Source organism: Humulus lupulus, chromosome 3, assembly GCF_963169125.1.
Source record: "Humulus lupulus chromosome 3, drHumLupu1.1, whole genome shotgun sequence".
NCBI classification, from domain to species: Eukaryota; Viridiplantae; Streptophyta; class Magnoliopsida; order Rosales; family Cannabaceae; genus Humulus; species Humulus lupulus.
The window spans coordinates 94,862,832-95,007,010 of record NC_084795.1 but is presented as its reverse complement, the minus strand read 5'-3'; the positions used below and the strand labels follow the sequence as shown (position 1 = coordinate 95,007,010).

General features: G+C 37.2%; 1 protein-coding gene, 1 long non-coding RNA gene and 1 pseudogene across 3 annotated transcripts; 2 read left to right on the top strand and 1 right to left on the bottom strand.

The window, feature by feature from the left end:
- The first annotated feature begins 81,311 nt into the window (after positions 1-81,311).
- Positions 81,312-83,023, top strand: LOC133822991 (protein BIG GRAIN 1-like E). The gene has a single exon (XM_062255515.1). It carries the CDS (start codon positions 81,526-81,528, stop codon positions 82,720-82,722), a length of 1,197 nt encoding a protein of 398 aa, XP_062111499.1. The 5' UTR covers positions 81,312-81,525; the 3' UTR covers positions 82,723-83,023.
- Positions 83,024-84,317: 1,294 nt separating this feature from the next.
- LOC133824718 (regulatory-associated protein of TOR 1-like) lies at positions 84,318-119,462 on the top strand (annotated as a pseudogene).
- Positions 99,108-101,856, bottom strand: LOC133822990 (uncharacterized). Of its 2 annotated transcripts, XR_009888092.1 has the most exons (3): positions 101,754-101,856; positions 99,841-99,903; positions 99,108-99,177 (listed from the first exon to the last, which is right to left on the bottom strand). It is a non-coding gene; the product is annotated as an uncharacterized LOC133822990 (long non-coding RNA). The 2 variants fall into 2 exon arrangements; XR_009888091.1 differs by lacking the exon at positions 99,108-99,177 and having other exon boundaries at positions 99,621-99,903.
- Positions 119,463-144,179: the final 24,717 nt, after the last annotated feature.

The following is a 144,179-nucleotide window of genomic DNA, read 5'->3' as shown; positions in this document are numbered from 1 at the left end:
CATTCATAGCATGCGGTTTACAACCAACCTTGTAAATAAAAGGGTTACATCTAACTAGGAGGTTACCTAGGTAGCCTCTTTGATTCTTACTTACTTAAGCTAAAACAATAAGGAACAAACTAAACATAGGTTCTTTTTGCACTAAGTGCTAAAGTCTCGCCGGTAGCACTTCTCGAGATGTTCTAACTTGTGCGGGTCTAACTTGTGTGGGTTGCTCCTTCATACACGACCATTTCCATCAGTACAGATGGTTTGGTGGCTATGCGGAGGGACATGTTATAGTATTCCCTCGCTTCCTTCTGCTCCCCTTTCAAGCATGCTACTCCCTCGGGGGTTGGGAATTTCATAGCCAGGTGATACACAGAAGTGATCGCCTTCAATTCTCTCAGAGAGGGTCTCCCTAATACCGCATTGAAGGCTGAGGCGCAATCCACCACGACAAAGTTAGCCATTACGATGGTTTGCCTGGGTTGCTCCCCCATGGTGAGGGCTAATTCGATTGCCCCCAGGGGCTGTATCGAATCTCCCGTGAACCCATACAAAGGTATAGTGCAAGGCTTTACGTGATGGAGGCTCAATCCCATCTTTTCCAGCGTTGGTCGATACAAGATGTCCATAGAGCTCCCGTTATCCACCAAGACCCGATGTACCCTCATGTTAGCAAGCTGGGCAGTTAGCACCAGGGGGTCATTATGAGGGAAATGCACCCCCTGCGCATCTTCTTCAATGAAAGTTATCGAGTCATTCTCGCCCTTGAAGCTCTTCGGGGGGCATTGCTCCAAACTTAAAACGCAAGGTGGCAGACTTCATCTGGCCTCCTTGGCGTACTTGTCTCGCCCCTTCCTTGAATCGCCACCGAATCCTGGTCCTCCAAAGATGGTCCTGACCTCTCCCTACACCTCTGGGGCCGCCCCAGTGCCCGCGACGGGGACACTCCTTCTTCTGGCCTCTGGTTCTCCTTGCGCACCTATCTGCCCAAATGTCCTCTGCGGATGAACTCTTCGATTTCCACCTTCAAATGGTTGCACTCCGTGGTGGTGTGGCCGATATCCTTGTGATATTGGCAATACTTGCTGGGGTCTCTTTTAGACCGATCTTTTTTTATTGGCGGGGGCCTTTTGAAAGGGACCTGGTTTTCGTTCGTAACGAAAATATCCTCTCTCGCGTGGGTGAGGTCTGTGTAAAAGGTGTATGGGCTCTGTATGCGCTCATCAGAGCGTTGGTGCTTTCGGGGTCGATCATCCTTCGTTCCCTCATAAACCCCCTTCTTCTTGGCACCGCTTTGGTTTTCCTGGGCCGAAGGTTTCGGGGGTGATGAGCCTTTTCCAGCTTTGAGGTTCTCGTGACCATCCTCCACACGAATGTACTTTTGCGCCCACTCGTAGAAATCATCCAAGTCTGTGACCTCTCTCTTGAGCATGTTATCCCATAACTTGCTCCCTGGGTGTACTCCAGCAGTGATGGCCATTTTCAGCTATTGGCGGGTCAGGCTCCCTACCTTAGCTGCCTCCATATTGAGCCGGTGGATGTAGCTCTTCAGACTCTCGTTTCCTCCTTGCTTCACATTGGCGAGGCTAGTGCCTAGCATCGTGTGGTCCCGCACGGCGTGGTGCTGCTGGAGGAATTCATCATAAATTTGTTGCCAAGATCGGATGGACCCTGGTCTAAGCCTCTTGAACCATTTGTATGCAGGTCCTCTTAGTGTGACAGCGAAGCAATGACATCTCGCCCCGCTGCCAATTCCCCTCAGCTTCATCAGGTCATTAAATGTATCTAGATGATATTTTGAATTCGTGCTTCCTTTGTAGGGGGTTATGTGGGGTTCTTTAAAGTTGGCAGGGAGCCTGATGGCCTGGATCTCCCTGACGAAAGGTGACTCATGGTCGAACTCCTCCTCAAAAATTTGACCTCCGAAGGCGGTGACGATCTTGCTCCACAGGCTCCTCATTTCCGTGTCCAAGTCCTACCTCCTCTGGTTAAGAGAGTCCCTCAAAGCTGACGGGTTGAGATCCGCCTTTCCCTTGCCCTCTCGAGGTACCATAGGGGGCGTGGTCCCTTTTCCCGCCCTCTTTTTATTGAGCTCCTCCCATAAATCCGAGGGTGCTCTTTTAAATGTGACCTCATCCTCGTTGCGAGGGGCAGCATTGGTCCTTGGCTCTAGTTTCTGGGACTGCTTTGGTGGTTCAGGATGCTCGCGTTGCTTCACTCGGGGGGTGTTACTGGTGGAGTGTCGGGTCCTCCCATTATCTACTGGTACGGTGGTCTCTACCCCCTCCTGACCTTTCTCCTTCCTCTTCGGCAAGGTCACGCTTGACTTACCCTGCAATAGGCCATTTAGCACCTCTTGCATATTCTCGAGAGTGGTCTCCAACCTTTGGTTCTTACGGTGGAGCTCACGTATTTCTTCTTCATAGAATCAAGATTTTGAACTCGAGCTCACGGAATGGACCCGGGGATGCTTATCGTGCCTACGCGTAGAGGGGCCCGGGTCCTGCCGGCCGGAGTTTGGTACTTGTGGTGGTTTAGGGAGCGAGAACTCGTTAGCATTTCCCAGTGGTGCTCGTGGAGGACTCTCTACAGGCGGTACGCCCGGTGACGAGGCCTCTTTATCACCCTCGTGAACCTCAGGGTCCCTTGGGGGCTCCACCTCTCTAGGTGGAGGGGGATCCTTCATGGAGGCCTTCAGCTGGACTCCGTTAAGGTGGACCTCCACCTCTCGTGGCTCCCTGAGTCACTTTGAACGTCTTGGCATTTCTCCTTGCTGGTCGTAATAGTAGAACAGTAGCTTGGAACTTAAGTTCCCACAGACGGTGCCAAAGTGTTGACGGTGAGAACTCGTCAACTAAGTTAAGTTGGAAAGGATTGCAAGATAAAGATTATCAATATCAAAGCCTTAGAAATTCAAGTATCAACTCTAAGAACAATTGCAGATGAACAATGGTGAAATTAGTTTTTCATTCACTATGGTGCAATTGCTATAGTAAATTTTCCAACAGCCTCTTTCCATGGGGAATAGGGGTTCATTATATAGTGGGCTCTAATGGCCTTAGATACACTGTGGTCCAGGAGACCAGGTAGTACATAAGTACACTGTCAGGAGAGTGGTTTCAGAGGTAGTGGTGTTGCAACCAGTACATGGACAGGTTCCAGGAGGATGTCTCCACTACTTGTCCGTACCACTGTCAGAGGAGTATGCAGGCCATGTCCTTTTTCTTAGTGCTCCCACTACCTGACTAGCATGAGTGCCACGGTCGGACGTACGGGGCCTTACAAGCCGTACCCCATACGAGGTTGTACCATCATGACCCTTCGGAATCATACTTGGGCTTTCACTCCTGGACGATGGGGTTTACATAGGTCTCCATGGGAGATGTCATCTCGAGATGGAGGCCGCGAGATGTTACCACGCGAGGCCCCTCGCGGCTTAACCATGGCGGGGCTATACGAGGCCGCCCCTCGTGGAGATGTCATGAGGTGCTCCCACGCGAGGCCATCGGGGCTAGGAGAGGCCCCCCACGCGAGGCCATGAGGCTATGGGATGCTCCGTTCGGTGACTATGGCCCACTGCGCACCGAGGCCTCGCGAGGCACAAGTAGGTGTCTCGTGCCAGCGCCTCACGAGGCACACCCTATCGCCATCAGCTTCCGTCTCGCGCCACATGCAGGCGTCTCGTGCCAGCGCCTTGTGCCACCAGCCTTCGTCTCGCGCCACCTGCAGGCGTCTTGTACCAGCGCCTCTCAAGGCATGGCCTCGTGCCACCAGCCTTCGTCTCGCATTGTAAGTAGGCGTCTTGCGCAAGGGCGCGCATGGTGGCCTCACGTGGCGCGCCCCTTGGGCACACATGGGGGCCTCACGTGGCACGCCCCTTGGGCACGCATGGTGGCCTCACGAGAGGGCGATGACCCGAGGACCTACCGAAAGTGTAGGTGTATGGGGGCCTAAGTACGTTCTTTGGGCCTTTTACAAGCATGGGATATCGAGCATCCACAATTTCTAATGAATATTTTGCTCTTGGTGAAAAACTTGAAGAGAATGTTTTGGTTCGAAAAATTGTTAGAGTTCTCCCTGACAGGTTTCAGACAAAGCTAACTACAATTGAAGGAGCAAAAGATCTGGACAAAATAAAAGTAGAGGAACTGATGGGTTCACTTCGAACTTTTGAACTAAACCAACAAATTAGAGAAAAAAGGTAAGACAGAGGAAATCAAGGAAAAATCTATTGCCTTGAAATCTTCTAAAGAAAAGAAGGAAAGTTCGGATGATGAGGATGATGAGATGGCTCTGTTGACAAAAAATTTCCAAAAGTACATAAAGAAATTGGGAAACAAAAAAGCCATATCCAAAACCCCAAAAGGTAATTTTTCTAAACCCTTTGAGACTAATAAAAAGGGTATTCAATGTAGGGAATATGAAGGATTTGGACACATTCAATCTGAGTGTGCAAATACCTTAAAGAAAAAGAAAGTCATGACTGCCACATGGAGTGATCAAGACTCTGAACAGAGTGATGAGGAGGAAAATAGTGTTGCCTTAACCTCTGTTCACAAAGGTATGGTTTTCTCTTCAGTCGATTACAAGGATGTGTTATGCCTTAATAATTCTGTTCAGAATAATGAGAATTCTGACAGTGATTCTGATGATTCTGACTTAAATGAGGAATCATTGAAAGAGTCTTATAAAATAATGTATGATCAATGGCTGAAAGTGTGTTCTGAGAATCATCTAATGGCTAGCAATAATAAAAATTTTGTTGAAAAAAATTGAAAAACTTGAGATGATTATTGCTTCCAAAAATGATGAAATTAATTCTTTAAATAAAGAAATTGAGTTTTTGCAAAAAGGTGTCAAAATGCTTAATCCTAGATCTGGAATATTGGATGATATTCTCTCTGTAGGAAAAAAGGTTGGTGATTACAGTGGATTAGGATCTAATGGATCTGAGTCCTCAAGAAAAACGGTTTTTGTAAAATCTATGAATTATCCGTCTGTTGTGCCAACTAACCGTTTTGCAGGAACAAGTCACTCTGCTGAGAGCACAAACTTGTCATCTGTTGCCACAGATCTACAACTAAAGAAAATTTCTCCAAAAAGAAACATTGAACATTTTGTACCAGTTTGTCATTTTTGTGGGATGAAAGGACACATAAGACCTAAGTGTTTTTCTCTATTAAACTTGTTCAAAAAGAATTATGTTAAACACTTTGGTAGTATGAATCAATTCACTTTGGTGATTACATGGAGTTCCCATATCTATAGTGTCCAATCGTGATTGGCAATTTACATCAACATTCTGGAAGAGAATGCAAATGGGAATGGGAACTAAACTCAAGTTTAGTACTGCTTTCCACCCACAGACAGATGGCTAGAGCGAACAAATAATTCAAACCTTGGAAGATATGTTGAGAGCTTGCTTGCTAGATTTTCAATTGAAATCGCCCCCATATGGGGCACTATATTGAAGGAAGTGTTAATCCCCAATCCACTGGCATGAGACTGGTAAGAGGAAATTCTTGCGATCAGAAAAGGTGGACCAAGCTATGGAGGACATTAGGTCGATTCATCAGAGGCTATAGACTTCTATAGATTTCCAATGCAAGTATTTCGATCATTGACGGAGACCTTTAGAATTTGAAGTTGGGGACAAGGTACTGTAAACATAGCTCCACTTAGAGAAGCTATGAGGTTCAGGAAAAAAGACAGGTTGAGCCCTAGGTACATAGGACCGTTCGAGGTTCTGGAACGCATTGGAAAGGCGGCTTATCGACTAGCTCTTTCGCCCGCATTCTCTAGAGTTCATGATGTATTCCATGTGTCAACCTTAAGGAAGTACGTGAACGACACCACATGTGATAATTTATGATGAACTTAGCTTAGATCCTCAGCTGAGTTATGAGGAAAAATCGGTTACAGTTCTGGATCAGAAAGACAAGGTGTTAAAAAACAAAACAACACCTTTAGTAAAGGTGTAGTGGTGTAACCATGTCATTAAAGAGGCGACCTTTGAGACAGAAGTCATGATGTAGGAGCGATATCCCCATCTGTTTTGAGTTTCAGGAACGAAACTTTTATAAATTGTAGGTAATGTAACATCCCATGTTTTGAACACCCGTTAGTAGCCAGTTGGAGCCAGTGAAGAATTATGTGGAATATTATTTTGATAAACGATATTATATAAATTGGTGATGATTAGTGAATTTCATAGCCATTGTAGTGATGTGATAAAGGATCTAGCTTTATGCAAAGAAAGATTGGTCTGGTGACCAAGGAATAAACCCTAATGGGAGAAAAATCTTGAATTAAATAAAATAGGAAATACTATGGCATAAAATATTAATTTTTTCTCGCAACTGGGACTTTATAGTCAAACCAATAAGTTTAAAAAAAATTATTGAGTTTTTAATTCCAATCAACTGGGCTTAAGAATGAGAATATCTTGCTCGGGCCTCTAAGGGGATTTTGGTCAATTTGATAAAATTAGCAAAATTATGTGATATGTGAAAATTTTTATTTTTGGTCACATTTAATTTAATCAATTAAGCTTGAAGATTATAAAAACCATAGGTTAAAAGTTAAGGGAAATTTAGAGCACAAAATTCTCAAAGAGCCTTTGGATTCCATATAAGTGAGGTAAAATAAGCAAGGGCATAAAAGTAATTTGCAAGGGAAGAGAGGAAGAAAAGTGGGCAGCAAGGCTAGGGGTAGACCCTAGGGCTCTCATAAGCTAGGTAATTTACCCCATAAGCTAAAGAATGGGAAAAAGCCTCTTACCGTCTTCCATAAGCCAAAACCTAATCATTTCCCTCACAAAATTTATTTTTTCTCAAGAAACACTCTCTCTCTCTAGCTCTCCCTCTCTCTCCAAAACTTAAATACTCTCCCTCTCTATCCTCCATTGCTACAATTTTTCTCTCCATCAGCAAAGAGCACTTATTTCGCCATTGAAGGAGGGAGAAGCTCAAGAGAACACTTATGTAAAGTAAGTTTCGAAACCTACTTCTTTTTTCTCCTCTTCTCCTCTTCTCCTCTTCAAACCTGAAACCCTAAGGGTTAATGATGCATGCATGTGATATTTTATATCCTTTCATGGCATTGATCATGTGTTCTAGGGTTCAACAGAAGCATGTACGGATAGAATCTCAAGGATTTAGCAATTTGGTGATCAAGTGAAAGCAAGGTAAGAGATCTTGGTAGTTTCCATGTATCCCTCATCTAAGTCTTTCTACCCTAACTCTCTCTTAAAAATCTACATGCTTGACTTTGGGGCTCAGTTTGAGAGTGTAGAGCACAAGGGGGAGTTTGAGGAAGCTAAGAAAAACACATCTCCAAGCTAGAACAATCAAAGGTAGAAATTTATGGTTGTTCTTGAGTTTTGTGATTTGTGTTGGTAGATCTGGTTGTATAGGTTATTTTAGTGATTTTTGGAGTTAATTTTATGCTTAAGGTTAATATTGTGTGATGCTGCATGCATGTGGCTAGGGTTATGCTAGAAATTCTTATTGTTGTTAGGTTGTGAAATATAAGTATATATTTTTTTTTTATGGGTGGTTGAACCGTCCCAAATTTCTTTTTATCTTTTTTTTTTTTTTAGTTTTTTTATAGATATATATATTTTTTTAGTTTTTTTTTTTAAGTGCAAAAATTAAAATAACTAGTAGAAGAATTTACTAACCTTGAGATAATTTTCGTTTCTTTTCTCTTGCAACTCCCCAGCAACGGCGCCAAAAACTTGATGGACCCAAAACGGGTATGTTTTAAATATTTATACTCACAAGCGCACGAAATGTATTTATAGAATAGTTTTCGTGTAAGCACGAGATCGAACCCAAAGGAGTTGTCTAAAATCAAAAAGAAAACTATTTTAACTCAAAAGTAATAAATTCTAACCTAGTTCCAAAGATTGATGAGTTTTAATATTATGAACATAAAATAAAAGATTGAAAAATAAAGTTATTTAAGAGAATAAAAATAAAGCAATAATGAGTTGAAAATAAGTGTTAAAAGAAAAGATTATTAAGATACTAGAATCCACAAAATGTAAGTTTAATAATATTTATTAGTATATTGATTCCCAAGTTTTAGTGATAGTTAAAATAATTTAAACTATCATTTTCCAAAAATATTTATAAATTTAAGCACAAATTTCTTATAAAAAGATAGGATTTTTCTTCACTTTTCAAAATTATAATTTCAAAGCATTTAGTGTAAATCAATCTAATGAAATAACAAATAAATCAATGAACATTACTTATAAGGCAAAACATAATATTTTTGTTCTAAGCAGGGATGTGTACAATTTAATGACACATCTTACACAAAGAATATTATGTTTATGCACTAATGAAGAACAAAGTGTAAATATGTTCTAACAATCTAAAATACAAGATATTTAAGATGAAAGAAATATATGTAGAAGAAAAATCCATAAACTTTGTTGTATTACAAGGGAAATCAACATACAACATAAATATTACCTAGTTACAAGTTGCTTCATCATGATCTTAATAATCTTATGAAAAAGATTAGAAGCACATAACTAGAGTAGAAATTACAAAATAAATGACATACATACTTGCAAAATGCTCTTGAAAAACCCAAATGGAAGAGATAATGGTAGAGAGAAAATGGGAGAAAAAGATGGTAACCAAAAATTAAGCACCCTAAAATGGTCTTGAAACTCCATATTTATAGCCAAAGTGAGATTATTAAAATAATCAATTTAAATGAATTAAATTTATTAGATTAATTAAATAAAATAAATATGGTATGTAGAGGTAAATTATAGGGTGTAATGATGATGTTGTGGTGAAAATGTGTAGAAAAAATGGTAAAAAGTTGGCATTTTTGTCATAGGGGACAAATGAGCACTTTGATGGGCTCAAGGGGGTTTTGGTGAAGGCAGCCGGCTGGGCAAGGCTGGGTGTGGAGGCTGATGGCTGCTTGGACAGGTGGCGGCAGCTGGTGACTTGTTGGTGTCTCGGCAGGTTGGTGCAGGCGTTGGGAGAAGCTTGAGCTGGCTGGGAAGTCTTCAGCAGGCTGGGCTGAATGGAGCTGACTTGGGCCTGGGTTGGTGGCTGACTTGGGCCTTGCTGAAAGAAAGTGGCCTTGTGCCAAAATTTGTTATTTCCTCTTCACAAATGCCACTTTTATTTCCATTTCTCTTCTTTTTCAAGAAAAAAATTACAAAGTACATCCTACACAATAAGTAAATATTAAATTAGAATCAAATATTTTCAATTATAAAAGAACTCATATTAATTCCATGAAAATACTAATTGAAATTTAATTTTCTTTGGCAATTAAGTTCAATAAAATCACAATTTTTTTTACTTATAATCTAACAACACAAATTTCAAATAATTAAACTACAACATATTATAATAAAATGTCTATAAAAACATATAAAAATCTAGAAAACTACAATAAGACTAATAAATTAAAAATTACATAAAAACTTAATAAGTTAATTAAAAACTCAAGAACTAAGCAACAATTAGCATATAAAATATGGTAAAATAACTCTAATTTCTAGAGTTATCACTAGTGAATCAAAAGATCCAATAAACATACACAAGAGTTCATTAATACTCAGAATTTAGACTGGTCTATAAATTATCATCTATTATGATAAGAATTAAGTCCTTATGTCAAACGGTAAGTTTATAAAGATAATTAAGTATCATCACTCCTGTCATATATAATCTCTATTATATACAACACCATTACTAAGAAGTCTATCCACATCTGCAATCCAAATCTATATCATCTGCATCCTGTATGCTTGGTAAACTGTACTAGTAACCATTCACTAATGATTCCTTACTTTAATATGTTACTGACTATTTTATTCATTATATATGACCTTAATTCTCTCTTACTAATACAAGATCATATTCTCATGAATGAATAAGGAATTTTCTTGATATTTTTATATAATTAATTCAAACAATAATTATAACATTCAAATATAATAAAACTGTACATTTATTTTAATCAATAAAATGTCTTTACAAGCTTTTAGGGCATTAATCCTAACATCCATAACTCTAGGGGCGTCTTGATAATGGTCTGAGACGGGACTACATTCAAAATGCAAGTCATTGTTTGAAGTGCATATCCCCAAAATGAGAGAAGGGAAGAGATGAGTAGCTTAACATAGACCTGACCATGTCCAACAAGGTCTTATTTCTTCTCTCTGGAACACCATTTTGTTTTGGCATTCAACTTGCTATGATTTGGGATAGAATACCATGCTCCAACATGAAATCTTGGAATTCCAAATCCAAATACTCACCACCTCGATCTAAGCGAAGTGTTTTAAGAGTCTTAGATTACTGCTTCTCAACCTCAGCTTTGAAGTACTAAAACTTGCCAAATTTTTTTGACTTCCTAAGCATTAGTTAATTATGACCATATCTTGACTAAGCGTGTAACGTCCCAAAATTGCTAGTAAGGTTTAATGCATTTATTAGTGTGCAGGGAGGGCATAATTGGATTCTTATGTGTAATTATGATCTTTTGTGATTATAAGTATGATTATGTGAATTATATAAGTTATATTGTGATATGACTATTGATGCATGTTTATGTGTATTAAAGATGTTTGTGGGCCCATTTCTATTAGAAAGGGTATTTTCGTAATTTGACATGCTGAGGGTATATCTATAATTTTATGAGCTATGTGATTAACACCACATTATTATGTGGATATTTTTGTGATATTCGAAATGAGATGATCCTAGTGAGAAATTTAGCAGAAAAATCACAACGGGGATAAATACCCGACTCGGGTAAAGCTTAGGGGTATTTTGGTAAATTATCAGGGTTTATTAGTAAATGGAATTTATTTGGTGAGTATTAGTGGATTTAATTGGGAATACGTGGTGAAATTTGAGGTTAGCTAGAATTTTGGCAAAAGGCTAAAGTGCCCTTGTGTTTGGTTTTAGGATTGAGTTTGTTTAGGGGAAAAATGTCTTTTTGGCTTTGGGACTAAGTCAAGATGGGGCTTTGGGCTGAACACTCTAGCAAATTCACGTTCATCCCCTCTCACTCTCACTTTTGGTCACTATAAAGGACACACTTAAGGAAATTATTGAAGGTCTTCTGAAGGTAGTGGAATTTCTTGAGAGAAGGTGGGATTTGTTAATGTTAAGAGCTGCTAAGTGGGCATCCAAAAGGCTAAGATCACAAAATTCTTCATCTGAGGTATGGTTTATCTAAGTATTCTTTAGTGTTCTTCATGTTTTTGAGGAAGGTTGGGTTGTGGTTTGTTTTTTTGTGATTTTTGAGTTCTAAGTTGTTTATCAGGGAGTTTTGATGCTAGAACTTGATAGCAATTGTCTAGGAAGTCTTGTTGCAACTAGAATCCTTGTGTTGGTGGTGTAATTTTTGGATTGACCAAGAGTGGGTTTAGAACCCTTAAATTACAATTCGAGTTCAAGTAAGAGTTTGTTTAAGTCTTTGGTGTTTTTATGTTGCTTGAGGTGTGTTGTAGTGATTTTGGGGCTTAGTTTTAGAAATGGATGAAGTCTGGGTTGAGCTTTCGGGGTTTTGAGCTTGGTTTGTTGCGGAGAAGGAACCTAGAATCTAGGTTCGTGCTGCGGCGCCAGATGAATAGCGTCGCGGCGCGGAACCAGGTTTGGGCCTCTGGTCCCTTTTAGCTTGCTGCAGCACCAGAAGAGCAGAATCACGATGCCAGGAGGGAATCACCGTGGTGCCAGGCCATTTTCAGAACACTTATATTTTAGTTTTTAGGGCATTGGCCCGGGGGTTCAGGGGACGATTCCACCACCCCGTTCAGTGGAATTGGAGGTCTCGAGAGCATGTGATTTGTCCTGGAGTCTATTTTTTGAATTGGATCTGAACTAGAGTATCGTTTAAGGTTGTGACTAGGTTTACCGCATGGCTAAGGGAAGGATCGTGTTCAGGGTCGTACTACTTCTTCTGCACATGACATGGTTATAACCATGCTATAAAATAATTGTTTAAACATGAGTGATTATGTTGTGTCTGAATTGCATATTTGTTTGTATCTGATTGAAAAGCTCGGCTTATAAGTCATGGTTGGCATTAGCATGCGAAACATAGGCAGTTATGGTTGGGCCACTTTGGAAGTGCGATATGCACTTGTCCAGTTCTAAAGTCGCTTGAAAGAGCGGAGTGCAATATGCTCTCGGGTGACTCTATGGTCACTTAAATGAATGGAATGCATACTTGGGTATGGTTATTACTTCTAAGCATGCTATTTATGATCTATTAATTATCTGTTTCTGTTTATTTAAGTTTTCTTGTTTAGCCTTTGCTCAAGATTTCTACGTGGCGCATATAAGGGCAAGGAGAAGCTGGACCAGCCATTAGTTAGACAGCTTCAGGGGCGGTGTGTACATATGCACCCTGCTTGACCGCCACGGTTGAGATCGCTTTTGAGGAACTAGGCCCGAAACCTGTTTTGCCGCCTAGGCCAGCCACTTTTGTATTTATTTTGTATCTATAATTAACTTTCAAACTCTTTGTGGCATCCCATGTACAGACTTAAAATTTTAATGAAAATTATTACTTCTTTGACCAAAATATTTAATACCTAAACCATTAGTTAATATTCATTACACGTCTTAGTCTATGACTCGCTTAACGAGTTGAGCACTATTCTAAACACACAGTGTAACAGTCCTGGATTAGTAGTGTGTTACAACTTGTCATCAAAGCATTGCCAAGGTTTATTAGTTCCTAACGATTGGTTGGGCATGTACACTCGCCACTAAAGATAAGCCGACTCAGGGTTTGGTAAACAATAATGTAATTATTTGCTTAATTGTTGAATTGAAGTATATATGCCTTATATGCATGCTTGTATAGGGAGCATGAGCTATACTAATGGGGTCTGGCCCCTAACTGCTATGTGAATATTAAAGATATGCTTATTAGCATTATCACTACTTGTGAATGTTAAAGAAATGCTTATTAGCACTATTATTTCTTGTAAATGCTAAGAACATGCCTGTTAGCACCATGATTGAGCATGAATATGAAAAGACATGCTTATTAGTAGGATTGTTGTATGTGAAAGCTATCGAAATGCTTATTAGAATTATTGATGCATGTGTATGCTTATTTGTTTGGTTTTGGACTGTGGGGTGGTTCTTGGTACCATTATGATTGCCTGATGAGTCGAGTCATTGATTACAAACATACTTGGAGAGTTATGCCTGCAAGGTGATCAGATTGAGTAGTCGGTGCTGAAATCTAGGCTAGAGATGATGATCAGCATCAAAACCCTCTGTCATCCCCTGAGAACTAGCAACAGATGCTTACTGAAATGCAAGCAAGATTACAAAGACAAGAGGATGTGATCTGCTTGTTGAGACAGCAGCAGGTTTCATCAGAGAATGTCGCGCCAGTTGTACCACCTACCTTAGTACTAGTAGTAGTACATCCGCTAGAGGATGAGAACAGAAGGGAACCTTTGTATGAATGATTCAGGAAGCAACACCCTCCAACTTTTGAGGGAAGTTCAGATCCACTCAAGGCAGAGTAGTGGATGAGTATGATTACCTATATCCTAGACTTTATGAGGGTAGTAGGTAATGAGGGAGTGTCTTGTGCTACATATATGTTTCAGGAGGATGCCCAAATCTGGTGGGAAGTGGTATCCCGGACTAGGAATTTGAATACCCTGAGCTGGGAAGAGTTCAGAGACCTGTTTAATGAGAAATACTATAACGATGCAGTTAGAGCTGCAAAGGCAGATGAATTTAATAATTTGATTCAGGGAAATATGTCAGTAATGGAATATGCCTTGAAGTTTGACCGATTAGCCATGTTTGATTTAGACTTTGTACCCACAGATGTAACGAGGAAGGAAAGATTCCTTCGAGGGCTGAATGCTATGATAGCCCGAGATTTCAGAATCACCTCCATAACTGGAGTGACGACTTATGCTCCGATTGTGGAGAAGGCCCTTTCAGCGAGAGTATCACCAGGCCAGATACAAGGAGGGTGGCACCTCCCTTTATAGGATTTGGTAGAGGCAGAGGCCCTAGTGACCAGAAGAGGAAGACCCGAATACTTCTACAATTACAGGCCCAGACAGGAGGCTACGGGGTGTCCAGGGTAGTCGCCAGGGCGGCAATGAGAGCTGGAGGACTTATCCAGAGTATGCCAGATGCAAGAGACACCATCTGGGAGAGTGCCAAGCGAAGGCATGTTTCTTAGGGCATCTCAGGAAGGACTGCCCGAGAGCGAAGAAAGAAGAACCAAAGAAGGCAGACATCTTGACTCCAGCTCGAGTGTTCACACTGATGCAGCTAGAGGCTGAGGCTAGTCCCTCATTAGTGACAGGTTAGCTTTCTAGTGTTGGTACTTCTTACACTATGCTGATTTATTTTGTTGCTACACATTCTTTTGTATCTACTGGAATAATTGATAGATTGTGTATACCATGTGATTATTACGTGTGCAGTTTGGGACCTTATGGCCTACTAGAGATCTGGTAGTCTCTAGGAGATGGGTCAAATCATTACCGGTAGAGGTTGATAGTAGAGAGTTATCAGTGAATTTTATTGAGCTGGTTATGGATGACTTTGATCTGATTCTAGTTATGGATTGGCTAGCCAAGTATGGGGCAACCATGGATTGTAAGAAGCAGATGGTAACTTTTTATCCTAAGGGTGAGGACCCATTTGTATTCATGGGAACTGTGAATGGACCCTGCATTCTAATGATGTCAGCATTGAGGGCTAAAGACCTGTTGCAAGGTGGTTCTCAAAGATTCTGGGCAGTTACATGGTAGGATAATGTTTTTGAAGATTGATCTTCAATCTGGTTATCACCAGGTGAGGATCAAGGAGGAAGATATTCCAAAGACGGCTTTTCGCACGAGGTATGGGCATTGTGAGTTTTTAGTCATTACATTTGGATTGACTAATGCCCCAACAGCTTTTATGGACCTGTTGAACAGAGTATTCAAGGACTACTTAGACATATTATAGTCTTCATCGACGACATCCTGGTTTATTCTCTGTTAGACGCAGAGCATGAACAACATCTCTTATTTGTATTACAAAGATTGAAGGAGCACAGGTTGTATGCTAAGTTCAAGAATTGTGAGTTCTGGTTACCTCATATGACATTCCTTGGTATTGTTAGCAAAGACAGGATTAAGGTGGATCTGGCCAAGAATGAGGCAGTTAGGGATTGGCCAAGGCCAAGGAGTGCTTCAGAGATCAGAAGTTTCCTTAATTGTCAAGTTATTATCGATGTTTTGTAGAAGGGTTCTCAAAGATTGCTACACCACTGACAGAGTTGACACGCAAGAATCTAAAATTTGTATGGTCAGAAAAATGTGAGAACAACTTCCAGGTGTTGAAGCGGCGATTGATCACTGCTCTAGTATTGAGTCTCCCAGCATATTAGGAGAAGTTTGTGGTATATTGTGATGCATTGAGGCAGAGGTTAGGTTGTGTTCTTATGCAGGCTGGAAAGGCGATTGCTTATGCATTTCGACAGTTATAGGAATATGAACAACGATACCCTACACATGATCTAGAAATAGCAGTGGTGGTATTTGCATTGAAGGTGTGGCAACACTATCTATATGGAGTGAAGTGAGATATCTACACCGACCACAAGATTTTGAAGTAATTCTTTACTCAAAATGATCTAAATATGAGACAGAGACATTGGCTAGAGTTGGTAAATGATTATGACTGTGAAATCCTCTATCATCCAGGGAAAGCAAATGTGGTGGTAGATGCCTTGAGTCAGAAAGGTCTTGGACAGTTATTCAGTTTGAGGTAGATATCAAAGGGGTTGGCAAAGGATATGACTAGAGTAGGGATAGAGGTTGTGGTGGGCTAGTTAGCCAATATCACCTTACAATCTACTCTTCTGGAGAGAATTAGGGAAGGTCAAATTCAATGAGCCTCATTTGTTGAGGCACAGAGGGGACGTCCTGGCTGGAGTGGCTAAGGACTATACTTTTTAGAGATAGGTTTGTTGAGGTATAAAGAGTGAATTTGTGTACCAATGGACTCTACAATCAGACGGGAGATTCTGGATGAATAACATAATACACCTTATTCATTGCATCCATGTACCACAAATATGTATCATGATTTGAAATCTTTATATTGGTGATTAGTGATGAAGAAAGATGTGACTGAATATGTGGCTAAGTGCCTAAACTGTTAGCAAGTGAAGGCTGGACACCAGAGGTTTGCTGGGTTGTTACAACCTTTAGGTATTTCGGTGTGGAATCGGGAAAACATCACTATGGATTTTGGGGTGGGCTTGCCTAGAATGGTGGGGCAACACGACTCGGTATGGTTGATTGTAAACAAATATACCAAGTCGGCCCATTTTCTTCCTGTGAGGACAAATTTTACAATAGATCAATACGATGAGTTGTATGTCAGGGAGATTCTACATCTCCATGGGGCTCCGAAGTCTATTGTGTCAGATCATAACCCCACCTTTACTTCCATGTTTTGGGGAAGCCTACAGAAGGCTATGGATACTCAGTTAAGTTTAGTACAGCCCATCATCCTCACACAGATGGACAATCTTAGAGAACGATTCATATATTAAAAGACATGTTGCGAGCATGCGTTTTGGACTTTGAAGGGTCCTGGAGTACGTATTAGGCTTTTTTTTTATTTTTCCTACAACAACAACTATCATTCGACTATTGGAGTGGCTCCATATGAGATGTTGTATGGTAGGAAATATAGGTCGCCCATCAATTGGGATGAAATGGGTGAGAGGAAATATGTGGGCCCTGAAGCAGCTCAGAGGACCAATGAGGCTATTGAGAAGATTAGATCTTGGATGCTCACTTCATAAAGTAGAAAGAAGAGCTACGCTGATCCCAAGCATAGAGATATAGAGTTCCAGGTTGGGGACTATGTCTTCCTCCGTGTTTCACCTTTGAGAGGAGTGAAGCAATTTGGGAAAAAGGACAAGCTTAGCCCTAGGCTTGTGGGACCTTTTGAGATCCTAGAGAGGATTGGACAGATAGCCTATAGGTTGGCTTTACCCCCGTCTCTATCAGGGGTTCATAATGTGTCTCATATTTCGATGCTTTAGAAATATGTGTTAGATGCAACTCTTGTATTGAGTTATGAGGATCTGGAGCTACAGACAAATTTGTCCTATGAGGAGCGACCAGTTCAGATCCTTGATAGAAAGGATAAGGTCTTAAGGAACACGATTATATCTTTGGTTAAGGTATTATGGAGGAACAACAAGGTCGAGGAAGCGACCTATGAGTTAGAGTCACACATGCTAGATTAGTATCCCGAGCTAATCAGGTAAAATTTTGAGAGCGAAATTTCTATAAGGAGGGGATAGTTGTAACGTCCCAAAATTGCTAATAAGGCATAGTGCCTTGATTAGTGTGCTGGGAGGGCATAATTGGATTCTTATGTGTAATTATGATCTTTTTTATTATATGAGTGATTATATGAATTATATGAGTAATATTGTGATATGACTGATGATGCATGTTAATATGTATTAAATATGCTTGTGGACAAATTTCTGTTAGAAAATGCATTTTCGTAATTTGACCCATTGAGAGTTTATTTATAAATTTTATGTGCTATGTGATTGAGACCACATTATTATGTTGATATATTTGTGATAATCGGCACGAGACGATCCTAGTGAGAAATTTAGCATAAAAGTCACAACGGGGATAAATACCCGACTCGAGTTGAGCTTAGGGGTATTGGTTTATTAGCAAATGGAAATTTATTTGGTGAGTATTCGGGTTTAGTGGATTTAATTGGGAATTTGTGGTGAAATTTGAGGTTACATATAATTTTAACAAAAGACTAAAATGCCCTTGTGTTTGGTTTTGGGAATGAGTTTGCTTAGGGGCAAAAAGGTCTTTTGGCTTTAGGACTAAGTCAAGATGAGGCTTTGGGCTGAACACTCTAGCAAATTCACATTCATCCCCTCTCACTCTCACTTTTTATCACTCTAAAGAACAAACTTAAGGAAATTCTTGAGAGAAGGTGGGATTTGTTGATGTTAGAAGCTGCTAAGTGAGCATCCAAAAGGCTAAGATCACGAAATTCTTCAACTGAGGTATGGATTATCTAAGTTTTCTTTAGTGTTCTTCATGTTCTGATGAAGGTTGGGTTTTGGTTTGATTTTTTTATGATTTTTGAGTTCTAAGTTGTTTATCTAGGAATTTTGATCCTAGAAACTTGCTAGCAATTGTCAGGGAAGTCTTGTTGCAGCTGGAATGCTTGTGATGGTGGTGTAATTTTTGGTTTGAGCAAGAGTGGGTTTAGAACCCTTAAACTCCTATTTGAGTTCTAGTTAGATTTCTGTGAAGTCTTTGGTGTTTTTATGTTTCTTGAGGTGTGTTGTAGTGATTTTGGGGCTTATTTTTAGCCTTGGGTCGAGTCTGGATTTAGCTTTTGGGGATTTGAGCTTGGTTTGTCACAGGGAAGAAACCCAGAATCTGGGTTCGCGCTGCTTTTCCATGGTTCCAGATGAACAACATTGCGGCGCTAAACCAGGTTCGGGCCTCGAGTCCCCTTTAGCTCGCCGCAGTGCCAAGCCATTTTCAGGACACTTATATTCTAGTCTTTAGGGCATTGGCCTAGGGGCTCGAGGGACGATTCCACCGCCCCGTTTGGTGGAATTGGAGGTTCCGAGAGCACGAGATTGGTCCCAGAGTCTGTTTTTGGAATTAGATCTTAACTAGAGTACCGTTTAAGGTTGTGACTAGGTTTACCGCAAGGCTAAGGGAAGGATCATGCTCATGGTCGTACTAGTTCTTCTGCATAGGACCCGAGGTAAGAAAACTGCACATGGGTTAAGTGTAGGACTGGAGCCCTGGGATTTTAACATGGTTAACCATGCTATAAAATAATTGTTTAAACGTGAATGAATATGTTGTGTTTGAATTGCATATTTGTCTATATCTGATTGAAAAGTTTGGCTTATAAGTCGTGGTCAGCATTAGCGTGCAGAACGCTGGCTGTTAGGGCTAGGCCACTTTGGAAGTGCGATATGCACTTGTCCAGCTCTGAAGCTGCTTGAAAGAACGGAGTGCGATATCCACTCGGGTGACTCTATGGTAACTTAAATGAATAGAATGCCTGCTTGGGTATCGTAATTACTGCTAAGCATGTTATTTATGATCTGTTGATTACCTATATCTGTTTATTTAAGTTTTCTTACTGAGACTTGGCTCACGAGTGCTATGTGGTGCAGGTAAGGGCAAGGAGAAGTTGGACCGACCATGAGTTAGATAGCTTCGGGGGTGCCTTATCTTAAAATCTATCAGTTTGAATAATTATCTTATAATAAGATAATAATTATCTCTCTCAAATATTAATTCAAACACTGATTAATATTTATTTTAACTAATATAAATTTTTCAAATAAAAATCAATTAGTTAATTAATTAATTGCACATAATTGTCACATAACTATCTTTTTGCCCTCGAAAACTAATTCACTTACAATTTAGTAATTTTCTTTATTAATCTTGCTTGTGACATCCTTACCCTTGACAATGTAGGACAGAGGCGATACATGGACCATGAACGAATAATACATAGCCCCAATAAACTAGATTATTAATTAAATTCTTTAATTCAACAATCTTATTTATTAATTCCATTATTACTCCACTATATATATGAAATTGCACTCCAAGTAATTATAGAATTATATATACAGAGTTTTCTCTTTTAGTCCATTGATGTAATCAGTAAATGTAGCTATGTCCTTCATTTATTGGGTCACTAATTAGAGCTAGTCAAGAATTACCATTTTACCATTCTAATCACCTCTTGTTCATTAAGTACCATTAATTCACAAGTAAATAATAAATCTATAATCACATTATAGATTTGAGCTCAATAACTATTTAGTCCCAAAATTAACACTTACGAGAACCAATATTTGATCCATTAGGAAAGCATGATTCCATTATTGTAAAATCATGTTCCCAGCCATTCATGATATTGAATCTCCAAAACAAAAGTCACTGACCTCATTTTATTAAAAGACATTAACGAATGAATCAAAAGATCCAATAAACATAAATAAGAGTTCATGATTACTCAGGATTTAGACTGATCTACAAATGATCATCATTTAAGATATGACTTAAATCTTTATGGAAAATGAAAAGTTTATAAAGATAATTAATCGATCCTATCATATATAATCACTATTATATACATCACATTGACCAAGATGTCTATCCACATCAGTAATCCAAATCTAAATTACTTGCATCCCATATGCTTAGTAAACTGTACTAGCATCCATTTATTAAAGATTTCATACTTTAATATGTTGTTGACTATTTTATTCATTATATATGATCTTAATTCTCTCGTTCGCATACAAGATCATATTCTCATAAATAAATATGGAATTTTCTGATATTTATACAAATTATTCAAAAAATAATTACAACACTCAAATATAATAAAATTTTACTTTTATATAAATCAATAATGTCTTTTCACATGCTTTTAGGGCACAAACCCTAACACCTTACTCCCAAGACATATGGAAGCATCTAGATTGTCCTTTTCTTTATGTCAGAAAGAGAACATATCCTTTAAAGGTATGTTACTATATGCATTTGAAATCTTAGAAAAACAATGTTTTGAGAATACGCTAATTGTGGCTTGAAACCTCTAGTTTAAAAGGAATAAGAAAACGCATGGTCAACTAGCTCGGACACCACAACAAGTGCTAGTTTGGCTTGTTGGTATGAAAAGAGCACATCTAATGCCCAATGAAGGTTTTAAAAAAGTATTTCTCATCAATACTAAGCCATGATCACATACACATGTATATACATTAAATCAAAACATACAAGTAAAATCTAATACCTCTTGTAGCCTATCTATTGTCATCGCTATCTTTTAGTAATCAATAACAAACATCCAATCCATGTGATTGATAGTTAGATCTACATCATAATTTTCCAAGTCCATCCTCAATATACTAGGGCGTGTGTGGGCACGTAGAATGATAAATGACAAATTTTTATTTCTAGATGTACTCAACACATGACATCTAGAGACTTTGAGAAGGAAAAGGTTTTAAGAAACTGAGAAAAAATATCAATGTATTTTTCAAGCTTACGAAAACTTATGTTAGACAACCTAGAATATATATATATATAGTCTAGGTCTAATCTGATTAGGGTAAGGTTTTATTTATTTAATACACGGGTCAATCAAATCAAAATCCAAATTAAATAAGAAATAATCAAATTGTAACTGATACAAATTGAACCATTCAAACTAGGTCCCACCTGTAGCGCACCAACCTTTTTTTATTATTATTTATTAAATTTTGTGCTTTGTTTTATTTAATTGTTAAGTGTTGGAAATTATTTTATTTATTTGTTTAAACAGATTGTTAGAAATTGTTTGAATTTAATTGTTAATTTTTTTTTATTTATTAATTTAATTTATGAATATTTGAGTTTTGGTTGAATGCACCAAGGTGCATGGTAGGTAGTGATGCACCTTGGGGATTAAGTGTGTGCATGGTTGCATGGTGCACTTGCATAGAATTTTCTACACACTTTTATTTCATTATTTTAGAATTATTTTAGTTAATTAAAATGAAGAAAAAAATAAAGAAGAGGAAAGAGGGTGGACGTGTGAAGCATAGTGGGAAAGGAAGGATTACATTTACATTTTTATTTGGGTGATTGTACGCCCTGATTTTCCCACGGGCTGATTAGCAGGCCGAGCTTCGGACTAATCATGGTTAGTCCATAAACATCCCACAGGTCAGAGATCCTGTCTTGAGGTCGTACCCCCTTAGCTCGAGGAATCCTCAAGGACTCGCCAAGACTCCCAAGACGAGCAAGGAATCAAAAGGCCGAAGGTCGGGTCAGATGCACAGCTCGTGGTACGAGCTGGATATGGAGGCCATGACCCTTTGTAAAGTCAACACACGCAAGCTAAACGTGCATATATCTGACATCACGTGTCCGATATCTCCCTGACTTCTCGGACACGCTGCAGGAACGTGCGTGTTCAGATACCCACAGCTGGGTTGGGCCGTGCGGCCCATTACCTCCTTATCTATCAATTTGACCATACTTATGTGTCAGGTTTAGGAATTAATCATGAATGTCACAGAGTTGATATGACAAATAAGAAGGTCACGGGATGACCTGCTTACCAACTTCCAGGTGCCTTCTCCTATAAAAATGGAGACCCTGGGAGTTGATAAGGGTTGGAACAATAGTCTCTGGAGAGATATACTTTGTAACCAAATACCCAGAATATATCAATAATATTGACTAGTGGAGTAGAAGGATTTTAACCTTTGAACCACTTAAAAACGTGTCTCGAGTCACCTATTTTATTTACTAAGATCTTATATCTGTTACGGTTCTACATTTGGCACTAATCCTCTTCTCTCTTTCTCTTAATTACCTGTTGGCGAAGAACCGCGTCAAAAGTTTGGTGCCTTCATTGAGAGAAAGTTCGATTAGTGCTGCTACAAACATCTAACTATGGTGACTACTCGATCCAGGCATGGAAACGAGACAGAACAACATGTGGGCAGGAGGCTCATCATACTGCCATCCCTGAGGAACAAATTCCTGAAGTCCAGCAGCGGCCAGGAAAGCAGCCAGCGGGCCAAGACAATACTGGTAGTTCGGTGCCCCGGCCACCTAATCCGAACCCGTGTTATTATACTGCGGTGGAGATGGAGAACGCTCAGCTAAGGAGCCAGTTAGCAACTGCTAGTCGGCAAATCCAGGATATCCTGACCCAATTACCCCCTCTCACAACCAACGTTAACGTTGGAGAGAGGCAAGGTGAGGCTCCTAAGTCTCGCCGGGGTAATCGATCCAGGCGTAGCCGTTCAGATAGGCTTCCAACAGCCAACTCCACCCCTTCATCGCACCATCGAGACGCAAACCTCAGGGAAATGCCTGGGACCGGACAACAGCAATACAGCTGTTCGGTTAGGACGTCGACTCCTAGCTCTCAACCATCCTCGAGGACGCCCAAGAGAGCTCGAGGAAATTCCCGGAGGAGATCCAGGGAGGGCCCACGACGTCAGCCCGTCCCCGAAGACCGTCCTGCACCTCGTCCAGATCGCCCGGTGCGAGACCAGCAAGTTGGCAGGGCCGAAAGGCCCCCACCATATTTGATACGTCCAGACGGAACCAGGATCGCTTCTCCAGTCAGGCATCCTCCATCTCCGATCAGATATCTGTCTCCTCCTCGGCCCGTCCGAGACATTCCAGCTTACGGGCGTAGTAGGAGAAACCCACCATCAGCGGGACCTTCCTGGCGTGGCAGGGCGCCGGAAGAAAGCTCAGGTCCTCACCACCAAAGACGAACTCCAAGCCTATCTAGCAGGAGTCATTGGACCGGCAGTCGCCGGAGTGATCTCTCTGGAGGAGACCTACGTCAGCGACTAAGTTCGGCACAAAGCCACCGGACCGCCCAGGGAGACGACCTTCGAGATCACCTCAACTCTCACAGAGAGGATCGAGCTAGAGATGGTAGTCAGGCTCGCTCGAGGGGGGCCCGATCCGAGGTACGTAATGGAGGGAATACCCCAAACAACCTATCTCAAGATAGAAGGGGCAATAACCCACCTAATATGTACAATGGATCCGGAGCTGTTGAAGAGCCCCGGAATAACCAAGGATCTCAGGACCAAACCCTCGAGCGCCTAACTCAGATGTAGGAACTGATGAGGAAACTCCTGTCAGAAAAGGAGAAAGACGAATATGATTCGGGAGATGAGATGGAACTCTTCGCCCCCAACATAGCAGCGACGGCATACCCATCTGGTTTCCGTATGCCTCACTTATCAAAGTTCAACGGGGACGGAGATCCGTCGGACCATTTAGGGATGTTCAACACCCTAATGATGGCCCATAACATTGGCCCGGAGCTGAGATGCTTGATCTTCCCTTCCACACTGACCGGACCTGCCAGACAGTGGTTCAAGCAAAGTAAAAGACAGTCGATCAGCTCCTGGAAGACCTTCTCAGCTGACTTCAAAAGGGCATTCCGCGCCTCCCAGGCCGCCCGTGTTCAGGCTGACTCCCTGGCCAATGTGACACAGCAGCTCGGTGAGACGCTGAAGGCCTACCTGAGCAAATTCGTGAACTTCACTGCCTGAGCTAGGGACGCGGATGAAAGCTCCAAGCTCATGGCTATGAGAACCGGAATCCTTGTTGGAGGAGATCTCTGGAAGGATATACAAAAGAAGGGAGTCAGTTTGGTCAACGAATTCCTTAATAGGGCCCAAGAATGGAGTGGGGAACCAGCCGTGGGAACCAGCCAGGTTCCCGAGCAACCCGCTGGAGTGGGGACGGAGGTCGTGGTAGCGACCCCAGACGTCACACAGAACAACCAGCCCAGTGGAGGCAAAAGAAAGGGGAATGGCGAAAACAATCAGCACGGCCAAAAGAAGAATAAGTCTATAGACAAGTTCAAGCCCGTGTTCACGACATATACCAAACTCACTCAGTCAAGGGAAAGTATTTTCCTGGCCAACTCTACTCGGGTCCCCTGGAAGAGGTCGGAACCATTGAAACACCACAAGGGAAAGAGAGATACTTCCAAATTCTGCCGTTTTCATAACAACGTCGGACACAATACCGACGATTGCAGGCATCTCAAAGATGAAATAGAGACTCTCATCTGAGCCGGCCCCTTGGCTCAATACTCACGGAACAAGGTTCCGGCAAGTCGACCTGCTCCGAAAGCCCCGACCAGTCAACCCGGGACTCGGATAGATTAGGACGTCCCTCCTCCCGTGGTCGGAGGAGAGATATCCACCATCTCTGGAGGTCCGCATATGGCTGGCACGAGCAGAGGCGCCCAGAAGAGATACGTGAATGAACTAAAAGCCCACAACGGAGTGGAGTTTGTCCCGGAGCAGCGTCAGTCAAAACAGCAACGATTAGAGAAACAACCGATCACTTTTACGAAGGAAGACGCAGGCCATGTCCAGTTCCCTCACAATGATCCCTTGGTTGTAGCAGTCCAGCTCGCTAACCAGAAAGTAAGGAGGGTGCTGATAGACAACGGGAGTTCGGTGAACCTTTTATTCCGATCCACCTTAGAGAAGATGGGTCTGGCTGTCGCCGATCTAAAGGCAACCTCCATGATGCTGTATGGTTTTTCGGGAGAAGGATCGACAGCGATAGGGACGATCGAGCTAGTGATCACCCTAGGAGAAGAGTCTCGAACAGTCTCTAAACTACTTGAGTTTGTGGTCATTGACTGCTCCGCTGCCTACAACGCCATTTTGGGCCGACCTATGCTCATAGCTTTCGAGGCTGTCACTTCCATTAGACACCTCACCATGAAATTCCCTACTTCAACAGGAATCTGCACCATCAAGGGCGATCAGCTCGCTGCCAGGGAATGCTACAGCATTTCCATGAAGGGAAAATCTAAAACTGGGCAGCTGGCTATGGCCATTCTGAGTAAGGAGGAATCCCAGTAACCCTTGGCGACTCCTGAGATTGAAAAACCTCAAAACGCCAAAGGGGAAAGTTTCGCCTTTAGTGAGGACATTGACCCCCGGATAGGCGAAGACAGGTCCGAGCTCCAAGCTATTGAGGAGCTCGAGGAGGTGAACCTTGATCCACAAAATCCATCACGGATGGTCAAGCTCGGGAAAAACCTCTGTAGCAAGAGGAAGACAGAGCTGATTACGTTTCTGCGGGTTAATTTAGATGTATTCGCATGGTCGCACGAGGACATGGTAGGCATTAGCCCGAGTGTCATCATGCACACGCTTCACCTGGATAAAAGCGTTCCTGCCAAGTCTCAGAAGCAAAGACGTTTAGGAACAACCCGAGCTGAAGCCCTAGAAGAAGAAGTGACCCGACTCAAAAAATGTGGCTTTATCCGTGAAGCCAAATTTCCAATTTGGGTCGCCAATCCCGTGCTAGTTCCAAAGCCCAACGGGAAATGGCGGACCTGCATTGACTTCTCCGACCTGAATAAGGCCTGCCCCAAGGATTGTTTTCCATTGCCAAGGATCGATCAGCTGGTGGATGCCATGGCGGGGCACGAGCTCATGTCCTTTATGGACGCGTACTCAGGCTACAATCAGATCACGATGAATCCATCGGACCAGGAACACACCAGCTTCATGACCCCGACTAATGTCTATTGCTACAAGGTCATGCCGTTCGGTCTGAAGAACGCCGGAGCTACCTACCAAAGGCTAGTACACAGAATGTTCGCGGGCCAGATTGGAAAGAACATGGAAGTGTATGTTGATGACATGCTCGTCAAGTCAAAGACTGCCGACAACCATGTTTACGACCTGGGAGAATGTTTTAAAATACTACGAGAATATGGCATGAGGCTCAATCCCCATAAATGCACTTTTGGTGTCGCATCCGGAAAATTCCTGGGGTTCATAGTTAATACCCGAGGAATCGAAGCAAACCCCGACAAGATCAGGTCATTGCTCGAGCTTCCTTCGCCTAGGTCGCGGAAAGATGTCCAAGGCTTGACAGGGAGAGTGGCCGCACTGAACCGGTTTATTTCTAAGTCAACTGATAAGTGTTTGCCCTTCTACAACCTGCTTCGGGGAAACAAGAAGTTCGACTGGACAGTAGAATGCGAAAGCGCATTCCTCGACCTGAAGGTGCATCTGGCTGAACCGCCTGTGCTATCCAAGCCCAAGGCCGGCGAGCCTTTTTTTCTCTACCTAGCTGTCACTCAGGATGCAGCTAGCGCCGTACTGGTACGAGAAGAGGACCAAGCTCAGAAGTCGTTCTATTACATCAGCAAGAGACTCCTCGGGGCAGAATCACGATACCCGCTGATGGAAAAACTGGCGTTCTGCCTAATTACGGCCTCGCGAAAGCTTAGGCCATACTTCCAATCTCACTCGGTACACGTCATGACCAATCAACCTCTAAGGCAGGTTTTGCAAAAGCCTGAAGCATCGGGACGTTTATTAAAGTGGGCGATCGAACTCAGTCAGTTCGTGATTTTATATACTCCACGAACTGCAATAAAGAGCCAGGCCTTGGCCGACTTTGTGGCAGAATGCACGGGATTCCAGGAGAATCCAGCAGAGGACTCATCTCAACTCACCTCGCCCCAATCATTATGGAAGATCTTTGTAGATGGTTCATCCAACGAAAACGGCTCCGGGGCCGGAATCATTCTGATATCCCCCGAGGGACATAGGTTCCACTCGGCGCTAAAGTTCGGGTTCAAGGCCTCCAACAACGAGGCAGAATACGAAGCTTTGCTGGCCGACCTAAGGATAGCCAGGGAATTAAAGGTGAGCTCCGTCCAGTGCTTCAGTGACTCCCAGCTCGTGGTTAATCAGGTTCTGGGCAAATATCAAGCACGGGGACCCAAGATGGCCGCCTATCTGGCAAAGGTAAAAGCTGAGCTGTCCGCGTTTGGGCGAGGATCGATCGAACAGATACCTTGAGAACAGAACACCAATGCAGATGCTCTTGCCAAGCTCGCCACCTCGGGAGAGACAGAGACACTGGGGCTGGTGCCAATAGAATTCTTAGAAAAACCAAGTATAGAAGGATATCGGGTAGAGGTCGAGATGATCGACGCCAGGCCGACCTGGATAACCCCCATTCTTGAATATCTCGTCGAGGGTAAGTTGCCCGAGGGACGTAACGACGCGCGGCGAGTCCTATATCAAGCTCCGAGATATACGACACTCGATGGAGTGTTGTACCGACGTGGGCACTCTTTACCGCTCCTCCGGTGCGTTCTTCCAAGTGAAGCGAAGACCATCCTGCAGGAAATTCACGAAGGATTCTGCGGAGACCACACTGGGGGGCAAAGCTTGGCCTTAAAGGTTCTCAAGCAAGGTTATTATTGGCCGACTCTGTCCAAAGACTCGATCTCATATGTGAAAAAGTGCGACAAGTGCCAGCGATTCGCTGCAGTTGCCCGAGCTCCTCCGGTCGAGCTAAAAATGATCTCGGCCCCTTGGCCATTTTCCGTTTGGGGAATAGACTTAGTGGGCGCCCTGCCCACTGGAAAGGGCGGGGTCCGTTACGCCGTGGTCACCATCGACTACTTCACTAAGTGGGCCGAGGCAGAGCCATTCGCAACAATCACGTCTAAAAAGGTGCTTGACTTCGTGATTAAAAGCATCATCTACCGCTTCGGCCTGCCCAAGAAGATCGTCTCCGATAACGGCACTCAGTTCGACAGCGACCTGTTCACTGAGTTCTGTGACAGACATGGAATTGTGAAAAGCTTCTCTTCCGTGGCCTATCCTCAGGCGAACGGCCAGGTCGAGGCTGTCAACAAGACTCTAAAGGCGAGCCTCAAGAAAAGATTAGATGAAGAAAAGGGAGTCTGGCCGGAACAGCTCCCCCAGATCCTATGGGCATACCGGACCTCGCATCGGACTCCTACGGGTCATACTCCTTTCTCCCTAACCTTCGGGAATGAAGTAGTCCTCCCCGTGGAAGTTAAAGTTCTGTCTCATAGAGTCCAGTCCTACGACCAAGGTCGGAACCATGAGCTCCTATGCCATTCCCTAGACCTAGTTGATGAAAGGCGAGAGGATTCGCAACTCCAGCTCGCCCATTATCAGCAGAAGATCACTCGCTACTTTAACACCAAGGTCAGAAAACGCGCCTTTAGCGTTGGCGACTTGGTCCTAAGAAGAGTTTTCTTGGCCGGAAAAGATCCCAAAGATGGAGTCTTGGGACCGAACTGGGAAGGACCCTACCAGGTCATCGAAGTCATCAAGGAGGGAACTTATAAGTTATCTTGACTTGATGGAGGGACCGTCCCACGGACTTGGAACGCCGTCCACTTAAAGAGATATTATCAATGATCTACTTGTAAGGCCTGGAGAGCCACTTTCCATGTATTAATAAAAATAAGCTTTTTACGCATATTTGCAATTGTAATCTTAAAGTAACCACGAAAGACCCTTTCCCAGTTACTTGGGGGGCATATGGTACCTGGATATAACCAGGTCTCCTTAACGACTTGGATGTTGATCCTTGTCTACGGATCGTTGCTCTTCTTAAAGAGCTCGAGATATGGATAAGGGTTAACGCTAACTAAGTCCTATCCTGGTTTTAACCGGGTCATAAAACTTAGAAGTTAATATAAATGCATTTTTCGTTGGTCGAGATTTGGGTAAAAGTTAACACGAACTAAGTTTTCTAAATAAGCTCCTGGTTTTAACTGGGTCATAAAACTTAGAAGTTAATATAAATCCATTTTTCGTTGGTCGAGATTTGGGTAAAAGTTAACACGAACTAAGTTTTCAAAATAAGCTCCTGGTTTTAACTGGGTCATAAAACTTAGAAGTTGATTTAAATCTATTTCTCCTTGTTCTCCTTAAAGAGCATGAGACAAGGATAAAAGTTAACACAAACTAAGTTTTCTAAATAAGTTTCTGGTTTTAACTGGGTCACAAAACTTAGAAGTTAATATAAATCCATTTTTCGTTGGTCGAGATTTGGGTAAAAGTTAACACGAACTATGTTTTCCAAATAAGCTCCTGGTTTTAATTAGGTCATAAAACTTAGAAGTTGATGTAAATCAATTTATCGCTGCTCTTTTCAAAAGAGCTCGAGATAAAAATAGCGGTTGACATGAACTAAGTTTATCAAAAAGATTTATATATTGTAGCCAAAAGCATGAAAAAATATAAGTTAAAGGTGTAAAGAAAATTGTCTCGAGGTGAAAACACCTCGTGCAAAGGTTACATACAAAAAAAAGGGGAACTTAAAAATGCTCAAAAGCAGAAAGAAAAAGCGCCCTAGGCCCCGTCAATCGGCCCTTTGGAGGTCGCCGTTTCACCCTGCTCCGCCGCGCCAGAGGCCTCCCCAGTTTCCAAAGGCGGTGCCTCCTTATCAAGGTGAGCTTGAAACTTCACCACCAAGGTCGCCCAATGGCTCGGTGACATGAAGGAGAAGTCGGCCTCCGGGTTGAAAGCCCAGCAGTGATAGAACAGGTCCTGCAGGGACTGCTCCGATGTGGCCCGTTCGGCTTCCAGGGCGGCCTGGGTGGCCTGGACCTCAGTCTTCGCTGCCTCTAGGTCTGTCTACGAGGTGGCAAGGGAGGTCTCGAGCTCCTAGACCTTCAGGTGGGTCTTCTCCAGATCGACCTTCGAGGTCGTTAGGGCATCCTTAGTCGCCTTAACGTCCTGAAGGGTGGCCTGGTGCTCGGTCCTCATGTCATCAAGCTGAGTTCTGGCCCTGATGATGCTCCGGTGAAGGGCGACGACACCCTGTGAGGAATGGAAGATAAATTGGCTCAGAGGAAAAATAAGACGGAGTATAATGGTAAAAGCTTTAAAAGAATAGGGCTGCTTACCGTTAGGGTCATGCTCATTGAAGAGTCCATAACGTCAACCGGGCTCATTGTCTCAATAGCCCGGAGTTCCTTCTCGGTGAACTTGTAGATATGGTTAACGGCGTAGTTCGCCGATTCGTACACAGTTCCCCGGAAGACCTCTGGGATCTTCTCCAGGTCCTGGGGGTTGACCGGGATGCGTACCTCGGGGGCCACCGTAGACGGAGTCCCGAGCTCTGTCCCTGCGTCCTGGGTGACAGTTGGAGTTCGCTGAGGGGGCGGAGGCATTTGGCCTGCCCCGGCAGCAAGAAGAATCGCTCCCACGTCCTGGGCTGGCGGGGTTCTCTCATTCTCCTTTGCCGGGGACTTGGTGGAGGTCCCAGCAGTGCTCCTGGACCCCCGGAGCCTCTTCAATCTTGGCCCGGCTGCAGGGTTTCCCCCGAAGACTGCGCCTCGCAAGCTCCCCTCGAGCTGAGACATCTCTTCTGTCAAACAAATAACATGGTTATTACAAGTTAAAAACCATACAAAGGTTAAAGCTAAAAAAGTATACGATAACTAAAGGAAATCCTACCCCCCGAACTGGAAGAGCCTAAGACGATTATTTCCCGAACTGGCGCAAGTTATGGGTCCGGTTCTGACTCGGGGCTAGATTCTTCTACATACTGCCTAAGCCCCGGAGCATAAATACCTCTCTGGAGTGAAGGCCAAGTGCGTAGGTTGGTCCCATACTCCTCGAATAGGATCGACCTAAAAGCTAGGGTATTATCTACTACTACGGTGCCCCTAGGCCGGCTCTCTTGGTGATCCAGCACGAGCCGGTCGACACAATGGAGCAGAAGTGTGTTCAAGTCCAGATCGCTCCTGTGACGATGGACGATCTGCCTAGGATTGAACCTAGCCAGCCGAGGGTCTGCAGCGGCCCTGTCTAGACTCTTAAGCAAGTTAGAGTTACCTTGGCCAAAAGGACCCGCGGTTGCTCCGGATTGGATCCTCTCCTCGCCCATGCTCTGGACGACGTCCAAGGTCCTCTTCCTGCTCCTCACCAGTGAAACTTCGGCCTCCTCGGCCTCCTCGTCCTCCTCGTCTTCTGCGCCCACGACCTCCTCCACGATGACAGGTCTGGTGTCCCGAGCTGGAGGCGGCCCCCAGGGCCTCTTCAGGTTCAAGGTCTGATTTGGAAAAATCATCTTGCAAAACACCATCATCTCGTCCGTCATGAGCGCGCGATAATCCTTCTCGTTGGGGGGCAAGCCCGCCAGCGTGTCATATTGACCCCCGAGGGTCACAGACTTTTCAGTCCTCGCCAAGATGGCTGCAAGATTAGTTCGAGCCAGAGTAGAGTATGGGAGGAGCTAAAATAACGCTTAAAGGCGAGCTAAGGACGGGAGCACTTACGAGGATGATTGAAGTAGTGGTGCTCGCAGTTCCGGAACCCAGTTGACATGAAGAACTGGTCCTTGAAATCATTAGGATGGCTAGGCAGCTCGATGACCGCCGCCGTGTTGGGAAAACGGGTTAAATAGTAAAACCCATCGCCTCGCCCCCACTGGTCCGGGCTGGCTTTGAGGCAAAAGAAATATAAAATATCTGCAGGAGTGGGGACCTCCCACTCATGCTTCTGGAATAAGTACCTCAACCTTGCCAGCAAACGGTAGGAGTTGGGGGGGGGGGGGGGGGGGGGGGGGGGGGGGGGAGCTGAAATGGGGCCAACCCCATAAAGTTCAAGAAATCAGCAAAGTACTGATCCAAGGGAAGGAAGGCCCCTGCCTTAAAGTGTTCCCCGCTCCAAACCGCGAACGACTCTTCGAGCGGCGAGCAGCTCCGCTCGCCCTCCGCAGTAGGTCGGGCAATGACGGAGGCTTTCCCCAGCGCGATGTTGTGAGTGAGGAAGAGCTTGTTAATCTTCGCCTGGTCGGTTATCTTTGAGACGATTCTCTCCGCCTCAAAGAATGCGTCAGGGGCCACCTCGACCTCCTTCTCCACTGCCGACCCGAAACGGGGGATCGGGGAGCTAGGCATCACCGCCTTTCCTTTTTCCTGCTGGGAGGCCGAGCTTCCAACGTTCTTCTGGGGGAGATTCTTTTTTGGAGCCATCTGGTCGCCTAGCGAACAAAAGAAAACACTTTAGAAAAGGCGACCCAAGCAGGAGGAAGAAGAAATTATTATTAGCACGAGCTGAGGTAAGCCCAGCTCGTGGAGAGTGGAACCACGCGCTTCAGTGAACACGCGCGTATGCTCCCAACAGATCCCAGATTACTCAGAATTCGTGTGCCAGGGGGGTTCAGAATAGAATTTTCCTTGGGGGGAAAGTTTCAATAGGCAGAAAATTGTGAAACCGCTTATGAGGCGTGTTCCCTAAGCTACCCGGTTTTGCACCCAAAATTCCCAAAACTCTTACCCATAAATTTTCCCCAGAAAAAGTTTCCTGAAACCCATATTCTAAAGCGATTTCCTACAATAAATATACACTAACCTAAAAAGGGCTGTCACCCTCCATATCCACAAAACCCAGAAAAAACCCTTGCATGCGGCTACAGTAAAAAAATTTACCTAAGCTACAGTAGCATGTTTTCAAAGTACGCCGGGTCAGGAAACTTACTGTGTATGACTGGGAAGTAAACGGGAGTGTTGCGTTGACAGGAGCTCCGTCGGTGTAGTAGCTTCCAAAGCTTCGGAGAAATCTGTGCGCCTGAGCTTCTTGAACGATGAAAATGGCAACAACCGAGTCAAGGGTTTCGTTCTTCTGGAATATGGAAAGGAAAGAGGAAAAGAGGTTTGAAAATTTTCGAATGAAAGGGTGGCCACCCCCTTTTTATATGCGTGGAGGATCACGTGTAGAAGGCTCTTGGATGGCCCTGATGAGGGATCCGAGGCCTTCCACTCAAAATACGGAGCGACGGCTGGGCATAGGCTAGGCCATTAAATGCGGTTCTCGTAAGACATACCGTCACCACCCACGGTGTGCCACGTATCAAGCGCCTGCATAAAGATTGGAATGCGAAGAGTTGTGGGGAAGTCTAAAAGCCCATGCTATGGTCTTGTATATGACATCACATACCACGAGCAGGAGCTTGGGGGGCAGATGTACGCCCTGATTTTCCCACGGGCTGATTAGCAGGCCGAGCTTCGGACTAATCATGGTTAGTCCATAAACATCCCCCAGGTCAGAGATCCTGTCTTGAGGTCGTACCCCCTTAGCTCGAGGAATCCTCAAGGACTCGCCAAGACTCCCAAGACGAGCAAGGAATCGAAAGGCCGAAGGTCGGGTCAGATGCACAGCTCGTGGTACGAGCTGGATATGGAGGCCATAACCCTTTGTAAAGTCAACACACGCAAGATAAACGTGCATATATCTGACATCACGTGTCCGATATCTCCCTGACTTCTCGGACACGCTGCAGGAACGTGCGTGTTCAGATACCCACAGCTGGGTTGGGCCGTGCGGCCCATTACCTCCTTATCTATCGATTTGACCATACTTATGTGTCAGGTTTATGAATTAATCATGAATGTCACAGAGTTGATATGATAAATAAGAAGGTCACGGGATGACCTCCTTACCAACTTCCAGGTGCCTTCTCCTATAAAAATGGAGACCCTGGGAGTTGATAAGGGTTGGAACAATAGTCTCTGGAGAGATATACTTTGTAACCAAATACCCAGAATATATCAATAATATTGACTAGTGGAGTAGAAGGATTTTAACCTTTGAACCACTTAAAAACGTGTCTCGAGTCACCTATTTTATTTACTAAGATCTTATATCTGTTACGGTTCTACATTTGGCACTAATCCTTTTCTCTCTTTCTCTTAATTACCTGTTGGCGAAGAACCGCGTCAACAGTGATTTTTAGCTAAAAAGGGAAGAGGAGTTGTCATCTTTATGCACTTTTTATTTTTCCCCTAATTAAGAAAACTCAAATAAAAATAAAATAAAAGAAAATAAGCAAGAAGAGGAAACTTACCTTTTTTCATTAGGCTATTATTGGCTAGGTTAGAATATAGAGAGAAAGAAAGAAGAGAAGAGCATTTTTGCTCCTTGGGACCGACGACTAGAGAGAGAGAGAGAAAGAAAGGCTGGCAAATTCTAGAGAGAGAAGGAGAAGGGAAAACGTGAAGGAGAGAAAGAAATAGGAGAAGAAGAAGAAGGGCATTCAAAGTCTCTAAGGTATGGGTTCGGGTTATGATTTCTTTTCCTCCTCTTCTTGGTTCTAAATTTAATGGAATCCATGGTCATGATAGGTCCTAATCTCACAAGAGCATAGGGAGTGTGGTCTAGGGTTTCAGCCTATAAGGGTAAGAGTGTTTTGGTCCTTTATGTTGATCTATTTGGGATTTTGGCTTGTTTGTTCTAATGATTTGGTGATGATGATAAGGTGTTGGAGGCTAGCAAACAAGAAGGTGACCATAGTTATTTTGGGTTCTTTGATTTCTATCAAAGGAGGTAATGGAAGATCTATCCTTGAAATGGTTCTTATTGTTGTTGTAATCTTTTGATATATATACTCATGGTATGCGTGTATTGGATTGATTGTTGATGTATGTGTTGGGAAACTTATACAGAATCTTTATTTATTCTCATGTAGATCTAATATTAAACAAATTAATATGAGATAACCTAGAACATGTTTCTATAATTGAATTCAAAGAGAAATAATGATAAGAATACTTACATTGTACGTAGCGGAATGAATGCGTCTTTCCTTCAGTTTCTCTAACCATTGTATCCTTTCTGTCGCAGGGTATTACCAAGAAACTAAACCGATCTTCAATTATCTTCACAGTCTTCCAAAGTATCCTTAGAATCACCTAGAATAGAGTGGGAAATTCTCAATACATGAGATAGATACAGAGAGAAGAAGAATAGAAGAGAAAATTTGAGGCTTAGAAAGCACTTATGTTTAGAGAGAATCTAAAACCTATCAGAAACTTGTGTTTCAACTTTCACTCAGCATTCATTTTATAGACTCAATTATGTTATTTATCTAATTAAAAATCAATAAAATAATATCCAATTAACAGCCCTAGGTCGAAATTATCATGAGTTTTAGGCCCATGAAATTTCTCATTTGATTATAAGCCCATTGGACTTAAAATCAAGGCCTGTATTATTTTCTATTGATTTAATTAATTAAATAATTATTTAAATCCTTTATCAAATTAATTATTTATAATTTGAACATTTATTTAAATTTATTTATTAATTTAGATACCAATTTATCTTAATTAATAAATCTGTCATAATTTCTCTTTTCTTCTCTGAATCGTATAACTCTGTGAAACTATCCAAAATTGATCTGGTCAACTTTGATAATTAAATCAATTAATTGAGACTATCTAGATTATTTTATCCAAGGTACAGTGGGGACCATGGGCCTATGAAATCAAGCTCCAATAAGTTATCATAAATCTAACAAATAAATTTACTAACTTATTAATTCCTCATGACTTCACTAAAGACTCGGAATTACACTCTTGAATTCATAGAACGCTCTCTAATAAATATAGATACGCTATTAATTATCCATTGTTACAAACATAATTGTCACTCAATCCTCTATAGATAATCTACAATGAGATGGGACTAAAATATTGTTTTACCCCTCATTGTATTTTATCCTTAAAACACTTAGTTCCTTGTAAATGGTATTTCAGTAAACGAATATTAATTACTGAAATGAGATCTCTATCATTTAACACCTTGAACCAAACTAAAAGGAAACCATCATTTCACTTCTTCATCAGAAGCTATAGATGTTCATATCTATGATTAACACTCCCACTCAATTATACTACCAAGTTCCCAAGATGTAAGTATGGGCTAGTCCGTAGGGTAAGCTGGTAACGAACAAGTCAAAGAACTCAAATAATACAATCAGTTAGAATACTAACCACTCAGAATTGAGAATGAATTGACCTATGGTCAACTATATGATATAACTAGAATAGATAATAACGGTATGTTTACTTATCCTGTCAATATCGATCCAGTCCAATGTAACAAATACATCTGATCTTATCTACTTTTCTAATGTTCTGGAAAGTAGATCATATCGTAGAATGGCAAGTTAGTGTAAATATTGTGCACTGACTAATCTTAGGACTAACTTATTTTGAGCATATAATCATATTTATATTCCACTGTGATTACGTCACTATAAATACGATTAGCTATATGCTCGGGATTTAATAGAAGTTTATATTAAACAAATAATCATGAAAATAAAACATGTGAGCAAAGTGATTGACCAAGTCAAAAAATGATTTCTATTCTTTTATTGATAATATATGAGATTACAAAGAAATTGGGTTTTAATTAGGGCATAAAACCCTAACAAACTCCCACTTTCACTAATTGAAACCAATGCCTTAATTCTACTAATCTCATTTCCTTGATATGCTTATCAAATGTAGCTTCTGGTAGTGTCTTTGTAAACGAATCTGCAAGATTGTCTTTAGATGCAATCTTCATAACCTTCACATCTCCCCTGGCCACATATTCTTGAATAATGTGATACTTCTTTTCCATACGCTTACTGCTCTTGTGACTACGAGGTTCTTTCGAGCTAGCTATTGCTCCTGTATTGTCACAAAACAAAACAAGTTGTTTATCCATTTCTGGAATAACACAAAGATCCTAATAGAACTTTTTGACACGGCTATGTACTCAGCCTCCATGGTGAAATCTGAGATTGCAGACTACTTTATGCTTCTCCATATCACAGTTCCACCCCCAACAGTAAACACCATTCCAGAAGTAATCTTCCTGTCATCGACATCAATCTAAAAATCTGAATCGGTGTAGCCTACAGGGTTCAGAACACCACCCTTTTAGACTAACATATAATCCCTAGTCTACCTCAAATACTTCAGGATATGCTTAACTGCTATCCAATGTTTCGATCCTAGGTTTGACTGATACCTGCTCACTACTCCCACTGCATAGCAGATATCTGGTCTAGTACACAACATGGCATACATCAGACTTCCAACTGCATATGCGTAAGGAACTTTTCTCATTGCATCTTCCTCTTCAAGAGTCTGGGGAGACTGGTTCTTTGAAAGATGAATTCCATGGTGGGATGGTAAATGTCCTTTCTTGGAATTTGTCATTGACAAACCTTCAAGCACTTTATCTATGTAAGCTACTTGAGATAGAGCTAAGAGTATGTTCTTTCTATCCCTGATGATCTGGATACTTAGAACATAACTTGATTCACCCAAATCCTTCATCTGGAATTGAGTGCTCAGCCAATTCTTCACATCTGATAATTTCTTAACATTGTTTCCAATGAATAAGATATCGTCTACATAAAGAACCAGGAATACCACTATTTCATTTTCCTTCAGTTACTAAACACAAGGCTCATCAATATTTTGTTCAAAGCCATAGGTTTTGATTATTTCATCAAACCTAAGGTTCCAGGAAATAAAAGCTTGCTTAAGTTAATAAATAGACCTATTCAACTTGCAAACTTTTCTATCTTGTCCAACTACTTTTAAACCTTCTGCCTGATCCATATAAATAACTTCGTCAAGCTTCCCATTAAGAAAAGTTGTATTGACGTCCATTTTCCAGATCTCATAGTCGAGAGCGGCTGTTATGGATAGGAGGATGCGTATGGACTTGAGCATGGCTACCAGACTAAAAGTTTCTTCATAGTCCATGCCTTCTCTTTGGGTATAACCCTTTGCCACTAATCGAGCTTTATAAGTCTCAATATTTCCATCAACACATCGTTTCTTCTTGTAGATCCACTTGCACCCAATGGCCCTAAAGTCACTAGGTGCTCAAGTCCATGGACTCCATTTCCTGTTTCATGGCTTCGAGCCATAGTTCCTTTTCAGGGCTATCCATTGCTTGTTTAAAAGATAACATATCATCATCACTAGTGTCACCAACAACCATATTGGTTTCACCATCCATACCATAGCGAATTGGGTTCCTTGAAACCCTTCGACTACGATGAGGCTCTGTGACTGTTTGCTCAGGAACAGTGGTACTTTCTTCATTTAAATTGACTTGCGTCGGTTGAACATGAAGAGTGGGAATTTCATCATCAACTCGTGTTGATGACGATGGAACATTGGTTGGAGTCAATTCTTTAACCATCTCTTTTAAAACTACTTTGCTGTGTAGTTTGAAGTTTTGGACATAGTAATTTTCCAAAAAAGTAGCATTCGTAGAAGTAAACACTTTCTTTTCTGAATGACTATAGAAAATTCCACCCCGAGTACCTTTAAGATAGCCAACAAACATGCAAACTTCAATTTGCAGTTCTAGCTTTCCTTCATTTTTCCTCAGGACGTGGGCGGGACACCCTCAGATTCTATAATGGCGTAAACTAGGTTCACGTCCATTCCAGCATTCTAAAGGTGTTTTGGGGATTGATTTAGATGGCACGACATTGAGAATGTTGTTCACGGTTTCAATTGCATGTCCCCAGAACGAAGTTGGTAGAGTTGAGTAACTAAGCATGCATCTAACCATTTCCAATAAAGTTCTGTTCCGGCGTTCCGCTACACCATTTTGTTGCAGAGTACCCGGGGCAGTAAGTTGTGATAAAATCCCAAGTTCAGTTAAATGATCTTGGAACTGCATATCTAAATATTCTCCACCCATATCAGATCGCATGATCTTTAATGTTTTACCTAATTGGTTATGAGCCATCACTAGGAATTCCTGAAACTTTGAAAATGTTTCTGATTTCCTATGCATTAGGTAAAGACATGAGTATCTAGAGTAATCGTCAATGAAAGTGATGAAATACTCAAAACCACCCCTGGCTTGTACATTCAAAGGTCCACAAACATCTGAATGCACAAGTCCAAGTGGTTCTTTGGCCTTATCACCATTTACAGAGAATGGACGCTTGGTCAGTTTGCCTTCTATACAAGATTCACAGACAGGTAATTCACCTAAGATGAGTTCCCTCAAAGGCTCGTGCTTTGTAAGTCTTTGAATCCTATCATAGCCAATGTGACCTAGTCTCAAGTGCCATAAATATGTCATATTATTGTTATTTTGACATTTATTGGTCCTAGGTTTAGCTACTTTGAATAAATCATTGTTAAGAGCGAGGAGTTCGTTAGGTCGCAGAATATAAAGCTCGTTTTCCAAACATGCAATACACAATTGTGATCCATTGAAGGAAATAGATATATTAGAACTTGTGAAAGTCATAAAAAAATATTCTAATTGCAACATGGAAACTGAAATTAAATTTCTACTAAAATCTGGAATAAAAAATACATCATATAAAATTAAGTATTTATTTATGAACTTCAGACGAGCTCTTCCTCTAGCTTGGACCTCAACGAACGCTCTGTTCCCAACTCTAAGCTTAAGACGCTTTTAGGGCACGCATCAGTTTTTAGGGCTTGCGTTGTGAGTCCTAAAATAAATTCTTTAAGGACTCTCAATGAGTGTCCAAAGAGTCCATGAGATGTTTTTAGGACTCACATCTAGGTGAGTGCCCTAAAAAAGTGTCCTAAAAGCATGTTTTTGTAGTAGTGTCATGAGCATGGTGGTATTGATGTTATGATACCTGGGGTTTTTCCTATGATTTGATGCTATGTTTGTTTTGGCTTAAAAGTTCTATGTATAAGCATGCAAGGGTTTTGTTTGTTTTGGCTTGGAGAGTTTTGGCCTAGGGGTGATGGCTCAAACATGTTAGTTTCATCTTTATGTGTTCATGCCAAATGTAATCTTAGAAACATGGTAGGTCAATTTGGAAACATGAAAGGAAATGTCTTAAATCTTTTATAAATTAATGTATTGGTAATACATGAAAGTTCATATTTGAGTTTTGGAAGCATGAGTTTGAAATGAATTTTATAATGAATATGTCTAGCTGATTTTGTGTATAAATTGTATGAAATATGATGAAAATAATGATTTGTATGCATACACTACAACAATTTTCACTTTTAATGACTCTCTATAATGACTTACACCAATGGTGTAAGACATTAAAAGTAATCAGGGATATTTCAAGTCTAAGGGTGTAAGTCATCAAAAGTAGTGGGAGACGTTATTTAGAATAAATTAAAAAATCGAAATAAAATAATTAAATTGACAATGGGAGGCTTCTAACGTCTCCCCAAGGAAGACGTGGACACTTCCAATGTCTCCCCTGGGAAGACATGCAGACTTCCAACGTCTCCCCTGAGAAGACGTGCAGACTTCCAACGTCTTCCCAGAGGAGACGTTGAAAGTCTGCACGTCTTCCCAAGGGAGACGTTAGAGGTCTCCCCTATATATAACCCTATTGCACCTCCTTCTTCCCCGAGCCACACGAACCAGAAGCGGGAGAGAACGATTTCTGGCGATTTTGGGCGAACTCAACCTCCGGTTTTGCATGATTTTCATCTCCAAAAATCAATTTTAGGTGTGTTTTTAAGATTTAATTAATGTATAATGGTCAGAATAATGTTTTTTATTTATTTTCTTTAATTATAGTTTGTTAATGATGGGATTTTAGGGTATTTGTATATGTTGCGGTTTTGGGTAATTTTAGGATATTAGAAATATTTGTTTAAAGTTTAAAAAATAATTTTAATGAATATTTGACATATATAATTGGGATATTAATATAATACCACATTATTTACTGTTTTTTAATTTTTTTTAACTATTTAATCTGAAAATTGTAGATTTTTTTAATTAATTTTTTAGGTTGATTAGGTATTAATATATATATATCTAAAATAAGGAAAATAATTTAATTTTAATTTACATACTAAATTTCATGTATAGATATAAGTAATTCAAGTATTTATGTTTATGATTTTTTTAATTTATATTATTATTTAATTCAAAAATTATATATATTTGTATAAATATATTTTAAATATTTTATTAACATTGAAGTAGGTTGATTATATATATTATGTTTTTTATTTATTTAGTAATCTTTTATTCATTAATTAATTTAATTTTGTAGGTTGTGGTTTTAACTAGAGAGATTTTGGCCTCAAAATTTCTATTTCAAGCACACATTTGAGGTTTTTAAGTTTCTAAAATTGCAAGAATAAGTTATTGTTAATCCAATTATTTAGTGATATTTGTTTAGTAATATTTTATTTATTAATTAATTTAATTTTGTAGGTTGTGAATTGAATAGGAAAGTGCATTGCAAAGTGAAGTAAATTTGATGTCTAAGACTATTAATAGCAAGAGGTACGTACATTATCTTATTTCTTGTTTTAGTATTATTAAATTTTTGTTAGAGGAGTTTGAATATCTTAAATATTCATCCATAGTAAAGTAGGTTCTGAGATTAAAATTGTGTGTTGCGGTGATAACAGAAGGTTGAGAACTATGTTTTAGTGAAGTAGGTTCTAGAAAATTTGTTTGTGTGCTGCGAAGCTATAAAGGAAAAACTTATTGTGTGATGTTTAAATTGTTTGACTTGTTTTTAATAGATAGTTAGGTCACTATTATAGGGGAAATGTTGTCCGATTTTGTCTAGAACTATGTATTCTATTATTATATTTGAATTATATTGTGCTTATTTGATTGGATTTGATAAGATTGACGGATGGCTAGGTTACTAATATAGAAGAAATGCTGCCCAATTTTTCATGTGCTCGATCGTATGCTTATTTAGTTTTTATTGTTTAATTTTTCATAGACAAAGGAGAAGATATGGATAGAAAATGGATGTCAGCAAATAGGTTATCCGTGGAATATAAAAATGGAGTCGGTTTATTCTTAAGATTTTGTTCGAAAAATGTGAAAGACCTAAAATTTACTCGTTGCCCATGTATTAAGTGTGGAAATGTAAGGAAAATGGATCTTGGTAAGATCAAACAACACTTATTTTTCAATGGAATTGACAAAAGTTACACGGTTTGGTATATGCATGGGGAGAGAATGCATGTCGCTCCAACTCCACCAAGTAGACCTACTGAAGTAAGGAGGAATATAGTAGAGGAGAATTGTGATGCATTAGATGATATGATTGATGACGCACATTATGGATCCGGAGTAGACCCAAATAAGTTTGAGACACTACTTAGTGATGCTGAGAAACCAATTTACCCCGGTTGTAAAAAATTTACAAAGTTATATGCACTCCTTACATTGTACAATTTGAAAGCTAAACACGGTTGGAGTGATAAAGGGATGGCTGATCTACTTTGTTTTTTGAATGATTTGTTGCCGGAGTTTAATGAAATGCCAACTTCATTTTATGAAGCAAAGAAAACATTATGCTCATTGGGCATGCAATATGAAAAAATTCATGCATGTCCTAATGATTGCATATTATATCGGAATGACTTTGCAGATGCAAAAATGTGTCCTACTTGTGGTGAGCCACGATGGCAAAAGAAAAGAAATGGTGAGGATGTCAAGGAAGGAGTACTCTCCAAGGTCTTGTGGTACCTTCCTCCTATTCCTCATTTCATTCGATTGTTTAGAAATGCTGAACATGCTAAAAATTTATCGTGGCATGCTAATGAGAGAATAAATGATGGTAAATTAAGGCATCCAGCTGACACCCTAGCTTGGAAGAGGGTTGATTTGAAGTGGCCTTGTTTTGGAAATGAATCTCGTAATATTCGTCTAGGTCTTTCGACTGACAGGATTAATCCACACACTTCTCTTAGTAGTAAGTATAGTTGTTGGCTTATTATGCTTGTCATTTACAATCTACACCCATGGTTGTGCATGAAGAGAAAATTTACCTTGTTGACATTGTTGAAATCGGGATCTAAACAACCTGGTAATGACATCGATGTATATTTGTCGCCACTTATCGATGATTTGAAAACTTTGTTGGATGAAGCAGTTAAGGTTTATGATGCATACAGGTAAGAAGAATTCAATCTTAGAGTTGTATTGTTGTGGACTATCAATGACTTTCTTGCTTATGGAAATTTATCTAGGTTTAGTGTGAAAGGATATAAGGTTTGTCCCGTTTGTGAAGAAAAAACATGTTCTGAATACTTAAAACACTCCATAAAAATATGTTATATGGGTCATAGGAGGTTCTTGATTAGTACGCATAAATATTGAACTTGGAAAAAGGCATTCAACGGCGAACAAGAGTTTGAGGAGGCTCCTCAGCCTTTAAATGGGAGTGAAGTACTTGAGAAGATGTCTAAAATCATGTTTAAGTTAGGTAAGCCTAAAGTTCGTACACCTACAAAATGGAAGGGTCATGGGAAGGCTAAGGTTGTGGAAGAGCCCAAAAGTTGTTATAAAAAGAAATCTATTTTTTTCGAGCTTGAATATTGGCAATTCTTACTTGTACGCCATAATTTAGATGTTATGCACATAGAGAAAAATGTATGTGATAGTTTGCTTGGAACTTTGTTGAATATTCCTGGGAAAACTAAGGATGGAATTAAGGCTAGATAAGACTTGACTACAATGGGTATATGTGAAGGATTAACTCCGAAAATAGATAAGAGACGAACATACTTGCCTCCTGCTTCTTACACCCTCACTAAAGATGAAAGGAAGGAAGTTTGTTTCTGTCTATTTAATGTAAAAGTTCCAGATGGCTATTCATCAAATATAAGGTCATTGGTAGACATGAAAAGTTGTACTCTGAGTGTTATGAAATCTCATGATTGTCATATTCTAATGCAACACTTGCTACCAGTGGCAATTCATTATGTCTTACCTCAACAAGTTCGAGAGATTATCACAAGGTTATGTTTGTTTTTCAAGTCATTGTGTTGTAAGGTGATTGATTCTATTAAGTTGCCCAAGTTACATGATGAAATTGTTGAGGTCTTGTGTGAGCTGGAGAAATACTTCTCACCTTCCTTTTTTTATATAATGATTCATCTTACAGTTCACTTGGTTAGAGAATTAAGATTTTGTGGTCCCGTTTATTTAAGATGGATGTATCCATTTGAACGATATATGAAGATTCTTAAGGGGTATGTCAGAAATAGAAGTCGCCCAGAAGGGTGCATTGTGGAATGTTATATTGCTGAAGAGGCAGTTGAATTTTGTTTTGAATACATGGCTGGTGTACAGAGGATTTGGGTAAATGAAGTTAATAATGTTGAGATTCAGAGTCGTCGTGGCAGTGTTGTTTGCGCAGTGAATCAGGATGAACTAGATGAAGCACGTCGTCTAGTATTGCAAAATATTAATGAAATGTAGCCTTATATCGAGTAAGTTTATGTTCATATATATAATACATATGCAATGTAAATATGTGATAACTTCCACAATTCGTTCACTAACAGCATATGTAATTTTGAAGGGAACATTTTAACTGGATCAAGACAAAATTTCCATCAAAGTCAAGGAACTCCAAATGGTTACAAGACAAACATTATCGTACATTTAATAGTTGGATAGAAAATAAGGTATATTATGTTGATTTTTCGATTTTATTTTTATTGTATAGCAATGTATGTTGGTTGACTAGTTTTATTTTTAATAGGTTGTCAATGAATTGAAAAACACATCAAATAATGTGTCGACATTGTTAAGTGGATCTCTCGAGGCCCTTCTCATAGAGTCATCAAGTTTTCATCATATATAATCGATGGTACACAATTCAATACTAGGGAGCATGATACCAAGAGAACCACACAAAATAGTGGTGTTAGTCTTGTCGCTAGAACTATGCAAATATCCAATGCGAAAGACAAAAATCATGTTCAAAGTGATATGACTTTCTATGGAGTAATTAAAGAATTTTGGGAGTTAGATTATATCACAACTCGAGTACCTGTTTTCTTTTGTGATTGGATGAAGAGTGACAGCGGCATAATATATGAAGATTTTGGTTTCACATTAGTAAACCTAAATCGACTAGGGCACAAATCAGACAGATTTATAATGGCTGCACAAGCAAAACAAGTATTTTATGTGAATGATCCTTCAAACAACCAATGGTCAATTATGCTTACAACGCCAACAAAAGAATGGAATACCAAAGATGGTGATTTGCATGATATACCTATTCAAGAAGAATCAATCATATTCACCTCACCAATATGTAATGATGAAATTGATGATGATGGTGTTTGTTTATGTGATAATGGTGAAGGTTTATGGATTGATAACCTAATGTGAGGTATAATATAATTATGTGTGTCATACTTGCAAAAATGATTTTGGTTTGTTTATTATATGTTTTTGTTTGCTATATTTTTTTTCTATATATATATATATATAACTTATCATATTGATTTTTATGTTTCACAGATGTTAGATCCTTTTGGTGATAGTGATGAGGAGGAAAATCCTCAACAAAATCCTAATATTGAACCAGAGATTACAGATGAAAAAAATGTGCGAGGACGCACATGGATGAACAAATTGATTAAGAATAGAAGTGAAGGAAATCTTATACCTGTAACGTTCAATGAGTATGGTCAAGTGACAGGTACTGCAAGAAGTAATCGATCTTCAGCGTTGGGTTCTATAGTGAGGACTGTTGTGCCCATCACCTGTAACTCCTGGAACAAAGTTCCAGCGGAGACCAAAACTCATATATGGGATTTAATGAAGGTATAATTTAATTACTTCTATTTTACTTAAAGATTTTAAAATATGTGATTTAATATGATCAAGCGTTGTCGTCAATTAAGATCAAGTGAGCAACTTATGATTGTCCCCTGGAACCATGGGTAAGTTCAAAAATTTGTTACTGTCAGATACTTAGTCCTTATAACATTTGCGTTGGAGACTTATACCAAGTATTGTTTTTCTTGTGTAGTGATCATTGGATGTTGATTATATTGGCCCTATATGCATATTACGTTTGTTGTTGTGATCCAGTGAACTCAGAACTGGAAAACCGTGAAGAAATTGTGGCAGTGATAGTCAATGCTTTCAACCTTTTTCTAACCAGTCTACCAAAACCTCCCGCGATTCCAAATAATATTGAAATTGTGCAACCGAAAGTAAGTAACTACGACTTTAATTATTTTAAAAATTTATACTTGAATTTTACTAATATTTTTTATATTAATTGCTTGACATTTTATTTAAATATTAGTATCCGCACCAACTAGACAATGTGGCATGTGGATATTATGTGATGAGAATGTTGAAGGATTACATTGAACATTCACGACCTGGACGTTACTTGAAGAAAGAGGTATGTATATAAATTTATACAAAGTTAACAATTTATTTATTATTAAAGTATATATAATCAAATAATAATTAACTAATATATTTTACTTTGTATTTTTTGTAGCTAAACACTACGCCATATACACCAGCACAGATTAATGAAATGTGACAATACTGGGTGAACCATATGCTACCGATAATTCAAAGTCATCGTCCCACATATTAGGTTTTTTTTTTTACTTTTTCTTTATTACTATATGTCTAGCTAGTGTAATGCCACAAATTTCCTAATAAGGATTAAGACCTTGATTAGGAGGCCAGGAGGGCCATAATTGATTTAATATGTTATTAAATAATAATATGCATGTTTATGTGAATTATATTATAATATGATTTTATATGCATGCATGTGGGTCCACATTTGATTATTAGGGTGTTTTGGTAATTTGGCATGTTGAGGGCATATTTGTATATTTGGGTGCATATTGTGATTTGTGAATGAGATCCCATTATTATGGAGATATATTCGAGTTATTCAGCATGAGACTGTCTTATATTATTGATTAGCGGTTTTGTCATAACAGGGGTCTTTTATTGGGATATTGAGTTATGAGGATGTTATTTGATAATAAATTGGGAGTTATTGAGATCAGGAGGAAATTCTAGGAGTTTTGACTATAATGTCCCCGGGGGTGTTTTTGGGACCCCAATCACTAGGTTTTATTTGAGGTTACTTAAGGTTGAAGTAGCTTGTCAGATAGAACCGTACGTTAGAAAACCTCTCTCTCTCTCTCTATCTCTCTCTCTCTCTTCCTGATAGTTCATTTTACCGTTTGAAGCATTTTCGAAGAAATCTCGAGTTCTAGGAGTTGGAATCAAGCGAGGATCGAGGCATAGCGATCCTAGGAAAGATTAGAAGCTTGTTAGCCGAAGGATTTAGTTGGAAACAACTCAATTGGAGGTAATTCAAGCATTAAGTTTTTTAAGTTTTTAAGCTTAGAATTGGACTTTGTGAATCGTTGAGCTTTTGGTTCATCTGAGCCTCGGGATTTGAAGGTTTTGGATCATTGGGAAGCTTGGGAACTTTGATTTGATGATTTGGAAGTGTTTAGGTATGTTTTTGGGGTGTTTGGGATGATGGAAAACGGGTTTATGGCTGGTTCTGGGTTGGGGCCACGGCCCTATTCTTGGGCGTTGCGGCCCTAGCTCGAAGAAGCTGCTGGGGAGGTTTTTGCCTTCCTGGGCGCCGCAACCCTTGCTCCTGGAGTTGCTGGGGGCCGCGGCCCAAGGTGTTAGGGCCGCAGCCCTTGGTCAGGTTTGAGACCGTTTGAGTGTTTTGGCGCCGGGAACTTGGTTTTAGGCCTCGGGATTGTTCCTACTACCCGGATTAGTGGGGATTAATGTCCAGGAGGCTAGATCTTGGTTTGGGAACCTTTGGTGTTAATTTTATTGATGGTGTCCCATATTTTGTTATGACTAGGTAACCGCTAAAGGCTTAAAGGTTGATCGCTCTCAAGGATCGTTCTTATATTAATTCTTGCTCGAATCAGAGGTAAGAAAACAGCACCCTATGTATATGTGACATGCATGGTTATTCTTGATGCATGTTGGATGCTTAAATGTGACATGCATGGTTATTGTTGAGGCATGTCAAGTGATTAAATGTGATGCATGTGTTGCACGAGAAACATGTGAGTAGGGCATGCTTTGAGTACTGAATATGAGATTGTTCAGAGCTTGAGCCTAATTATGCTAGTAGTTATTAAGTAAGCATGATGAATGCCCTGTATTTGGATATTTGACATATGACATATGTTTGGTAGCATTGCTTGCTTGTGTGTGGCACCAACTGTTCAGGTTCGGCACTGGCCGCGTATCACTGACCTGAGAGTCAGAAACGGCATAAGCGTCGAGGACGCAGGGCCGAATGAAGATTAGATCTAATCGATATCAGCGTTGAATGACAAATATGGGGTATTAATGCTGGACCGACCCGAAGGTCGATGAAAATTATAAGCGCTTGGCTAGTCTAGGACTAGTTACTCAGACCCAGGGCCTAAGGCCTAGGTGACTGCTTGTCACATGGCTAGGGAACAGTGTTCCATAGTTATGACTCTAGGTTCATGAGGAAGGTTATGTTGGTGACTAATCATCATGCACCTATCCTGTTTAAGCTAGTGAAAGGATCACTTATTTATAAAGGGAACGAAACCCACTTTAGTGACTTGTACCACTGTCACTCTTTTATTCAGGGCTATCAGCCCGTTATGGTTACCGAAACCACTAGTGATAATTCAGTTATCTGAATCTGATTGACTTGATAGTCATCCCATCAGGAGGGCAGGATTCCTTATCCAGAATACCCATCATTACGTGGATTTGTTTGCCTGCTTTACTAGGGATATATCTGCTAGGCATGTTCCTTATGATTTGATGACATGTTATTACTATTCATGAGCATATTGAGTTTTCTTGCTGGGCTTCAACTCATGGGTGCTATGTGGTGCAGGTAAAGGCAAAAGAAAGCTGGACCATCCTTGAGTTGGAGAGCTTAGGTGGCGATGTGTACATATGCAGCTGCTCGACCGCCACGGCCGAGGTTTGAAGGAGAGGAGCTAAGGTTAAACCCTGTTTTGCCGCTTAGACCGGCTGGTTGTAAATATTTTCTTGTAATAGACCTTTAAATTATATTTTTGGGATCCCAATGTATATAATAAATGTTCTAATGAAACGTTATATCTTAACCAAAAAATTTTAATCCCTAAACCTCTATTCATGCTTAGTTACACGATTTTGGCCAAATGACTCGATTAGAGAGTTTAGCACTGTTTACAAGGCACATCGTAATGGTCCCTGGAGTTTAGGGCATTACAACTTGATATCAGAGCGAGCCAAGGTTTATGGTTCCTGAAGACAAGCTGGGCATGTACACTGGTCACTGAAGATAGTTTCACTTAGGGAATGGTAACTATTTCTGTAGTTATGTGCTTAACTGCTTAAATAGAATGTAAATGCTTTACCTTCACATTGTATTAGGGAGCATGAGATTCTGATAGAGCCTGGCTCTTGACTATATGATTATATGCTCCATGAATATATATATGTGGATGTGATTATATGATTACCTACTCTGTGAGTATATAATTGTGATATTTTCATGCTGGAGTTGGAGGCACGGTATGAATGTTGGAAGAGCAGGGATTATGATTGATGTATGAATGCCATGGGAATGTCTTTAGCACTGCAAGTGGTTTTGATTGTGGTGTGGTCAGATTGTTCCCGTGGGGAAAGCTCTTGATATGCTCATCATGATTAATGGGTCAAGTTATTGACTGTAGATTCAATCAACATGTTTATATTCAAGGCAGATAATGAGGCCTGGTGGTGGTTATACAGAGGCTGGGAGTTACAGCCAGGGTATCAGTTCTTCATCTGCACCTATGAATTTTCAGCAGATGCTTACAGATTTGCAATCAAAATTGCAGAGGCATGAGGAAGAGATTAGGTGTTTGAAGCAACAGCAGAATCTGTTGGGGAGCACCTCTTCCTTTGCTATGCCAGGAGTGGCATCAGCTTTAGCTCAGCCTAGGGTTGAGAACAGATGGGAATTCCTCTGTGGAAGATTCCAGGAGTATTACCCTCCAGTCTTTGAGGGAGGCCTAGATCCATTCAGAGTTGAGCAATGGATGGGCATGATCAGTTCCATTCTTGATAGTATGGGACTGGTGGGTCTCGATAGGGTGATCTGTGCTACATGTGTACTGCGGAATGATGCCCGGACGTGGTGGGAGGTAGTATCCCATACACGATACACAGTTGTGATGGACTGGAAAGAATTCAGTCAGCTGTTTAAGGAGAAGTATTATTGTGATGTAGCTAAGACTGCTAAGATGAATGAGTTTCTGAGTCTCGTTCAGGGAAAGGCAGTAGTAACAGAGTATGTTAATAGATTTTATGGGTTGCCCAAGTTTTCTTTTGACATGGTACCCACAGATGTAGCTCAGAAGGAAAAATTTGTGCAGGGATTGAATCCTGGAATAGCTCAGGGTATTAGAGTTGCCCCAGTGCATGAAGTCTCTACCTATGCTCAGGTGGTAGGGAAGGCTCTTGCTGTTGAGAGCGCAGGACATCAGATTGGGCAGCAGAGTGCTAGAGAGCACGGAGCTCAGATAGTGGTACCTTCACTTATTGGAGCAAGTAAAAAGGAAAGCCGGAAGACATATCCAGTATGCGCTCGGTGTAAAAGGCATCATCTAGGAGAATGTCGAGCAAGGGCGTGTTTCTCATGTAATATGTTTGGACATCGTAAGAAGGATTGCCCAATGCGAAGGAAGGATGAGCGAAAGGGAATGGACAGCTCGACCCCAACTCGAGTGTTCATTCCGATGCAGTCGGAATTTGAGACTGAGACTAGTTCCTGAGGGGTGACAGGTTAGTTTTCTAGTTCTGATTTCTAAGTTATACTGATTGGTTTTGGTGCCATGTTGTTTCTTTACTTGTTGCATATAGAGAAGCATAGAGTTGTTATGCATATCACATGATTATGTTGTGATGGGAGTGTGATATTTTACTGGTGACTTAAGAGATGAGTTGGGTTATGATAAAAAGGACTCATCAGTTGTTTTGGTAAAGCTGGTTATGACTGGCTCGGTATGATTCTGGATTTGGATTGGTTAGCCAAGAATGGGGCAATTTTAAATGGCAAGGAAAGTATAGCATCTCTTGGGCTTAAGAGTGGAAAACCTTGTGATAGTTGGCACTGTGCATGGTTTTGTATGCTTAGGGTAACTGTATTGAGAGCTAGAGTTTTATTGCAGGGAGGTGCATAGAACCCTTAGCTAGTGTGGTGGATACCACTTAGATCGTGCCAGTGAGATCAGGACAGACTGGATTAGTCTGTGAGTTCTAAATGTGTTTCCAGGTGGTTTTCCAGGGTTTCTTTTATATGGAGAGATAGTATGGTGATTGGATTGGTGCCAGGAATGGATTTCGGTTTTAGGGCATTTTTTTGAATGGCTCAACAGAGTTGTTATAATTAAAAGCTCAGTAGTGAGTAAGATGGTGTTCTCCAAGGTGGATCTTGGATCTGGTTAGGAGTAGTTAGAGACCAGAGAGGAAGTTATATAAAAGAATGTGTTTGTATCAGATAAGGGCACTGGGAGTGCTGAGTTATGATTTGGGAATTTTTTTAGTGCCAAGTGTTTGTGAATCAGATGAACAGAGCATTCAAAGGTTTATTTGAATGGGATTTGTGATCGTCTTGGATGATGGTATTGTGGAATTTTCTCTGCGGTGATTTTCCAAGGTTAAGGAACGCCTTCGGTGCAAGAGTGTCCTTGGGTGATAAGGATATTACAGGTGCCTTGGGAATGAGTTTTTAGTCTTCTTACAGATCAGAATCAGTTTGTAGGTCGTTATGACATCTCAATGACAGAGAAAAGTAATTGCCTAAGCAATATGTTGGTTAAAGGATCTGACCAGAACTAGAGTAGAGTTTCTGGTGGGCCAGGTGGCCAATTTTATGTTTGAGAATATCATTTCGAAAAGGATTAGAAGGAAAGATGACTAATTGAACCACTGATAAGAAAGATTGAATGGAAAATATTAGCTGGATTAGCTAAGAGTTGTGCAGTGTCATATATGAATTTATTGTGGTATAAGGGTCGGATTTGGAATCCGATGGACATTGAGATTAATTGGGAGATTCTAGATGAATCTCATTCTATTCTTTTATTCTCTTCATTCGGGCATCATGAAAATGTAACAGGATATGAAAGCTTTATAGTGGTGGCCTGAGATGAAGAGGGATGCAATGGGATGCGTGGTAAAGTTCTTAGCCTGATAGCAAGTCAGATTAGAGTGTCAGAAATCAGTGAGGCCATTGTAGCCTTTGAGTATTCCATAATGGAAATAAGAGAGCATCGCGACGGGTTTCGCGGTCGTATTTTCAGGATAGTGGGTGAGCGTGAGTTGGCATTGAGTCATTGTGGACCAGTAATCCAAGTGAGTACATTTTTATTAGTAAGGTTAAGTAAATAGTACAGCTGATCAGTATTCAAATCTCTTTGTGAGAGGGATAGAACGCCTTCATGAAACTCAAGGTCTATCTTATCAGATGAAGACTCTATTGCGACTTCCAGGTTTTGGAAGGGTTAAGAAGTCGATGAGTATATAGATGGAATTCAGTACAGTTTATTACTCTCAGACTGGTGGTAAATTAGAGAGAGAGGGTTATCCTATTATTATTGGAAGAACATCTCTATAAGATGAATGAGTTAGTATGTATCTGAATCCTAAGTTGGTTCATGGGACTATTGAGATTATTAAAGGGTGGAGCTTGGATACTCACTTCTCAGATTAAATGGAAAAGTTTTGCTGAATTGAAAAGCAGGTGTAATGCCCCGAATTCTCCGATGTGGTTTAATGGCTGGATTAGTAGGCCAGGAGGGCCATAACTGTTTAATTATGCCATTAAATGATAATATGCATGTTTATATGAATTATATTATAATATGATGTTATATGCATGCATGTGGGTCCACATTTGAATATTATGATATTTTGATAATTTGGATCGTTAAGGGTATATTTGTGTATTTGGGTGCATAATGTGATTTGTGAATGACATCCCATTATTATGGAGATATATTCGAGCTATTCGGCATGAGACGGTCCTATATAATGGATTAGCGGTTTTGTCATAACGGGGTCAATTATTGGGTAATAGGAATGTTATTTGATGATAAATTGGGAGTATTTGAGATCAGGATGGAATTCTGAAAGTTTTGACTATAATGTCCCCGGGGGTGTTTTTGGGACCCCAAGCACTAGGTTTTATTTGAGGTTACTTAAGCTTGAAGTAGTTTGTCAGATATAACATACGTTAGAAAACCTCTTGTTCTCTTCCCGGTAGTTCATTTTTACCGTTCGAAGTCTTTTCGAAGAAATCTTGAGTTCTAGGAGTCGGAATCAAGCGAGGATTGAGGCATAGCAATCCTAGGAAAGATTAGAAGCTTCTTGACCAAAGGATTTGATGAGAAACAACCCAATCGAAGGTAATCTAAGTTTAAAGTTTTGAGTTTTTAGAGTTTCTTAGCTTTGAATTGGACTTTGTGAATTGTTGAGTTTTGAGTTTGATTGAACCTTGGGTTTTGATGGTTTTGGACCATTGGGAAGCTTGGGAACTTTGATTTGATGATTTGGTAATGTTTAGGCATGATTTTTGAGGCCTTGGGATGTTGGAGAACGAGTTTGGGCGTGTTCTGGGTTAGGCGTCGCGGCCCTGTTCTCGGAGAGCCGCGGCCCTAGCTCGAAGAAGCAGGTGGGGGAGATTGCTCTTGCTGGGCACCGTGGCCCTTGATGTAGGGTGCAGCGGCCCTTGATTTAGTGCACCGCGGCCCTTGTTTCAGAGGTGGTTGAGGGCCGCGGCCCAAGGTGCCAAGGCCGCAGCCCTTGAACAGGGTTGAGCCCGTTTGTGTGTTTTGACCCCGGGAACATAGTTTTAGGCCTCAAGATTGTTCCTACTACTTGGTTTAGTTTGGATTGATGCCCCGGAGGCTAGATATTGGTTTGGGAACCTATGTTGATCATTTTTATTGATGATGTCCCGTGTTTGGTTATGACTAGGTGACCGCTAAAGGACTTAAAGTTGATCGTTCTCAAGGGTCGTTCTTTTATTCATTCTAGCTCGAATCTGAGGTAAGAAAACTGCACCCTGTGTATATATGACATGCGTATTTGTTATTGAGGCATGTTGATTGATAAATGTGGACATGGATTGCATATTAAATGCTATTGAATGTTGCTTACTTGTATATGGAACTGACTAGTCAAGGATACTGACCTAAGAGTCAGAAACGGCATAAGCATCCTGAACGTAGGGCCGAATGAAGATTAGATCTAATCGATATCAGTGTTGAATGGCTCTAAGGCATTAATGCTAGACCAACCCTAAGGTCGATGAACTTATAAGCGCTTGGCTAGTCTAAGACTAGTTACTGAGAGCTAGGGCCAAAGGCCCAGGTGACCGTTCGTCACATGGCTAGGGAACGATGTTCCAGGGTTATGACTCTATGGTCATGAGGAAGGTTATGTTGGTGACCAGTCACCATGCACCTATCCTGTTTAAGCTAGTGAAAGGTTCACTTATCTGTAAAGCCCGGTGACCCTATCGTCACATGGCTTAAGGGAGCTGCACCCCACATTAGTGACTTTTGCAATTGTCACCTATCTATTTGAACTGATAGTCCTGAATGATTATTATGATCATTGTGTATATTATATCATGCTATATTGTGTTTTCTTGCTGGACCTTGGTTCATGGGTGCTATGTGGTGCATGTAAAGGGAAAGAAAAGCTCACCCAGCCTTGAGTGGAGAGCTTAGGTGGTGATGTGTACATATGCGGCCGCTTGACCACCACAGCCAAGGAGTTCTCAGAGGGACTAGGGGGTTTACCCTATTTTTGCCGCTTAGGCCGGCGGGGTTGTAAATTTGAAACAGTAATGGCCATTTTGAGTTGTAAATCACTTGTAAATGTTTTGATAAGCTCATGAGCAGTTATATACTTAATAAAATATATCCTTTCCTCTTTACTGTTTTTCCACCTTAACCTGTAAATAACACTTAGAACATGTTTTTAACCAAAGGACTCGTGTAGCGGGTTAAATTTTTGGTTCACCGATCATCGTAACTGTTCTGCGGTAACCAGGGCGTTACAACTTGGTATCAGAGCATGCTAAGGTTAGGGTTCCTGCAGACTGGCTGGGCATGTACACACATCACTGAAGTCAAGCTTGACTCATGGTTTGGTAACTATTTATGTAGTTATATGTATAACTGCTTAAATGTGGTATATATGCTTTACCTGTATGCATGAGACACCATGTTAAACCTGTGCCCTGAAATATTATATCCTCAGCAACTGTGTGCTTATTAGTACTGGGATTGCTAGAACATACTTATTAGTATGGTTGTTATGAACTATTACGTGATACATGATATGTGCTAAATGATATAAACATGTATCTGCTTGAATAACTATATGATTGTGGAATATGATAATTGTCTGCTTGTTCTTGGACCGTAAGGCGGCAAGAGGTTTAGTTATTACTACCTGACTGGCCGTATTGATCAATGTTTCAGCAAGGTATCAGATAAGAATGAATCCAGGGCAGACAGATACTTCAGCTAACCAGAGTGATCAGGGCCAGAATAATAATAACAGTTAGGGTCAAGAAAATGACCAATCTCATATTCCACAGCCAGCTCCTGTAAACTGGCAGCAAATAGTCAGTGATCTGCAGGCTACAATATTAAGATAGGGAGAAGAGTTATGTCTCCTGAAACAACAGCAAGTTCCTGCAATGGCCAGTGTATCAGAAGCACCTCCTGTGTCGGTGCCAGCATCTGGGCAGCTGCCTAAGGTTGGAAATAAATGGGAACCCCTCTATGAAAGGATCATGAAGCAATAACCTCCTGTATTTGAGGGAAATGCAGATCCTGCCAAGGTTGAACAATGGATGAGCATGGTTACCACTATCCTTGACTTTATGAGGGTAAATGGTAACGAAAGGGTGGCCTGTGCCACTTATATGTTTCGGGAGGATGCCCGGATTTGGTGGGAGGTTATTACCCAGACCAAGAATGTGAATGCCCTGACTTGGGAAGAGTTTCATACTCTATTCAATGAAAAATATTATAATGATGCTATTAGGGCGACGAAGGCCGAGGAGTTCATTAGGCTACTTCAAGGAAACTTGTCAGTCACTGAGTATGCCTTGAAATTTGATCGTTTGGCAAAGTTTGCCATGGAATTGGTACCCACTGATGGGACCAGGAGGGAAAGATTCTTGCAGGGGCTACAGCCCAGATTAGCCCGTGATGTACGTATCACCACTGTGGCTGGGGTTACTACCTATGCACAGGTGGTTGAGAAGGCACTCACAGCTGAGAGTGCAGAGAACAGGATCTAGCGTGACAGTGCAGCCATAAAGGAATTCAGGAGGCCAGGTCCTCCATTTGTGGGTTCAGGCAAGGGTGTAGGCCCCAGTGATCAGAAGAGGAAGGTTCCTGACACCTTCTCAGTTCCAAGTCCTGACAGGCGGCCCCATGGTATTTCTATGGGTCGTCCAGGTGGTAGTGAGGCCTGGAAGTCTTATCCTGAGTGCCCTAGATACAAGAGGCATCACTTGGGAGAGTGTAGGACAAAGGCCTGCTTCTCATGTGGAGCAGTGGGTCATCTTAAAAAGGATTGCCCTAAGGCAAGAAAAGAAGAACCCAGAAAGGCGAACAGCTCGGCCCCAGCTTGAGTGTTCGCATTGACTCAAGCAGAAGCTTAGGCTTCTCCCTCAGTTGTTACAAGTCAACTTCTTAGTGTTGGAACCCCTTATAATGTGTTGATTGATTCTGGTGCTACACATTCTTTTGTTGCTAGTAGTGTTTTGATTGTAATACCCCAAATTTCCTAATAAGGATTGGGACCTTGATTAGGAGGTCAGGAGGGCCATAATTGATTTATTATGGTATTTAATGATTATATGCATGTTTACGTGAATTATATTATTATATGATGGTGAATGCATGCATATGGGAGGATTTATTATTGTGAGGGTATTTTGGTAATTTAGCCACTGTGGGCGTAATTGTATATTCTGGGTGCATGATTGTGATTAATTAGTATAGCCACACTATAAGGTGGATTGGTTCGAGCTATTCGACATGAGACGATCATGAGATGTACGTGTTCGGTCTAGTCATAACAGGTTTAAGCTCGGGGCTCGGGGTGAGTTTAATGATTAGAGCATTACCGAGAATTAAAGGGTAATGAGATATGATTTATTGATGTTTGAGAATATAGGGAATAGCGGGAATTGGAGAGCGTTAATTATGATTAACGGTATAGGTTGTAAAGGATGATTTTACCCTTGGGTGTGCTTAGAAGCCTTTAAATGACCTAGGGGCATTTAGGTCATTTGGCTTGGATATACATGAGGTTTAGTAGGTTGTAGAAGGCAGAATCAAAAACAGAGCCATCCTCATCCTCTCTTCCTCTCTCTCCCGTAAAAACTCTCCTCCATCTCTCTTCCAAGTTTTGAGAGCCACCTTGGGGTTTTGAGCTAGGAAATCAAAGGTGGCAGCTAGGGGATTTGTTTCAACCATTGAATGGGATTCAAAACCGTGTTAGAGGTGATTTTTAGTCATTAAATTCAGGTGATACTCTGTCTTCTTCTTTGGTTTTTCAGCTTTGATTTCTTGTTGGAAGTTTGGATTTAAAGGGGTTTTTATGGGTGATAAGATTGGGTTTTGATGAGGGGAGGTTATGGGTGATGTCTAGAGGTTTGAATGAGTGTTTGGAAGAGGTTTTGGGCTAATTTGAGGGTCTGGTTCTAAGGGAAAACGCAGGGGCAAATTCTGAGTTCGCGTGCTGGTTTTTGCCTGGTCTGGGCTGAGCGCCGCAGCGCAGCTATGGTGCGCCGCGGCCCTTGGCGTCTGGCAGGGGGGAGCCTTTCTGTTTGAGGGCGCGCCGCGGCGCAGCAGGGGAGGGTCGCGGCCCTTAAGGACAATTTTTCCAAAAAACATGTTTTTAAGCTTGGGGATTCAAGCCATAGGCCTCGGGGTTGTACCTAGTACCCGGTTAAGTGGGGATTGATGTCCCGGAGGCTAGATATTGATTTGGGAACTTATGTTGATCATTTTTATTAATGATACCTTATATTTGGTTATGACTAGGTGACCGCTAAAGGACTGAAAGTTGATCGTTCTCGAGGGTCATTCTTTTAATCGTTCTAGCTCGACTTTGAGGTAAGAAAACTGCACCCTGTGTATATGTGACATGCATGGCTATTATGATGCATGTCGGTTGATTATTATGTATGACATGCATGGCTATTCTTGGTGCATGTTGGTTGACTATTAAACGTGACATGCATGGCTGTTATTGGTGCATGTTGGATTGCTGGATATATTGCATATGATGCATGAGAAACATGTGATTAGGACATGCTTTGTATACTGGGTATGATATTGTTCAGAGCTTGAGCCTCTGTGGTTGTGCATGGTCCTAATTGTACTGGTATCTGTTAGTAAGCATGCTAAATACCTTGTTTATGGACATTGGACATGTGATATATGTTTGGTGGCATGGCTTACCTGTGTATGGCGCTGACTTATTAGTCAGAACCGACAATGGTGTCAGATCCATCTGTGAAGCTGTGACTTATTAGTTGAGTTCACCACGGGCTGAACAGAGGTCGTGTTTTACCGACCCAAGGGTCAGAAATGGCAATGCGTTGTGAGTGCCGGGCCGATTAAAGATTTGAGCTAATCGAGGTCGGCATTGAATGACTCATATGGGGTATTAATGCTAGACCGATCGGAAGGTCAATGAGAACTATAAGCGCTTGCCTGGTCTACGACCAGATGACTATAGCCAAGGTATATGACCCCGGTGACCGTTTGTCACATGGCTAAGGGACGTTGTCCATAGTTTCGACTCTAGAGTCGTGAGGAGGGTTATGTTGGTGACTAATCACCATGCACCTATCCTAACCAAGCTTATGAAGGAACACTTATCAGTTGAGCCATGGTGACCCTATCATCACGTGGCTAGAGGGAGCGATGCTCATTATTGTGACTTTTGGCTATTGTCACCTATCTGGATGGACCATTGGTTCCAAATGGTTACTATGGTTATAGTTGATATTATATCATGTTATATTGTGTTTTCTTGCTGGGCTTCGGCTCACGGGTGCTACGTGGTGCAGGTAAAGGCAAGAGGAAGCTGGACCATCCTTGAGTTGGAGAGCTTAGGTGATGACGTGTACATATGCAGCTGCTCGTCCGCCACGGCCGAGGTTTAAAGTGGAACTAGGGTTAAACCCTGTTTTGCCGCTTAGAACGGCCTGTTGTAAATATTTTCTGTAATAAACTCTGAAATTATATTTTCAGGATCCCAATGTATATATTAAACGTTCTAGTGAAACGTTATATCTTAACCAAAATGTTTAATCCCTAAACTGCTAATCATACTTAGTTACACGTTTTTGGCCAAATGTCTCGATTAGCGAGTTTAGCACTGTTTACAAAGGTGAAGATCCTTTTGTGTTCGTTGGTGCTGTGCATGGACCTCGTATTCCTATGATTTCTGTGTTGAGGGCTAGGGATTTATTGCAAGGAGGTTGCATTGGATTCTTAGCCAGTGTGGTTGATACCACTCAGGTCATGCCAGTGAGACCAAAAGATACTACACTTGTATGTGAATTCCTGGATGTGTTTCCAGAAGATTTTCCAGGGTTGCCACTGCATAGAGAAATTGAGTTCATTATAGATTTGGCACCAAGGACGAAGCCAGTGTCTAGAGCACCTTACAGAATGGCCCCAGCTGAGTTAAAAGAATTAAAAGTGCAATTGTAAGAGCTGTTAGATTTTGGTTTTATCAGACCTAGTTTCTCACCTTGGGGTGCGCCAGTTCTATTTGTAAAGAAGAAGGATGGTTCTCTGAGAATGTGTATTGATTACAGAGAACTGAATAAGCTGAAAATTAAGAATAAGTATCCTTTGCAAAGGATAGATGATCTGTTTGATCAGTTGCAAGGTAAGAAGGTATTCTCAAAGATCGACCTTCGTTCTAGTTATCATCAGTTGAGAGTCAAGGAGGGAGATATACCGAAGACTGCTTTTCGTACCAGGTATGGGCATTATGAGTTCCTAGTTATGTCATTTGGATTGACTAATGCCCCTGTTGCATTTATGGATCTGATGAACATAGTGTTCAAAGACTATCTAGACAAGTTTGTGATCGTCTTCATCGATGATATTCTGATATATTCTCAGACTAAGTTAGAACATGAGCATCATCTAAGGTTGGTTCTACAGAGACTGAGAGAACACAGACTGTTTGCTAAGTTCAAGAAATGTGAGTTCTGGTTATCTCAAGTATCCTTTCTTGGGCACATTGTCAGTAAGGAGGGGATTAAGGTAGATCCAGCGAAGATTGAAGCGGTCAGAGATTGGCCAAGGCCAAAGAATGCTTCTGAGGTTAGAAGTTTCCTTGGATTGGCAGGTTATTATAGGCAGTTCATGGAAGGGTTCTCAAAGATTGATATTGCATTGACTGGGCTGACACGCAAGAGTCAGAAATTTGTGTGGTCAGATAAGTGTGAGAACAGCTTCCAGGAACTGAAGCAGAGATTGATTACAGCTCCGATTCTGAGTCTTCCGACAGATCAGGAGAAGTTTGTGATTTACTGCGATGCTTCTCATCAGGGTTTGGGTTGTGTTTTGATGCAATCAGAGAAGGTAATTGCTTATGCTTCTCGTCAGTTGAAGGAGTATGAAAAGAGATATCCCACTCATGATTTAGAGTTGGTGGCTGTGGTCTTTGCTTTAAAGATATGGAGACATTATCTTTATGGAGAAAAGTGTGAGATTTATACAGACCACAAGTGCCTGAAGTATTTCTTCACCCAGAAAGACCTAAATATGAGGCAAAGGCATTGGCTGGAATTGGTAAAATATTATGATTGTGAGATTCTGTATCATCCAGGAAAAGCCAACGTGGTAGCTGATGCTTTAAGCCGGAAGGGTCCGGGACAGATTCATGGTATGAGGCTGATAGCCAGAGAGTTAGCAGATGATATGACCAGAGCTGGTATAGAGTTGCTGGCGGGCCAGTTGGCTAATATTACGCTACAGTCTACGCTATTGGAGAGAATTAAGGAGGGTCAGCTGAGTGATTCACAGCTGATCAAGATCAGAGAGGATGTTCTGGCTGGAGCATCTAAAGATTATACAATGTCTGAGCTAGGTTTGTTAAGATACAAAGGGCAGATATGTGTTCCGCTGGACACTGCATTGAGGCGAAAGATTCTGGATGAATCTCATACTACACCTTACTCTTTGCATCCAAGCACCATGAAGATGTATCAGGATGTGAGATCGTTGTATTGGTGGTCGGGGATGAAGAGAGATGTAGTTGAGTATATGGCTAAGTGCTTGACATGTCAACAGGTCAAGGCTGAGCATCAGAGGCCGGCAGGGTTATTGTAGCCTCTGGATATCCCAGAGTGGAAGTGGGAAGACATCACAATGGATTTTGTGGTGGGCTTACCCAGGACTGTTGGTCAGCATGATTCTATTTGGGTGATAGTGGATCGCTACACCAAGTCAACTTACTTTCTGCCAGTGAGGACTACTTATACAGTTGACCAATATGCAGATCTCTATGTGAGAGAGATCGTGTGCCTCCATGGAGCGCCTAGGTCGATCGTGTCAGATCAGGACCCTACTTTTACTTCCATGTTCTGGGGGAGTTTGCAAAAGGCCATGGGGACACAATTGAAGTTCAGTACTGCTTATCATCCTCAGACAGATGGTCAATCTGAGAGGACGATCCAGATATTAGAAGACATGCTGAGAGCATGTGTGCTGGACTTTGGTGGATCTTGGAGTAAGTATCTACCTTTGATAGGGTTCTCCTACAATAACAGTTATCAGTCCACCATTGGAGTTGCACCTTATGAGATGATGTATGGTAGGAAGTGCAGATCTCCCATTCATTGGGATGAGACAGGTGAAAGGAGATACTTGGGCCCTGAGGTAGTTCAGAGGACCGGTGAGGCCATTGAGAAGATTAGAGCTCGGATGCTCACTTCCCCGAGTAGACAGAAGAGCTATGTAGATCCCAAGCGCAGGAACGTGGAGTTCCAAGTGCGAGACTATGTCTTCCTTAGAGTCTCACCATGGAAAGGGGTGAGAAGGTTTGGGAAGAAGGGAAAGCTGAGCCCCAGATTTGTAGGTCCATTTGAGATCCTGGAGATGATCGGTCAAGTGGCTTACAGATTGGCTTTGCCTCCGGCGTTGTCTGCCATGCATAATGTGTTTCATGTTTCAGCTCTTTGGAGGTATGTATTTGATGTGAGCCATATTTTGAGTTATGAAGATCTGGAGCTTGAGCCAGATCTCTCCTTTGAGGAGCAGCCAGTTCAAATACTTGACAGGAAAGATAAGGTCTTCAGGAATAATATGATACCTTTAGTTAAGGTGTTGTGGAGGAACAGCAAGGTCGAGGAAGCAACCTGGGAGCTGGAGTTAGATATGCAGAGTCAGTATCCCAAGTTGTTCAGGTAAATTTTGAGGACGAAATTTCTGTAAGGAGGGGATAGTTGTAATGCCCCGAATTCTCCGATGTGGTTTAATGGCTGGATTAGCAGGCTGGGAGGGCCATAACTGTTTAATTATGCCATTAAATGATAATATGCATGTTTATAAGAATTATATTATAATATGATGTTATTTGCATGCATGTGGGTCCACATTTGAATATTATGATATTTTGATAATTTGGCCCGTTAAGGGTATATTTGTATATTTGATTGCATAATGTGATTTGTGAATGAGATCTCATTATTATGGAGATATATTCGAGCTATTTGGCATGAGACGGTCCTATATAATGGATGAGTGTTTTTTTCATAACGGGGTCAATTATTGGGTAATAAGAATGTTATTTGATGATAAATTGGGAGTATTTGAGATCAGGATGGAATTCTGGAAGTTTTGACTATAATGTCCCCGGGGGTATTTTTGGGACCCCCGAGCACTAGGTTTTATTTGAGGTTACTTAAGCTTGAAGTAGTTTGTCAGATAGAATGTACGTTAGAAAACCTCTCGTTCTCTTCCCGGTAGTTCATTTTTACCGTTCGAAGCCTTTTCGAATAAATCTTGAGTTCTAGGAGTTGGAATCAAATGAGGATCGAGGCATAGCGATCCTAGGAAAGATTAGAAGCTTCTTGACCGAAGGATTTGACGGGAAATAACCCAATCGAAGGTAACCTAAGTTTAAAATTTTGAGTTTTTAGAGTTTCTAAGCTTTGAATTGGACTTTGTGAATTGTTGAGTTTTTGGTTTGATTGAACCTTGGGTTTTGATGGTTTTGGACCATTGGGAAGTTTGGGAACTTTGATTTGATTATTTTGTAATATTTAGGCATGATTTTGGAGGCCTTGGGATGTTGGAGAACGAGTTTGGGCGTGTTTTGGGTTGGGTGCCGCGGCCCTAGCTCGAAGAAGCAGGTGGGGGAGATTGCTCTTGCTGGACGCCGCGGCCCTTGTTTCAGAGGTGGCTGGGGGCCGTGGCCCAAGGTGCCAGGGCCGCAACCCTTGAGCAGGGTTGAGCCCGTTTGTGTGTTTTGACCCCGAGAACATAGTTTTAGGCCTCGAGATTGTTCCTACTACTTGGATTAGTTTGGATTGATGCCCCGGAGGCTAGATATTGGTTTGGGAACCTATGTTGATCATTTTTATTGATGATGTCCCGTGTTTGGTTATGACTAGGTGACCGCTAAAGGACTTAAAGTTGATCGTTCTCAAGGGTCGTTCTTTTATTCATTCTAGCTCGAATCTGAGGTAAGAAAACTGCACCCTGTGTATATATGACATGCGTATTTGTTATTGAGGCATGTTGATTGATAAATGTGGACATGGATTGCATATTAAATGCTATTGAATGTTGCTTACTTGTATATGGAACTGACTAGTCAAGGATACTGACCTAAGAGTCAGAAACGGCATAAGCATCCTGAACGCAGGGCCGAATGAAGATTAGATCTAATTGATATCAGTGTTGAATGGCTCTAAGGCATTAATGCTAGACCAACCCTAAGGTCGATGAACTTATAAGCGCTTGGCTAGTCTAAGACTAGTTACTGAGAGCCAGGGCCAAAGGCCCAGGTGACCATTCGTTACATGGCTAGGGAACGATGTTCCAGGGTTATGACTCTATGGTCATGAGGAAGGTTATATTGGTGACCATTCACCATGCGCCTATCCTATTTAAGCTAGTGAAAGGTTCACTAATTTGTAAAGCCCGGTGACCCTAACGTCACATGGCTTAAGGGAGCTGCCCCCACATTAGTGACTTTTGCGACTGTCACCTATCTGTTTGGACTGATAGTCCTGAATGATTATTATGATCATTGTTGATATTATATCATGCTATATTGTGTTTTCTTGCTGGGCCTTGGCTCATGGGTGCTATGTGGTGCAGGTAAAGGGAAATAAAAGCTCACCCAGCCTTGAGTGGAGAGCTTAGGTGGTGATGTGTACATATGCGACCGCTTGACCACCACGGCCAAGGAGTTCTCAGAGGGACTAGGGGGTTTACCCTATTTTTTCCGCTTAGGTCGGCGGGGTTGTAAATTTGAAATAGTAATGGCCATTTTGAGTTGTAAATCACTTGTAAATGTTTTGATAAGCTCATGAGCAGTTATATACTTAATAAAATATATCCTTTCCTCTTTACTGTTTTTCCACCTTAACCTATTAATAACACTTAGAACACGTTTTTAACCAAAGGACTCGGGTAGCGGGTCAAATTTCTGGTTCACCGATCACCGTAACTGTTCTAGGTAGCCAGGGCGTTACAGCAGGAACATAGAGTTCCAGGTAGAAGATTATATCTTCTTCAAAAGTATCACCATGGAAAGGGGTAAGGAGTTAAGAGCAAGTTGAGCCCTAAAGTAGCAGAACAGTTTGAGTCCTAGATAGGACTGGTCAAGTTGACTTTTGTTTGACCTTATCTTTGGCACCGTCAGGTATATACAGTGTATTTTGTATTTCCATGCTGAGGACGTGGGTTAAAAGAAACTCATGAGTTGAGTTATGAGAATCTGGGGATTTTAGGCTAAGTTATTCTGTAAGGAATAACTAGTCCAAATATGAGACAGAAAGAATATGGTTTTGAGGAACAAAGTGTACCTTGAGTTAAGGTATGTTATAGAGTCAGTGAGGTCGAGGAAACGACCTGGGAAACTGGAATTAGTTTTGCAGAATTTATATTCCTGGTGGTTCAGGTAAATTTCAAGGACGAAATTTCTGTAAGGAGGGGATAGTTGTAATGCCCCAAATTTCCTAATAAGGATTAAGACCTTGATTAGGAGGCCAGGAGGGTCATAATTGATTTATTATGTTATGAAATGATAATATGCATGTTTATGTGAATTATATTATAATATGATGTTATATGCATGCATGTGGGTCCACATTTGATTATTAGGGTGTTTTGGTAATTTGGCCTGTTGAGGGCATATTTGTATATTTGGGTGCATATTGTGATTTGTGAATGAGATCCCATTATTATGGAGATATATTCGAGCTATTCGGCATGAGACGGTCTTATATTATTGATTAGCGGTTTTGTCATAACAGGGGTCTTTTATTGGGATATTGAGTTATGAGGATGTTATTTGATGATAAATTGGGAGTTATTGAGATCAAGAGGAAATTCTGGGAGTTTTGACTATAATGTCCCCGGGGGTGTTTTTGGGACCCCGAGCACTAGGTTTTATTTGAGGTTACATAAGCTTGAAGTAGCTTGTCAGATAGAACCGTACGTTATAAAACCTCTCTCTCTCTCTCTCTCTCTCTCTCTCTCTCTCTCTCTCTCTCTCTCTCTCTTCCCAATAGTTCATTTTACCGTTTGATGCATTTTCGAAGAAATCTCGAGTTCTAGGAGTCGGAATCAAGCGAGGATCGAGGCATAGCGATCCTAGAAAAGATTAGAAGCTTATTATCTGAAGGAATTAGTTGAAAACAACTCAATTGGAGGTAATCCAAGCTTTAAGTTTTTAAATTTTTTAAGCTTAGAATTGGACTTTGTGAATCGTTGAGTTTTTGGTTCATCTAAGCCTCGGGATTTGAAGGTTTTCGATCATTGGGAAACTTGGGAACTTTGATTTGATGATTTGGAAGTGTTTAGGTATGTTTTTGGGGTGTTTGGGATGATGGAAAACGGGTTTATGGCTGGTTCTGGGTTGGGGGCCGCGGCCCTAGCTCGAAGAAGCTGTTGGGGAGGTTTTTGCCTTGCTAGACGCCGCGGCCCTAGGTGTAGGGCGCCACGGCCCTTGCTCCTGGAGTGGCTGGGGGTCGCGGCCCAAGGTGTTAGGGCCGCAGCCCTTGGTCAGGTTTGAGCCCGTTTGAGTGTTTTGGCCCCGTGAACTTGGTTTTAGGCCTCGGGATTGGTCCTACTACCCGGATTAGTGGGGATTGATGTCCCGGAGGCTAGATCTTGGTTTGGGAACCTTTGGTGTTCATTTTATTGATGGTGTCCCATATTTGGTTATGACTAGGTAACCGCTAAAGGCTTAAAGGTTGATCATTCTGAAGGGTCGTTCTTATATTAATTCTCGCTTGAATCAAAGGTAAGAAAACTGCACCCTGTGTATATGTGGCATGCATGGTTATTAATGAGGCATGTCAAGTGATTAAATGTGATGCATGTGTTGCACGGAAAACATGTGACTAGGGCATGTTTTGAGTACTGAATATGAGATTGTTCAGAGCTTGAGCCTAATTATTCTTGTAGTTGTTAAGTAAGCATGTTGAATGCCCTATATTCGGATATTTGACATATGATATATGTTTGGTAGCATTGCTTGCTTATGTGTGGCACCAACTGTTTAGGTTCGGCACTGGCTGCGTATCACTGACCTGAGAGTCAGAAATGGTATAAGCGTCGAGGATGCAGGGCCGAATGAAGATTAGATATAATCGATATCAGAGTTGAATGACTCATATGGGGTATTAATGTTGGACCGACCCGAAGGTCGATGAAAATTATAAGCGCTTGGCTAGTCTAGGACTAGTTACTCAGAGTCAGGGTCTAAGGACTAGGTGACTGCTTGTCGCATGGCTAGGGAACAGTGTTCCATAGTTATGACTCTAGGGTCATGAGGAAGGTTATGTTGGCGACTAATCATCATGCACCTATCCTGTTTAAGCTAGTGAAAGGATCACTTATTTATATAGGAAAGGAACCCACTTTAGTGACTTGTACCACTATCACTCTTTTATTCAGGGCTATCAGCCTGGTATGGTTACCGGAACCACCAGTGATAATTCACTTATCTGATTGTGATTGACTTGATAGTCATCCCATCAAGAGGGCAGGATTCCTTATCCTAGATACCCATCATTACATGAATTTGTTTGCCTACTTGACTAGGGCTATATCTGCTAGGCATGTGCCTTATGATTTGATGACATGTTATTACTGTTCATGAGCATATTGAGTTTTCTTGCTGGGCTTCGGCTCACGGGTGCTATGTGGTGCAGGTAAAGGAAAAAGAAAACTGGACCATCCTTGAGTTGGAGAGCTTAGGTGGCGATGTGTACATATGCAGCTACTCGACCGCCACGGCCGAGGTTTGAAGGAGAGGAGCTAGGGTTAAACCCTGTTTTGTCGCTTAGACCAGCTGGTTGTAAATATGTTCTTGTAATAGACCATTAAATTATATTTTTGGGATCCCAATGTATATAATAAACGTTCTAATGAAATGTTATATCTTAACCAAAATTTTTAATCCTTAAACCGCTAATCATACTTAGTTACACGATTTTGGCCAAATGACTCGATTAGCGAGTTTAGCACTGTTTACAAGGCATACAGTAACGGTCCCTTGAGTTTATGGCGTTACAGCTAGCTAGTGTAATATTTGTTAATTTTGTATGTTTAACAACAAATATTACAATTTTGTATATTTAGCTAGCAAAAACTTATTATATACACATTCTGGTTTTATTAATGAAAATTCACAATTTAAATTTGCATATAATTTAGATTTTTTAATTAATATATTTAATGTTATTTCAAAAAAATTAATATATTTAATTCTATTAATTAATATACTGAAAATAATTATTTAATTATTTTATAAAAAATACAAAAACCAATGACGTTATATGAGTCGTTAAATGTCTACAAAGTCTCCCCATGGGAGACGTTGTAGGTACCTATGACGTCTCTCATGAGGAGACTTTGTAGACATCCAACGTCTCCCCCTGGGAGACGTCATAGGGTGTACGTTTACAACCTATGACATCTCACAGGGGGAGACGTTGGATGTCTACAAAGTCTCCCCATGGGAGACGTTGTAGGTACCTATGACGTCTCCCATGGGGAGACTTTGTAGACATCCAACGTCTCCCCGTGGGAGACGTCATAGGTTGTAAACGTACACCCTATGACGTCTCCCAAGGGGAGACGTTGGATGTCTACAAAGTCTCCCCATGAGAGACGTCATAGGGCCACTTAGATGGCTCCTGCAACAACGTCACCCCTAGGGGGAGACATTAAATGTCTACAATGTCTCCCCCATGTAGCCATTAAATGCCTATTTTGTTGTAGTAATAAATTTTTTTCCAAGTGTTATGATGATTTTATGAAATTGAAAAGGTATTTTAATTTACATTAAAATGATATTTTAACTCAAATAAATACCTACAGTTTTTTTTATATTTCATAAAGAAAATATGAGTTTTAATTCATGATGGTGACTTTTGAAGGTTTATTTTGTTGCTGTAATTTTTGGTAAAAATTATCAAGAGTCTTTCAAGTGAAAGAAAGTTTGTGTGTTTGTTGGAATAATATAACACCCTAAACTATCTATATATATATATATATTAAAAATGGTATTTTAAATGTAACATTGAATGTTCACATTTTAATGAGTATGATTTTCTTGATTTTAATTAAGAAAAATATTAAGATTAAATTAACTTGTAATTTTTTTTAAATAAATTAAATGGTGGCTGAAAGTTTAGTTTAATAAATTAAAAATAATTATTTTGGTTATCACATATGAATTTATACTACATAAATTAAGCCTTAAATAATACAAGAAAAAATATATTTTCTCACACTTAAAATTATATTTTTTTTCTCACGTCAAATTTTGTAATTTTATTAATTTAAATAAAATTGTTATTTCTAAAGGAAACACGATATTCATAAGTACATTTAGATAAACTCAAGTTTTGTTATTTTCTATGCAATCTAAACATAGAATTGTTATATTTTTTAAATGGCTAAATAAATTATTTTTATGAAATAAAATAATGTCTTAAGAGGTTTAATCAACTTAGGGATTTAAAGGAAATGAATAATGGTGAGAAATTATGAACTTATAAATCTTTATTTTGAAAGTAATAAAAATAAGCGCATAGAAATTGTCGTTTTTAACGTCACTTTTTAATAACGTTTCCACGTATGCATGTCGCATGCAAATGCAATTTTACATTAAAAAATATGTCTAATATTCAACCATATAATTACTTACTTGAAAACCATGCATGTATAATAGGTAGAAGTTGCATTATTCTTTTGTGATTTTATGGGAAAATTGTGCATGTTTGGAAATTATGTGTAACTGTACCATGTGTGCATGGCCCATGCACACATGGGATATGTGAGTTGGGCACAAGAAATCTTATGTGATGCTAAAGAATGCTATTCGATTATGGTTATAGGCTCGTTGTGAAGTTTGTTCAATTTTTGCTTTGCTCGGACCTGAGGTAAGGAAGTTAGATAGAACTCTATTTATTTATGCTATGAACGGTAAGATGGGTTTGTTGAGGTTAAATGTTATGTATGATGATGTACCATGTGATATGAAGTATGAAATGATATTTTTGAGAAGATATGATGAGTGTGATGAATCATGTATTTCCCTTTGTGTTGATATGATTGGATTGTATGTGTTTTGTATGATGTATGAGAAAGTGAATGGTTGTTAGCGTGTTGAACGCGACACAACAAATGGGTTACTAAGGATATAAAGACGTAACCTGAGTTACTAAGGATATAAAGACGTAACTCATAGGGTGGATGCGCCGAGGTTATTCAAGGACTAGAGCCTCCTGTTTACATCAAGATGTGGCATGGACAAGAGAGGCGGTCATGTTCACAAAGATATGATGATGATGCTTATGATGATGCTTTTTTAATATGTTTATGATATATGATGCATGATAACGATGTATAATGAGGACGTTAAGTACGATGTATGACGATGTATGTATATGACGTTGTAGGAGTCTTACGATAAGATTATGTTTTGTTGTGTTTTTCTTTGTCTATTATTTGTACTTTCTTACTAGGCTTTTAGCTCACCCCCTTACTTTCCCTTTCAGGTAATAAATATGATTTCTCATTGGCACGCGTGGTGATGTGGGGAGTTCTGACGTTAGAGTGTGTATGGCGCGGGGGTATCCTATGGGCGAGAAAACGATCAGCTTAAACACCAATTTTAAAGAATGAGATTATGTTTTATTTTGTTTTCAGAAGTTATCAATGGGACTTGAACTACATTTATTTTCTTTAAAAACATTGCATGATAACTTTATTTTATTTTAAACTATTGGGCCCAACTTGCTTTAGCAAGACCCTACTGAAAATTTCATATAATGAGTGGTTTTCTCCTATAAATTTATGAGCATGGAGATGTTTTACAAAGTATTAGTTTATGGCGTTTTACACCACCCTAGGGTTGCACCAGTAGCACCCTAGGGTCACTCCCCATTTTCTTATTTATTTATTTTATTTAATAAGATAAATATATACAATTAAAATAAGGTCTTATATAAAATATGCATAAATATTAGTTACTTTATCTTATAAAACCTAATTTAATTATAATATAATTTTTTCTCAACATAAATTAATTCAAAACTAATTAATATTTCAATTAACTAATATATAGTTTTCAAATAAAATATATTAGTTAATTTAATTAATGACATATAATTATCCAAAAAAATTATATGTTTGCCCTCGAAAATTAATTTCCTTGCAATATAGTCATTTTCCTTATAATTTTGTCACTAACATTTACACCCTAGATTGTGTAGTATAGATTTGACTTGGGGACCATAGACCTATAATATTAAGCTCTAATAAATGAGTTTATTAATTAAACTCTTTAATTAAATAATCTTATTTATTAATTCCATAATTACCCGACTATAAATATTCAATTGCTCTCTTAGTAATTATAGAATTATATTTACCGAATTCTTGTGTATTGCATTGATATAATCACTTCAAGTAGTTTTGTCCTCCAATTATTTGTTCGTAAATAAAAGCTGGTCAAAATTACCGCCTTACGTACCCTTCTAATTACCTCTTGTTCCTTAAGTACCATTAATTCACCAGTTAATAGTTAATTTATAATTATACTATGAATTTGAACTCAATAACTATTAAATTCCATAATTAACCATTAAGTGAAAGAATATATGATTCGTTAGGAAAGCTTGGATTCCATATCTGGTAAGAACATGTTCCCAACCACCCATGGCATTGAATCTCCAAAACAAAAGTCATCGGCCTTATATACAAACAAACATTAATGATTGAATCAAAAGACCCAATAGACATGAATAGAAGTTCATGACAACTCAGGATTCAGACTGATCTACATATGATCATCACATCTATATAAATTAAATTTTTATGGCAAACAATAAGTTTATAAAGAAATTAATTCACATCGGTCCTATCATATATAATCTAATGATATAAAGTACATTTATTAAGATGTCTATCCACATCAGTAATTCAGATCTAGATCAGATGTATTCAAATAATGTTTAGTGAATCGTGCTAGCAACCATTCATTAAATATTATTTACTTTAATATGCTATTCATTATTTATGATCTTAATCCTCTCAAACTCATATAGGATCACACTCTCATAAATGAATATGAATTGTTTTTTATATTTATATTAATTATTCGAACAATAATCTCGATATTCAATTATAATAAGAACGTACTTTTATTAACTTTCAAAATAAAATGTCTTTACATATAATTTTAGGGTATAAACCCTAACAAGACTATCTTCTTACTATGATTTTCTACGAAGTGCGCAAATTTCTCTTAGGCTAAACGATGAACTTTCTTGAATACAAGAAATCTCTTTAAAAAAAAATCTAAAACTGATTTAAAAAATTTATACTAAACCTAAAACTAATCGTTCCCCTTCCTCTCCTTTCCCCCTTCTTCCTCTTTGAGGTTCTGGCAAGACGATGACAATTGCATTGTTGGGTTCGGAGATGATGGCTGGAGGTGAGGGAAGCACAGCACGCTTTGAGATTAGATCTAACATAGGTCTATCAAGAAGGACTGGCGATGGGCTCGGAGGACATGCGTTGGTGTTAAGTTGATAGGCCACTGGCAATAGGCTCGGAGGGCGGATCTGGTAGCACGGGTGTTGGATTTGGTAGCCTCAAGCTTATTTCATCATGGCAGATTTTATTAACTAGGCAATAAATTAAAAGAGCACACTTTGATTTTTTTATTCAAACCTATTGAATAATTTGATGTGATTTTGAGAGATTTGGTTTGTCATTTGTTTCATTTAGAGTTTGAAAAATTGCTTTGGTTGTAAATCACTGATCTTGAATCTTTTTTTTCATTATTGTTCATAAGAAACTTGCTTCAAGAACACTAAGATTTAATTTTTGTGTGAAAGAACACTAAGATTTTAAATACACACCTACTGAATTTGTTTTCTTTTAATTTGGAGTCTTCAAGAAGATTTGAATTATAAATATTAATTAATTTTTGTTTTCTGATTTGGGCATTAACAGGATGAAGAAACGTTGGGTATTTGTTTTTTTAGTTTAATTTACAAAATACATTGAATTCTAAATTGAAAAAAGTTTAATAAAAATTAGAATTTAATTTTTCAATTAATTAACATTGCATATGATTATAAATTGATGTAATTAAAATAAAATAAGTTTTCAGTTCTTTTTTATTTATTTTACATATATTTTTAATTCATTTTTTTATTTTTTTAAAAATACTTATAAACATGACCAATAATCAGAAACAAGAAACAAGGTTTTAGTGACATTGATTATTTGTCTCGCAAAAATAAAAAATAAAACTATTATATAAAAGATAGTGCAAACTAGAAAACCTAAGATGATTTGAATTTTATTTACAAAAATCGCATATAAATAATTATTTACATATATACATTAATCTATACCTTAAAACAAAAGTTTTTTATTATTTTTTTCTCTTTCTTCAAATCTATATATTTCTCTTTTCTTTCTCTTTTCTGAAACTTAAAAATAATATTTCAACCACACCGCTAGTCGATTGGGCTCAAAAGTGGTACTATCGCGACCTACTCTTCAAGGTAATCATTTTGATATGTGGGAATCATATGTTTTTTAACCGTCATAGGAGAAGATGACCAGAATAAAAAGCAACATTTTAGTTATTTTTTATATTGTGTTGACCAAAAAGACACTAAATTTTAAACTTGATCAAAATTTAATATACTAAAATTTGTATTTTTTTTTTTTTACATTTAAAAGACACTATATTGTATTCTAAAAAACTTAAATTTATTTAAAAATATTCAAATTAACTTTTTTAAAATAAATTCTTTAGGATATTGTTTGGTAACTTTTAAATAGAATATAAAAAAAATTGTTGTATAGTATACTAAAAGTAACTTTTAATAATACGTTATATAGTAATTTGTTATATTTTATTGTAACTCATTAGTTTCTAAAAAATGACTAATCGGCAACGTAAAAGTATCTTGAGTAATAAGACACTATAATATAACTTCAAAATGACTAACCAGTGTCTTAAGATAAAAAAGTTTTAAAAAAATAAGTATTGAAGGAAACCAAAATGTATATAAAATAATATGTTATAAAAATAAAATTGTTCATGAAAAAAATAACTAATTGGTAACTTATTAACATTTTAAGTAACCAAAATGTTACTTTTTTAAACCCAGAAAAACAAGAAAATTGGGACTTCGGAAAAAATTTCAAATTCAGGTATATTACTTTTAGAATCTAGTATTTTTTTATGACGGGGCAATGTATTTGTGTAAATAAAATTTTACAGGTGATTTTGTAATTATTTTATATTATAAGTATATAATTGTAAACATCACAAAAGCTAATACCTACTATTACAAAACTTTGATTAAATCATAAAAAAAAGTGATGTTAAGACACTAGGAAACTTGAACATCGCTACATAAGAATCTGGGCTAAAGTTTTAAAGCCCACGAAAAGTGATATGAACTTTACGGTTTATTTGAAATTTACAAATGTCTATTGGTATGCATTCAAACGGAGTTGTGAAAAAATATGATATGTTTCTAAAGTATTATCTCATTACGACTTTCATTGGTGAATCCAAATAACAACTTTATTATCATCCGTAACTATATTGATAACTTATCAAATATATTTCACAAGTCACTTAGTTGGTGACCATGTTGTTAAAAAATTACTATTCTTTTATTGATGAACAAAATTACCATATTTTAAACACGAAGTTTTGAAAAATTCCTACACATGATTGTGAAGTTGTCATCATTATTTTTTGCTTTGGGCCTTTAAAGATAAAGAAAAATGCTTGTTAATTAGACAAGTAGTATAAATTGGAAGTATATGTATAAAAGGGGAACAATCTGACAAATGTGGTGAAAATTCACCTTCATAAAAAGAGTACTCATAATGAACTTTACACTCCCAATGATTTTTTTTCACATATCAATTGAGAAATATCTTTCGGTCTGTCTCACAATCTCATGTCCCATGGTCTAACCCAATAATATATTATTAAAAATTTGGCAATGAGAAATCGACCAAAATGCTCAGCCACATGAAAAAGTGACGGAAAAATATCAAAAATCTGAGCCTTATCTCTAATAATATGAAACGCAGATTATATTTCCTTAGAATTAATTGATGATCCAATAAAAAAAGGGGGGGCTGGGAACATAGCACAAGAATAACACCCTGGTAAGCACTTTAAAGCAAATCAAGATTATGTTTCACCAAATAAACTACAAGACATGGTGATGTATCTTGTTGGAAAGATGGGATGTAATTTGTTTGTGAAGTGATTAAACTAAGCCAATTTATTTCATGATAGATACCACATGCCCAATGCTATTCTTACCTAAAACCCATCTTTTGGAACTTGATTTTTCTTTCTTTTTGAATGATACATAGGCATGAAAAGTTGGCCTTTCCAGAAGATAGATTGCTTTAGAAACGAGGCCACTATATGTGTAGCTAAAATGGCCACGTATATTAGGAAGACATAAATATATATAAGGATGGCCTTGTCTCTGAAACTTGAGTCACATGTGCTTCATATATATAAATGTAGATATATATTAAGCGTCAATGATCAAAGTCTAGACTCTAGTTATACACTTAAAAGCAATCTTTTTATTTTCCTGTGTTTTAAAATCGTGTTTTGAAGCTGTATTCGATGAATCTTGAATTATCAGATCCACACGATCCATATCTTCTTCTTATCTTATCTCATCCTTTACTATTTTTCTTTCTTTTTTTTTTAAGGAAAGAAAACCTTAGTACTATTAGGATATGAAGTACCAGCTAGTAGAAGTAGAAATCGTCCAAGGTGATCACCTACCATCAGATATATGAGCAATACTAAGACTTTTTGGGTACAATGGGGTGGCACTGGGGGGACAATTTAAGGCCGTGTCCCATAATGTCTCGGCACAGAGAACATTACTTGCTCAGCTTTAGTGGGTCCAAGACTTTAAGGCTCCAAGCCAATAGAATTTGGTGCTTTTAGCGAAATGGACAAATTTTGGCCATTTAAATCAAATTAATGTCACATACTATATGTATACGTATACCTATATCATCTTTTATGTATATCGGTTAATAATATTTCAAAACATAACTATTTTGTACAAAAATACAATTTAGGTTACTCTACAAAAATGCCTTTAGTTTTTACATAAAAAAATAGATGTATACGGTTGGGTAAAAATTCACAAAACTATGAATTTTTCTATTAATCATTTCAATGGTTACAGAAATGGCTAGATCTTGAAACTAATTGTTACGGAAATGACTAAATTTTGAAACTAATGATTACAGAAAAATGCATATGGTTAAAAAAAATCTAGATTTCTAAGAATGATTAATAACTGAGTTTTAATCTTTTCAACATCACAAACTCATAAATGTGTTTCATTTCGTTGGAGGCTACTTGATGGCGACTTCGCCATTGAAGGCCGAACGAAAGAAAAAAAAATCTGAGATCGAGAAAAAGGAAGATAACAATGAAGGAAGAGGAGAGAGAGAGAGAGAAAGTGTGGTTCTTTATTTCTCACAGCAATGAGAGGATATTGACGGCGACAATAGTGGTGGATACTAAGTCAGAGAGTTGAGAATTAATATCGAAGAGTGGACGGTGAAATCTTATGAAGAAGACTTTTAGTATGTGTGAGCAGAGGACTTTCCCTTGCCGCTTGGAGGAAATAAGTCAATATGCAAGAAATGATTCGAGATGTTTAATTGATGTTGCAAGTGTTGGTTGTCACAAGTCCTCCACCACCGCCTACCAATGCTGCAGGGCCTATGGAAAAAGATCAGATCACGACGATGATGTCTCACTACTGCTTTAGGATAGAATATGTATATAGTTTTTTTATAATATCTTGGATGGTTAAAACAATTATTACATTTTAATATTTTTAATTTCAAATATTAATAAATAATTTGGGAATTTTCGGATATTATTAATTTAATATAACAAACACTAATTATTAATTAAATTTAAAACTAAATTTTATTTTTGTTTTAATAGTTAACAAAAGTCAATTGCATCAACAAAAAGTCTCATCACCACAAAAACATAAATAAAAATGAATAAATTTAAATTTCGCTTACCAATTGCAGCAACATTTTTCAATTAGTTGCCTTCATAAATGTACCAATATGGTCCTGTTAAGAATATTTTGTAACACATTTTAATATTATAAGTGGCTATTTTCTGAATTAGCAGCCAGAAAAATGCATCAAACACGAAGAACTGAATTATAAATTAAACTCAACTAAGAAATAGAGACAAACTTTAAAAACTATTACGAGTACGTAACTTTAAGAAAAGCTAAACTTAATTCTCTGAAGAATATAAAAATTGGCGCATTTGATTAAAAAAGCAAATCAATAGGGAAAAAGTGAATTATAGTTATAAATATATATAGGGTACTATAGTATAGTAGTGATTATTTTTAATCATTATCTATAAGTATTTTTATTATTTTTAGCACATAAATAAGCTGCAATTCTAATTTTTTTACATAACAGTATATAATGTAGTTATAGTGAACATTCCACAAATTTTTCTAGAAATTTCGAAAATTTAGGATGTCATTCAAACAGTTTGTTGTATGCGTGTTTGTTTCAATATTTAAACGCACGTGCAATAGGTTATTTAAATCATGATTTCGACATCCTAAATTATCTAAAATTTTCTAAAAACTTGTGAGAGATCTGCCGTAACTACATTATGCACAATCATGTAAAAAAAATAAAGTTACAACTTATTAATATATATATATCAAAAATACTAAACATACCTATCGGTAGGTAGTGATTAAAAATAATCACTACCCAAATTTTTTCCATATATATAATTGGTATCACTATAGTAGTGATTATTTTTAATCACTATCTAAGTATTTTTAGGCCTCCTTAGACTAATTAATTTTTTACTTTTACTTATAACTAAAAGTATAAAATAAGTAAAAATTGTAGCTTATATTTTGTGTTTGAATAACTATTATATAAAGATTTTTTTTAATGAAAAGTTATTTTCAAATTGTTTGGGTATTAATAAAAAAAATCTTTTATGAGTAAATTAGGAATTTCAAAATTTATTTTAATTTAGAAAACAATTTCTCAAAAGTTATTTTGGGAGAAGCTAGGGTCTCCCAACTTCTCCCAAAAAGACTTTAAAATTAAAAAATGACTTTTTATTCTTTTACCCAAATGCCTCTAAAATGATTTTTCTTAATTCTAGAAGCTATTCAAGAGTTTATAGAAGTTTAGCCAAATGGAGCCTTAGTATTTTTGGTACATAAATAAACAGTAATTCTAATTTTTTTACATGATAAGTTATAATATGTAGTTATAGGAATCTCCTACAAATTTTCAAAAAATTATAAATAATTTAAGATGCTAAAATTAAAATTAAAAAAGTGTGTTGCATGCATACATTGTTTATTCAATTATCATAGGATATTGGGGTGGAATCTAAGTCCGAGTGATTCAGTAGTCTGGCCTTATAATAATAATAATAATAATGATGATGAATTTTGTCTAAATGTAAGTTAGAGTGAGTTAGATTGAGCAAGGAAGTAGGAAAAGATCAGTGAATCGTGAATTTTTAAAACGAACATATAGATGGGACTAATGGGAAAACGATGGCCATGAAAGGTGGCTTTTAGAATGCAAGGTGCAAAATAAAAGAAAGCAACTTAACATTATCTGCTTCTTCCTGTATGATCATATCATATATTTACCTTACATGTATATCTATCTATCCAACATTGTAAATGTGTTCACCATCGAATAGGTCTAGAGGAGATGAAGACGCTATATTATATATATATAAAATAAAAATAGCCCCCCCACAAAATATAAGTGTGGCGACAAGAATATGTCAAGCCATTATAATTAATCTGATCCTTACACTTCGCCTAACGGGCCAAACTTATTAAGTCATTCTGTGGACTGTATTTCTTCAATGGAGCCTCTATTTTGTTAGATATATGTAGGCCCTAAATAATGATCAACTTCAGATGATGTTGGCTGGTCATATATATATATATATGATATCATTTTTATATACTTATATATAGTACTATACTAGTAATATGCACATTACTAATTATGTATACTTTATTACCTAAATTATATAGCCCCCTACAAGTTCTGCTTAATGGGTTGGTTTTGTTCCTCTTGGAGCAATGCTTTGGCCCATGTTTGGTGAGAGTATTTATAACAGTAATTATTATAATAATCATATATGTAACTTAAAGATAAAGTAATTTCCTTCGAAATAACATGATGTTTTCGTGATCATATGTTGATCAAGACTGTATTTTTATTATGTGGCGTTTTGTTGACTTTGGGTATCAGCTAAGTATTTTTTAAGTCAAACTGGTCCAATTTTTTGAAAAAAAATGTTGCATTATGTGGTGGCCTAAATATGAATATGAACAAATTCGATCACATTTTTCTTCCTCTTCTTTTTCTCATCTTGTTTTCATTACTTAATAACATAGATTCTTTATATGCCACTCGTACTAATATTAGTAGTACTGGTTCAGAGGAATCGGCTAGTTGTGACAGTAGATTTGGTTAGAAATCAATGCTGAAAACGATAAAATTGAGATCATTTTGAGCTTGAAGAGTATGATCTGATCTTGAGAGTTGTGTTTATGGTTCCAAAGTGCATAAATAGAGAGGGGACCATAAAGTTTTTCCACAATATATGATGATTAATGTGCAGAAAAAATTGACCACACCTAGATCCTCTTTATGCAACTATCATCATCAACCCTAAGAAGATACTCATCTATTGGCTTCAAAATCTCAGCTAGTGACAGCTGATATATAATACATACAACATTATATATAGCTAGAGCAATACAATTTGATTACGTTGCTACATATGTATAGTACTGCTAATTAAACGTTACAAAAACTCAGGCTCATTTAATAAAATCGTGGTACTAAACAGGGATTGATCTAAATGTGATGAAAATGGATTAAACAAAATCCAGTTATCAATGCACGAGTGGTGTGCGACACCACACATTTCACTGTCCCGACAACAAGGAATGGGGACTCTATTTTTGATGGGCCAAGCACATTGACTGCCTCAATGTCTCTAAAGAAGAAAAGAAAGGTGTTTAGATATGTGTCTAGTCTTATAAGCTTTAACATGGGTCACTGCTCTATTTATTTTTGGTGGGACTTAAGTTTATTTAGTAATTGTTTAGAAATTCTCAAATATAGTTTTTTTTCTTGGTGGGACTTCAGATTTTTTTTTCTTGTGTGGTTTGTTTGAAAGCGCGTGCATGATAAAGACTAATTAAGGATAGATCTCTCAAAGTAAAAAAAGAGAAAAGTTTGTGTTGTCAATGTAGTTCAGGTTGATCCACTCATTTCATTATTTCAGTCCTTTGAAACGAATAATATTTTGGTAACAATATAGTACTAGCTGGGTTTATATGTACTAACTGATGTTAATTATTAACTTTATTCTTTTGTCATTTGGATTATTCTAACTACTGATTGCTTGATTACTGCTTTTCATAACGTGGCTATAGCAGCTAGCTACAAAAAATTCCAATATAGTAGTTTCTCTTTTGTTTAAATAACATTAATTTTTCTTAAAAAAAAACTATAATGTTTATCTCTCAAGTATTAGAAATTCTAGTTATATATAGTAACGATCAAATTTGACATATAAATTAGTTGGACACACATTACCAACTTTTGGTTGCTAATTCTGCTAATTGAAGATACCTTATATAATTACCACATGAAAATGAAGCTCCACTAAGAAGGAGGCAACCAAATATTACTGGGCCATGGTAAATCACTAAATCTAACCGAGTAATTGATTGCAGTGGGGATATATAACAATTAGCTTTTATTCTATTAAAGAGTGATTTTCAAGCTTATTAAAGTATCCTCATCCTTTTTTTCTCCTTACCCCGCACCCCAAAAAGAAATTATAATAAAAATGAAAAAAAAAAAAAAAGAAGATTTTGGATATCTAATATCCACCACATATATTCAATGATATAATACATATAAGTGTGAGCTACTAGTAGATGTCCATATATATAGCCTCTCATATATAGGCCATAGAACATGGCCAACATCCACTTGAGAGCTAACAAAATTTTCCATCAATACAAACTAGAAGCCCTAGAATCCAAGGAAAAGCACAATCTATCTTGTGCCCCCATGCACCATCCCCAACATAAACCTCTGGTTGTCACAGCATTCATATGAGTGAAAGGATAAAACATATATAAAATAAAATAAAAAGTTATTAAAAAAAAACTTTCATTGTTTCACTTGTATTAATGTATACCCCACTACTTCTCTTGATGTATATAACTTAAAAGGCACATATTAACATCAAGTAGGTCCCTGCCAAAAACCTCCAAAATCTTCCCCATCATATACATAATTAAATATTATAGACATTAAATAAATTGATTATTATAAAGCCAGCTTCCCACTACTCTCAATCATTTCAAAACCCCCATTATTACAATCTCTCTCTCTCTCTCTCTCTCTCTCTCTCCCTCGAAATCATCATCATCTCACAAATCCAACTAATTCCTACTCCCATACAATAAATACCCTTCACCCCATATATTTGTGACTTAATATTTCAAACAAGTGAGTAGTGTCACACATTACACATTCAATTTTCAAAAAAAAACAAAAGAAAAGAAAACTATCATCATCAACCATGTCTTTGGCAGGTTCACTCAACCCAGCAGACCCAGAAAAACTCTTCAAAAAATCATTCCACCGGAGGAATGATTCCGGCGAGCTTGACGTGTTCGAGGCGGCGAGGTACTTCTCCGGATACAACGAATCATGTGGTGCCACGTCATTCAACCAGAAGATCTGTAGTAAAGATCAAGATCATCACAGCAGAGCGTATTGGAGTAATAGCAGTAGTAGTGGTACTAGAGGATCTTCAGGAGGAAGAATCAGCCTAGACATGCCTAGAAGAAGCGTACTTAATCTTCACAATCACCATGATCATCACGATCACCATCATCATCATGGGGTGCTGGAGAAGCAAATCAAAGAGAAGAAGTACAAGCAGCCAAGCTCCCCCGGAGGGAGACTAGCTAGCTTCTTGAACTCGCTTTTCAACCAATCCTCGTCGAAGAAGAAGATAAAGTCGAAATCTACGACCGGTACTAGTGCTTTGTCGATGAAAGATTACGATCAAGATGATCAAAGCGGCGGAGGAGGAAGAAGGAAGAGAAGGAGTAGCATAAGCCACTTTGGAAGCTCGAGTACTAACACAACGACGACAGATTCAAAAGCCTCCTCTTTCTATTCTTATAACTCTTCTAGTTCCGGCTTTAGAACACCTCCTCCTCATGCTCAATTAACTCCCACCAAGAATTTCAGAAGTTTTTCGGAAAATCACAAGCAACTAGTTTCAACTTTGTGCAAGTTCAGCAATAACAACGCCAACAATGGCATCAACAATAAAGCTCAGCAAAACGATAATGATCAAGCTGTGAAGGACTTGTTGTCGTTGTCATCGTCGACTCATCTCGAGCATGATCAGAAGGAGAACGTAGTCAAGAATAATATTAAGGGATCAAACGCATTGTCGTCGTCTATTAATCAGAAAGACAAAGTAAGTAACCGACCGGCTCATGAACATCATCGTCAAAAACAGCACGATCTTAAGAAATTTCATCAGTCTGAGAAAAAAATAGTAGTGTTGGGAAAATTTGATGAAGATGATGATATCGATGAGGAAGATGATGGTGCAGACAGTGACTCCAGCTCTGATCTTTTTGAGTTGCAAAACTATGACTTGGGTTGCTATTCCAGTGGTCTACCAGTTTATGAAACTACCAACATGGATAGCATCAAGAGAGGGTCAATATCATCAGCACCAATTTCCAATATATAATCATATATATATATAGTGATTAAAAATTGTTGTAAAAAAAATATATGATCGATATATGTTAATTATCTATATATATTTATATTATAACTAGCTAGCTTAGCTAGTTTGATGATTGTTTAATTTGTCATCTTAGTTATTAATTCTGTTTAAGAAGCTGGTGAGAGATCGAGAAGGAAATTTTTTCTTGATTTTCGCTTCTTTTTTGTTTTAAATTTATTCTGATCATCTTTCATTTGTTTCTTTCTGTGGAGAGTACCTTTATTTTTTATGTTTTCACTGTATATGCGTGTACAGTTTGGAATGTTTGTTTGTCTTTCTCTTTTTTCTTCTCTTTTGGAAATATGTCATGGGGGATATGATGGAGTATGGGAAGTACCAGTATAAACCATTTTCAGTAGTACTATCACTGCTTTTACTGATTTATATCATAATAATTAATTGCAAGATAAGAGATTTTCCCACTACCTAGCAAGATATATAATTGTTATTTTGGTGGAGAAACAAATCATGCATTATCACACACCATGTGAGATGGCTATCCCTTAATGTTGACTTAAGGAGTAACAATCAATCATTTCATTTCATGGGACATTAATTAATAATAATATAATATGCTAGTTTATGTATATATAATCATGTGTTTGCATGGAGTTCTGGCTGCAAATCAATTAGTTAAACCATCAAACCAAGGCACATAATCAATGTCATGTCTCCTTGTAATGCTCACAAGCCAACAAAACAAATTTATGACTCGTATCTAATTTGAAAATACCAAATCACTAACGCGGGCCTCTCATATTGGAACAGTATCAACAATGATTTAACTTATAATAATGAACAAATAAATTAGAGCTAAATATCAGAACCATTAACACTGAAAAAAGGCTATTTATCTATAATCTATCTATCAAAACTATTTAAAAGCTGAATTATGAATTTGATTAAGTTAATAACATATTTTATTCTTTTTTATTAAAAAAAAAGAGTGAGGTAGTAAGAGTGTAATATATTTTAGTTATTTTTTCTTTAAAAATTTTTAATATAATTAAGTTCACTTGATTAAAATAATTAAATAAATAATTAGTTAATACTCTATACTATTTCATACTATATGTATCAAGTATCATTTTTATTTTTCATTTCCTATTTTATGGACTTTTTTTTATACAATGGGGAATTAACCCTGTTCCCTACCTACATATTCACACACATTACACCAAATACCTGCTAATTGGAAAAGTATTATAATAGGTAAGCTCAAAAGTTAGAAAGCGGTAAAGTAAATTTTAAAATGAAGGAAACAAGAAAAATGGGGCTTTCAAAATTTTCAAAGTATCTTATTCCAGATTTTGTTTCGAAATTTTGCTCTGTAATGTTATGCTCTATAACCTAGAGCGCCAAAAATTTCTCATTCTCTCTCAATTCTTTCTCTCACATCAGATGAAAAAATTCTATCATTCTCCCAATTCCCTCAGTCGCACTCTCTCACAACTCTCATCTCTTTCTTCCTTGCTCTCACAGACCCCTTTCTTGTGCAGGTGTACTGACAGAGGCTTCTGGGGACTTGGCGATGCGGAGGCTCGACATGCTCAACAATGTGTGGCTGGCGACGGGGATGTGGTGTGGTCGACGATGCCAGGCTGGAAACGGGGCTGGGTTTGAAGCTTAGAGCTAGGTTGAAGTTTGAGGGTTGGTTAAATTGCAGAGAAATGGTCAAGAAGAAAGGGAGAGAGGTAGTTTGATATATGTATATATTAATTAGATTTATCTTTATTAAAATAAATGTTTAGATCTGATTTTCTTCTTCTTTGAATCATATTACTGTGTTGGGATTCTCTAGAATGTTATTTGCCTAAAAAGTTTGAATTTGAATTTGAGATTTATTCCTTGAATTACTTTTCAATAAATTGGTTTAGGTACTTTATAATTATGGTACAAATAGAATATTGCATAAAACTTTTGCCAGTAAATATCCATTTGTTAAAGCTGCAAAAGTTGTCTTTGATGCCAATACCGGCCGATCAAAGGGTTATGGTTTTGTAAGGTTTGGAGATGATAGTGAAAGGACTCAGGAAATGACAGAAATGAACGGTGTTTATTATTCCAGGAGGTCTATGAGAATTGGTGCTGCAACTCCTAGGAAGTCCTCGGGATATAGTCAACATGGTACTATAGATTCTTCTTTTTGCTTAATCTGATATCTAACACATACATATTTGATGCTCGACTAAGAGACAACATGGTCCTCTGAATATGAGAAAAACTAACATATTTACATATTTGTGTGGACTAATATTTGCAGATTGAATAAGAGACAAACTAACATATTTTCATATGTGTGTGTATGTGCGTGTATAACAAGTTTGGTCTTTGCCAAGATGTATAGGTCTCGGTCATTTGTGTGTGTGTGTGTCTCACAAGTTTGGTCTTTGCCAAGCTGTACTGGTCTCAGTCATTTATCACCTGTCCTTGCAAATTGTTTTATTGCCTACTAGTCTCACTAGTTTTTTTACTTCTTTGTCCAATATAATTTGTTTTTCTCTAACACACACTACTACAAAATACCCTTTATGGGACACTTTTTTAGGACACGCACCTAAATGCAAGTCCTTAAAAATATTTATGGAGTTTTTAGGACACTCATTGAGAGTCCTGAAAAAATACAATTTAGGACTCGCAATAAGTGTCCTAAAAGAAAATGCGAATCCTAAAAAAATCTGGACTATAAAAATAAGTGTTTTACTTAATAATTTTAAGGACTTGCTTTGGGAGTCCTTAATACTCTTTTAGGACTCGCAATGAGTGTCCTAAAAGAATATGCGAGTCCTAAAAAAATCTGGGCTAAAACATTAGTATCTTACTTAATAATTTTAAGGACTTGCTTTGGGAGTCCTTAACACTTTTTTTAGGACTCGCTTGCGTGTCCTAAAAGACTATTAAGGACTCCTAAAGCAACTCCTTAAATGTTTTATGTAAAACACTTAAAAAAACAACCATATATTTCGAAATTATAGGGTTACACTTAAAAAAAACTACACATTTGGGGATTTTATTACTCAAAACCACAGCAGGTGAACGACGGCTGGTAAATCAACCACACCAAGGCTGAACGGCTGAAAGAGATGAACGGCAGCAGGTGAACGACGGCAGTGATGGTGGTGAACGGCATCGACGGCAGCTGGGTTCTCAGTTCCAGCATTCTCGACCCCTCTACTCATGAAGCCCTCTTCTTCTTCTTCTTCTTCTTCTTCTTCTTCTTCTTCTTCTTCTTAGTTTCTTTCTCTTTATGTTAAGCATGGCCGCGGAACCCGCTTTCGTAAGAAAATCAAGTGCTTGAGTGCCATTTTCGTAAGAAAATTAGTTTCTTTCTCTTTTCAAAATTCTTTTGATACATATTCGACACTCAAATGGATATATATTTTTAAATCAAAATTAAAATTGTAGCTGTATTTTTTTTTTAAAAAAATTACTTTTAAGGGCATGCAAAGCGAGTCCTAAAAAATTACCCGTGAGTCCTAAAAAATCTGGTTGAGTGCCTTTAATTAAGTTTTTAGGACTCGCAATACGAGTCCTAAAAAATCTGGTTGAGTGCCTTTAATTAAGTTTTTAGGACTCGCATTGGGAGTCCTAAAAACTCTTTTTAGGACTCGCAATGCGAGTCCTAAAACTTAATTAAAGGCACTCAACCAGATTTTTTAGGACTCGCATTGCGAGTCCTAAAAACATTCTTTTAGGACTCGCTTTGCAAGTCCTAAAAACTTAATTAAAGGCACTCAACCAGATTTTTTAGGACTCGCATTGCGAGTCCTAAAAACAGTTTTTTAGGACTCGCATTGTGAGTCCTAAAAAACCTTAGTTTTTAAGGCTCTCAAATAGAGGACTCGCAATGCTAGTCCTAAAAAACCTTTTTTGTAGTAGTGACAATGTTGACATAGGGTGTATAGAGTTTATGATTAGGAATAAGTTGTATGTTTTCTAATATATTGGCTAAAATCTTTGTATGCTCTAGTAATTCTCTATCTTTTTAATAATTGGTTTGATTCTATTGCTTCATCCATTAATTGAAATGGTACTACATCTATTGGATAGATCTATAGCTAATAATATTAATTCTAAAGTCTTACGCTACATCTATTGGATAGATCTATAGCTAATAATATTAATTCTAATAAACATATTAATGGTGTCACATGCGTACTTACTATACATAATGACTATTGTAATGCATGTTGGTGAATTGGATTGCTTACTTATTTATAATGGTTATATTTGATAATGGTTGAAGCGCTTCTATGAGTTTGATTTGCTATTTTGTATGTACCGACATTGCATCAAAGACAGAGATTATGGCTGCATTAGAGTTAGCCTATGCCCACACCTTCATCAGTAGTTTAGACCGGGTGTGTTTTACTCTCTCTGTTCATTTGGCATGTATGCTATGTAATTGATTAGTTTAAATTGGTTGGAGGATTGAGTAAAAAGAAACTTGATGAGGACAGGGTTACCAAACGGTGGTGGGAGAAAGAGGAGTGCAGTTGTCTAGAGGGCAAAGGCAGAGAGTGGCCATCGCAAGGGCAGTTGTGAAAAGGCCAAAGATATTGCTTTTAGATGAGGCGACTAGTGCCCTTGATTCTATTCTCTTAGCCTATTATTTTAACAACGATAATAAATGTGCCTCCTTATTAATGTATGATGCATAATATATTTGAAAGCATTCAGGGCGGTCACTCAAAAGAAAATTGTGCTTATCTTTTTAACTTTTTGTTTTCTCTTCCTGCTACTATGTTTTGAGCTTTGTTTCTTCTTTTATCTCTCTTTTCTGAAAAACCCTAATTTGTTTCTAATTCCCTAGAGTTCATCTACGCATCTTGTCTCTCCCTGCCTTAACTAGGAATCACTCATTCCAATACAAAGGGACCAAGCCCAAATGAATCCTCATCCTATTTCTCAGTTCGTGTGTATGAATTGTCTTTTCCCTTTCTTTTTCTCCTGAGTTGCATAGGTCTGGTTTCCTTTACTCTCAAATGTGATAAGTTTCAATTCTTGTATTTAATGACCTTATTTGTTTTATTTTTCCTCTGAAATTAGTTTCTCTCTATGTTCTTTGTTCTTTTTGTTTTTCTTGATTTATATTATTTCTTTATGGGAGTGATTTTAGTAACAATAAGAAACTAGCTTTTGTTGTTGAAGAGAACGACTTTCTGATCATCCCTTGAGTATAGAGCGTATAGTAATGTTTGAAGAGTGAATAAGTTTAATATATTTAAAAGAACTCTTTAGGGTCCGATTGTTCATCTCATTTTCTTCATCTTTATTTCTATTAACATTGATTTGGAGAATCCCTAGGTGTGCATTGTTTCTCTCTAATTTTTCAAAAAGTAGTAGCGAGGAGGTAATCTGGTTTTCGTTTGTCTCTCTCTCTCTCTCTCTCTCTCTCTCTCTCTCTCTCAAGCTCTCTGTGTTAGCCTTTTTATCTAAGATCAATTTGTTTGTGATTATTTGTCTGAATTTTTTTTATTCAAGTTATAAGTTAACTAATACTGTAGCATCTTAGTTTATGCTTCATGAGTTTTTCTCTATTGATGGTTGAAGTTTGTTATGGTTTCTGTAATGGGCTCGGAAAGTTCTCCATAAATTCCACTTACTGATTACAGTAAATTAGTTCTCTGTAGGTTTTTGTTCTGGTTTTGTGTTGTTATACTAATAAAATTAAGTCGCTCTTAGTGGGTTAATGATTTTTTTCAGTGTTTCCTTATCCCATTTCATCATCTTTAATCTATAGAACTCCGGGCAGGGATTGAAGTATGAGTAAGCCTCCTTTTTTATATGAACCTTTTTTTTTTTTTTTTGTATTTTGTACTTCAAATCGTAGTATATTGACAAAATCTTTAAAAGAATGATTGTAGGTTCTTTTATAAAAAGAAAATTATTGGTTTGCAGTTACTCTTTTCTAGCTTTGGTCAAATCTGGGTTTGCTTTGTTATTTTCTAGAAGTTAGTTGTACCAAACTAGTTTTTTAAGCTGTTGGTCTCGACAGAGTTGTTAATTAGTTGTGGTGCTTAAGTATAGATGACTGTTTGATCTTATATGTGTTCCTAGTTATGGTTGTGGTGGTGATATTATTTTTGTACCAGTGGCAGTAAGGAGTTATTTAAATATTTATAACTTGATTAGTGTGCATTTATATAATTAGGGGTGTGCATAACATGGTTCCCTTGGCATAAGAACAAAAGATGTGCATTATGTGTTCCTTGGAATTGAAAAGTCTTATGTGCATGTAGAGATGGTGTCTGCATTTTTTTTCCAATAAATCAATAATATTTACATATTATATGAATAACTTTACGAGAAGGGATGGTTTAGTGGCATATAAGTTTTATAAAAGTTAATGATTTTATTACTAATTCAAAATTCTCATTGCAGTGTTACTTATTTTAATTTTATTTCATTGAGTGTTACTTGGTTACTTAGTGGTTGCTTTGGAATCTTTGTTTACCATAATACCTTGACCAAAGTTAGATTACCATAATACCCTTACTAGTAGAAGCATATATTACAACCTTACATAGATATAATATCACATATACATATTCATATAATCACATAATACATAATTTCACAAAATTACAAAGATACACCTCAAGAGTATTAAATTACCAAATAGTCCTCATAGGAAAAATTACCAATATACCCATGAAACGAAAAGATTGATATTACATTCAATAGCTTACATTAACTTGGAAATACATCTAAGGTTGAATATATATATATATACTTTATATGTATGCATTGTTTTAATGATCCTTATACTATACGTACTTGGCATATCTGATTATCAGTTTATTGTTGGATCCCATTATTAATTTTATGGGAATTTATTAACCATTTGGTGTATGCTATTTTCCCTCATCCATATTTTTTTTTCTATTTGCTAGAATGATCTCATCCGTCTTCATTCGATCTACTGCTCATGCATTTGGTCTTGCTAGAATATGGGTTGGGTTGTTTCTCTTCATGGCATTGCGTGTCGGAGCAAGAATTTGGAGGTAATTTGGATTTATGGGCTCTTTATTGTTCTATAATTATTTATTTATATCTAGAAAGGTCATGAAGTAGTATTTTATTAACCTACTTAAATATGCAACTAAATAAGAATATGTTTTATTCTTTGTTTTTAGAACTAGATCATAATATTTTTTATGCTTTAATGCATGAACTTATATATATATATATATATATATATAAATTTCTATTCAGGGCCAACTCCTATAATGAAGTTCATTCAACTTATCTACAGTTTGAACAATGTCATGATATTCATTAATTTTTAGTACATCAAGTAGCATTGTGGAAATAATTAAATTATATAGGCATGAAAGTATCAAATCAAAATGGTGATCTTATATATCCTTGAACACTTTGTTCATAAAAATATTTTCTTTTAGGTTTTGAATGGAAAGTGGACATTGGGAAAAGATAATGGACACAGCAAAACTTGAAAGTGATTTGCAATATAAATAATTCAAATGACCAAACACTCCTTGGAGGTAAAATAATTAACTTGTTTGTTTCTATCAAAAAATTTATTGGATTATTTTTTAGTGCTTAGCAACATATCAAACAATTCCAGTTTTCAAGCTGAATCACCTGCACCCTTTGGGGTATTGGGATGCATATATTTGGGAATTTATTTTTTTCTTCAAAGAAAACACTTTACTTCTTGCTAGGCTAATGATTAAATGATTTTTTTTGCAATGTGCTGGTATAACGAGATTGTGTTTCTTTAAAGCAAAAATATGCAACATATGTAGTTGAGGTCTTTAAAATCAAATAAATTATTTCTCTTTGTACACCTCTTGTTAGATGTTCAAGAAGCCTGTATTGAAGCAGGTTTGATCCAAGTTTGCTTGAGGCACCTTCAAGTTTCAACCCCAAGTGACGCACAAACTGAACCCCTATTTCTTCAGTGGCTTTGTCTCTGTCTGTGAAAGCTATGGGAAGATTTTCCTGAGGCTCAAATAATGGGTTTATGAGAGACGCTCTAGCTATATATGCTCCTTTGCTCTCTGCTCCTCAACCAGAGGTTCACCTTTCATATATCAATTATTATACTTTTGTTTATATATATATATATTTATATATATATAAAGATGGGAGTATTTCTATTTCTACATATAAATTGATCTTAATACTTGTGTCCTATTTTCAGGTTAGGGCTTCTGCTGTTCTTGCATTGGGTACCCTTCTTGATGTGGGCTCTAACTTGTGTAGAGATGGTGTTGGAGGAGATGAAGAATGTGATAATGATGAAAAAATTAGAGCAGAAATTAGTATTACTAAAAGCCTATTAAGCATAGCTTTAGATGGAAGTCCATTAGTCAGAGCAGAGGTTGCTGTTGGTATGTAGTTTATCATCAAAAATTTCCTATTCATTTGTTGACTTGTTTAGTTCTAAGAAGTCATTTGCACCAGGTTTTTAGGCATTATATTGGCAGCTTGTTCATACTCTTGAGGCTACTCAAACAAACCTGCACCTCCCGGGGCAGTATTGTAATTTGTTAACTGAGCTAATGAAGTTTGATTTCTTTTCCATCCTGGAAGCTCTAGGGAGATTTTCCTTTGGTCACAACAATCATCTCAAGTGCTACAGCATATTGGAAGCATACCGGTGGTAGTGTTCAGCCAGATCCTTTGGCATCGACTCCTTTTGGATTGGCCCGATCGTTGTCATGGCTTGATATGAATGGAGGAGGTATTTTTTCTGTCAATTATATGCCAGGACAATCTTATTTGTTGGAATACAGGTTTCTTATTATATTTGCATAATTACTTATTAAATAAATTGTTATGAACAGGCCATGCGTCCTTAACTTTCTGAGCTCCTCCTGTTAGCCCTCCTCGACGTAGTTATTTAATTGGGATGCGGAGAGTTTTCTCGTTAGAGTTCCGACCACATTTAATGAGCTCACCCGATTCTGGACTTGTTGATCCGCTTCTGGGTTCAGGGGTATCTTCTGGTTCTACTGAACGCAGTCTTCTTCCTCAATCTACTATCTATAATTGGAGTTGTGGGCACTTTTCAAAGCCACTTCTCACAGTGGCAGATGATAGTGAAGAAATATTAGCTAAAAGAGAGGAAAGAGAAAAGTTTTCCTTGGAGCACATAGAAAAATGCCAGTATTCTTGTGGGTTATTATTTTATTGTTTGATGTTCTATAATTTAATCTTTTTCTTGAATATATAGTGATTTATCTGGGGTTGTAATGTTTTTGTTTTGTTTTTTTCTGTGTTGTTGGTCAGCTGTAAGCAAGCCTAATACTCAAATTGCTCAATGGGATACAAGATTTGAGATGGGTACAAAAACAATCTTGTTGCAACCATTCTCGCCTATTGTAATTGCTGCAGATGAGAATGAGCGAATCAGGTATGCTGATCTAGCACATTTCATTTAAAAAAAAACAAGGATTGGAAGATTAAATTCAAGTTTGATGATATTTGCCTTTGAGGATTAAAAGATTTAATTCGTTTTTAATGTATTAATTTAATGAATTTTATGACAAAAGATGGTCATGTTTTCTGTAACTTATAGAAGCTGTGTGTTGTGGTGGTTGCTGAATGGTTTTTTATCACTTAGTATAAGTGAATAACCATAAGAAAATTTGTGTTTTGAAGTAATGTTTGCACCAAGTGGTCTATTGATTCAAGTCCTCCAATATTCCACTGAAAATAGCTTATTATTTCTGGTTTCTCAATTTTTAAAATGTTCAGTTTTTTTTTTTGGGTTAAAAAGTTGGCTTGTTTATGGAAATGTAATTCAGTGTATGTTTTTTTTTTTTGGCTGCTCTGTCTATAATGTGCTTGTGTTTTTGTATCTCTCTTTTTTTTCATTGCAATGAATGTCTTATTTTTTGTTTTTTGGAAATTGTGTATTACGACAATTTGCACATTTTTGGATTTATCTTTTTCTATTATTTTTTTGAGATATGTGGTATAAGTCCTTGTACTTGACTACTGTTTTGTTAACAGTCTGTTTTACCCTAATTTGAGTTTACACGTCAAGTAACATTTCGTCTTTGGTTATCTTTTAGGGTATGAAACTATGACGAGGATACACTTCTCAACAGCTTTGATAATCATGATTTTCTAGATAAAGGAATTTCTAAGCTCTCCCTTGTGAATGAGCTAGATGACAACTTACTTCTTGCAGCTTCATGTAAGATACTAGACTGCCGCCTAGTTTTCTCACACTATTTGGGCACGCAGCTGTTATCAGTTCAGCTCCCTGGAGTTTAACTTTCTATCCATGCATGATCCAAGTGATGGAAATATTCTCATTTCACTACAAGAAAAAATGTTTTTAATAACACCAAAAATGTGTTATCAAAACATACCATAACACTTTTTGATGTGTTATTATACTGTCAACGATAACACACTTTCTGTGTTATTTTAATAAATAAATAAGTGTTTAATTATATTATTTATAGTCGATTATATAACACATTTCAATACTTATAAATTTGTGTTATACTACACTTTAGTATAACACATTTTTTGTGTTATGCTACACTTTAGTATAATACATTTTTTATGTTATATAATGAAGTTTGCATAACAAAACTCTTCTCTTATAAAAAGTGTTATTGTAATAGATATTATAACACATTTTTCGTATTATTTTAATATTTAGATAAGTTTAAATTCTCATTATATATTCATTTATATAACACTAATTTATTCTATTATATTTTTATTTTTTATTTATATAATTAAAATTAGCTTTCTAATATATACTAGCATCATCAAATGAACTTGATTTTCAAATAACAAAAAGTAAAAACATTCAACATTGTATTAACAATCCACAAATTAGTTTAAAACATTCAACACTGTCATCAACAACAAAATGTTCTTTAAGCATTCAAGTAGTCTTAAATATTCAACATATTGAAAAGTTACTACTTTCAGCACAAAATATTTTATTGCTGCCCAACACAAAGCCTTCAAAATTAAGTATCATTTTCTATTTCGCTTGTCACATCTGCAAAATAAACAAATAAATATTTTATTTCTATTATCTAGCATCACAAATTACTTCAAGAAAAATGTTATGGAAATTATTTCCAAGAGAGGACACCACATACAAAAGACAATCACAAATGCAAAGCCAAGGACAATCAAAAATGCGAATACAAAAGCAATGGAAATTCCCTCTGATTTCTCTTTTCCAGAAAAAGAAAAATTTCTATCAAACTTTATAATGTATTTCCAAACTAAAACAAGTCAAGGACCCAATTTAATTGAACACAGAAATCAAATCTCTTTTATAAAGAATAAACTAAGAAACATTGATGATATAATTGTTTCACAAGTACTATTTTTCTCTACTGTATGCACACAAATCTTGATTAATTAATAGTAAGAAATCAATTATATAGAAAGCTCAATCAATGATATATACATACAATGAGTTTTCTAAATATTGAATGTTCAGCTCTGTACTTGCAGCTTCTACTTGTTTTGATAGGGTGCTGAAAGAGGTTGGATTTGGGCACCCTGGCTTAGATAATATTGCAGCAGTGACTGATTTAAAGAGACTAAGAATTGGACTTTCTCCACCATCTTGAGAATGTAATACTTGCCCATCAGCACTGGGAAGTAAACCCAGCCAAGGGGTTGTTTACATGAAGTGCCAGGTATCTACTTCTCTCTGTTCGGCATGTGAGATAGCAACAATAAGATTCAAGTGGCTAGAAACACTTATTTCGACTTTAACTAACCAACTAGATGGTATACATCATGATTCAGGCATCTCCAGTTCATTTTGAAGACTTCAGTAAAATTATAGCAAAAGCAAGGACATCGGCAACCTTAATTTTATAAACTAACTCTAAAGAAAAGTCTTCAAGTTCAAGTATAATAACATCATGTACCTGCCACACCTCCATAAAAAGGAAGCAATCCAATGGACTTTGTCAATGATTCTTGCAATCCAGTGATCATTGGTTCAAGTGTTGTTAGCTGAAGCAAGCAGGAAGAGATCACTATGCTAAATAAAAGAAACTACCTCTACTCGTTCTATTAATTTGAAGCTAAAAGAAAATGCTTCTCAAGTGCACAAGTTCTATTGTTAAGAGACAAACTCAGAATAAGACATTATCCACTCTATGTTTAAAAATAGATATCAAGAACTACGTTAGATTTAAATAAATATTTTCATATAATGCCATGCAACTCATAAATCATGGATGATGAACTAGACTAGGGGTCAATTTTTATTGAAATGGTTTCAAAAATCCTTAATGGAAAAAATTGTCTAATAGAAAGCAACACCTCATTTATTTTGAAAAACATTTCCCTGAACAATAAAATAAATGAGTGATTTATTTCATGGTGGTAACTTGGCAATTATCTATTTTAGTTCAATAAAACAAGAGAGCTATCAAGAAAGAGCTAGGGAATTTTCAGATGAACAATAAAATAAGAGAGCTATCAAGAAAATCTAAGACCATAACATCACCAAACTAAAGTTCAACACCACAGAAAGAAATACCTGCTACCGCCGTGAAGTTGAGAACCCCACTAGCCAGCCCCGCACCCAGCCATTGTCCCTGCCGAGCCCCTCCCTGTACATCATTAAAACACGAACTTGTTCCACTTTATGAGCCTCCAATGCTTCGAGTTTGCTCCTTTCAAGATCACTTTGAATTTTTGTGATACTCTCAGATTTTGTTTCAATAGCTCCCAATATGTCTTCCATCTGCTTTTGCGCATCTTCAAAAGCTGCACGAGCAGCTCCCTGGTAGTATAAATTATAAGGCAAATGGTTATCTATTAGAGTGTCAATATACTGATGTTGAAAGTCCTAATATAAATTATTAACCTCACCTTTTCACTCAAAAGCTTATTCTCAGTAGATGCAACTTCAAGTTTTCCCTTGTGCTCAATAAGTTGTTTTTCCCAAGGTTCCAATTCAACACCAACTTTTGCAAGCTCGGAGCGGTGTCTCTCTGCTTTAACCGCTTGTCAATCAATCAAATTGAAAAATATGTTAGACAATGAGTTGCCCAACCACATCAGCTCTAAGACTACTGCATAAAGTGAATATATGTTCTTTTACACTAATATATGAGGTATAAACGCAAAATCATATACAACAACATGATTGATTATAAACAAAATCCACAACAACATGATTGATTATAATGTGGAGAAGATTAAATCGAACCCATTAAACTTGAAATCAAATCAAACTAGCTCACTTCTCTTCATTGTATGACTTGATATGTCACTTAAGTGACAGCTGATGTGACAATTATTTTATTCCAAGAAGTTCAAAATTTTGGTAATACAGTTCGTACATTAGCTACCATAGAAGCCTAGATATATTGTCTTCACTACTCTCATTCGGGGTTAAGAGAATCAGTAGAGAATTTTTTCAGCGTTTTTTTGTTCTGTTTTTTAAAGCATTTTTTTTAGAGTGTTTGTGCATGGAGCAAGTCTCCCTTTGTGTAATTTTGTACTTGATACTCAAGAAAGAATAAAGTCTAATCAGCCATTCTTTGGGGCTATTCTACCTTGGATTTAGGCTTTTAATTGAGTTGAACCAAGTAATGTGTTTGGTGTTGTTTTTTGTTTTAAAGTTTTATCATTTTTTATTCTATGTTTCTGCATTACTCTTTCTTGTGTTGCTGATTACTCTTTCTTGTTTTGTTGTACTTTAAGGGTGTAGGATTTACACCACATTTCTATGTTAGACAACAAAAATTATATATACTACATGATACTTTTTAGCAGTTTTACCACTAAAGCTAATCATATAAACATAATCAAAGGTTACAAAAAAAAACAATCAGAACAACAACCACTTTTCAACAAATTTTCTAATCTATATATATATATATATCTTATATGTATATATAGCCGGACTTAGTTTCTATTGCCTAGGCTATTTCAATTTTATATATAACATATATAAATATAGATAGTGCATGCTATATACAGAACAATTGATTAAAAAAAAACAGTGGTACAAAGCCATATCTGACAACAGTATAATATATATTTATATATAAATGAATATAGTACAAACAATAAACACATGTATTTCAACAAATATATATATATATTAATATGAAACTGAAACTAAAAACCATAGATGAGATTTTGAGAGACGCACAGAGAAGAAGAACATGACAGCTGGTAGGGCACTTATTCTTGCTTATGGTTGGCAACAAAGAAAAATAGAGAGATTAAGAAAGCTGTATATGGTTCCAATCCAAGCATTTACAAATTAACAGAAAGAAATATAGGCTAAATATTGCTAGTAATATCAACAGAAATGACAAATGATACTACTTCAAGGGTAAAAAAAATAACATAACATTCAAAAAATGTACCTCTGTTTCATTGGCTGGCGAGCATTGTAAACTGAAATCCATTGTGTCGCTGGAACACCTAGATGAACCTTCTTCCTTGGTTGCCCATCATCATCTTCCTCAATATTCAATCTACCCCGTTTTTGTCCAACTTGGCTAATAATCTACCAATAATTACATTGAGCAGTGTACACTTTTGTTTCATTCTCTATAGTAAATTAGAAAAATATCATTAATTACAAGATTATATAATCCCCAAGATATCTTTCTCTTTCTCTTCAAAATTTTATTTCTACCTCATAGAAACCTTCCACACACTTTACAGATTAGATTGATCAACACTCTAAAGGTTGACATATAACCCAAGCAATTATAATCAATAAAGATAACCCATTTCATAAATATCAACTAAAGATAACTATGGAGAAGCAATAAAGAATCAACACAATCATAATCAAACCCAAATATAGACCCTATTGCCCAACATAATGTGGTTAAGTTGTTCCAATTCCAATCCCCGCCACGTAATTGTTTGCTTAGCTTCTTTAGCATCTGCATTATACAAGGATAAACAACATAAGATAGAATTTATAATGAAAATAACATATAACACATCTCTTGTAAGACTAAAATTAGAGTATAATGAATCCCTTTAAAAATTTGTGTATGACGTAGTGCTCAATAAATTTCAGAGGTTGACAAAGATCATGTTAGAACTTAGAACTGATTCAAAACAACAATTTCATTGATTATATTTAAAAAAGAAAAAGCTCAATCATAATATTTCCCAAATCCATATATGAATAAGAAAAAATTAAATTACATATATATATAAAGAAAAATAATGCTTTCTTATGAAAATTAAGGAAAACCATACCTTAGAGAAAGAGAATCATGTACATTTGAAAAGAAACAAAAAAAAACATTAATATAGAAAAAATAAATTGAAAAAAAGAAGTTAAGAAATATATAAAAGAAGATGGCTACTCATTGTTGGATTTTCAAAGAAATAGATAGAAAGAACCACCACTCACTAGTCTTCTATTCGATCCAATAGAAAATGCAATTGATCCACCAAGTATCTCAGTTAAATAAATTAGACAGTTGGAGTGCAATACCAAAATGGAGTAATATATGCAAGGAACATTTATCAAAACAGAACAAGAGAACCATGTTATGCACACCCCTAATTATATTAATGCGCACTAATCAAGTTATAAATATTTAAATAACTCCTTACTGCCACTGGTACAAAAACAATACCACCACCACAACCATAACTAGGAACACATATAAAATCAAACAGTCATCTATACTTAAGCACCACAACTAATTAACAATTTTGTCGAGACCAACAGCTTAAAAAACTAGTTTGATACAACTAACTTCTAGATTGAATTACTATTGGTTTGGATCAGAAGATCATATCCTACTTGCATAGATTAAACAAAGAAGGTTCTAACTTCAAAGATTTGGAAGTCTACTAACATAAAAGAGAGCATGTCATATCCAAAATGAGCAAAAGAAGAATTTAGTTTTTATGTTTTCTTCACAATCAATGGACCATTAAGCTAATCAAACAGAGTATAAAAAGAGCATAGATTATTCGACTGGCAGAACATGACACACTAGACAATGTAAACATTCATCGATGAAGAATCAAGCTTTGCACTCTCTCTTCTTTATAGAGGCTACAAGCATAAACACGAACCAAGACATAACTACTCATAATGATCAACCCAAACCTTCAATTATATTGCAACATACTATACAGGGCATTAATCAATATTATTCATCGACAATTAAAATGACAATAATAACAGATTAATTCTTATGAATGCTTTGAGTAACCTGTAGTGATGTAATCTCATCTAGTTGGAGAGCATTGATAATAAACAAATGTTGATAATTAAAGAATATCTGAAACTAAAGAATAAAAAACATAAAGTTAAATAATAACACTAATCAATATACTTATAAGAATGTGAAATAGAATCTCACCTATAATGGTAGAACCTTTAAGGTTGCCCACACTCTAAAATTGCAACACCGTTTCTTTCAGTAATTTAATCCAGCCCTGAAACCACATCAATTTGTCATAAAACAATGATAAATAAACAGAGAACTTTAGATATTGGAAAAGACAAATATAATTTTATAGCTTTACAAGACTTACTGATCATTTCATGACAATCTGTTTTAATACTTATCTATATATATACACATGTAAGACATGAATTATACTATGGAAAAAATAAAGATAAAGGTAATATTTAATTTTCTTTGAACACTCAGACAAGTATTTTTAAGCCAACACAACAGAGAGTAGAAATATTCATTGGAAAGAGAAAGGGAATATACATGAGCATATGTGCTAATATAATATATTAGCATGTGTGACATGGGAATATGTAGGCCAAGACTTTTGGTGATGAGAACATACAACAAACATACCATCATGTTAATAAGCATTTATATTTAGACACATGATATATAACACACCTCACATCTCATCTCCTATACACATAAATGATTGTCTTTCTAATCTCCTCTGTTAATAATAAAGAGTCCAATATGACACAATTAGCAATCTGTTTTTAATGCTTGTGTTTGGAGCATATATTAGCAAAACAAAAACAAGTATAATGTTTGCAATTTCAATAACTACAGTAATACAATTATAACAAAAAAAAACCCTGAATCCATGCCATTGTGTTCGAAGTTGCAGTCCTCTGCTTACATATATACAAAGACATATTGATATATGTTAGGAACTGTGCAGTTGAAGTTCATAGCTATATACCTGTACAATAAAGCATAGACCACATATAAATATATATGCGCATCTGATCTCCTCTGTTTTTTATGACACAACCAGTCGTAATACTTATAATATGATTCATCTCTCTTTTAATATGATTTATTTATATACCATTGTGTATGTACGCAAAGTCAAATAATAGTAATTTTATATATTTTGCTGTCTTATTATGGAAAAGCATGTTTTCCTTTTTGACATGATGAATAGTTTCTTAAAAGCAAAAACGTAACAATAAAAAGGCTATTTTGATGTGGGAGTCAGTGCCTAAGACATACACACAAATTATGAGGAAGTATAAACCCATGAAACAGCAAGCAAAGTAAGGAATTGGTAATGTACATAACACACTTTAGTTATAATACTCAACATACTACATATCTAATTTTGCATGGCACATCCCCGCGTACTGATTTGCAAAATTATTTACAATGATAAAGCCTAGCTCGAAAACTTGGCTAGAAGATATCAGAGTGCGTTCATGAGTTAATGCTTGGGATGAAGTTATGTTATCAATTTCATAGCAATATCGAGAAGGAAGCATGCCGAGACAGAGTAATGTCAATATACTGATGATAAAGAACCCACAATCTCTTTCTATTGAACCCATTTACTTTCAAAGAGGAATAACTAAACAAGACATCTAAAGCTAATATGGAGTTAAAAATAAAGAAGTGCATTTAATTTATTTTATATAAATTACTTGTAAAATAATGTAAAAGCTTGGAAATTTATTATATAATAAGAATGAACTATGGTCAGAAATTTTTTCAGAACATCATAAATTAATTATATAAAAGTGATACTATGATGCTTCCTTGAAATCATTTAACTCACTGGTCCAATTTGACTTTGTAACTATTTCTTCATAAATATTTGAAAAATTATGGAACAAAGCACATCATACTATATATAACTAAAACTTACTTCATTAACACTCATAAAGCCATTTATATATATTTATAGCTAAAGAGCATAAATACATGGGTCTTACACTACCACTTACAATTATGGACTCTTAAATAATCAACGTTAAGAAAAAATTCAGGGCCAAAAATCCAATTTCCTCACTGATAAGAAATTATTCACATATATCTTAGTGAATCATTCATTCAAACACCTCTAAGGCATTATTTAAAAGCTTAGTAATATACTTTCAAAAAGCAATACAGACCATCATAAGCAGTCAAACTAAAAAATTTACAGACAAATCGTTACAAATATTAATTAACACAAATACACTATATATATATATATATGTGTCCACATTGATAACTCTATTATTAACTTTTGATATGGGTAGAATTCCTTTAGTAATAACATCATAATAGCAAATATTAACATATCAAGAGAGCAACCAAAAGAAATCATTGCCTTTTTAGTTCAACTTCTTCTTTCTTTCAACATCTTTGATCTTTCTCTGCCTCTTCTTGTTGCTTCCTCAAATGTTTCTTTATCTCTAACACAAAATCTCTTTGAAACATTTTATCAAACAGTATTCTTGCACCAAAAATACAACAATTTTCAAAGTATGCCTTAATCAAAGAACTCCCAACAAATACACCTACTTCCAATCCTATGAATCTAACTTAATCAAAGAAACATAATGTGACGATCAAAATAATCAATTTAACACATAAACAAATGAAGTGCAGAGCAGAGTACTAAGTACCCAAATTTTCAAGACAATAATGAGCGACCACCATTTCTGTTTATATTTTGGATAGTGAAGTTGGAATTACTGGCAGTGAAGTTGAATTTTGTGAGCACTGTTGAGAACATAAAGATGAGGTTTTTATTTATAATTTATAATTTTGGGAAAGAAATTTGCATACCCTTTGGTGAGGAGAACCAGATCGATGTTTTGTCGAGTGCCGGTGTCAGCATCGGGTATCCGAAGGCCGACATAGGCCTTCCCACCATAAAGCTTTTCAAGTCTACAAACAAAAACCCAGAAACAGAAAATTGAAAAGGAAGGGAATTGGTGTTCGAATTGTTGTATATATACATACATATATATATATATATATATATATTTACAGAGAGAAAGAAGTATCGATCAGTGACAGAGAAGAGGGCATTGGAATCGGAGGTCTCGACCTCTAAAATATTGTCATCGTAGAAGAAGTGCTTGAAGACTTTGTAAAGGATGAGACCGCACAGTATCTCCACCCACATGATCGTACAATCCAAGAAGATGAAGATGAAGAAGAAGAAAAATATTGAATATTTGGGAGAAGATGATACTATAAAGATTTGAGATATTTAGTATTTGATGAACTCGTATACTTACCACCTAAGCTTCAAACTTAGACTATCAAGCTTAAATTTCTATTTCTTTAAATTTCTATTTCTAAAGAAAACCCAGAAAGATGAGAGAACCGAAAAAATTTGGTCTGCTATCTTTGCTGTGGAGTTGGGATAGAGCAGAGGTTGTACGCCCTGATTTTCCCACGGGCTGATTAGCGAGCTGAGCTGTGGCCTAATCATGATTATCTCGTGGACATCCTCAAAACCGGAGCTGCCGTCATAAGATCATACCTCCTTGGCTCGAGGTAAACTGAGGGTTCGCCTCTGGTAACTTAAGGAGGGAGTCCGGGCTCTGAAGGCTGAAGGTCGAGTTAAGTACCCAGATCGTAGTACGAGTTGGGGTTGGAAGCTATGACCCTTTATAAAGTCAACCACGCAAGGTAAACGTGCATATATCAGACATCACGTGTTTGATATATCCCTGACTTCTCGGACACGCAGCAGGAACGTGCGTATTCAGATACCCACGACTGGGTTGGGCCGTGCGGCCCATTATCTCCTTACCTATTGATTTGACCACACTTATGTGTCAGGTTTAGGAATTAATCATGAATGTCATAGAATTGACATGATAGGTAAGAAGGTCACGGGATGACCTTCTTACCAACTCCCAGGTGCCTTCTCCTATAAATATGGAGACCTTGGGAGTTGATGGGGGTTGGATTCTCTCTTGTAAGAAATACCCTGTAATCAAATATCCAGTATATAGCAATAATATTGACTAGTGGAGTAGAAGGATTTTAACCTTTGAACCACTCAAAAAAAATGTGTCTTGAATCACCCTTCATTTTCTAAGATCCTACATCTGTTTCGGTTCAACATTAGCACTAATCCCTTTCTCTTCTTTTCTTAATTTCCTGTTGGCGAAGAACCGCGTCAACAGAGGTATTAAGGAACCCTAAGGATTTAGATAGAGGCGAGGGATTTGAGAGAGAAAGTGGGAGAGTTAAGTGAAAAAAAACACTAGGAAAAAGAGAGAAAAAATATAATTAAAAATGATAGCGCTAAAAAATTAAGTGGCGCTCAAAATTTTTGAGAGACCCGCTAAGATTTTTTATCTGAAACTATAATACTTTTTCAATAGTATTAGATTTTAGTGTTGTGGTAGGCCTCTTTTGTTGTAGTGTTAGGAAAGATTATGCATCGAAGGATGAGCATAAACTTGTTACTAATTTCTCTTCAATTCAGGGTTATAAATTGGGCATTCGAAGCTTGAATGCTGTTGTAGATTGGCAACAACAATCTGGATATCTGCTAATTTTATTCTTAATGAAATGTAATCTTAGGGCTGACACTCATAATGTTTATAGTCAGTAATGGGCATTTAACCAATTTATTTGATGTCTTGTTGCTAGTATGCTTCTGGTGAGGTTCCTCGCATCATGATTTGGGATCTGGATAAGGAGCAACTTTTTAATTTTGTTCTTTCATCACCAGACTGCAACATATCAGCATTGGTCAGTTATACTTTTGTTGTGTTCTTGTGTGCAGCTATAATGATTGCATTAATTTTGTTACTTGCTTATTATTTTAAACTTAAAATCTGTATAAAAAGGTAGTGAGTTGATAGTTTATGAAGGACATTCCCTTGTGTTATTTTTTTTTTTTTTTGCAGTTCATCTAATTTTTTATATATATCTAAATATAAATAATACTTCCTTTAGCTAAGGTATGGGTTTTGAATATAAATACCACATAATTTTTTCTTTGTTGGCAGCCGATCCTTGAGATTTTTCTTTTGCAATAAAATCTTTTCAGTTTTAAAAACAGTAGCAATCAAGTCCTTACTATTAATTTTTTAAATAAAAATTGTAGTTTATAAGGTCAAAATATCTAGCTATTAGTGTATAGGAAAATAAAAAGAAGATTCATTTAAAAACTATGATTTTTTTTTTTAAATCACAATAAGGTCTTAAATTGCTACACTTTATTAAACTCAAGAATTTTATTGCAATTTTATTTTTTAGGTATTAGATTGTCAAACAACAAAAACTTGGTGTGTATTTATGCTAATAACTTTTTTTTTTTTTTTAAAACAAATTTAAGAGAATTTTTTATGCACAATTTATTTAGATGAAGGTTAACTATTGCAATAGCATTTGGTATTGGGTGGATTTGGTATCAAGCCTATTCTTATATTTTATTCTCAAGTACATCGAGTCAATGAGTTGCTTGATACATATTTTCTAGACATTACCTGTAAGAAAAGTTGGAGCTGCTTCTTATTTCAATCAATATCACACCGAACCTGAACTCTTATTTTTTATTATATATATGAGCTATTTTTGCAGCTCCTGGAACTGTGCTAGTTAGGATGAGGTTTGCCAAGTTTTTTGTTGTTGATATTGATCTTTTGTTGGTATTCACTTAGCTTTGGGTGGGAGTGGTTTTTTGTTTCTTTATTCAAAAGTAATTTGATAGATTTCCAATTGTCCAAATGAGCTCTAAAATTTATAACAGGTTGCTTTATGTTTTAATGTGCTGCTCTTTATATTTTGAGTTACATTTGTGGTTTCTTTGGTATGTCTTTATTTTTGTCTTTTATGGTTGTGTGACTTTTCGCCGATTGGCTAGTATGTCAGGATTACTGGATTTTCTAAATGGGAGTTCTTAGTTTTATATTTTTATATATTTTGTGTTAGTATGTACTTGAAATTGTTTCACTTGTTTATTTGTCTTCTCCGTGTTCTCTTTGTAGTTTGCCTCTCAAGTTCATGGCAGTCAATTCGCTGCTGGTTTTGTTGATGGTTCTGTCAGACTCTATGATGTGCGAACACCTGAATCGTAAGCCACCCATTAATCCTTAAATGTGATTGTTATGACTGGAAGAAGCTTTTGTCCTTAACTCATCCACCATTTATAATAGGCTAGTTTGTGCAGTACGACCACACAGACAGAGGGTAGAAAGAGTTGTGGGGATTGGCTTTCAAACAGGACTGGATCCAGCTAAGGTAAATAGAGAATATTATGATAATAGTTTTCAATTTCCAAAATGGTCATTACTCATGGTTAAAAGTAACACATTGCTTTCGATGATTTTACTGTCTAGATTGTCAGTGCTTCTCAGGCTAGTGACATTCAATTTCTTGATATCAGAAGTAAAAGGGATGCTTATCTCACAATTGAAGCTCACAAGGGCTCTCTTACAGCTTTAGTTATTCATCGACATGCTCCCATAATCGCAAGTGCTTCAGCCAAGCAACTCATCAGATGGGTTATCTTGCAAATTGGTTATGAGTAGACTAATGAGCGATAAGCCAGGGGAGTCGGTAGCACACCAACCCGCAAACTCAAATAGTAGCAAAATATGAGTAGAAACGAATAAAGGTTAGTAGCAGTGAGTTACTGTTGCATTGAAATTGCACAGGACTGTTTGAGTACCTGGCCTCTCCTACTTTAAGAGAAATCACTCTAATTCTTGCTGACCCTTTTCTCAACTAACTCATCATTTTTTATTGCAATTTCTCCACTCTCTGGACACATGGCCATTTTTCTTGAAGTAATTTGTGATGCTAGATAATAACAATAAAATATTTCTTTGTTTATTTTGCAGATGTGACAAGCGAAATAGAAAATGATACTTAATTTTGAAGGCTTTGTGTTGGGCAGCAATAAAATATTTTGTGCTGAAAGTAGTAACTTTTCAATATGTTGAATATTTAAGACTACTTGAATACTTAAAGAACATTTTGTTGTTGATGACAGTGTTGAATGTTTTAAACTAATTTGTGGATTGTTAATACAATGTTGAATGTTTTTACTTTTTGTTATTTGAAAATCAAGTTCATTTGATGATGCTAGTATATATTAGAAAGCTAATTTTAATTATATAAATAAATAATAGAATAAATTAGTGTTATATAAATGAATATATAATGAGAATTTAAACTTATCTAAAGGCCGACTCGCCCCAAAGCGGAGAGCCCTGGGCCTGTTTTCACTGGACACGCACTGTGATGCAACCCACCAGACGTTGTGGCGCTATGGCGACTCAGAAGAACCCCAATGCCCCTGAGTTTATACGAGCCGTGACGCTCCAAGAACAGCGCCACGGAGCAACCTTGCATACCCAGATTTCCAACATTTTTTCTCCGAGCCAAATCCCTCAAAATTCATCCCAAAGTTGTACCCAAAGTCAAAATTGAGTCTCAGACTCTCAACATCCCATCATAGACAACAATATAACACCTCTAACTTCATTAAAACTCCATTGAAACCCAAAATCCCATCTTTAGCTTTTAAGCTCAAGAACACTAAGAAACCAACAAAAAAATTCACCTAAAACAAAGCATAAATCCTTACCTCAGCTGAGCAATTCGACCCTAAGGTGCTCCTAAACCCAATTCCCAGCTCCAATGGTCTTCCAAGCTCTCCAATTCAGGCTCTTCTCTTCCAAAACTCAAGCAAGCCACACATAGACCAAATGGAGAAAGAGAGTAACGAGAGAGAGAGAGAGAAAAAAAAAAAGGAATTTCCTTATGTTTCCTCTTTGATTTGCCTAATTCTGAAGGCTTGTAGTGACTAAGTCCATCCATGGGCATGAAAAGACTAAAACTCCCCTTGCCTAATTCCTTAACTCTTTAATGCCCTCAAGGGCAAAAATTGTCTTTTGCCACCATTTCCCACTAATCTCAAATTACCTCAAAATTCCCCAATTAATTCTAATATCCCAAGTAATCACCAAATAACTTCCCATTACCTGATAACTCCTGATAATGTACTAAATTACCAAAATAACCCTAGACTCACCCCGAGCCAGGTATTTGACTTTGTTGTGAGTAAACCGCTAACTTGCTCACTACGATTGTCTCATGCCGAGTAACCTAAATATATCCACATAATAATGTGGTCTAAATCACAAAACATATATATTTACAAATTTACCATTCTAAGGAGAAATAGACCCACATGCATATTTAATACACTTATGCATACAAACATAGTCATATCATAATATAATTCACATAAACATATAATTAATTCAATTATTACCCCCTTGACCCCATAATCAAGACACTAAGCCTTATTAGGGAATTTGAGATGTTACACATATTAAGTTAGCAAATTTTTTCAAGTTATTTTGTCTTTTAATGACTTAACATTCACACACTTGAGGCTAGCTCAAGTTTTTTATATTTAATGGTTGCTCTGTACATTTGGTATTTGTTCAACGATATTATGTTAGCAAATTTGATTAAGTTATTTTATCTTATAATAACTAATGTATTTTAGTTTTTTTTTTAAATATTATTAATTACTCTTTGTTACACCTAGATTTCGAGATTGAGGAATTATGATCCTGAAATCTACGCTTGTTAGGTGTAAGCTTAAAATAAGCACAGACGTCATATGATCCTTCAGTCAGACAGTTTCGTTGTAAATGACGACCTCGTGAGCTCGAGTAGTGTGTAGCCTCGAAGATTCTTCGAGCTTGTGAGGTAAGCTCGCAATAGCAAGGGTTCAACACTTGTATATATTTCATGATGCATCTCTTGCCCTCAGACAAGATGGTTCGAGCTCGTGATAGACAAATAGTATCGAAGGTGTAATGGACTCAGTATCTAAGCTAGTCGATTACGTGTGAATGTATTTATTGTTATAGAATCCTTATATTTAAGGGATATTATGTAATTTGTTAGCCAATCCCGCATTTTATTGGATGTTACCGTGTATGTGGCAAATAATGCATTAAGTGGGATTATATCAATTGAAGTACAGAATATCTTCCTAAAATATGTGGGAATGAATTATAAAACCTTCTCTATAAATAGAGAAGGAAACTCCATTTGTAAAGGACCGAAGTTTTGAGATCTTGAGAGAAAACTCTGGGCAACTATTCTTTGAAAGTTTCCAGAAGACTCCCAAGGGTTAATAACACAAACTCGTGGACTAGGCAGAATCAACTGCTGAACCATGTAAAAAGATCTGGTTTTCATCTTCTTATTTCATTTCCTCTGATATATTCTTGTTTAATTGCTCTCCTTTTAAGTTGACGAAAAATGACATCAACAGTTTGGTACTTTCATTGAGAGCCATTAAACAGTGCGTGAGTCTGTTTAGTCAGAGAGCCTCTCGAATTAGCAATGCTAGCAAATGATCCCAATATAGCTAAGGAGGAAATTCTAGATGAAGATGAATACCCCTGACGGCTTGGAAAGCAGGCTATGGTGAATTCTGATCCCAATGAGAGGAGTGACTCATCTAACTCCCGGGGACCACTTGCCCCCAGGGCCAATGAGGATATGTACTACAATCTCGAGAGATATGTTCCAATCGTGGAACTCAAGAATCGCCAACTGCGTAAACAGTTGGCAGAAGCTACAAAACGCAATGAAGAGCTAGCCAGACTAGCTGCTGAAGCACACACGGCTCAGGCCCCGCCTCCACAAGATACCCAGGCTCCGCCTCCGCAAGATACCCAGGCTCCGCCTCTGCGGGATGCTCAGGTCCCACTTCGTAGGCCTAGGGAGCGACCTCGTAAGAACACGGCCATTGGAAGGGCGGAGCAAGCTCTGCCACCAGCATTGCATCCAGTTCCACCAAAACCCCGGAGAAGTAACTAGGCTGAAGGTGCTGCCAACCCAACAACAAAGGCACAAGCAGGAATAGGGAATAACCGAGCCCCCTCAGTGGCTCGGACCCAAAATCCTAGTGCCAAACATAATGTACTAGAGCCTGATCGGCCGAATTTGGGGCCATCTAGGCCCCACAATGGAAGGCAGCCACCTTCTCCAATAAGGCACCCTCCGTCGCCAATAAGGCACCCCTTTCCAGGTCGGAGGGTTCCACGACCGGCACACCAAGATAGGGATAGGCGAGCTGGGCATAGACATTGAAATGAAGAAGTTGCTTGAGAGCGTAGGGCTCCTCATCCTACGAGGAGCTGGATGTCATGGTCTCAAACTATTGAGACGAGGAGACCGACAGGAAGCCCATCTCGTAATAATCATGCAACAAGCCATGTCAGCGAAAGCTCGGATTACCCAAGGTCTGTGAGTATATATAACATGGAGCCCAGAAATGCCAGAAATTGAGGAGATCACCCAGATCTACAGGAACATTTAAACCATAATCGAGGACGTGATAATCCCTCAAATCCATATCTATGAGATCATCTGAACGGTCGCAAGCAGCCAATTTACAATCTTGCACCGAGACGGGGAATTGAAGTTGTAATCAACGATAACCAGCTCCCTCCGGTCCAGGCTAGGCTTCCTGTAGATCTAGTCCAAGAGAGGATTGAGCAAATGGAGAGAGCATTCAGGCTCTTGTAGAATGAGCACAGTTGTGAAAGGGATGAAGAGTTCGATGAAGAAATCGAGCCATTCGCCCCGCATATCTCTAACACTCATTTCCCTCAGGGGTTTAGGATCCCTCATGTCCCACCATTTGACGAAAATTCCGATCCGTACAGCCATCTGAGCACGTTCAACACGATTATGCGCGCCAGCAATGTGGGCTATGAGCTTAGGTGTATGCTGTTCCCAGCCTCTCTCACGGGACCAGAAAAAACGGGTTTGAAAAATACAAAAGACATTCAATTGCCTCCTGGGATCAATTGTCGAGAGATTTCAAGAAACAATTCAAAGCCATGGTCAGCATTAGGCCCGAGGCTTCAGCCTTAACCAATGTTCGGCAGCAGCCAATTGAGTCACTAGGTTACCTCACAAGGTTTAACTTAGAAGTCACTCGAGCTCGAGATGTCGACGATAATGGGCATTTAATGGCCGTTCGAGCCGGAGTAATGCCTGGAAGTCCTCTCTGGGAAGATTTGTAAAGAAAGTGTAACGCCCTGGATAGCCAGGACCGCTTCACTCTGTATTTATAAAGGTGTAGGACTTGCTAATCAAGTCATTTAGTTAAAACGTGTCACTAACCATGAATGTGCTAGGGTTAAAAAGGGTTTTGGTCTCAAAAGATACAGTTTATATAATTAAACAGTTTTACACATGGGATCCCAAAAAGAAACAGTGTTTAAGAGTCGGTTTACAGAATCTCCAAAATACAGATAACCATCAGTCGTTCTAAGGCAAAATAGACATTTCTAGCACCCTTGTTCCTGCCTTCCCCTCAACCGTGGCAGCTGAGCAGCTGGTCATGTACATTCAGCTCACAGAGCTCTCCAAGTCAGGGATGATCAAGTTTTCCTTTGCCTTTACCTGCACCACGTAGCACCCATGAGCCAAGGCCCAGCAAGAAAACATAATATGCATCACAAACAACAATAACATATAATTAACCCTTTAGGCATGATCAAATACTTAACACCCATATTAACCACATAACATGTACTCAGAATCAAAGATGCAATTAAATGTTAATAGCAATCAAGTTACATGATTATCAGGGCCGAAAACTTAGGCCGCACCCTCTGTTTACCCCACTGACTCCGGCCTGCTTAAACTAAGCTCAATGCATAATAAGCTGTCCTCGACTACCAGTGGCAGAGCCGTGCCCTGTGCACTGGTGTAACCTTGGCGCGCTTAGGCCGTTGGTTTACTGTTTACATGGCATAATACCATCCTTTCAAAGCATACATATTAGGGAACCCTTAGTCCCTTTACAATTACACAACTGGGTGCAGTTTTCTTACCTTTAGTTTCCATGTTCACTGACTACGAGCGACGTCCCTCGAGCACAATCTGTTTCCCGAGCCCTAGCTTAACACCTAGTCACAACCAAGGTAATAAATTCCATTAATATTCTAATAAAGGTTTCCGGGTATAGTTCTAGCATCCGGGACATCGAATTCTGCCAAGCACGGTGGTGGAATCATCCGTGCCCCGTGCGCTTAAAATCCCCAAAAGATCAAGAATGCACCTAAGGGTTGCGACCCTTGAAACCTAGCCATGGCCCTCCCCTAAAACAGAACCCAAGCCCCTTAGTAGGCAGACACGCGCCGCGGCCCTGCCCTGTGGCGCCGCAGCACTCCCCCTTTGGCCGAGCCTCCCTGGCTTCTTTGCTTCGTAGGGCCGCAGCGCTCTAGAACAGAGCCGCGGCCCAACCCTTCATGCCCAGAAAATCCACCATATCTAACATCCTAACCATATTCAAAACCACCCCAAAGCACCCTAATTCAAAACCCATTAATCACAAAACTTTTAACATGATTCTAACAACATAATCCAATAGAAATCCAGTTTAAAAAACCTACTAAAATTCCATTTTGATTTCTGAAACCCAGCAGCTCAAAACACCAAAAATCAGTCATGCAGACTCCGATTTTAACCTCTAAATTACGAATTGAAGCTTACCTTCTTTGTTGAACCACTTCCTTAACAGATTCCTGAGCTAAAATCCAAGCTTCTCAGCTTTAATTCAATCCTTAAACATCAAAACCATAAACACCCTTAATACTCAGCCAAAACTCAAAATTCTAATGCTCAAGAATATAGTTCAGCCCTTACCTTAATCTTGGTTGAGTTTCCTTAGCTGAGCACTAGATTAAACCTTCAAGATTCCAGCCCAAACCACTGAATTCACAGTTGATTTCTCTTAAATTTCAGTGGTTTTTCTTGAGAGAGAGAAGAGAAGGGAGAGAAGAGCAAAATAGGTCGATTTGTGTTTTATTCTACTGGTTTCTATTTTTTTTAGTCTAACCCTTGGCTAATTAAGTCAATCCCGAGGCTCGGGGTGCTGGAAACGTCCCCGAGGGCAAAACGGTAAAATTCCCCAATATTCCCGCCGAAGCTTCCTAACCTCAAATATATCTCCATATATTTATTTCCATAACCCGATAACCCAGATAATCATCTAATACCTGAATTACCCCTTGACTTGCCCCAAGTCAAATATTAAGCCCCGTTGTGACTTCCCGCTAACTGGCTCCCTAGGATCGCCTCAAGTCGCACGTTGTAGACCTACCCACATAATAATGTGGTACTCACAGATATAACATTTAACCACATTTACATTCATATAATCATACAAGCATGCTTATCACACAATCACGCATTAATTCAATAAATTCACACATAAATCAATTATGCCCTCCCGGCACACTAATCAAGGCCCTTAAGCCATATTAGTGATTTTGGGTCGTTACAGAAAGCCTGTAAGGTCCTTAACCGAGTTCAATTGAAGAGCTTAGAGGTTTGTTAATGTAGAGGAGGCAAGGTCATCACTGAATACGACCTCTCAGCCCATAACTACAACAACAAATGCAAACTCTGCCTCGACCTCGGCGGATTCCACAGAGATATCGGGCATACAACCGATGAGTGTAGACAATTAAAGAATGAGATTGAAGTATTGATCTCGAGGGGGTATTTCGGTAGTATGTAAGATACCGAAACCCCAATCAGGCTTACCAGCCAGAGGGCAGCAGCTGCACTACCTGCCCAAAACAATAACTCCCGAGCTTGAGAAGATGAACAACCCCCACCGATTGATGGAGAAGATGTTATAACCATCTTGGGGGGACCCCATATCGCAGGATCGGGCAGGAATACCCAAAAAAGATATGTGGATGAGTTAAAGACTGGTGACAGTTATCCCTACGAACCCGAACCAAGAGCTCTGAAACAACAAAGGGCTGAAACTCAACCCATAACTTTCACTAAAGATGATGCGTCCCATGTACAGTTCCCTCATAATGACCCTCTGGTCATCACCCTTCAGCTCACAAACAAGAGGGTACACCAAGTCCTAATTGACAACAGGAGCTCGGTGAATATCCTCTATAAGGCAACTTTAGAAAAGATGGGACTCGCGCTTCGCGACCTAAAAGCCTTTGCAACTACGTTGTACGGCTTTTTAGGAGAAGGGATTGCTTGCATGGGATCCATTGAACTCCCTGTGACCTTGGGAGACTACCCAGTCTCTATAACCAGGATGATGGAGTTCGTTGTAGTGGATCTTTCATCGGCCTATAACGTATTGCTTGGGAGACCCACCTGTTGGGAACGAGTTTCCTAATACGCAGCGGAATGGTGGTGGGGTTGGTCCAGTGTATAACAAAAATTTGGTAACATATTTAAACTACCTTTAAATATGCGGATCCATTAATATACATACATTAATCATAAGCAAGATAATAATAGAAATCATACCTCTTGAAGCCTATCAAGTGTCATTGCTATCTTTTCGTATTTAGAACGATCTTCCTATCCAAGCCGCTCCCACGTATTCACACCAAGATCTTCCAAAGCGTTCTCTACACCTCAAGAAGTGTGTGGGCACTTAGCGAATGAAGGATAGTTTATTTGTGATTCTACTTGATGTACTCAACACATGAGATCAAGAGAATAAGCCTGAGAATTGGTTCTTTATTTTTCAGGGAGAGAAAACTATCGTTCTATTTTTCACAGAGCGAATGTTCTGAGTTATCTCACATCTCTAAATATTTTTCTGATTAGTCATACTTAAAAGAAAATATTCAAATTTAAAAATAAATCTGTAACCATTTTACAATTTCATTTTTAATTAATTAATTATTCTATTAATGAAAAAATCCAAAGACTAATTTTTGAATTATCCATTAATTAATTAATTAATTAATTAAAATTGAAAATCATATCCCTGAAATTTGCCCTACACGCCACACACAGTCCATGGACTGTGTGTGCACATGTAGCCTCCCTAATTTTAGGGATGTTGGTTTTTCAATTTTTATTTAATTATTTATTCAAACTACTTTGTCAAATAAGATCTAACAACCTGATAACTAATTCAAATTTAAATTAATTATCTTTTTAGTTAATTATCAAATATAATTAATTATTTGAATAAATATTAATCTTTTAAATTCAAATCCAATTTGAACTTATCATATTATTATCTTCCACTCAAATAAAGATATTTAATTAATTCTACCAATTAATTAAATCCAATATTTTCGAAAATAAATATTTGATTTATTATAATTTCGAAAATTATAATTAATTAATTATTTAATTAAATTTTGAAATTAATTTAATTATTTAATATAATTTCGAAAATTATACAATAATTAAATATTAATTAATTTTATTAACTACAACTAATTTATAATTAATTAATTAATCGCTATTATCATATAATTGCATATTTGGCCTGAAGAATAAATTTCTTCTTAAATATGTCTTTAGACTATTTTTCCCTTCATATCAACTCTTACCATGAACAGTGTTGATAAAGCCGCTATGGGGACCTATGGACCTATAATGCCAAGCTCTAATTAATTAATCTTAATTTATTAATCTCATGATTATTCCACTATAAATATGAGACTGCACTCTTGTAATTATAGACATTTCTTTTACTGAGTACTTTATAATCGTAAAGTGTCCATTGATATAATCATTGCATACAACTTGACCCTCTAATAATGGTTCATAATTAATCAGGAATAAAATTACCGTTTTACCCTTTTAATTATCTCTTGTTTCCTTAAGTACCATTGACTCTACTAGTGAAGGTTAATTCATAACTAAATTATGAATTTGAGCTCAATAACCTTTCAGTCCCAAAAGTCAACCCTTAAGAGAACCATCATTCAATCTCTTGCGAGAAGGCATAGATTCCATATCTGTATACTATGTCCCCAGCCATCTACATTAATGAGTTCCCAAAACAAAAGTTTCGAGCCTGATCATTCTGACAGACCCTAACAAGTGAATCAAAGAATTCATATAACATAAATAGGAGTTCATAGTAACTTCAGGATTAAGATCTATTTGTATATGATCATCAATTGATATATTTAATTAATACTTCGAAACAGTATTTAACTAAGCATTAATAAACATATCTGGTCCAGTTCTATATATTCTCTAATATATAAAGCACCTCCACTAAAGTGTCTTACCACACGAGTGATCTGGATCTAGATCACATGTATTCATAATACTAGTGGACCGTACTTGCAGTAATTAATCTAAAGATTCCATCACTTTATTTTACTGCAAACTATTCAAGTTCAGTTATCTCAAACACAATCCTCCCGTACCAATACGTGTTTGAGATCACATGTATGAACTTAGGAATTTTCCTGATATTTACATAATATTATCACAGAATAATATAGTCCATAAAATATATGCATAACAAATTCAATTTATTTATTTATTTCATAAAACAATGTCTACTACATATGCTTTCAAGGCACATTTCCAACACCACCCTAGTAGGGCTGGGGGCAGTTTCGTCCGTTAGGCATCTGGCCATCAAGTTCCCGACTTCTAGTGGCATCGGGACTCTAAAAGGGGACCAGCTCACGGGGAGGGAATGTTATAGCATTTCCGTTACAGGGAAAAAACAAACAAGTGCACAAGCACTTGTCATAATTCGGAATGAGGATGGGACGATCTTCGAAATTGATGAAGAAATTGACCCTAGAGTAGAGAAAAGAGCTGGCCTCGTGCCATTGGAGGAGCTCAAAGAGGTCAAGCTCGAAGAAGTCGATCCCCCAAATACTGTGAAGGTGGGGAAAAATATTTCTGAAAAAGCGAAGTAGCAATTAATTTGCTTCTTAAAGAAAAACCAGGATGTTTTCGTGTGGTCACATTCGGACATGGTAGGGATAAGTCCATCTGATAAGTCATGCACTCAATATTAACAAGAGGTTCCCCCGGAAGCAGCAAAACCGGAGACTCCTGGACGATGATAGAAAGAAAGCCTTAAAGGAAGAGGTTGACAGGTTAAAGGCAAATCAGTTCATACGAGATGCCTTCTATCCCGATTGGATCACCAATCCAGTATTGGTTCCAAAACCCAACGGAACGTGGCGAACTTGCATCGATTACTCCGACCTCAATAAGGCATGCCCAAAGGATTGTTTTCCCCTACCTCGGATCGATCAGCTTGTAGATGCCACAGCTGGGTAAAGTCTTATGTCATTCATGGATGCTTATTCTGGATATAGCCAGATCGCCATGCACGCACCGGACCAAGAGCATACGAGCTTTGTAACCGATAAAGAGTTGTACTATTACAATGTTACGCTCTTCGGGCTTAAAAATGCTGGAGCGACGTACCAAAGACTCATGAACAGAATGTTCTCCGAGCAGATAGGTAATAACATGGAAGTTTATGTTAACGATATGTTAGTCAAATCTAAACATAACGATAACCATGTAGACGACCTCGAAGAATGTTTTGCCGTATTACGAAAGTACAACATGAAACTCAACCCCCAAAAATGCTCTTTTGGAGCATCATCGAGGAAGTTTCTGGGCTTCATAGTAAACGCGCAAGGAATAGAGGTTAATCCTTACAAGATCTGGGCGCTAATTGACATGCCATCACCTCGAAAGCATAAAGATGTCCAGAGTATAACTGGACGGATGGCGGCATTAAGTAGGTTTGTTTCTAAATCTACAGACTGTTGTCTTCCATTCTTCAACCTTTTGAGAGGAGGTAAAAAATTTGAATGGACAGAAGAATGCGAGCTTGCATTCCAGGATCTAAAGAAATACCCCGCAGAACCTCCGATCTTATCAAAACCTATCACAGGAGAAGTCTTATACTTAGCTACAATCGAGCACGGCATCAGTGTTGTGTTCGTTCGAGAAGATAAGAAGGTACAAAATCAAGTGTATTATGTTAGCAAGAGGTTACTGGGGGCATAATCGAGATACCCTTTAATGGAAAAACTGGCCCTCGGCCTGATCCACTCATCTTGAAAGCTCCGACCTTACTTCCAAGCACACCCCATCCATGTGTTGACTAACCAACCACTGCGACAAGTCTTTTCCAAACCAGAGGCCTCGGGCAGATTATTGAAATGGGCTATTGAACTCGGACAGTTCGAGATCACTTATCATCCTAGAATGACCATAAAGGGGCAGGCTCTGGCAGAATTCATCGTGGAATGTGCTGGAGTATCCGATGACGAAGTTACAACCCCAGCCCGCAAGCTATGGAAACTTTATGTCAATGGATCTTCCAACGAAAATGGATTGGGGGCAGGAATCATATTGATCCCTCCAACAGGAAATCAATTTCACTCTGCCTTAAGGTTCAGCTTCGAAGCATCTAATAACGAGGCTGAGTACGAAGCTCTATTGGCAGGATTTCGAATAGCCAAGGAACTCAAGGCCAAAGCAATACACTACTACAGTGAAGTTGGTAGTTAACCAGATTCTAGGGGAATATCAGGCTCGTGGCATAAGAATGGCTGCGTATTTAGAAAAAGCTAAGGCCGCACTCGAACATTTCGAGTTCTATGCCATAGAGCAAGTTCCCCGAGAACAAACTCAAATGCGGATGCCTTAGCCAGGCTCGCCACATCCAACGAAGTCGACACGCTAAACGTAGTACCAATAGAGTATCTGTCGACTCCTAGTATCGGCGAGCCTAAAGGGGAAGACGTATGCATGATTGACTCCGAACCAACCTGGATGACCCCAATAGTTGATTACCTTGAAACCGGCATTCTCCCAGTAGAACGGATCAAGGCTCGGAAATTGATGTATCAAATCCCGAGATATACTATTGTGGAGGGGAGGTTATATCAGAGAGGATATTCTATGTCGTTACTCCGATGTGTGACTCCACCCGAGGCAAAGAAAATCCTAGAAGAAATTCATGAGGGGTTTTGTGGAGACCACACTGGGGGGCATAGCCTATCAAAGAAAATTATAAGACAAGGATACTTCTGGCCCACTGTCAAAGCAAAAGCATTCGAGTATGTCAAGAAATGTGATAAATGCCAGCGATTCACTACTATTCCACGAGCTCCACCATCCGAGCTAACCATGATGACCTCCCCATGGCCATTTGCGGTATGGGGAATCGATCTCATAGGATATTGCCAACCGGCAAAGGTGGAGTAAAGTATGCTGTGGTCGCAGTCGATTATTTTACAAAATGGACTGAGGTCGAACCCTTGGCAACAATTACCTCAAAAAAAGTCCTAGACTTTGTGGTAAAAAAACATCATCTGCTGATATGGAATGCCAAGGAAAATAGTATCATATAACAGTAATCAATTCAACAATGAATTATTTACACTTTTTTGTGAAAAAATGGAATAATAAAAAAAATTTCCTCTGTTTCCCATCCCCAAGAAAACGGCCAGGTTGAAGCAATAAATAAAACTCTCAAGAGTTCTATGAAGAAGCGGTTAGAAGAAGCTAAGGGAAAATGGCCCGAAGAGTTAACCCAAGTTTTGTGGGTATATCGAACTACAGCTCGCACTTCAAAAGGGCATACCCCTTTTTCCTGGCATATGGGTGTGAGGCCATGTTACCAATCGAAGTCGAAATACCCACGATCCGTAGCCATGCTTATGATCAAGCCTCGAACCAATCCCAGCTCGAAGTAAGTCTGGACCTAATTGAAGAAAGGAGAGATGAAGCTCAACTGAGAAATGCAGCATATCAGCAGCGAGCTACCCGATATTTTAATAAAAAGGTTCATGATAGGAAGTTCGGATTAGGAAACTTAGTGTTAAGGCGTGTGTTCCTAGCTACAAGGGACCCAGCTGTGGGCGTACTTGGACCTAATTGGGAAGGACCTTACCAGATTGAGTCAATTATTCGACCTGGAGTCTATAAATTTGCGAGATTAAACGGAGAATTGGTACCGCGAGCTTGGAATGGTGAGCATCTACGACCTTACTATCAATAGTGTAGGGATGATGTCTCATTGTAACCAAGCATGTCTGTGTTTGCAAAATTTATATTAATAAAATATTTGATTATGATCAACAGTCATTCTTGTTCTTATATGTTGAATTTTTTGCAAACTCTCTTAATTTAATTATTACGGCACGCTTGAAGAAGTAGTGATACTATCTTTCACTGGTGCATATTCAGTGGCATTATTTCGGTGCAAGTGGTTTAATACAAATCCAAGAAGGAAGAAACACGGTCATTGAAAATAATATCACCACTATAAATGTATGTGGTGAATGGTACAAAGATAAGCCGTGTATACTTGCTAGCCAAGCTAAGCAAGTTTTCTATCTCAATGATCTACTTAGAGGTCGTGATTGGAAAGTTGTAGAAGATGTGAATCATCAAAAAATTTGGGACATTAAGGACAATTTTGATGAGGTTAATGATGCTATTGATGTTGTACATGAAACAAGCTCATCAAATTTTGTGTTGACTGTGGACCTCGAAGAGTTTATTATGTAATCTGATCAACCTGCTGCATATGTTGGGGCTGATGAAGAGGGTGACAATGAAGGTGATATGCCAGAACATGAGGAAGTCAAAGATGCAGAAGATGAATTGCTAGTTGAGCTTTGTGAAGATGAAAATGTGTTTTCGATTACTGATGCAAATGATAGTGACTACTCTGTTTAGTTTTTCTATTTGTGTAACAGAACTATATATTGAAATATAATAAAGTTTTTTTGTAATTATTATGTCTACGAATTGAATGTGTTTTAACGAGTATACCTCTAATTTAATTTTATATTGATTACTAACTAATAATTTTTAAATTGAAGTATAATGTCAGCTGATATAGCAACCTATCACGTTGGAGATTGTGGTGGTTGAGACCCGCAGATCCTTTTAGGGTACCGTCATCCTGCGAGTCAGGTTAAATATTTTATATCAAAATTATTTTCGGAAATTATATTGTTAGAGAAATATAACAACAATACTAATATTGGTCATTATTAATAAATTTTAAAGCCTCGCCGACGAGAAAAAAGGGTCGTGGCCTTGCTAGTAATAATGCTCTTGAAGAACGAAGGAAAAAAGTCGGTAAACCATTGGATCTAGAGCTTGATCTTGTGACGAACAAAGTGGTTGGGCTGGAGGACCAAGCTTTTATTCGCATGTTGGGCACTCAAGTTACAATGTTGTGACTGGGACATTACTTGAATTTTGCTGATTTACCTCAACAGTTTAAGGATTAAGTCTTGACCGTATCAGGGTAAAAAATTACAAATCTTATGCTCTACATTATTTATTGGCGTTATTTAAAAAATTCATCTAAATTTTTTTTTCTTAATGCAGTATTACTATAATATAGACGGTCATCCACGACATGAGTCAGTTCTGACAACTGTCTATAAGGAGATGGGCGAAAGATATCGTAAGAGAAAGACCATCAGACATAGACACTTCAAAAATCATTACGCGTGACCAGAAGATTGGAAGAATGTCCTCTCTAAGCCACCTGACCATTGCACTAAGGAGACATGGAAGGATATTTGTGAGTTGTTTCTGTGCGAAAGACTTTTGGCTCACTCCGCTGAAAACTAAGCAAACAGAAAACAAATGAAGTATGTAACAACACAAGGCACAAAATCGTTGGCAACTAAGTGTCACGAATATGTAAGTGAATATGTTAAATTAATTTTACAAAATAACACATTCTAAAACACTTTGTTTACATTTGTATAGGAGCACCCAGATGTGCATGTTGTTAATACTTGGAGGGATGTTCATATGAAAAAATCGACAAATTTTTTGTCGACGAGGCAGCTCAACAAGATTATTTAAGTGAATAATATTGTTTTCTAATATTCGAAAAATTATCTTAGTTTTTTTGTTTCTAATGTTTCTTTATCCAGGAAAAAATGGTGGCGGAGCTTCAGAGGTCACAACTTGATAGGCAGTCTCAACATCAGAGTGAGGGGTCTGGTAATGAATCTGGCGTTGATTCGTCCCTAGTCGATCAATACGAGATACTAAGTAAAGTACTCGGGGAGAGATCTGACTACCAAAGAGGAGTAGGTTATAGGGTGAAAGGGAAAGTGAGAAAGTCAACCTCTAGCTCTACAAATCAAAGTCAATCCCAAGCACATACTGCTCCTATGCCTAATGAAGATATGACTACTATGACTCTGATGATGAAGGCAATGCGTGGGACGATTTAGATGGTGACACCTCAGCAGCCCAGTAATCTGTATAACCCACGATTTGACAACTTTCTGCAGAGGTATTTGCCATCACAATATGAATGTGGTACGTCTTCTCAGAGTAACACCGCCCATCCTGACCTTCATACACCGCCACAGCAACAGTACCAGCCTCCTCCACAGTATCTGCCATATATGTCATCGCAACAACCTCCGCAGTATCAAAATCAGTACATGTTTGGATGCTCTCCCAGTCTCCTCCACTATATTTTAACTTTACAGACTTTCAAGGAGGACCAATACAACACCTGCAACCTAATCTTAGGTATGGTGAGGTTGGAGGTCCGCTGCAGCAGCAACCATTTTCTCGGTATGGTGAACTTGGGGGTTCCTCGCAACAGTAGCCATTTGTTAGATATGGTGTGTTTGGGGACGGGTCGCAGCAACAAGAGCAACCTTTTTTGTCCACCCCGATACAGCCACAACCTCGGGATCAATTTGGGGATCTCACACTTGGACGATCTTCACAGCAGCCTTATATTCCTTCACCACCACAAACACAGCCACCGCCACTGCTACTGCCATTAACACTACCACAACAAAATGTTGAAGATGAAGATAATTACCAAATTGACCTTAATGATTATATTTAGCTATTAGTTTATGTATTTTGATTACATTAATAGTGTATTTATTTTTAATGACAATAGCGATATTAGTTAGTTTAATAAATATTAAAATTATATATTAATTTTAATGTTAGTTATGTTTAAATTAATTAATTGGTTATTTTGTTAAAATTTATTATGAATTAGTTTTAAAAATATTTAAATTTAATAAATTTAAATTTATTTTAAATTAATATTAAAATATATAATAAAAAACTTATTTGCAGCGGATCCTGCAGCTAATAACCGCACCTCTGACACTTGAATTAGTAGCGAGCGTGTCATTCCGCCGCTAATAAGTATTATTAGCAGCCACTAATTAGCAGTGGGTAATAGCAGTGGAACCCTACTGCTAATTCCAATTACCGATGGACTCTTATATAATTAGTAGCGGACCTTTCGGACCTTTCGGCTGCTAATATCCTATAATGTTGTAGTGAGATGACAAATTCAAATCCTTATTTTCCAATATCAAAACAATTCCCTACTAAAAATTATAAAATTTATAATCCCTTCAATTATTTTGTCTCATTCGTAGCCACACTTTCATATAAGGTAAATAAAACAGAGTAGTGTTCCACATAAATTTCTTTTTTCCAATTAGTTTATACAATGTGCCTCAACAAAATTTATCATCTAATTTGTTCCCATTATTAATTAGTCACCACAATCAACCAAAACAAAATACTATTGACGAGCGAAAGAATATAATTAATGTTTGGTGGATTTATCGAGTTAACTCTGAAATTAACAACAATGACACATGGACGTAAATTAAAAAAAAAATGTGATAGAGACAGCGTGATTGATCTTTGTACCAAACATCAAACGTGCAATGATGATAAAGAAACTCTATGTGGAAATTTAGTTGACGAACCATGCAATTAAAGAATAAGTAATCATATCCAATGTTAAAATTTTCGAATAATTAGAATATAGATCATCATATCCATCGATTTAATTCAAGAAAATGGACTCGTCTTTCTAATAGAAAGATTGATCATCTTCATCAAAAAAGCAAAAAAAAATTTACTTAATTATTACATTATGTAATAATGGTAGTTATTAATTGACGTTGATTAGTTAATTGTGTTCGTTTTGGATCTATATGTTTTTTTTTTCATCAGATTCGTTTGGTTTTGTTTTAAACCACATCAGTGATCTTACTTCTATACACTTGTTAAAAACGAGATTAATTTGATTTTAGTGGCTTAGATTTGACGCTTATAGATTTTATAACGAGTCACAAATTGAATTATAGCTATATAGTTGACACCTTTTAACTTGGCAACTACTGTAATATAATTATTACACAAGTCGATTGGACCTGATCTCCATCATTGTCACTACTCACTATCAATTTAATATTATATATATGTACTACTAATCATTTCAACAATTTATGCCCAGCTTATTAATTATATATTATATTTATATATATTCAAAATTGATCTTCTCTTTATATATATACAAATATATAATACATACGACGATGGCTTATAACATGATATATGTTACAGGAAAATAAATTAAGAATCGATTGAGACCAAAAGAGATCATTTATATATATAAAAATTTATATTTATAGGAAAATTAAGGTTGTTAGAAATATTAAAGCAAGTCCTTATATATAAAAAAACAAAAACCATATATTAGGGTTACGATAATGTCTCTTTGGAGGAGGATGAGTCACTTATTTCCCAGAGATCGAAATGTTAGCTTTAATTAATATCACTTTTTAGGCAATGAAATGCCAAACTTTCTGTCTGTTTCATTTTTTTTCTTTTAGGTCTTTAAAAGTCTTAAAGTTGGAGTCATTAGCTATATCTTTAGCTAGATATATATATATATATAAATATAAATATAAATATGTTTAGTCACAACTTAATTAAAAGAAGAGATCATATTAATAATAAGGCATATACATAAATACATATATATATATGTATGATGATATACATCCGCACGAACAAATGATGCATTTATATATGTGGGGCACAGAAGATGGGAAAATATATCAAGAGTGGTTAGTGGAGGGGCCAGGAATAAACACACTCACACACACATATAGATATATAATTATATAGAGAGAGAGTGATATGTTATTACGAAGTTGGCTATATAGGTAGTTTGATGGCCACAAACACACGCACTGACCATTGCACTAATAACTACTTGCTATCTCGGGCCAATGCAAAGAAAGAAAGAATGAAAAGAAAAAGATATATAGAAAGATGTATTATGGACCATCTTAATATACATACATACATACATAAATATATATATCCTTCCATATCTTTATCCTAAAGACAAATCACCCAATACTATTTACTATAGAGATGTTACGATAGGACACCAATTCTATTTACCATTTGATCGTCATCGACTAGTTTAGCTAATTAGACCCCATAGATATCAACATTTATGTAAATATACTTGCTACTCAATTATTCCTAATAATGTCTTTTGATTATGTATTGATGCCATCTAATTAAGCAACAAAAAGAGGTTTACATGCATGTATGGGGCACCGTGAGATGGTCATCTTATCTCATGTACACAATAATTAATAATATATATATATGGGGCACTGTGAGCTGGTCATCTTATCTCTTATATATAATCTTACATGTATACACTAATTAATAATATCTATATATGTGCGTAAACTACTGTTTTGAGATAATCGTGCTATAACAACACATCCTCTGTAACCAGACTTCCATAAAAATAAAGTGAATTGCTAAGGGCACCAGCGATGGGAACACGCCGTGCGCTAAATTTCTGGGCAGAAATTAAGATATATTAATATTAGTGTAATTTAATATTAATTTTTATATATTTTAATTTAATAAATATTATAAAATATGTTGCAATCTTATGCGGTACTGTATTTTAAAATATCAAATAATAATACTAAAAAAAGTAAATGCGCTAAATTTCTGGGCAGAAATTAGTTAATTTGAAATATATTTTTTCTGGGTATCAGAGAAATAAGATAACAATTAATAATATATTGCATGTACATAATGATAATAATGATCATTAATTGTTTGTGGCCAACATATTTCAGAAGCAAATAATGGTCCTACTTTTTCTCTAATAATAACGAAGATATTTTAGATATATAGAGTAACTAATGAAAGACAATGGATTTGAGTATTTTAGATTGAATCAAGTTATTTAGCAGAGAACACATGCAATTTCTTTTGTTTAATAAATAAAGAAAGCCACGTACAAATAAATTGATTATGCCGACAAAAGAGGAAAGCCACGTACAAGCATTAAAGGCTACGACAAGTAACACGCTAGCTCCCACTTTAACAATGGCCTGCCTATATATGCATATGCTCTCTTTCTAATATCACACCTCAATCAACGGCCACAACTTGGAACTCAGAATCACAAACAAATTAACCCCTTAATTTCAGCCCAAACCAAAAACCCAAACATCAATCTTTCGACCCCTCCAGTCCAGATATCCAGAATATTCATTTGATTCCATTCCACTCTCTTTTTGTCGCTATCTCTCTCTCCTACCACAACTAACCATAATCATTAATTCAAAGCAAGTCTTCTTTTTTTCAACCTAATATGTGCTTTGCTCTTTTACTAAAGACGTGCATGTTTTCTTAATTAGTGTGTTCTCACAAATTAAAATTAAATACTCTTGCATTATTAGGAGTCATCCTCTCACTAATTAATATTAATATATATATTTGTGTAATTCAGCTTTATACATAATTAGCTACCTAGTGTCATGTGTCATTGTGGAAAAAATTTCACTATTATTTTTGTTATAAGTAAGAACTGATGGTTGATGTCAGATAAATATGACAAGGGGTGCTTTTTTCTTTTTATAGTTACTTTACAATTATAGTATCTTTTTTATAATTCTTTGCAAAACAACTTGTTTTACACATTTAATGCTTTATTAAATATATTTGACACTTTGTTAAGAGGGTCTTCTTTAAAAAAAATGATTTCACAAAGTGAAAAAAATATTAATTTTCATTGATTACTCGAATGATAATTCACACATGTAAACAAAAATATTAAATTTACTAATTAGTATTGTGTATACATATATAAACTTTTTTTTAAGAAAAAAAAAAAGAAAGAATATCATCATATTACCAATTTGTAGACCAATCACATGTTGTTGTTAGATAATAATATATAGGTAATTAGGTAAGAAAAGAATATTGATGAATATATTATATATACATATATTTGATTGGACTAGACACTAGTATGAAGGACAAATAGGAAAGGGGAATTGGATTACAATGTACTCTTTAATATATACATCGAATCCGTGATTTTGACTTAATTATTTTTATAACATTATATGTATTACTTAGAACAATAATGGCTGTCCCATAACATAACATAATATAATTTATATATATATATATAGCTCATCAGATATATATTATATAAATATGAATTTCTCCTCACAATCTGCATCACATATTTAATTTGCTTTCTTTCATATTTGTTTTGTTTCTTTGCATAAGATTTTAGCTGTGCATGACGTGATGGACATACATGTTATGTTCTTTTTTGGTTTTTCTGATTCTCCACAACATGTTGGATTCTTCTATCACCAACACTTAATTAATTATTATGTCATATTATTAATAATTAAAGGGAAAAGGTGACCAATCTCATAATTTTAAAAAATAAAAAAAGTTAGTCGTGTTGAGAAATATAATAACCAAAAGTTTGTTACTTTCCTTGCCATTGCTGCCATATTCTCTGTAATTCTCGTTTACCTGTATTCTCTGTTATGATGTAACCGTAGTACTGTGTAGAATAGTCCATTAGTGATAAAGATTCTGAAATTCCGTTTTTAGTAATTACCAAATTAATTAAATCAAGTGAATTAATAAAAGTGTAGAATGGTAATTAACTGTTTACACAGATTACAGTTCTGTCGGGACAGAAACTAAACTTGTCACGACAGAAACTGAACACAATAAAAAGACAGTGCAAAACAATAAAGAACACAGCGGATTTTTACAAGGTTCAGAAACCCTTTCGGATAATCTACTCCTTGGGGCCACGCCCAGAGAATAAAACCAATTAATAAATAATCACAAGTACAAAAACACTGACTTAAACAAAACAAGACTCCCTCTTGAGATTTGCCGCAACTTGTTGTACTTCTCTTCACTAATCTGATCTTGATTGAAAAGCTCAACCACTTGAACTCCCTTCAATGGCCAGCGAGTGCTTGCATCCTTCCGACGCAAGGCTTGTAAAAATCTTCTCCCAAAGACTATAAATGTTGTGTTCAAATTACAATGTGTATTCACTCATGAACATGGTATAAACTCGCCACTAAAAACTAAACACACATATTTCTACAAGATCACGTGAATACTTATGATCTTGAATACAAAGAGGAACTCTCACAAATATTACAATAAAGCTCACGAATAATGCACCAAATAGTTCCATTTTCTCACTGCCTTTAGAGCCCTTTTTATAGAGTCTTTTTTCGTGCTCACAAAGGCTGAGAAAGAATTCTTCTAATAAAGGCAAGAATCATAGAAGTTATTCTTGATTGTCGAAGAGTTGCCTTATTTAGAAGATGTTGATCCGACAGATGTGATATCGGTGGGGACAGCTCAGACCTATGTCGGATCAAAAACAAGCTCAAAAAGGAAACAACAATTAATGACATTAAGAACCAGTTTCCTGATTGCAATCCTTGAGCTGCACGAAAATATATAAACAAATAATCCAAAAACAACTTTGGGTAAGTACCGAATATTTGCACTATACTTTTTCCCTTTATAAACAAAATCAGACAATATAGGCTAAATAAGGAAGCACATTATTGTCCAAAATTTACACAAAGGGAAAGTGGATTTCCAAAAATTGTAATAAAGGAAACCAAACAATTCCGAAAATTATAATAAAGGGAAACAAACAATTCCGAAAATTATAATAAAGGGAAACAACTAATTCAACCAATTTTGTCTTTTAAGAAAAAGATATTTCTATAAAAATGTCAATTATAGGATTTACAGATTCAATTGTGCACAAATGAGTATATATAATCCATCTCTACCTCAGCTACTATTGAGCTGATTTTTCATCTTTTATGGTATTGTTCCTTTTTGCTCTTTTCTCTCTTTCTCTATTTTTCAAACTTGGTATCAGAAGCCATCGTGGCCTCTGCCCCTATGTCGACCGGTGGTGGCGACCAAACTCCTCAGTCGGGGTCTTCTCAGGTAACCCCTACCAGTAATGTTTCAGCTCCTCCTGCTATGTAAATCCCTTAGTTTGGCAGCACCCTAAATCAACCCTTTACTCTAAAACTTGACAGGAACAATTTCTCCTTATGGAAAACGATGGTGTTGGCGATTGCTCGTGGTCATCGACTTGATGGTTTTCTCACAAGGACGAAACTCAAGCTGCCTGAATTTATTCCTTCTCCTGCTGAGTCTCCTGCCTCTTCTCTGACTCTTAATCCCGATTTTGAACAGTGGGTTGTTCACGACCAGCTTCTTCTTGGTTGGTTGTATGGCCCCATGACGGAATCTGTGGCTACCGATGTCATGGGGGTGTGAATCATCTACTTCTTTGTGGCACAGCCTTGAAGCTTTCTTTGGTGCTCACTCCAAATCTCGCATCGATGAACTTTGCACCAAGATCCAAATGGCACGTAAGGGTTCTCTTTCTATGTTCGAGTATCTTCGACAGAAACGTCAATGGGCCAATGTTCTTGCCCTCGCAGGTGATCCTTACCCTGAGAACCATCTGGTTGCTAATATTTTCTCTGATTTAGATGTTGAATACTTACCCATCATTGTTCAAATTAAGTCTTGTTCTTCTACTTCTTGGCAAGAGCTGCAGGATATTTTGCTTGGTTTTGATAGCAAGATGGAACGCCTAAATGCTCTCTGTGGTTCTTCTAAGTTGTCGATTCACTCCTCCTTGCCCCAGGTCCATTTGCTCACAGGTCGTATCCATCTGCCCCTCATAAGCCCTTTGTTTATGATATCCCTTGTGGTTCCTTTTCTCCTCGCAACAACAGTCGTTCTCGGGGTCGCAGTTGTCGTTCTAGTGGGCGTTCTTACACTCGGAAGCCTACTTGCTAAGTGTGTGATTGGTTTGGCCACTCTGTAGTTGTTTGTTACAATCAATATGATGACCAGTACATGGGGTCTTCACCTGGTGGCTCTTCTTTTTCTTCTTCCTTCAGGCCTCTTGGTTCCTCCTCGACCTTTATAGCCACACCTGAAATGGTTGCAAATGAGCTTTGGTATGCTAACAGTGGTGCCAGCAACCACATTACCACTGAGGGGAACTTACAGCAAAAACATGAATACCATGGTAAGGATACCTTGGTGGTTGGTGATGGTAATTCTGTACCCATCTCAAATATTGGTACTAGTAGTTTTCGTACACCCTCTGGCTACCCTCTTTTGATGAAAAATGTGTTACATGTTCCTCAAATTACAAAGAATATCATTAGTATTTCCAAATAACAATGTGTTCGTTGAATTTTTCCCTGATTGTTGTTTTGTGAAGGACAAGCAAACAAGGAGAGTGGTGCTCAAAGGGACACGTAAGGTTGGAATTTATCAATTTGACATCCCAGCTCTTTAGCCCAAGACAATTTTTTCTTCTACCTCCAGTTCAGTTTCTTCTTCCACAAAGTTGTCCTCAACATCTGCTTTACTAAGTCAGTCCAAGTCACAAGAGTCCTTGTCAAGTCAGTCCACACTGAAAGAGTCTTTTAGTTCCAAGAAGGTCTTATGGCATAGGCGTCTAGGCCATCCTTCTAATCGAGTCTTGAGTCAAGTATTGAGTACTTTAAATGTAAAAATGTTGAGAAATGATAATGAAACTTTCTGTGATGCTTGCCAATTTGGGAAGTCTCATGCTCTCCCTTTTACAACTTCACTTGCCCCTGCAAAACACCCATTAGATTTGATCCATACGGATGTTTGGGGTTCAACTCCCATTATGTCTAACACCAATTTTTGATTCTACATTCACTTTGTTGATGACTATAGCAGGTATACATGGATTTACCCTCTTAAAGCCAAATCAAAAGCATTAGAAGCATTTATTCAGTTCAAAACTCTTGTTGAGAATCGATTTGAGCAAAAAGTTAAGACTCTCCAAACAGATTGGGGAGGTGAGTATCAAGCCATTAGGACTCTAGTCATTAACCATGGCATCATTTTCCAACATTCATGCCCGCATACCTCTTCCCCAAATGGGCGCGCTAAACGCAAACACCACCATATCACTGAAATGGGTCTCACTCTCCTAGCCCAAGCTAGCATGCCATTAAAGTATTGGTGGGATGCCTTTGTCACCTTAGTATACCTCATTAATAGATTACCCACTCCTGTCCTCCATGGAAAGTCACCCTTCCAACTTGTCCACTCACGCATACCCGACTACAAATTTCTCAAGACTTTCAGATTAGCCTATTTTCCATGTATTCACCCATATCAGTCACACAAGTTCTCTTATCATTATGTTAAGTGTGTTATAATCTAGGTTATAGTGAAGCTCACAAAGGTTTTAAATGTCTTATTTCCACAAGTCACATATATACATATCACAAAATGTTGTGTTCAATGAACTTGAGTTTCCATTTCAGCATGGTTTTCTAAACACTTTTCAGCCGGAAAAATTCATCGTTGTCGAGGTACCTTCATGGTCTGCTACTCTTTTTCCTAGCAAACCAGGTCCTTCTTCACCTTCTGCTGCATCTCAATTTGATGACATCCATCCTACAACTGCCTCTTACACTCACTGTTCATCTGCTTCAACTCTTGGCAGTCATCAGGTAAATAATTTCAATGAACATATTGATTCTACAACTGAGTTTACTAATGAGTCTTATGCAGCTCACAAACTATTGCAATCACCTGGTATACAGTCTGAAACTTTGGCACCAAGTTCAAATATTCCACCTACTAGTGTGTCCACACATCCCATGATCACTCGCTCTAAGGCGGGAATATTTAAGCCCAAAGTGTATCTTGGTCAGTCACAATGGCAACCTATATATGGTGAACCCGAGTTTATTACTGCTGCTCTTGCTCATGCAGGTTGGAAACAAGCCATGTCAGATGAATATTTCGCTCTAATGCAAAATGACACCTGGACCCTCGTTCCCCACTCTCCTACTATGAATATTGTCGGCTGCAAGTGGGTATTCAAAGTCAAGCGCAATGCTGATGCACTTTTCAAAGATACAAAGTGCGACTTGTTGCCAAAGGATTTCATCAACGTCCTGGCCTTGATTTTGGGGAGACTTTTAGCCCTGTCATTAAGGCCTCCACTATGTGTATTATACTTACTATGGCAGTCTCAAAAGGTTGGATTATTCGACAACTTGATATCAATAACGCCTTCTTAAATGGCACACTGGATGAAGATGTTTTCATGAGTCAACCACCTGGATTTGAAGCCACGGACAAGCCTCAACATGTGTGCAAGCTATGTAAATCTGTCTATGGCCTAAAGCAGGCCCCCCGTGCCTGGTTTGATCGGTTAAAAGGCACTCTTCTCAACTGGAAATTCTACAATTCCATAGTAGACTTCTCTTTGTTTTATCATACCATTGGCGATAGTATAATCATCATTCTCATATATGTTGATGATATTATTGTTACAAGCAATAATCTTCAAACTTTGGAAGCATTCACTACTCGGCTAAACAATGTCTTTGCCTTGAAGGAACTTGGTGATTTCAACTATTTTCTTGAAATTAAAGTTTTTCAGGACACCACTGGTATCTATCTAACACAATCCAAGTATATTGAGGAGCTTTTGCAAAGAAGTCATATGACCCATGTCAAGCCGTGTCCCACTCTAATGGCCACCGAGAATCCTTTGTCTCTCATAGATGGTGAACTACTTGAAGAGCCTAGTGTCTATCGAAGCATTGTTGGAGGGTTACAATACTTAACTCACACTCACCCAGATATAAATTTAGTTGTTAACAAGCTATGTCAGTTTCTTAAAGCTCCCATTATTGTCCATTGGAGTGCAGTCAAGCGAGTTCTAAGGTATCTCAAAGGACTAGCATTGTGGTCTTCATATCAAGCACTGTGAGAATCTACATATTACAGGGTATTCCGACTCCGACTGGGCGTGTTGTCCTGATGACAGACGCTTAGTTGCAGCATACTATGTCTATATTGGAGAAACACTTATCTCATGGTCTTCTAAAAAGTAAGCTGTTGTCTCGAGATCAAGCACCAAATCAGAGTATCGGGCCTTAGCTCAAGTAGCTGCTGAAGTGTCATGGATACAAAGTTTTCTCAAGGAACTAAATCTGTCTTTTCCAGCCACTCCAATTACTTGGTGTGACAATATCAGAGCCAAGCACATTGAATTAGGCATTCATTTTGTCCACGATAAAGTCCTCGATAAGGAACTTGAAGTTCGCTTCATTCCATCTCATGACCAAATTGCCGACTGCTTGACTAAAAGTTTGGCACCTCCACGTTTTCAGTTTCTTATAGACAAAAACTTGACGTGGTTCACTCCCCGCTGCGTTTGAGAGGGGATGTTGATTAGGCTGGTATTATTTTGTAACACAAAAGTAGTCCCAAAAGTTTGTTACTCTCCTTGCACCATTGCTTCCATATTCTTTGTAATTCTCATTTAACGATATTCTGTTATGATGTAATCATAGTATGTAGAATATTCTATATAGGTGTCCATTAGTGATAAGGATTCAATTGTACACAAATGAGTATATATAATACATTTCCGCCTCAACTACTGTTGAGCTAATTTTTCATCATTTTTGGCATTGTTCCTTCACTACAAGAATTTCATCTATTAGCGGCGGGGGACTCCACCGCTAATAAGGTCTAAATCCGCCGCTAATAAGTATTAGCGGCGGGACTCCGCCGCTAATACGTCGCGCCTAAATATTTGTCGCTAATAATTCTTATTAGCGGCGGACTAACACACCCGCCGCTAATAATAATTTATTAGCGGCGGAGCCCACCGCTAATACCTTCGTCAGAGTCATTATTATTACTGCGGGGTCCGCCGCTAATATTGTTTTTATAATATTTTTTAAAATAAATTTTAAATAAATTAATAAATTATTATTTATTAAAAATAATTATTTTTAAAAATAATTTATAATATAATTTAACAAAAATAAAAATTTAATTAATTTAAACATAACTAACATTAAAATTAATATAAATAGTTTTAATATTTATCAACCTAGTAAATATCGCTATTGTCATTAAAAATAAATAAAGTATTAATTCAGTCCAAATATATAAACTAGTAACTAAATAAAATCATTAAGATTGATATTGACATTGTCCTCATCTTCAACATTTTGGTTTGGTTGTGAGGACGATGGCTGTGGCGGTGGCGGTGGCTGTGACGGTGAGGGTGATGGCTGTGGCTGTGGCTGTGGCGGTGAAGGAATATAAGGTGGGTGTGATGATCGTCCGAGCGTGAGGTCCCCAAACTGATCTCGAGGCTGTGGCTGTGGCTGCAACCCGCCTCCAACCTCCCCATATCTAACATTAGGTAACGGAGGCTGCATCGATCCTCCTGGAAAATCGGTAAAGCTAAAATATAGTGGAGGAGACTGGGAAGAGGGTCCAAAAGTGTATTGGTTTTGATACTGAGGAGGTTGTTGTGACAACACATGTGGCGGATACATTGGGTGAGGCTGGTACAGCTGCTGTGGCGGATACTGTGAAGGAGGCTGGAACTGCTGCTGTGAAGGAGGCTGATACTGCTGTGAAGGAGGCTGATACTGCTGCTGTGAAGGAGGCTGGTGCTGCTGTTGTTGTGGTGTATGAAGGTCAGGATTGGCAGTGTTACTCTGAGAAGACGAACCACCTTCGGATTGTGGTGGCAAATACCTCTGTATAAAATTGTCAAACATTGGGTCATACAGTTTACTGGGATGCACAGGTACCGCAGTCTCAAACGTCTCACGAATTGCCTTCATCATCATAGCCATAACTTTCATATCTTCATTAGGTGTAGCAGCAGTATTTGCTTGGGACTGACTTTGATCTGTAGAGCTAGAGGATGTCTTTTTTGCCTTCCCTTTCGCCCTATAACCCACTCCTCTTTGGTAGTCAGATCTCTCCCCGAGTACTTTACTTAGTATCTCGTATTGATCGACTGGGGACGAATCAACGCCAGATACATTTAGAGATGCCTCACTCTGTTGTTGACTTTTCCTCTCAAGCTGTGTCCTCTGAACCTCTGCCGCCATTTTTTCCTGTATAAAGATAACATTATAAACAAAAATTAGAAACATTAGAAACAAGAAAACAATACTATTCACTTACATAATCTTGTTGAGCTGCCTCATTGACAAAAGATTTTGTCGATTTTCTCATATGAGCATCCCTCCAAGTATCAACAACATGCGCATCTGGGTTCTCCTATACAAATGTAAACAAAATGTTTCAGAATGTGTTATTTTATAAAATTAAATTAACATCTTCACTTACATATTGGTGACGCTTAGCTGCCAACGACTTTGTGCCTTGTGTTGTTACATACTTCATTTGTCTTCTGTTTGCTTGATTTTTAGCGGAACGAGCCAAAATCTTTCGCTCAAAAACATTTCACAAATAAGCTGCCAAGCCTCCTTAGTGCAATGGTCAGGTGGCTTAGAGAGGACACTCTCCAAATCTTCTGGTCCAGCATAATGATTTTTGAAATGTCTATGTCTATAGTTCTTTCTCTCGCGATATCTTTCCCCCATCTCCTTGTTGACAGTTGCCAGAACTGACTCACGTTGTGGATGACCGTCTATATTATAGTAATACTGCATTAAGAAAAAAAATATTACACAACTTTGTAAATAATGGAATTAAATAATGTAAAGTACAAGATTTGTAATTTTTTTACCCTCATACGATCAAGCACTTGATCCTTAAACTGTTGAGGTACATCAGCAAAATCCAAATAATGCCCCGGACACAAAATGGAAACTAGAGTGCCCAACATGCGAGTAAAAGCTTGATCCTCCTGCCCAACCACTTTGTTGGTCACAGGATCAAGCTCTAGATCCAATGGTTTCCCAGCTTTTTTCCTTCGTTCTTCAAAAACATTATTACTAGCAAGGTCACGACCTTTTCTTCTCGTCGGCGGGGCTTTAAAATTTATTAACAATAATTAGTATTAGTATTGATGTTATATTTATCTAACAATATAATTTCTAAAAATAATTTTGATATGCAATATTTAACCTGACTCGCAAGATGATGGTACCCTAGAAGGATCTGGCGGGTCTTGACCCCCACCATCTCTGCCGTGATAAGTAGCTATATCAGCTGACATTATACTTCAGTTTAAAATTTATTAGTTAGTAATTAGCATTAAAATAGAATTATATCACATTGAATTCATAATAATAATAATTACAAAAAAAAAACTTTATTATATTTAAATATATAGTTCTGTTACACAAATAGAAAAAACTAAATAGAGTAATCACTATCATTTCCATCAGTAATCGGAGACACATTTTCATCTTCACAAAGCTCAAATATCTTATATTATAATTACAAAAAAAAAACTTCATTATATTTAAATACATAGTTCTGTTACACAAATAGAAAAAACTAAACAGAGTAATCACTATCATTTCCATCAGTAATCGGAGACACATTTTCATCTTCACAAAGCTCAACAAACAATTCATCTTCTGCATCTGCAACGTCCTCATATTCTGACATATCAGCTTCGTCGTCACCCTCTTCATCAGCTCCAACATATGCAGCAGGTTGATCAGATTGCATAATCAACTCTCTGAGGTCCACAGTCAACACAAAATTTGATGAACTTGTTTCATGTACAACATCATTAACCTCATCAGAATTGTCCTTAATGTCCCAAATCTGTCGATGATTCACATCTTCTACAACTTTCCAATCACGACCTCTAAGTAAATCATCGAGATAGAAAACTTGCTTAGCTTGAGTAGCAAGTATGTACGGCTCATCTTTGTACCATTCACCATTAACGTTTATACTGGTGATATTATTTTCAATGACTGTTTTCTTCATTCTTGGATTTGTATTAAACCATTTGCACCGAAATAATGCCACTGAATATGCACCAGTGAAAGAAAGTATCACTACTTCTTCAAGTGTGCCGTAATAATTAAAACCTTCTGTTCCGACAACAGACACTCCACTATTCTGTGTGGTGCGCTTTTTGTCTCGATCGTGTGCAATAAATCGAACACCATTGACTATACAACCTTGGTAAAAGGTTGACAAATGATCTGACCCAGATGCTAAAGCTAACAGTTCATCACCATTTTCCAAAGACCCAAGCTTGTGCAAGTCATATATCTAAATACATAGAATGATATTAGATTCACAAAATATATCATTAATAAAATCACTGTTCAAAGTTCAAAGCTACCTTTTTATGAAACCACAAACGAAAATTTTTCCTATGCAAACGATCATGATCACCATTTGGGTATTTTTGTTTAATCTCTTGTAGGTGTTCGCTGTTAATTAGAATAGTGTTACGATTCTTGATAACAAAAAACTGATAATAACCACACATGTTCTAATTTATAAGAGAATAAACTTACTCTAAATAAGGCTCAATTTCAGGAGAATTCTCAAGTATGAACCACTCAGCTATTTCACGAGTATTATGATCGAGAGTCTTCAAAGTTCCCTTTGTGAGTGGACGACATTGAGATTGGAAAACTGTAAGATTTCGTGGGATATAAGTTGCATCTTCATTTCGATCAAGACGGTTAAATCTTGTTTCAATGTCTTTGAAATACATTGAACAAAAGGTCAAAGCCTCATCTGCAACATAGCCTTCGGCGATTGACCCTTCAGGGCAAGCTTTATTTCCCACATAATTCTTTAATTTTTTCATGTACCTTTCAAAAGGATACATCCACCTCATAAATACCGGACCACCCAATATTGCTTCTTCTGGCAAATGTAATACCAAATGAATCATTATGTCAAAAAAAGCTGGAGGAAAAATCAACTCCATCTTGCACAATATCTGAATAAGATCATTTTGTGCTTCCTCCATATCTTTAACATTTAAAGTCCTCGAACATATTTGCCTGAAGAAATTGCACAATTCTGCAATAGTGGTCGATATCGATTTTGGAAGAAACTTGCGAACACCAAGAGAAAGTAATCGTTGCATTATCACATGACAATCGTGTGACTTCAACCCAAGAATATTTGTATCATTCTCGGACACTTTCTTCTTCAAATTTGAACAAAAGCCATCTGGAAATCTAACTCCTTTTATAAACTGACAAAACTGTTGCCTCTATGCCGGAGTTAACACATAAGGAGCGTGCGGCTTCATCAGCTTCCCATTCTCATCTTCATAAATCCACAATGATTCTCTCACACCCATCTTTTTCAAATCATGTCTGGCATTAGTGGTGTCCTTAGATTTATCATTGTCTAAGATGGTGCCAAGGAGACTATCACACACATTCTTCTCAACATGCATGACATCTATATTGTGTTTTAATTTGTTTGTACACCAATACTCAAGCTCGTAAAAAATACTTTTTTTCCTCCAATTACCTTCATCTACTCCTCTTTTACGTTTCACACCCCCAAACTGGACATGTTTTCCTGGAACTTGCGTTGCAAGAGCATTAACTTGTTCTAGTATATCCTCACAAGTAAACCGTCTCGAAGGACGTCTTCTCTCAACTTCTCCATCGAACTCTTTGTCTCTTCTCATTCAATGAGTACTTGGCAAAAATCTTCTGTGACCAACGTAAGATATAGTACCGATCACTCGGATGGAAGTTATGTCCTCATTACATGTAGGACAAGCTTTGTATCCCTGACCACTCCATCCAGACAAACTACTGCGAGCTGGAAAATCGTTCACTGCCCACAAAAAGGCTGCCCGCATCTTGAACATCCTGTTGGTCGTACTATCTCTTGTATCAACTCCGTTAACCCACAGATCCTTCAACTCATCCACCAATGGTCTCAGAAATACATCCATGTCCTTACCGGGTGATTTTGGCCCAGGAATAAGGAGGGTCAACATGAAATAATTATCTTTCATGCACAACCAAGGTGGCAGATTATAGTTTGCCAACACCACAGGCCACATGCTGTATGCAAGGTTCATGTTGCCAAATGGATTAAATCCATCAGCAGCTAAGCCCAGACGAACATTTCTGGGATCCCTTGAAAACTCAGGATGCTTGGCATCAAAGTCCTTCCACGCAGAGCCATCCACCGGGTGTCGCATCACCCCTTCATCTTTTGATTTCCCGGCGTGATGCCATATCATGTGTTTTGCTGTAATCCTTGAACTGTATAATCTTTTCAACCAAGGGGTCAACGGAAAGTAACGCATCACCTTGTGTGGCACTTTTTTTCCTTTCGTCATTTCGGAAGTAATCCATCTACTACTTCCGCATACTGGACATGTCTCTTTAGATGCATGCTCATTGTAAAATAAGCAGCAATCATACTGACACACATGAATGGACTCGTATCCCAACCCTAATTTTTTCAATCTCTTTTTCACCTCGTAGTACGATCCCGGGATTTTGTTTTCCTTAGGAAATGCAAGCTTTAACAACTTCAGCAATTCATCAAATATGTTGTTAGGCATCTTCCCTCTAACTTTTAGATGCAATAACTTTGCTAAAAAGTTCAGGGATGAAATCCAATCACATCCAGGATACAACTCCGCTTCAATCTCCTCAAATAACTCGTCATAATACTGACTCCCACCGGGATCCCTTTCTACTTCCTCAGTTGTCGGTAAAAGGAAGTCTTCCACAACATGAATCATCTCATCGTCTTCATTCTCATCAACCACCTCATCAGCAACAATTTCTTCCACCTCACCATGAAAAATCCACTTATCATAAGCTTGATGAAAACCCCTATCGAATACGTGTGCCCGAACTACATCTAAAGATTTAAATCTATTATTATTGCATTTCACACACGGGCACCTAATTCTTCCATCATAATCTTTATGTTCCGACGCCATCCTCAAAAAAGCTTGCAGACCATTCCAATATTCTTAACAACCACGATTTCTCAATGTTGTCCAAGTCTTGTCAATCGCCATCTAAAGTGTTATAAGAGTGTGAGTTTTAGTAATGTGAATAGAAATGGATAACAAAGAAGATTTGTTATCATTTTTGAAATCTTATGCAATATTATAATATCTTATGCTATTTTATGATGTTTTATTAGGTAATGTTATTTTTATTAAAAATTAGTCAAAAAATAAATTATAACTTTTTAATATTAGATAATATTATTCAATAAACAAATTAAATTAAATTATTTAATTAGATAATATTATATTAAACTTTTATTATTTAATTAATTAAATTATTAAAAATTAATCAAAAAATAAATAATTATTTATTCTTAATTTTTTAAACTTTTATTAAATATAATTATCAATTTCTATATTCATGTAATTTATAACTATTTAATATTAGATAATTTTATTCAATAAACAAATTAAATTAAATTATTTAATTAGATAATATTATATCAAAATTTTATTATTTAATTAATTAAATTATTAAAAATTAATCAAAAAATAAATTATTATTTATATAATTATTTATTCTTAATTTTTTTAAACTTTTATTAAATATAATTATCAATTTCTATATTCATGTAATTTATAACTATTTAATATTGGATATTCAATAAACAAATTAAATTAAATTATTTAATTAGATAATATTATATCAAAATTTTATTATTTAATTAATTAAATTATTAAAAATTAATCAAAAAATAAATTATTATTTATTCTTATTTTTTAAATTTTTATTAAATATAATTATCAATTTCTATATATTCATGTAATTTATAACTATTTAATATTAAATAATGTTATTCAATAAACAAATTAAATTAAATTATTTAATTAGATAATATTATATTAAATTATTTACTTAGATAATATTATATCAAACTTTTATTATTTAATTAATTAAATTATTAAAAATTAATTAAAAATAAATTATTACTTATTCATAATTTTTTAATTAATAATAATTTTACAAATTAATTATTGTTTGACTAATTTATTTTTTAAAATAATTAGATAAATTTTATTCATCTTTTTCATTCATTATTTTATTAATAATATTTTAAACTTATTATTTATGTGTCGATATCCCTGTAATTGATGATTGTAGTCAACAACCATCAATCACAAGCATACCGACACAGAGAAAATAAATTAACTACTAATTAATTTTTTTGTTCTATTTTTACAAATTATAATTATAATAATTTTACAAATTAATTATTGTTCTATTTTTGTGAAACATATTCAATGCAAGAGTTTTTTTTTCTTTTTCAGGTAGTAGGGGATAAAATCTAAAATTTGTGTGTCAATCTTCTCAAATATTAGTCTTTTTGCTAACGTTTTTATTTCAAAAGCAAACAGTTTTTTTTTTTTAAATAATGATGGACTTTAAACATTAACCACAAAAAATGTGACATAATTTTCTTTTCGATTTTAAAATGTCGTAAATAAAATACCAAATTTTAAAAAGAAAATGTTTTAGAAATATGTGACATTGTTTTTGTAAAGAAGCCTTCTAAATTTTCAATAAATCAGAGAGCATGATCAGCATTGAAAAAACTATTCCAAATAAACAAAGACTAAGAACACAAAGCCAAAATAGAGAATTGTCCACATAATGTAAAAATGACAGATTCCATGTTAAAGTGATTTTTTTTTTTTAAATATCAGTCTTCTTGATTCCATGTGTTCAAACTTTAGTCACCAAAAGTTAATAATAATAATAATAAAAAAAAACACAAATAATTTTCAACATTCTATAAAATTAGACAATCACTAATTTTAGTATTCAGTAACTTACCTGATTATCAAAAATTTGGAACAATTAACGATATCAATAAAATAATTAATTAGTTTAGAAAAAAGAAAAAAAAAACACAATATAAATCAGCCATGGAAAACAACTCAAAGAACAAAATCAAAGAACAACTCATGTGTAATAAATATATGCAAACCCAGAAATCACACACACAAAAATAATGGAAAAAAAGCATACTGTAATGGAAAAAAAAATATACTGTAATGAAAGAAAACTCCTTCCTTGTTCACTGTCGATGGAGAGAACCGTCGATGCTCACCGTCAATAGATTACCTAAGACCCATTACAAACATTAGAATTAATATGAAAATAAAAAAAATTTAAATAAAAGTTAAACCAAATACTGATAGCCGAAAGAACCAAATATAACATCATGGATACGAATCATGAAACAAAAGTCACAACAAAGGTCTCACTAAATTTATTCTTCAAGGGTGGCTCGGGTATTTCAAATTAAAACACATAAAATTATTGAATTTTAGAAGGAATGATTATATGATACATTTTCTGATCATTACATAAAAAGTATAGGAGATCTTAAAATAGCAATAGCAATACAATATTGTTTAGAGCAAGCAAAAACAAATGGTGCAATTAGATATACCACGGCACAAAATCAGGTATAAGAAAAGGCTATTTCTTCATTAACCACAAAAAATAATTACACAATATAGTTCTATACTCTATATTTGAATAGAGTAAAGAACTTAAGACTAAAATCAGCCAGTACTGAATAATACTATTCTAACCCACAATTTAAACACTTCTTAATTAGGACCCAGACTAAATTTTGACAAAGCAAATTAAAAACATCCCAATTCCAATATCAACTACAGTAATTCTAATGTTACGAGAAAATAAGAGAGAAATAAAGCAAACCAACAAGGCTGACAGTGACACCGAGTATCATACTGTCCCTACTCCCTATTGAGTCCAAGATCAAATAACTAAGATACAAACAATGGCAAAGGTAATGTGGTTAATTAGGAAGCAAGATCTTGCCTCTGTGCATAATATGCTTGGATTAAAAAAAAACATTTTAATGTGTTGTGCTTTAAACTCGCAGATATAAACAAATATAATTTTTCCTTTGACAAATATGATAAACAGATATTTAAATAAAAATCTTCAAATTTGATCTTGTTGTGTAATATATACTAAAGAGAAAAGGCAACAACAGAGGGCCCACCATTCTCAACAGAAACGAAAGCTATTCTCAAACAAGAAAAAAACCTAGAAAATTTCATTCTCTATAATCCACAAAACAAAAACCAAAACCCCAGAAAAAAATAATAATAAATATGAATAGTAAAATATCTAATCAGTAGAATACCTAGTGCCCTGCTTCTTGGGCGGAGAAGAAATGAGCCAGACAAAGCCGTACAGGTCCGTGACCTTGCCCACGCTGCCACCGAATGCACATTTGTCTTTACCCACGTTGCCACTGAGAGGCCGAGTCTGCGACGAACCTGATGTGGAGGAGACGATGGAGACGATGATGGAGGAGGAAAAATGAGTTTGTGGGAGTTCGGAGAAGGAGACGTTGTGGTTTTAATCCGCAAAAGTATTAGCGGCGGGCCCCGCTGCTATTTAATTGATTCCGCCGCTAATTATAGTATTAGCGGCGGGTTGCCCGTCGCTAAATTAAGTGATTACCCGCCACTAATAAATGTTAAAAAATAAAACCCTTTTGTTTCCCGGGCATTTCATTACTGTATTAGCGGCGGGTAGTCCGCCGCTAATAGTAGGACATCCGCCACTAATATATAATAATATATATTTTAAACAAATCAATACAGTCCGCCGTTAATAATATATACAATAGCGGCGGACCAAGTCCGCCGCTAATATCTCCGCCTCAAATAGCATTTATTGTTGTAGTGCTTTTTGGTCTTTTCTATCTTTCTCTTTTTTTCAAATTGGTCGAATAGAATTCGAAACTGCCAAAAACCTTTAGGTCACCGACTCACCGCAAAAGCGTCCACCATTAATAAAATAAATGAAAATCAACATATAGTATTTAATGATAAATTGAAAACTAGCCCTGATTTTTTTTAGTTTCATTAATGGGATGAAAATTTTGTAAAATTAAATCATAGGTTGTAGCAAATCAATGACATTGTAATACTTTATTAACTTTATAAATATATGGTGTGTTTGGTAAAGTAGTTTCATTTTTATAGTTATTTTGAATAATAATTTTATTGTAAAAAATTATCAAAATAATATCATTTGTAAAGTGACAAGAAAACCCCTCTAATTCTAAACAGTTATTAAACTAATAACAGATGTTACTAGTCAGGTAATTCATTTAATGACATATTTTTTAAATTACTAATTTTATAAAATATTTGGAAAAAATATATCTTCATTTATATAGCATTTTAGAATACCTATTTTGTAAACTTTCTATTTGCTTTTAAGTTCCTTTGTTCGGATTGATCATAGAGGAAACTACATAATTTATGGCTTTTTTTTCAATGTTTTAAAAAATATGGGAGTTTTTAACAAATTTTATTTTATGGCTTTTTTCTCTTTCTAAAATCTTATATTTATGGGTTTTGTTTTATCATATTTTTGTATGAATTTATGTTTATTCCATAGTTTTGTTCTTAATTAAGTTTTTTAAAATTAGGAGGTTAGTTTTGTAATTTTATTTTTATTTTTATCCATATTTGTTTATTTGTTTGTTTTTATTTAATTTTTTTATAATTTTTTTTTACTTTTTTCTTTCAATTTTTCATTTTTGTCTTCATTTGTTTATCTTTTTCATTTTTCCTTATTATTTTTCAACTTTTTCCATTCCTTTTTATTTTTTCTCTTTTTGTTTTCCCACTTATTCTATTCTCTTTCCATTTTCCATTTTTCCATTTTTTCAAATTTTTTTCTTTTACAACAAGTTTTTATTTTTTAATTTTTAGTGTTTGGGTTAAGTAACTAGTTACCTAATAGGTTACCTTTCAGGTTTTTATATTTTATTTGTTTTCAGATCTGGATGTTATTATTGTAGGGGTAACCAGTTACCTATATTATGGATGGATGCTATTATTGTAAGGGTAACCAGTTACTTATATAATGGATAACCAGCTCCTTTAGAGTAATCAATTACCATCTTAGAGAACCAGTTACCTGTATAGTGGGTAACTGGTTACCTTTATATTAATCGATTACCATCTTAGGGGTAACCAGTTACCTATATTATGGTAACTAGTTACCTTTCTAGGGTTACCATTAAGATAACATCTTACCATCCAGGTCAGTTATGTTCTTTCAAAAAAATATTTGGATCTGTTTTGAACAACAAATAATCAAGCACAAGTAGAGAGAATAAGTTAAACATTTATCTGTGTTGTGAAGTTTCCATTAACAATGAAGAGAAAAACAAATATTTTCTCATTTTCAATATACACATATCACAATTTACACTGGTTAGCAAGAAACAGAGACAAAAAATTGAATGGCTAAGACCATCTTTGAGGTCATCATGGCTGCATAAACTAAGCGCTTGTCCCAACCAAAAGATTGAAAGAAAAAAAACAAGTGCTCTTGCAACCGATTGATCTCAAGGATGTCAATAGGATGATGGCTCTTTTTCACTTCATTGTTTGCAGTTTTTAGAAGAGATTAC

Bases quoted from the DNA above. Each gene is read 5' to 3' on its own strand.
- LOC133822991 (XM_062255515.1), top strand. From the start codon at position 81,526: ATGTCTTTGGCAGGTTCACTCAACCCAGCAGACCCAGAAAAACTCTTC.